This window comes from Delphinapterus leucas, chromosome 13, assembly GCF_059928025.1.
Source record: "Delphinapterus leucas isolate spDelLeu-1000000601 "Yukka" chromosome 13, BTC_Dleu_Yukka2, whole genome shotgun sequence".
Classification (NCBI taxonomy): Eukaryota; Metazoa; Chordata; class Mammalia; order Artiodactyla; family Monodontidae; genus Delphinapterus; species Delphinapterus leucas.
Window position 1 is genome coordinate 36,741,394 of NC_143141.1, and position 144,179 is coordinate 36,885,572.

At 40.7% G+C, this 144,179-nt stretch overlaps 3 protein-coding genes across 8 annotated transcripts; 2 read left to right on the plus strand and 1 right to left on the minus strand.

The window, feature by feature from the left end:
* Positions 1-5,821: 5,821 nt before the first annotated feature.
* PNO1 (partner of NOB1 homolog) lies at positions 5,822-15,409 on the minus strand. 3 transcript variants are annotated; one of them, XM_022597347.3, is made up of 8 exons: positions 15,107-15,409; positions 14,723-14,872; positions 12,007-12,090; positions 11,753-11,813; positions 11,399-11,516; positions 8,166-8,360; positions 6,896-6,966; positions 5,822-6,201 (listed from the first exon to the last, which is right to left on the minus strand). In XM_022597347.3, the coding sequence occupies exons 1-8, from the start codon at positions 15,311-15,313 to the stop codon at positions 6,134-6,136; spliced, it is 954 nt and encodes a 317-aa protein (XP_022453055.1). In that variant the 5' UTR covers positions 15,314-15,409; the 3' UTR covers positions 5,822-6,133. The 3 variants fall into 3 exon arrangements, with proteins under 3 accessions (XP_022453055.1, XP_022453056.1, XP_030619086.1); XM_022597348.3 differs by lacking the exon at positions 8,166-8,360 and having other exon boundaries at positions 15,107-15,395; XM_030763226.2 differs by lacking the exons at positions 5,822-6,201; positions 6,896-6,966; positions 8,166-8,360 and adding an exon at positions 8,385-9,762 and having other exon boundaries at positions 15,107-15,403.
* A 54-nt stretch (positions 15,410-15,463) lies between these two features.
* DNAAF10 (dynein axonemal assembly factor 10) lies at positions 15,464-50,751 on the plus strand. 2 transcript variants are annotated; one of them, XM_022597349.3, is made up of 8 exons: positions 15,464-16,019; positions 26,574-26,674; positions 29,185-29,315; positions 31,492-31,593; positions 34,336-34,451; positions 35,167-35,301; positions 37,922-38,019; positions 49,797-50,751. In XM_022597349.3, the coding sequence occupies exons 1-8, from the start codon at positions 15,837-15,839 to the stop codon at positions 50,002-50,004; spliced, it is 1,074 nt and encodes a 357-aa protein (XP_022453057.1). In that variant the 5' UTR covers positions 15,464-15,836; the 3' UTR covers positions 50,005-50,751. The 2 variants fall into 2 exon arrangements, with proteins under 2 accessions (XP_022453057.1, XP_089779204.1); XM_089923078.1 differs by lacking the exon at positions 15,464-16,019 and adding an exon at positions 21,932-24,588.
* Positions 50,752-99,326: 48,575 nt separating this feature from the next.
* On the plus strand, positions 99,327-118,963 carry C1D (C1D nuclear receptor corepressor). 3 transcript variants are annotated; one of them, XM_022597244.2, is made up of 5 exons: positions 99,327-99,445; positions 110,834-110,980; positions 111,748-111,814; positions 112,119-112,174; positions 115,091-118,963. In XM_022597244.2, the coding sequence occupies exons 2-5, from the start codon at positions 110,843-110,845 to the stop codon at positions 115,253-115,255; spliced, it is 426 nt and encodes a 141-aa protein (XP_022452952.1). In that variant the 5' UTR covers positions 99,327-99,445; positions 110,834-110,842; the 3' UTR covers positions 115,256-118,963. The 3 variants fall into 3 exon arrangements, with proteins under 3 accessions (XP_022452952.1, XP_022452953.1, XP_089779205.1); XM_022597245.3 differs by lacking the exon at positions 99,327-99,445 and adding an exon at positions 105,007-107,862; XM_089923079.1 differs by lacking the exon at positions 99,327-99,445 and having other exon boundaries at positions 110,384-110,980.
* Positions 118,964-144,179: the final 25,216 nt, after the last annotated feature.

Consider the following 144,179-nt stretch of genomic DNA (forward strand, 5'->3'; position numbering starts at 1 on the left):
GTAACTAGGAGCCATTACATTCACTAGATGTCCCTGAGTAAGTGTCAGTTTGTTGTGATTTTATTCGCAAAGGACAGAAGCTATCTGAGGCAATCCTGATTTATCTCGGACATGACTTACTGAAGAGTTCCTGAAATAATCATGTAGCTGCTTAGGATATCCGTTTATTTGTTTCATTACATGGGTGGTAAATTGTCATTAAACTTAGTTTAAACCATAAGTTTCCTTTCTCTGTTTCAAAAGACTTGCAGCTAATCTAAAACTGGTGGTATTTAATGTGCATGTGTGTATCTCTACACCCACATATACTTATTTATGACTTACATGGGAGAAACCTTACTAATCTCTATGCCACAGAAGAGCAAAATGATACCCAAATTTATACCTCTTACATTTCTTTACCACAAGGCATAGAGAGTGCATAATGGTGTTCTTGATTTGCCCACATACGTAACAGGTAACTTAATAAATTTGTGTGATATAAAAGTAGTTTACCATGTTCCACCACTTGATATTATCCCTTCCCTTTTCTGCAAAGGTACTATTGGCTGGAAGAAGACATTCTGGTTAGCTTTGTAGGACTGTAGTCTTTCCCTATATAGTTTTTCTAGAAAACTGGTTTTATAATCATGAGTGGGAAAAGGCAGGTTGAATCAAGAGGAAAGAATCTTAATTTGGGCACACCCGCCTGCCATCGCTGTTCCTTCAACTGAGTGCTGCACGCCATGGGCTCTGTCTGTGAGAGAAATCCCGGTGCTTGGTGTCCTTGCATGACATGGAGTTTTGCATGTAGATCGATTTAAAATATGTACCTCTTGTTTACATAATTTGCATAATTTTAAAACATAATGTTGCCAAACTTTGGAAATGTTAATGTTCAAACTGAAAATCTCCACTACATGTAACTTTCTTCCTCTGGATCAGTACGTGGCTTATAATCCCAGCCAGTGGTTCGATCTGTTCCAGTGTCAACTGCCATGTGCTCTGCTTCAAGGGGGGGAACTAGTCTTTTGTGAATTTTTTGTACATAAGTATTTGTTACAGATATTTTAGCAAATGCTTTCTATTTCTCTTGCTTGTGCATATCTTGGCTGGCATTACAGAAAAATAGTGCAAACATTATTTCCTTACTGGGGACTGAGGGTTTTTTCTTTTTCTTTTTTTTTTTTTTTTAGCGTGCGTGGGTGGGTGGGGAGGGCTGGTTTATGTTGAATGTTTAGTTTTTCTTCTGCATGAAACATCATGTTGTGGGATCTTTAGAAAACTTCATACTGTATGAATAAGAAAATAAAATATTTGAAACTTGATGGAGTGTATTCACAGTGGTCTTCAGGCTTTCCCAGCCATTGGATAGTCTTTTTTCACTCTTTCAGATTTTTTAAAAACTCTAGTAAGTTGACATTTGATCTTTGACTATGAGCCATAAGTAAGTCTGCTCTGTCACTGGGTGAAAACACAAGTCATCACAGTGACCTGCAGAACCCGGTGTGTCACCCACCCTCCCTCTGCTTCCAGCCTCCTTTGCCTCCGTGCTTCCCCAAGCCTTTGGCATGCTTCCTCTGTAGGCCTGTGCACCGTCTCTTCGCCCCCCAGGCTACCCACAGGGAATGCTTCCAAGGGTTTCAGCCGTGTCCTGGTTCAACAGGAACTCTCCTGGCCACCATTTAAACACACTAATACACCTGATTCTCCTTTACCCCACTCTGTTTTCTTCCATAGCGTTTAACCTCTTCTGACATGATTCATTTAAGCATTTTGTATTTGTCTTCCCCGGTTATGGAAATGACACGAATGAAAGCTCCCCAAGGGCAGGGGTTTCTGCCCCTTGTTCACTGACAGACCTGGTTGCCTAGATTCTGCCTAGTTCTTAGTGTTTAATGAATACGTAATCAATGAATTAGGTAATAGGAGACACCTTGTTTCTACAGGTTGTGATGTTAAATTCTATCCACTACTTTCTCACTTCATAAAAGGTTAAGCATCAGTGTAATTTTGAGACTTTTATTCATTCAGCAACTCTGGAGGGCTCCCACGCCAGGCCCGCCCTGTAACAAGCACTTGAGGTTCTTGTGACGGGAAATGACGGCCCACGTGAATTATGGGCTCTTGGTGTCCTATACCCAGAACACCCATATTGTCAGGCATGCACTAGTTATGAGATACTATGCACTGGATTCCCTGGCTCTTTGAACTAGGAGTATAGGTTAGTTAGGCCTAAACCAACAGTTAACATTTTAAACCCTAGGTCTCCCTTTCTTTACCTAGTTCTAATGGTCTTAAGAGTAGAAAAGATGACGAAGTGAAACAGCAATGCACGGAATGGGAGAAAATACTTGTAAATCATGGATCTGCTAAGAGATTGCTATCTAGAATATGTCAAGACTACGACTCAAAAACCACCTGATTAAAAAGTGGGCAAAAGGACGTGAACAGATATTTCTCCAGAAGGATACACAAATGGCCACCACCACATGAGAAGATGCTCAGTATCACTAGTCATCATGGAGATGCAAACTGAAACAAGATTACCACTTCATGCCCGTCAGCACTGCCATCAGCAAAATAAAAGTGTTGGTAAGGATATGAAGCAGCTGGAAGGCTTGTGCATTGCTGGTGTGGATATCAAATGGTGTAGTCATCGTGGAAAAGTGGTATAATGGTTCCTCAAATTAAACACAGATTTACCATATGACCCAGAAATTCCACTTCTGGATACTTGCCCAAGAGGAGTGACAGTAGGGACTAGAAGTGTTGGCACACCCGTGTTCACAGCGGCATAATTCACAGTAGCCAAAACTTGAAAGCAACCAAAACATGCATGACAGATGGATAATCAAAATGTGGTACATACATACGATGGGATGTTACTCAGCCATAAAAGGAAATTTTGACACATGCTGTAACACACATGAACTTTGAAGACATGCTAAGAAAAAAGAGCCAGTCACAAAAGAACAAATACTGTTTCTCTTTTTTTTTGTGGCACGCGGGCCTCTCACTGTTGTGGCCTCTCCCGCTGCGGAGCGCAGGCTCAGCGGCCATGGCTCACGGGCTCAGCGGCCATGGCTCACGGGCCCAGCCCCTCCGCGGCATGTGGGATCTTCCCAGACCGGGGCACGAACCCGTGTCCCCTGCATCGGCAGGCGGACTCTCAACCACTGCGCCACCAGGGAAGCCCGATACTGTATTTTTTATATAAGTTCCTGGAGTTGTCAGACTCATAGAGACAGAAAAGTAGAATGGTGGTTCCCAAGGGCCAGGAGGAGGGGGAGGTAGAGAGTGTTGAATGGGTACACTGTCAGATGGGGAAGATAAAAGTTCTGGAAATGGTGGATGATGGTTGCATGAGAACGTACTGTCACTGAGCTGTACAGTTCGAAATGGCTAGAATGGTGAATCATGTATATTTTACCACAGTTTAAAAGAAAGAGTAGACAAGATGGTAGAAATCTTTCTGGATACTTTCCAGGACTTAGAAAGCAATGCTGTTCAAGCTCTTATATGTCTTGAAACAGTTTTTGTTTTATAGAATGGATTTTTGTTTTGGCTGCATTGGGCCTTCACTGCTGCACGTGGGCGCTCTCTACTTGCGGTGCGCAGGCTTCTCTTACTGCGGAGCACGGGCTCTAGGCGTGCGGGCTTCAGTAGTTGTGGCGCACGGGCTCTAGAGCACAGGCTCAGTGGCTGTGGCGCACTGGCTTAGTTGCTGCGTGGCATGTGGGCTCTTCCCGGACCAGGGCTCGAACCGGTGTCCCCTGCGCTGGCAGGCGGATTCTTAACCACTGCACCACCAGGGAAGTCCTTCAAACAATTCTCAGTCTTCAGAAATTCCCACATGCTCAAAAACCGCTCGTTAAATTAGCTCACATTTTAAGCTAAAGTCCACTGCCACTTCAACCTTTTACTGACCTTGGGCATTATAAACTTATCAGCTAGCCAGATCAAATTAGCGAGTCCCTGCTCTCCCAAACCTCCTTCAGATTACTGGTGTCTTTGAATGATTTCTTTCACCAAATGAGTAATGAACATTTGTATAATACGAGCATTTTGCAAGTTGTAGGATGGTTACGTACACTGTCACCGTGTACTCAGTAATCTAACATTAAGCATGCTGTCCCATGGCTCTGGAATCAGGAAAATCAGGTCTCTTTCCCAGATGCTCAATGAACATGAGCTTTCTTCTGTAGATAGGATGAGAAATTGGAGTCCATATCTTCTGGAACGACTAGGAGGAAACAACAAGGTCTCTTCCCTTACCGGCCACTGAATATCTAAGAAAATACTCCTCTTCCATGCCCATTCCCCAGCCAAGTAGCAATTAATATGTTAATAAACTCTTGTATGATGTGTCCGAAACTGTACTAGATACTGACAATCTAAAGATCAGAGGCTTTAGGGTGGGAGGGAGACACTAAAATAATCACAGGTTAGCATGACAGATGCCACAGAAATATGGATAAGCATCGCTAAGGCTTTTGGTTATTAGATTTCATGTCCAGGCCTTAGAGAAGAATTTGAAGAAGTGATTTGATCCAGGTCAAGATCAACTCCCACTGCAACTACCACTGTGATGTAGTCAGATTTATTACCTCTATTTTTTCTTCATTATTCCATTCCAGGAATTAGCTGGGTCTCCTCTAACATTTTGTTTCCCTTTCAAGCCCCAAGCAGTGCTGATTCCCTGGGGGTTGGGGATGTTTGCCCAGGGAGAGGCCCAAAACTCAAGACGGTAAAAGTTCAGTATCCCAAATTTTAGCAACTGCCAAAGAAATATATTCGCTCTTATATTACTGATAGCTGTAACTACGTAAGAAATCTTCAAAAGGAAGTAAATGCAAACAATACCAAAAGATTCCTTCACTTTAACACAGAAAACCCGTGTTTTTCCAATCAAAATTATGCTCTTTAAGAATCAACACAAAATGTTTATGGTTACGTAGCGAGGGTTCATCTCAGCCAAGCGCTTTGGAAACCTGATTAAAACTGTGGACCCATTCCTTAGAAAAGTACTCACAATTTTGCATATAACTTCCTGGACAAAGCGTGGGGGGGTAGGCAAGTACCTCCTGAAGCCTTTGCAGGCTCCAGAGTAAGACAGTCCCGACAAATTCCTTTTCGAAAGGATATGAGTAAAATGACATCAACATACACATACACTCTCCATGCTGTTGTGTTGCCAAAGGATAAAAAAATTACTGCTGGGACATTTCCAGCAATTCCCCACTGGATTCCCACTGTAATATTAAGTATATCTAATCCCAGTGCAATGCACAAAATAGTCTGGGATAGTGGCACACGTAACTAATAGAAGGCTTAACAGCAATACTTAAAAACAACACTTTTTCTAGTTCTTACATGTACTTTCTAATACTCCTATCATTAAAGTTTTGGTTAAGGGTTGCAGAGATGTACAAGAGAATAACATCACACAGCTTAATGAAGTAGGTTCCTTTCATTAAAAAAATGCATAATATAAATCAGAACATTTAGGCAGACACCTGTTAAAACAATCTGTTACATTTGCAGAATATAGTAGTTTTCTTAGGGGTAAAAATATTCTTTTATCATATTTCACCTTTACTACTTAGAAGAAGTATACCCAAACACTGGAAAGGTCTGACTTTCATTAAACACTTATTTAAAAAATAAAACTCCTTCCTCACATCAACCTTGTGATGTAGTCTTTAATTTTACAAACTGCAAAAATAGGTACAAATATTAAGTCTTCCTTGGTCCACAGAGTATATCCAAACTGCTGCTATGACCTGGGTCTAAAATATTCACACACCATCCAGTATTAAGGGTCACAAGTCAAGAGAGGTTTTCTGAGATAATTCTTTTAATTGCAACTCATAGAGAAGAAATAACTTTTTATAAATTTATAAACAAAAAACTTAGAAGCTAATACAGAACTGTTTTTTTAAATAAGTTTCCCTCCAAATGAGAGGCTTATAAACTATGCAAATCTGTATGTGATTTAAAATGGAAAAAATAAATTATACTTAATGTGCTAGTATAAATAACGGTATCCACGACTGAAAAGTTCTTCACATGGTGTCTGGTGACCACTTGTAGAGGGGAAAGGCATCTTCTCTAGAGTTCAAAGACAAGGTAAAAAGTCTCTGATTTGAAATCAGAATCGGTCTGCCGCTCTGCTAGCCACAGCACGAATATTGCCATAAACCTTTGATGGAGGATTTCCTGCAGGAGAAAATAAAAAAGCTTGTCCACACGTATACATATAGATGCTACAATGGAAAATGGTCTGCAACTCTACAAAGGACAGGGACATTTTCCGCTGGATCTACCTTAAATCAACAAAAGAACCATAAAGGAAACCACATAAATATTCTCCAAAGAACATTTTAAATCCTAACAGCCAAAGACCCTGAGTTGTCAAAATGTTTCGAAAAGCAGCCAGTCAGACCTGGGCACAACTGACCTGGGCACCGCGGTGGATCCCACACATTTCCCGAGCAAGCGCTACAACCCACGGGCTCAGACCGCAAGTGACCGTACTTCGTGGTTTGAAAATGGGACTAAGTCAGTCAACTAAGATGACCGACTGATGCTGCTCAGCAGCTCCCTTTTGGCTGAACCTAAAACAATGCTGCCTGCTATTCTGGAAGGGCTCCCTGGCGCACCTGTTCAGGGGACGCAGCGATGATGTAAGCAATGTAATCCAATAAACCCTTTCTCTCGGGTTTGCAGATGGAATGCAAGCAAAAATATTCCTGCTTTCTCTCTGGGCCCACATTTCCCAACCCCCAAGAGTTTCTGCTTGCTACCTTTGTCATCACCCTGACCCTAAAGTGACCTGCAAATGTGATCTGAGTTCCTAAATTCCCTGTTCTTTTCTTTCAGACAAAACAACATAGGATGAAACTGCTGTTACCCAGGATGAGGTTGCAAATAGCAGTTCTTGCCATCTTGATGTTTTGGAAAGAACCAAGGATGTGAACTTTCCTGCAAGAGATAAAGTGAGACAGGTTAGCAACAAAAAGCATTTCCTTAACGAAGTCCCATGATCCAGAAACTCTGGAAACTCATGGTAGACACAGATGCCTAAATAAAGGTGGTGGTGATGGTTGCACAACTCTGTAGGTATACCGAAAACCACTCTGAAGGGGAATGATAAGTGCATTATATCCCAGTAAAAAATTATGAGGGAAAGACATAAAAAATTAAAAAACAAAACTCAGTTCTTTAAGACCCTTGGTGAATAATGGCTCCTATCCACTGAGTGCTCTCCAATACGCTAGGGCTTTACATACATGTTCTCATTTAATCCTCGCATGAGCTTTATCAGGCAGAAGCTATGCCCACTTTACATACGAGGGAACAAGTTAGTGAGAAATCAAAACACCTGTCCGAGATGACGCACTGGCAGAGCTGGGAATATTAAAGTACCCAGATGCAGGTAATACTGTACTTAGTTAAAACATATTTGTATTTTAACTGCAAAGCTTTCTAAAGATAATTTAGGGACTTCCCTGGTGGCGCAGTGGTTAAGAATCCGCCTGCCACTGCAGGGAACACGGGTTCGAGCCCTGCTCCGGGAGGATCCCACATGCTGCAGAGCAACTAAGCCTGTGCGCCACAGCTCCTGCACTCTAGAGCCCGCAAGCCACAACTACTAAGCCCACGTGCCTAGAGCCCGTGCTCCACAACAAGAGAAGCCACCGCAATGAGAAGCCCGTTTGCTGCAACTAGAGAAAGCCTGCACGCAGCAACGAAGACCCAACACAGCCAAATATAAATAAATAAAAATAAATTAAAAGAAAAAAAAAAGATTTAAGATTCTCTAAATTTCTTCACTACTCTCTGGAGATCATCCAGACCTTTTTACTGGGCATTCCTTGCCGAATGCTTCAAATTAGACTGACAACATAGCATTTTGCTTTTCTGAGCCCATCTTCCAAAATACCAGTAAAGTTAGTAAACTGACACCAAAATCTTCAGGGGGGACGTCAAACAGAACCCTCTCCCTTCCAAAGGCTCAGGCATTTCTGAAACTGGGGTAAAAACGAGGCTAAAAACAAGAGAATCAGTTAAAGTCTGTTCAGGATGATCCCCGGGTTTCCTTCCCCACTCCGGGCGACCAGGCAACCACCTTACTATACCCCTCTGTAACTCTGGTAAAATTAAGGGGTGGGGCTGCTCACTGCAGAAGGTGAAAGCCCTGGGGGCTGGACCAGGGGCACCAGGCACAGTGGAAGTAGGAGCACCATGACGAAAACAGGGGCAATGTCAAGCAAACGTCTGCACGATGAGCTGCGAGACTTCCAACTGTCTTCGTAACTGGGCTCCAAGAGTCCGTCAGCAGAGAGACTGGAGAATACTTCTCTGGGGAACCTGGCCTGCTCATTGGGAAAGACCAAAGATACTGACATCAGGGCTTCCCCAAAGAAACAGGCTGGCAATCATCCTAAGTGAAGCCTACAGGCCACCAGCCCCCCACCCCTAGCCCACCCGCAGGCATCCCGAGCCCAGGTTTCTAGTCTGCTCCTTACGGCCCCACCCTTAACATGCGACGCCCACACTGAGGAACCAGAATCCGAGGAAAGCACCCAGTGCAAAAGAGTAGAAGGCACAACCAGCAAGCGGAATAAAGCAGTACAGAAACAGAAACTCCAGGGAGAAAAGAAGAAAAACAAACCAAAATAAACCCCCAAACCAGTGAGATTAGAAAAGCAAATTTTCAGGCACTCATGAATGGACCACAGGATGTTAAGAAAACTGAATAGAAGGATTAGAAGATTAAGCTGCAGGAAGGAATTCTGAAAGAGAATGATTTACAACAGATTTGTATACTCGGCCAGAATAGAAGACATCTTCCCAACCAGGTCTCACAAAATGTCCTTCCTGTGCTAAGCGAGCTCCAGGACTACCTACACCACCAAAACAAGGAGGACGCAGGACAGAGAATCCAAGAACCGAGGGATTCAAACACCGAAGGGGCAATGGTGAAAGAAGGAGCCGGGATGGCAACTGTGTGCCAGGCAGAGGGTAGCAGTGCTTCTGGCACGGAAGGCTCCAGGAGAGACTTCTAAAATGTCTGACGCATCTGAGTCCACCAAGCGGAGATACAGACCAGGTATGGCTTTCTATTCAATTAGTACGCTGAAATACTGAGAAAGCACACAGAAACGTACGAATTATTTCTCCCTGTGACAACAAAGCTGCAGAGGACAGATAAAGTAACCACAGTGCACCACCTGGCTCAGCTGTTAATATCCTGGGCACCGATTTCATGCTCAGGTAATGCTGAGCTTGAGTCGAACCAAACCCACAGTGTAAAGGGAGGGGCACGCAAACGGGAGCGCTGGAAAGGTTGAGCATGTGGGCGGAGGTGGGGAAGTCCAAAAGAGGAATCTTCAACTTTCACAGGAGAAAAGCAACAGTGAATCTGAGGGGGAAAAATTAAGCTGCTATACAAAGATATTTAGAAATACAGAGGAAAAATAATTTTTACAAGTTAGCTAGCTGAACTTGAAGACTTGAAATTTCCTCCCTCAGAGGAGGGGGAAATGGAAGCAGACAGGAGGAATTATTTTAAAGTATGTGTTATGTGCAACTTCGATAAAAACAATATTCTGTGAAGTACAGCATGAAAGATGAGGAGATACAGAAGCAAGGATACATACAGTGTGAGTAGTTTTGCTGCTAAAACAACCAAAGCAATGGGGCAGTGGTTGGAATGGCATACAGGTCCCAGGACATATAGGTCACGTTCTTTCCCATTTGATATCCTGAATGTATCTGGAACAAATGGTTTTCAGTTTTATATTTTGTTCACATCCTACTGTGATCTTTGCCAGGTTTTCAGCAACTCATCAAAAATAACATTTATGGGTACATAACAGTCCATCTTATGGCTGTATCACAACTAATATAAATTGCTGAACATGTGGATTAGCCTAATTAGCCTATTTACAGCAAAAACTGCAAGACAGTACATTTCTTTGCCAGTACTTGGCACTGAAAAAAAACCTACTGCTAACCCCCAACAAAATGGAGAAACTTGAAACAACATGCTAATTAAAAGAAGCCATCTATCAAAGACTACATATTGTGTATTTCCACCTATATGAATTTCGAGAAAAGGCAAAACCATAGTGACAGAAAGGAGATGAGTGATTGCCTGGGAATTGGGAGGGGCTGCAAAGACGCACAAGGAACTTTTGGGTTGATGGAAATGAGCACAGTGGGATCACAGGACTGCAGAGTATTTGCCAAAAACCCACTGAATTATCTACCTAAAACAGGTGACTTTAATTGTATGTAAACCACACGGTAATACAGCTGTTTAAAAAATTAGTTCAATGAGTAAATTTTAAGTTAACCCTTAGAAATACACTGATACATTTATAAATTATAAACTTAATATGATGCGTTAACCATAATTGGACTAGCAAATCAGTTACATTTTAAAATTTCTAAATTAGCAAAAACTTTTAGGGCTGTTTATGATATTTTAAAGTGTGGTAAACATTTCAATTTTTGAAATTTCTAGTTCAAAAGAGTTTTTCCCATGGCTCCGTGGTCCCAACTCCAGGCTCAAGTCATAAAAGGTCAAAATTATAACACACCTGTCTTCAGGTAAACAGGGCCACCAATATAGTGTTAACAGTTTTCTATTTACAGTATAAAAAATAGTCTAAAATTCAGATTCGAAAATAATGGTGAGCCCTTTGGTTCAGAGCAAAGATGAGATGATTTTAAATAAAATTATTTCTGGATTTAGCAGTAGGCAGGTCCCTCCTCCTCTCAGTCAACTGCTTCGTTTCCCAACTTCACGGCATTATATAATCTCTGCGCCATCTGCCAGTAACCCCAAACTGGCAACAGAGCGGCTTCAACCTCCGGCAGGGAAGGGTAATCCCAGCTTGACTTCCTGCACCCTTATTTTAAGCCTGTATCATCTTATTGATGTTCACGTATAACTGCTCTCTAGTTTTCCCCACAATGTGCAATGCTCACCTTCCTTTTATGAAAGGCCTTTATGTATACGTGCATGTGTGTGTGTATATACATTTATGTTTTTCTTTCTTAAAGGAAAGCCTCACGATGGCATTCAACACACCTACTCCTTGCTCTCCTCTACTGATTTAATAGATTCTCCTGAGATACTATTTCAATCTTCACCTGTCATATAATTTCTTTTAACAGTGATTCTAAACATTTCCTTCATTACTAATTGAGAAAAAAGCTATAATATCTAAGAGTTTCTCAACTAAATCTGTTTTCAAAGTAGATAACTATTCATCCAGAACCATATCCTGACAAAGATTTAGTGGCTACGTTATACGTAAAACACAATCTTTATCACTTCTTGAAACCAGCAAACGATCAACTATAAATTATGACAATAATTTTCTCAAGATCACATACTTACACATCAGCCAGAACTATCCGCGTCCGTGTCACGTTCTCGATGGTGAATTTGGTTTTTCCTCCTTTGCCAGCGATTCTTCCTATTGCCCTCGACAGGTGGTCTCCCTTTAAGGGCTTAACTAAATGAGAAAAGCAAGACCTCAGGAGGGAAGCCATCCCAGCATCACCCACTTCCATGGGAAGTTTAATCATTAACCAAATTTCCCTACTGAAAGACATAAAACATGCATTTTTGAAAAAGCTGCTAATAACACAACTCAACTGATGTGACTGGAAAGCTGAGACTCAGGTACAAGACAAAGCAATAGAAAAGTACCATCCAGTAGTTCATATGAAAAGACCACCATACACTCACCATCCGTAATTTCAAAAGACTCTAGGAAGAGGTCATCCAACCTAATGAGGGCAAGTGCGTCCTACAATACAGAAATACACACTGTGAAGCCCTTCCATTCAGGCACCTGCGAATGAGTGTTAAGCTAACTCTCATAAATTGTAGAACTACAACACTCAAATTAAAAAACAGAACAAAAAAAAGCCCAAATCCATCAAAACAGTCATATGGCGTATTTTCCGAGCCCCCATTTCAGATATCATGAAATCACTCACCTCTACCTGAAACCCAAGAAGAAAGGCTTTCACAAAATCAGCTGCTTTTGTCAGTGCGCTAACATCTTTGGTTTCTTTACAAGTCTGTTGAAAAAAAAAAAAAAAAAAAAAGGTGTGGCTACGGAGCACAAATTATAGCTCGGAATGAAAAAGATAATATTCTAACTAACTACTAGGATTGACCTTTCCAATTATTATAATTTCCTTCGCTACCACCCTTCCCCAATATATTCTCTATGACCCAGTTTTTGATAAGTACCGTGTTTAATTTTCAAAACAAAACTTTGCTAACTCCAGAACTGGGCAGTGCCCCCCAAAGACTGTCAAATGACTTACTGTACTCCAAGGCTGATCTGACTCTGGAGTTACCAGCAAGATTCCTCCAATGGCTCCCATTCTGAAGGACCTCCATCCTCGGCCCATCCCACCCAAGCTGGTCCTCTTCTCTTCTCCTTCAGTGCAGTCTCCCTGGGAGTCCTGATCTAATCTCCCGACTTCAACCATCATTCCTGTGCTGATTTTTCTTTCCCAAAGCAACAACTCTAGTACTAATTACCAAGAATGGTTTAAGCAGGGGATCCTGCCCTCAAAGAGTTTATTCCATAATCACAGATACAGGTGCTATTCATAAAATGCCCATCCCTGTAAATGATGTGTACTACAAAGGTGCTTGACACGCTATAGCTCTAATCTTCATGTCAACCTAAATTTAAGTAAGATAAATACTTTTGAATTTGAGGAAACTCAAGTACCAAAAAGTAAAAAAATAAGATTTGAACACAGATCTGATTCCAAAACCATCATTTCTCCTCCCCCACACAGACTCACAACTGAGTTGAGGAGACCAGATATTTGACAAATTTGAAACCATACAGGGTTGTGTAATGGCACATATAAAACTAGATCCCAGTCGCAATTCTATATGTGACTTTAGGCAAGTCCCATGAATGCTCTAGGTCTTAAGTTTTCTCATTTGTAAAATAAGGAGGTTGGAATGGAAGAGTCCCTACTAGCACTGATGACTTTGGCCAAGAAACTCCTTGGCAAGTTTCCTCACATCTGTTAGATGGGGTATGTCATCTACCTCATAGGGCTGTCCTGAAGACCAAAATGATGTAGTGCCTGCCAAACCACTGCTATGTGTCTGGCACAAAGCAGTATCAACAAATGTCAGTGGAATCCAAATTGATGGTGCTGCAATTCATAAGACAGTTAAGCACAATAAACGTTTAGGCCCTGAAGACAAGACTGAAAAATGGACTGACGGTAAAGGAGAAAGAACTTGAGCTAGACCCTGAAAGACGATGAAACTGAGGAAGAAAAAGGGATTAGGGAGGAGAGGGCCTTCAGAGAGCAAATCCATCCATAATGATGGACAGAAAAAATGTTCAAAGAGATGGTGAGAGAACTTGGGAATGAGACTCCTACTTGAAAGGCAAATTCAGTCAAAAACTTTTATCTTTCAGAATTACTGAAGATACCAAGACATCAATAAAACCAGTGTGGTCTGAAAATTAATCTGGCTCTGGCATAGAGGATGGAGTGGTGAAAGGAGGTTTAAAGCAATGAGGTAAAGGACACTTATAAGCAAACAAGAGGTTTTGGCAGAAAGCCATAAAAACCTGAACGAAAGTGCCAATGGGAACAAAGACGAATTCTACTGTCAAGTTCTGTATTTTAAACTTTGCCAACTATTCAGACCGGTACCTCTATGCTTTATTCCATTATTCTAGTCCTTCAACAGAGATGAGTCTATACCAGTCCTGATAATGAATCGTTAAAAAGGAAGATATAATTACTTTTGGTCACTGATTTTGATACAAAACTGGCACCCTGAAAAATTCCCCCCGGCTTCCCTGATGGCGCAGTGGTTAGGAATCTGCCTGCCAGTGCAGGGGACACGGGTTCGAGCCCTGGTCTGGGAAGATCCCACATGCCACGCAGCAACTAAGCCCGTGCGCCACAACTACTGAGCCTGCGCTCTAGAGCCCGTGAGCCATAACTACTGAGCCCGTGTGCCACAACTACTGAGCCCATGCGCCACAACTACTGAAGCTGGCGCGCCTAGAGCCCGTGCTCCCCAACAAGAGAAGCCACCACAGTGAGAAGCCCGCGCACTGCAACGAAGAGTAGCCCCCGCTCGTTGCAACTAGAGAAAGTCTGCATGCAGCAACGAAGACCCAACACAGCCAAAAATAAATAAATAAATAATTTTTTAAAAAAGACAAAAAAACAAAATACCCCAAAGTTTACTACTTTTATTTGTCTAACTCCTAGACTGACATCATGGAATGAACAAGTGAATAAGTAAATAAACACATTTATACATAATTTACACTTACTCAATACTTTTTTTTTTTCAAAAAAATACCACTAAAATATATAGCACCTGTACTGCAGCAAATACTTTGGTTCTTATTTAAATACTTCTGAAACATGCAACCTCTTTACTAAGCCTTTTCTCAATTAAAAGTCTTCTAAGACACAGCGGGTATTTTAGTATGATTTCAGACTGAACTTATGAGTTCAACTAATAATTGTGTTGTATGCAAATTTTGAAGGCATCTGAGAGGTTCAGGCACTAAAATATATTAGAAAACTGGAAGAAAATCATTCAACAAAATAAGCCTCATTAAGGAAAGTCTATTCATGCCTTTTCATCCCCGCAGAAAAGAGAAACCGCAGTATATTTGGAAATAGTTAATATTATCCTCACCCTGATTTCTATATTCCTCGATTTCAAGTTAAAGCGTATCTGAAGTCCCAAATGCTCCACAATAGGAGTAAATATCTTCATCCAGTTCTCTTTTAAGGGAGTATATCTGTTAGCTGGGACTGGAATTTTTCTGGTTTCTTCTTTCCCACCCTATGATACAAGAAAACACAACTCAGGAGTTATCTGGAGGAATAGGGGGTGGGTGGAGATATGAAACAACAGCTGATTATCAAAAAGACCCCTTTAACTGGACGAATTAAACATCAAGAGAGTCACCTCTCTAAGAGCTTCACGCCAGAAGAAGCTTCAACATCACCCAGAGGCCACCGTCCTGACCCGCCTGTGGCCCCTGCCCCGTTCCTGTCCCTCGGTCCCCGCCAGTACCAGAAACCCGTCCCCGGAGAGGGGCGGGAAGACGGGCCTCTTGGCAGGCCGGGCCTCCTCGGTGTCCATGCGGGACGCGTCCCCGCCCTCCTCCGGTGCGGACAGCTGCTCAGCCTGCCGTTTCTTCGCCCGCCGGCCACCTTTTCGGGTGACCTGGGTGAAGCCGGCCTCGGCCAAGGGACTCTGCGCCTCCATCTCGGTTTGCATCCTCAAGAAACTCCAGCGGAAGCTTGCTGCTCGAACACGTGCCGGGCTGCACGGCGCAGGCGCGCCTCGCAGGACACCGCCTTCGCCAACCAGCCCTAGGGCTCCGCCCCCTTTCCTAAGAAGTCCCATGCAGGGGACCTGGAGCAGGAGTTTGTGTGTGTGTGTTTGTTGGGAAGAGGGAAGGGCTGTCCTAAAATATGTCTGACTCTTATGGTCGCCCTCTGCCCCGCCGCTCGCAGCCAAAACTTTTGTAATCGCTAACCTGTATATGTACGAAAGGTAAAAGGTAAAGGCATAAACAAGTCTGTGTTGTTGGTGAAGAAAAATCTTCTGTGCCTTCAGTAGAGCATCCGGCATTATCTGAGACACCTAAAACCAACTTGCTAGGGCGTCTGGGGGCGCGTACGGCAAGCGGGAGGGACAAACTATCCTTGACGTTTGGAGTCTGGTTTCCAGGTTAGTGTTTTGTCAGGGTTTGTCGGCAGTGTGCCTGTTGGCGGAGGCGAAATCAATCGGCTGGACCATGTCGGCTTTCGAGAAGCCTCAGATCATCACCCATATCCAGAAGGGTCTCAATTACACGGTGTTTGACTGTAAGTGGGTGCCCTGCAGCGCCAAATTTGTGACCATGGGCAACTTCGCACGCGGCACCGGCGTCATTCAGCTGTATGAGATCCAGCAGGGGGACCTAAAGCTGCTTCGGGAGGTAGGTGCCGGCTCGAGACTGCCCAGTTCCAAGATCTGGGACTGCCGTTGGGGGGAGAGTGCGGATCTTGGGGGTCGGGGGGTCTGCATTCCTTTTGGCCAAAGCGTTTGCCCAGCGTCCCCCCAAAGCTCCGCTCGAGCTGCGCGGGAGTAGCTAAGCTGACCGAGATTGAGGAATACTTCAGAGGCAAAACGCTTTGGTTGGAGACTTGAATTCTCGTCGGGCTAGTTCATCCGCGCGCCGCGGGTCCCTTCCTCCAGCCACCCCAGAGCCACTCTCCCAGTCTGGCGCGAGGCCCGTGGAAGTGACGTAACGACTTTCTGTTTAAATTCCAGGCCCTTCTGGGCAGTGCGCAGTTGTTTGTCGAGAGTCTCTTAATAGGTGCGAGTTAGTAAAATGCTTTTTCAGACAAGCAGAGCCAAAGCAGGCACTGGACTGCCTGCTATGTAATTGGAGGAGACAATCTAACAACAATTATTCATTCAACAAGTATCAGCTGATTGCCTGGTAGGCCCAGGCATGTAAATGACAACGTCCCCGATATCATGGACTTTACTTCTAGTGGGAGAGAGAATCAATTAAAGAATCAAACCAATGATACATAAAACACAAACCGAGATGAATTCTCTAACCTAAAGGAACACGGTTCTTTGAGAGTAAGCAAAAACAAAAAAACAGATTTGGGTTGAGTAGAAGCTAACTAGGCCAAATTAGGAGTAGAGGATAGTTCCAGAGGAAGCAGCTCAGCGATGGGTGACACATTTATCTCCTTCGGAAACAATAAGAGTAGTAAGCAGGGACCAGACATTGCAAGAGCTGTAGGTCATTTAAAAGATTTATGCCTTTTTTTGTAAGAAAAATGGGACATCACTGAAGGGCTTTAAGCAGGGTGTGGCACGATCAGGTTTATAAGTATTGTAAAAGATTACTAGTGAAAGAATTGGAGAATAACTATATTAAATAACACTTTTATACCTGTTTACAGTTTTTAAAAGGCCTTTATTTGGGTTGCCTGAAAAAAAAAGGTCAGTCATACTCAGATGTTTAGAGTCCTAATAGACTGCAGGGAAGTCTGTAACTCCAAGGACCAAAAGCTATGGAGAGAATCTGCTTGGAGGAGTCAGGGCTTTTAGGGCTTAAACTGGTAGGTAAAGGATGAATACACTTTCAATAGGAAGGATTACATTAGAAGGTACATAAGGCTCATCCCACTTTAAATTTCTATGAATGCCGCTTTTCTTGTTCAGTTTGTCTTCTCTAGCCAGGCACTCTACTCCTAAACATGGCTTGTTCTTTTCTACCTTTCCTTATGTTGTTCATCACTTAGTCCCCAGTCAACACAAAGTAACTTTTCTTTACATTGCATTCCTATGGTACTTATTATCTGTGCCAGAAATATATCATTCTGTCCCATGTACCTCTAATTAGATTGTAAGCTCCCGGAGAGTAAGGACAGTAGTTCTTTCTTTCATGTGTTATGTAAGAAGCAGCCACTCAATAAATTACTTGTTAAAAGAATGAGTAAATTTATGTCTGTAAAAAGATATAACTTGGGACATTTAAATATTGGTTTATTGATCATTAATCACTTGGGGTCAGGAGTTGGAACAAATAGGAAACATTGGAATTGCAGAAAGAAAAGTGAATTATTAGGAACAAATACTAGTCAAAGCTTAACCAGAGAGTATCTATAGACTCCTGACTTCTTTTTATAAGGCTGTATGACTTGGGTACATTTCAGGAATACACTTGTTCTGTAAGAGAAACAGTGCTCTTTGTCTATTCTAGAGATTCTGGAAGATTCTAGCAGGTTTTGTTTTTTTTTTAATAACTTTGCTTTTTAATGAAAGTAATGTGTGTTCATGATAGAATATACCAAAAATATAGATAGGAAAAAGGAGAAAAGTAATGTCACCCATCTCAACACTAGGAGTAACCACTTTTTATATTTTTGCCTGTATCCTTTGGCTCTTCTCTTTTTCTACCATAAACTGTCCATTGAGAACCTGTCATTTCAAGGTACTATGCTAAAGAAGAACCAAAGATATTTACAAGGTGAGTCCCTCCCCCTAAAGAACCTACTGTCTAAAGAGAGGATAAAACAAATGCACAAACAAATTTGAGAGCTTACATTGTATTTAGCTGTGATGATGCAGTGGAAGGAATATAGGTTAAATACAATCTCAGTGATTCTCAACTCTTACTGTGCATCAGGATCACCCGAATGTGTATTGCTGCTATTGTGGTGTGTGTGTGTGTGTGTGTGTGTGTCTCTGTGTGTCTGTGTGTCTGTGTCTGTGTGTTTTAAAATATTCGTGCCTTGGTCCCACCCCTAGAAATTCTGATGCACTGGGACTCTCGCCTCTAGACTAGAGTGAGTCCTGGACATCGGTTTTTTGTTTTTGTTTTGTTTTTTTTAATCAGTATTTTTTAAACTTCCACCAGGTGATTCTAATAAGTACTAGGGTTGACTGTCATTGGGCTACATGAATTATTTGTTAAAATATTAGGAACCACACTTGATTATATCCTTGTAGAATTCAAAGCCTTGTCCAAGATAAAATGAAGGAAGCAAATGGGTATTTGTTGGTGCCTCCTTATCTTGTTACTAAGCAGATAGATAGGGAGTGAAGGCAGGGCCTTCATATATAGTTAAGCAGTTTGCTGAAGTGCACACAGGTGTCTGGCCAAGGGTTCAAGAGAGAGCTGTAATCCATCTCTGTCTCTCATCAAGCCTTGCGTGTGTGAGACTTCCCTCAGCCCATAGCGGGCACCTGTTTTGCTAATTGGCCCAAAGGACTGGGGGTGGCCCTGCAAAGTGGAATCACAGTTGGGGTTGGTTACACTTTAAGAATTAGTAACAGGCTAATGAAGTTCTGCTTTTTTAGCCCCTGTGCAGCAGAGTTCACTGCCTGTTAACATTTGGGTGACTAAACCTTTTAACGTTAATTAAGTGGTGCCAGGATGTGGCGGAGGAGACACTGACAAGCTGTACTAGACCCACCCACAGACAGAACAAAAATAGCTCTGCTGGGAATTATGGATCCTAGGCTTCCTTAGTCAGGTTAACTTGTTAGGGCAAAGAGAACCAACAGCTAGGTCAAATATGCTCATCACTGATGGTCATTCTCAGTATCATATGGCAAAAGTTAATACATACTAATTTTCTTTGTGGGACAAATTTCATAAAATAGATCTCTATTTTTTTTACCCAGTTTTCCAGCAAGAAAAGTTGTAAGTGTTTGCTGAATTCTTTGCATCTTTCCTTTTCCAAAGGTAAAAGATTTAACAGGGACAGGGAGGGGGCCCTTTTATGAACTATAAAAAAAATTAGCTTCATTCCAATGTCCTCTTAATTTAGCTACTATTATGATTTCCATGAATGTCTAAGGAAAGAGCAAACACCTCTGCTTTTTTTAAGTCCACTTGCCAGCATAGCTCAGCCTTTCTGAGCAAAGTGCAGCCCTCGCTGCAGCGCAGATGAAAGACGCTTATACATTTGAGTCTATTTTTCAGTAGGTTTCTGTATTTTGAGTTTAATTTGATTCTTACAGAACAGACCACTAGTACCTATAAATCTTTGATACAAGTATACAAGGTTAAAAGAGATTTGATTTAAGGATGAATCAGGGAAGCATGAATACCATATATTTGTATTTTATAAAGACATGTATACACTACCAAACGTAAGGTAGATAGCTAGTGGGAAGCAGCCGCATAGCACAGGGAGATCAGCTCGGTGCTTGTGACCGCCTGGAGGAGTGGGATAGGGAGGGTGGGAGGGAGGGAGACGCAAGAGGGAAGAGATATGGGAACATGTGTATACGTATAACTGATTCACTTTGTTATACAGCAGAAACTAACACACCATTGTAAAGCAATTATACTCCAATACAGATGTAAAAAAAAAAAATAAAGACATGAATGAAGGTAAAACCAAAGGACACAAATCTGAAAGTAGGTTTAATTCAGGCCTCATTTACTTCACCAGTCTAGTTCAGGATTGGAACATTTCTTTGGTACTTCTGATGACTCAGGTTGACAGAATGGGGGCTACATAAGAAAATGTTTATTTAATTGATTTACATACAGGCCTGGAGACAACGTAGTTTAGTAGAAGGAGCTTGGAATCTACTTGGCTCTGGGGACCTTGGACAAGTCACTTAGTCCTCCGAGCCTGTCCCTCATCTGGAAAGGGGTGTCTCAAACACTTAGTTTGCAGTTGCATGTGTTAGAAAGAGAAAGGATGGTCTAGTACAGAAGAGCATCCAGAATAGTGTCTGATACATTAGTGTTCCATGTATGGATGCCATTTTCATTATTGCATATAAACAACACCGGAAACTGTACAGTCTGTCAGGTGAAAACATGGTGGGAGAAATAGGAGCATGACCTCTGACAGTGGTTTCTCTCTCCCCAGCGCTAGGACTGAGGGATTAATCCATGTTCATTTATACTTTCATTTAACAAATGTTGAGCACCATCTACATGTTGAACAAGTTGGGCACGGCCCCGTTCCCCTGGTACTCCTTCTAGAAAGGGAGGAGATAGGTAATTGAATGAATAAAAGAATTTTGTTGATAAGTGAAATGAAGATTAAAGAGAGCGGCAAGTGATAGTGATTTGGGGGTTTCACTTCAGATTTGGAAGGGTAGGAAGGCCTCTTAGAGGTGGTGACATTTAAACTGAAATCTGAGTTGGGAGAGGACATGATGACCTGAGGGAAGAGCAGTCCGGGCAGTGGGAACAGTAAATGCAAATTCCCTGAGGTAGAAATGACTTCAGTGAATCTGAAGAACAAGAAGCCACAGGTGTGGCTGGAGTGTGGAAGGGGAGAAGCAGGAAATGAGGTCAAAGAGACAGGCAAGGTCAGACTTCAAAGGGCTTTGTACATTTTATATACCACAGGCCTTGGTGCTACTCTTGTGAGTCTGTGCCTCTAAATGTAGATACATGTTGTTTCATTTCATTCATTGTACCACTTTTAGAATCTGCGATGACAAATGTGAAACTAGTATAGGGCCCATCATGTAAATGGAATGGTTCCCAGTTTGGTTTCTCCTAAGGTAGGAATTCTCAGATGTGTTCAGGTGTCAGAACATCTGGACATTATGGTGCTGTTTTTAGAACACATGAAATATTGCAATGATCAGTTCCATCTCTGCACAAGGAAGGGTTTTCCCAGTAGAAAAATCTGACTGTATTATACATACTCTGATCTTTAGATCACAAGAAGTAACCATACATAAAATTTTTAATCCTCATTTCCAGGCTTTCTTATTGGTTTTTATTAACTAGTATTTCCTAATAGACAAGCTAAAAAAATTACTGAAGAAAACCTAAATTTGAGTAAAACATATCCATTAGCTGTGTGTGTGTGTGTGAGAGAGAGAGAGAAAGAGAATTTATGTTGGTACTGGAAGATCAGTGGTTCCAGTTGCATGGTTTCTCTATTCCAAAGGGCCTAAAGGCAAAAGTTAGGTAAAGCCATAACAGGAAAGCTTTTGCTTCCCAATTTTTTATTAGCAGCAGTAAACTCTTAGAACTGTGTGCTTACTGTAGGGACTGAAAAGTAGGGGCCAGCTTTTATCTCTTCCATGGCCTAAGAAGAACAGAGATCCCATCAGAGGCTCCCGGGGATAGCAGTGGAATTACAGGAAGCAGAATGCTCTAGCTGGTGGAAGAGAAGAAAATGGGTGACCAGTCTTCCCAGGGCTACTTGGGGAAGAATTTTCCCAGAGAGTTATATCAGTGTATGGTGCAAGCCCTCCTGCAGCTCTTAATACCCGAATCCCTGGAAGCATATTCCTGTCCATCAGGGCCCACCTGTTTCTTGCCTAAACGTGTCTTCACCCTCTGCCTTAGATCATGGGAGCCATTATCAGTGACTTGGTGCTGGGGGAGACAAATGGGAGGAAGGGGTGGGTAGCTATTTTATCAGTTGGCCTCAGTTGGAAGTCTGAATTAGTTTAGCCAAAAAAAAGTGTGTTCTAATAGTGTGATTAGGTGATTAGCTACAGTGATTAATTAGTTAATTAAGAATGATTAGCTATGTCACTACTTTTTTTTTTTAAGCAAAGCTTTCCTTTTTTAAAAAAAATTAATTTATTTTTGGCTGCGTTGGCTCTTCGTTGTTACGTGCCGGCTTTCTCTAGTTGCGGTGAGCGGGGGCTACTCTTTGTTGTGGTGCGTGGGCTTCTCATTGCGGTGGCTTCTCTTGTGGCGGAGCACGGGCTCTAGGCAATGGGCTTCAGTAGTTGTGGCACGTGGGCTCAGTAGTTGTGGCTCACGGGCTGTAGAGCGCAGGCTCAGTAGTTGTGGCACACAGGCTTAGTTGCTCTGCGGCATGTGGGATCTTCCCGGACTAGGGATCAAACCTGTGTCCCCTGCATTGGCAGGCGGATTCTTAACCACTGCGCCACTAGGGAAGTCCGCTATATCACTATTAATATGTTACTTCAGGTACTTTTATTTGGGGGAGGGGGTGGTGAGGAGAACATAAGTGATTTGGAGTTGGAAACTGTCTGCTTTGTTAAATTGACAAAATTTTGATCTCCGTGCTGCCCCATTGTGAGATAGGTTTCTCATAAAATTGGAAAAATAGCTGAAATAAATGAATATCAGTTTTCTGGTGTAGTGAATAACTGACGCTCTCTTGGACCACCTGTATTAAAAAGGAGAAAAATAACATTCTGTGGTCTTGTGCTTCTCATCAATACGGTCTTTTACAACCGTGTTATTACAGGCGACTGATTAAACACAATTTAATCAAGGTTTACCGGACAATTCCAAGGAGGCTGTGAATGCTCTATTTTAGACCAGGCTACATAGTAACTGCTAATTTATCCAGATCCCAAACAGTGATAAAGCTCAGCAAGGTGGGAGTTTCCAAAGCCCTGGAGCATATGTTGATGTCTTTTGAATCATGAAGGAAAAGTTCAGTTATAGTTTGTGTTACGTGAATTTTATTTTCTTCTTTGAAAATTGCTATGTATATCCTATGTGGAAATGCCCAACCAAACATTGAAAGTGGCGGGGAAACTATTTTCACAAAGTATGTGAATCGGACCCACCCTGGTGGGGTGGGGGGTTGAAGATTGGCTCAGCAACTGAAGGGTTACAAGAGGAGGTGCCCTAGAAACTGGGGAACTCTGTGGAGGGGGAAAAAGTTCATCCGGATATACTGCTAAGTGAAAAAACATCAAGTTAACGAACAATATATTATGACCCTCTGCATATTAAAACAAATCTATATGTGGTTGTCAATGTGTAGAAAAGGGTCTAGAAGAATGGGGATTACTTCTGAGGCATGTCGAAGGGAAACTTACTTTTCATCCTTCAGTCTTTGGTTTTGTTTGAATTTTTTTTTAATTTTATTTATTTATTTATTTTATATACCAGGTTCTTATCAGTTATCTATTTTATACATAGTAGTGTATATATGTCAATCCCAATCTTCCATTTCCCCCCTGCTCGCTTTCCCCCTTTGGTGTCCATACGTTTGTTCTCTACATCTGTGTCTCTATTTCTGCCTTGCAAACCGGTTCATCTGTACCATTTTTCTAGATTCCACAGTTTTGTTTGAATTTCTATAGGGAACACGTATTACTTTTGTGAATGTTAGGAATAAAAAAATTAAAATAAATTAATTAAAAATTAAAAAATTTAAAAAAAAGATTGTAAGAAACTAAATAAGAGAAATCGTTTTGCCCTGTTGAGGCTGACAGTAAGTGGAAGGTGCTATTATACATCCAGAGTGTGGTGTGGGGCAGCCCTCAATTCCATGTTGCCTAGAGTTTCCGGGGGCCAAGGCAGCCGGACAGGTAGACTCCAAGAGAGACTGATTCAGTGACTTGGGCAGGTGGAGTTTGCATGTGGTTGTTTTACTGATGTGATTACAGTTGATCCTTGTACAGCATGGGTTTGAACTGCACGGGTCACTTATACTCAGGTATTTTTTAAGAGTAAATACTACAGTACTACACAGTTCAAGTTGGTTGAATCCACGGCTGCAGAGGAACCTCGGATACAGAGGGCTGACTATAAGTTATATGTGGATTAACTCCTGTGCTGTTCAAGGGTCAACTGTTATATATAATACTTGGAGCAATAGTTTTGTTTTTGTTTTTTGGTCGCACTGTGTGGCTTGTAGAATCTTATTTCCTCCACCAGGGTTTGGACCCGGGCCCTCGGCAGTGAAAGCGCAGAGTCCTAACCCCTGGACTGCCAGGGAACTCCCAATAGCCTTTCAAATTAAAGAAACCTCAAAAGATTGGCTAATCCATGCTGATAGCAGTGCCTTTGGTGCACACAGGTATACAAATCTCTGTGTGCTGAAGGGGTCTCAGAGGACATAACCATTCTCAGTTTATAGGGTTTTGCAGGGAAAACTATAAGAGACGCATAAGCATTTTTGTTTCTTTAGTCACTTGGAAAGAATAATACCTTCATTTTGTCCTTATTCTTTGAGGATCTTAAAGAAGAATACCACATTAAATGCTGAAATCTGCATATTTGCAAACCATTGAAGATGTTAGAGGTGCCAGCATTTGAATGTCTCATTAGCGAGGTGAGAGGAAAGGCAAAACTCATCCTTTGGACATACAGGCATACCTCCTTTTATTGCACTTCTCTTTATTGCATTCGCAGATACTGCATTTTTTACAAATTGCGGGGTTTTGGTAACCCTGTGTTGACCAAGTCTATCGACGCCATTTTTCAAATAGCACTTGCTCACTTTGTGTCTGTGTCACATTTTGGTAATTCTCACAGTATATTTGTTCTGGTGATCTGTGATCAGTGATCTTTGATGTTACTGTTGTAATTGTTTTGGGGTGCCACGAATCACACCCCGACAAGACTGCAAACTTAATTGGTAAATGTTGTATGTGTTCTGACTGCTCCACTGACTGGCCTTTCCCCATCCCTCTCCCTCTCCTTGGGCTCCTTATTCCCTGAGACACAGCAATATTGAAATTAGCCCCTCAATGGCCTCTAAGTGTTCAGGTGAAAGGAAGAGTCATAGGTCTCTCACTTTAAATCAAAAACTAAGAATGTTTAAGCTCAGGGAGGAAGGCATGTTGAAAGCCGAAATAGGCCAAAAGCTGGGCCTCTTTCACCAGTTAGCCAAGTTGTGAACGCAAAGGAAAAGTCCTCGAAGGAAGTTAAAAGTTCTCCAGTGAACACACGAATGTCTCCCTAACATAAAAGTACAAGATGAAGCAGGTAGTGCTGATGTAGAATCTACAGCAAGTTATCCAGAAGATCTAGCTGAGATAATTCATGAAGGAGGGTACACTAAACAACAGATTTTCAGTGTAGATGAAGCAGCATTCTATTGGGAAAAGATGCCATGTAGGACTTTCATAGCTAGAAAGAAGAAGGCAATGCCTGGCTTCAGAGGACAAGCTGACTTTCTTGATAGGGGCTAATACAGCTGGTGACTCTAATTTTAAGCCAGTGCTCATTGACCATTCTGAAAATCCTAGTGCCTTTAAGAATTATGCTAAATCTATTCTGGCTGTGCTTTATAAATGGGACAATAAAGCCTGGATAACAGCACATCTGTTTACAACATATTTTACTGAGTATTTTAAGCCCACTGTTGAGACCTACTGCTCAGGAAAAAAATGCCTTTCAAAATACTACTGCTCATTGACAATTCACCTGGTCACCCAAGAGCTCTGATAGAGATGTACCCATGAGGTTAACATTATTTTCATGCCTGCTAGCACAACATCCATTTTGCAGCCCATGGATTAAGGAGTAATTCCAACTTTCAAGTCTTATTATTTAAGAAATACATTTCTTAAGGCTATAGCTGCCATAGCTAATGATTCCTCTGATGGATCTGGACAAAGTAAATTGAAAACCTTCTGGAAAGGATTCACCATTCTAAATGCCATTAAGAACGTTAGTGATTCATGGAAGGAGGTCAGAATTTCAACATGAACAGGAGTTTGAAAGAAGTTGATTCCAACCCTCATGGATGACCTTGAGGGGTTCCGGACTTAAGTGGAGGAAGTAATTGCAGTTGTGGTGGAAATAGCAAGAGAACTAGAATTAGAAATGGAGCCTGAAGATGCGACTGAATTGCTGCAATCTTATGAGAGAACATTAATGGATAAGGAGTTGCTTCTTATGGATGAGCAAAGAAAGTGGTTAGCATTTTTTAGCAATAAAGTATTTTTTATTTAAGGTATGTACATTGTCTTTTTAGACATAATGCTGTTGCATGGCTACAGTATAGTATAAACATAACTTTTATGTGCACTGAGAAACTAAAAAAGTCATGTGACTTGCTTTATTGCAACATTTGCTTCATTGTGGTGTTCTGGAACCGAACTTGCAATATCTCTGAGGTCTGCCTGTACTTTTAAACTATACAAAAATGACGAAAGGAAAAGCATGATCATTTTTTTAAATCAGAAAACGTTTTAATTGCCTTTTTTATTGTGTGCCTTATTTAATTCCCATAATAGAGCCATAAATATCGTGGATTATGGATAGCTGCTTACATAAATAATGTATCCTCTCTCTTTCCCTTCTATCAAGATTGAAAAGGCCAAACCCATTAAATGTGGAACATTTGGTGCCACATCTTTACAGCAGAGATACTTAGCTACTGGAGATTTTGCTGGAAACCTTCATATATGGTAAGATTATTTCATCAGTGTTAAGACATGAGATAAGCAATTTTTTTGATAGTTGTGTTACTCTTCCTCTGAAAGAATTCTAACTTTGAAATGTTTTTTGTTAAATTTTAACTATTTATAAGAATATGACAGTTACCTCATATGTATTTTTAGATTTCATGTTCAATATCCATTTTAAAATACTAACATATTTTTCTTTAGCTGTTTCAAATAATGTTTTTAATATTTATTTCCACACATACTGTTTGGTGCTAGCATTTAATATCCATATTTGTAAACAAAGGGCTCTTCCCCTCCACCATGAAGGATACACTATATAAAAATGCTCGTGTATAACACTAAAAAATTAGATATCATTTACATTTTAAAAAGATACTTGGCATTACAGAATGAAACACTGTATTTTTGTATGTTTTAATTTTTTAACATAGAACTCTCAATTCATTAAAACTTTTTCTTTTAATGCTTTAGCTGAGTACAAGTTTTTAGGAACACATCTGTTGAGTAAATCAAGATAAACCTGTTTCGCATGAGCAAAATCACAAGTGTGCCAAATGCTTTTATAATGTTCTTTTTTTAATAAATGTATTTATTTTTGGCTGCATTGGGTGTTTGTTGCTGTGCGCAGGCTTTCTCTAGTTGAGGCAGACGGGGGGCTGCTCTTCGTTGCGGTGCACGGGCTTCTCATTAAGTTGGCTTCTCATTGCGGTGGCTTCTCTTGTTGCGGAGCGGTGACTTCTCTTGTTGCAGAGCGCTGGCTCTAGGTGCGCAGGCTCAGTAGTTGCGGCACTCGGGCTTAGTTGCTCTGCGGCATGTGGGATCTTCCCAGACCAGGGCTCGAACCCGTGTCCCCTGCATTGGCAGGTGGATTCTCAACCACTGCGCAACCAGGGAAATCCCCCAAGTGCTTTTAATTTTCGTGTTTTACCTAGAGTTATTTCCTCATATTTAAATTAGAGTTGAATGAATTGAAATCCTCTGTAATTACTGTTCAACAATATCTCTTAAACATGTAAAGTATACAGTAATGTTCTAGAGGAACTGTCTTCCCTACATTATGTTTTCTATTGTGACCTTTCTTGATTCTAACTTAGAATTTGCTATTTGTAATTACATTACATTGATATATTTATCTGTCTTAGAGTCATAATATAACATAGAATGAAGCTATTTTAATTCCCCTTGCTTTAACTACTTAATAATTAAGTTAGCATTTATTAGAATGCATTAGTTTTTACCTGCTGTGTCATAAACTTTCAAAGAACTTGGGAGAGAGACCAGTCTGAGTATTATTTTTTAAAATAAATATATTTCAACACAAGAATATGCAACAAATATAACGGTTGACTATCTCCCTAATAGAGCTTCCTAGTATAGTGCACATATTACTGCTTTATTTTCATTGGTGAGTCATAATTTCATGTTAAAAGAAGTGATGTTTCAAAGTCTGTGGAAACAGTAAAACAGTTCTTTTAAATAGAACCTCAGTCCTGTTTAGTCTCTTGATGCTTTCACAATTACGCCACAAAGATAAACATCATCTCTAAACTAGGCTGAACTTCTCAAATTTTGATTTGCAAGATTTTACTGATAAATCTGGGCCCAGTAATAAATTGGGATTACGTGTCATGAAGAGCTATGTTCATTAAAAAAGAAGAAATATAAGTTGTTAAAAACTGACTTGTTAAAAAGAAATGTGGAAGGAGGCTCCAGTAGAAAAGCAGAAGAGGCAGGGAAGGGCTGGGAGGCAAGAGAAGGGTGTATTAGCATAACCTACTTCAGCCACTCACCCAGCCCTGTAGTGTAGTCTTCAGGCACACATAGGAGTGGGTACTTTTCCTGCATTCCCTTCACTTAACTAACCTAGAATTAGACAGACTTCATCCAGTTTGACTATAATATTTATTGTGACCAGCATGATGATAAACTGAAAAACATAACTAGTTGAAAATCAGTGTGGAACTCAGTGAGAAAATATTATTAAGGAAGAAAGGTATACAAAGTAAACACTGCTCATAGTTTAATCTCTCAAAAAATCCCAAGATCAAACTACCAAGACTACTTTGGAAATATTCAAAATCACTTTGCATTTACTCTGTATTTAAAGCAGTGATTATCAGACCTCAGTGTACCAGAAAGTCAGCAGATTTGGGGCCCCATCCCAGATATACTTATTCATTATGTCTGGGGAGGAGCCCGTGAATCTGCATTTATTAACAAGCATACGTGGTAATTCATGTGCAGAGGTCCTAGATCGATCATCTTTGAGGACCACTGAGGAAAGTGGGCTCAGGATTTAGAATTCCAAGTTGAATGATGACAACTCTCATTGAGACCTTGAAAGAAGCTAAAGTGGAGAGGAAAATTTGGAAGTAAGTGTGTAAATTACCTTAACTGCAAAACCCTTATTTTTAAACAAAAAATCTCAATATGGCATGCATTCTTAAATTTGAGTAGTATACTAAACATTTGGGGCATGTGTAAGTAAGAAGCTGTGTTCTGTTGTTTAGGAATTTGGAAGCTCCAGAGATCCCAGTATATTCCGTACAGGGCCATAAAGAAATTATAAATACTATAGATGGTGTAGGTGGACTCGGAATCGGGGAAGGGGCACCTGAAATTGTGACCGGCAGCCGAGACGGTAAGTCAGAATATTGTGTGTATTTTACTTTTTTTATTTTTAGGGAAGTCTCTGTGCAACAGTATATTCTATGTGGAAATCTTCCTCAATCCTTGATCCCCTAAACCTAACATTCTACTCTTTTGATAGGCAGGTTTGATTGCGTATCCCTCAGTTGTTTCAGACTTCGGGGGTATTTCAAGTTAGAGGCATAGCACTTACTATTTTAGTTTTGAGCTCGTTCAACTGTTGACAACCATAGTTTCCTCTGAACCTTGAGGACTTAAAATGTCTCTGCAGGTTTTTGAGGCAGCTGTTGACACACTGTGGGTGGCAGCGTTTTTCTTTCCTTGCAAAGCAGAATTAGTACTTGTGAAAATGGTCGTATTGACAGCTGCTTGAACACTGCAGTTCTGTGGTCTTTCCGCTGAGCATTGTAGAAAGCTCCAAGAGCTCCAACTCTGCTTTTCCCCCCTGCAGTGACAAACAAGGGAAGGTCTTTCGGTGTCCTGAGCTGTTCTGAATGTAACAGAGTCAGAATTTTTGTTGCTTCACAAGGGGTGTGTAAGTGATTTGGTACCTTAGTTGGTTCAGCTAGTTTTTTAGTGGCTGCTCAAGACCATGAGGAAATTGTTTCCAAAGAAAAGTGGAATTTACTTTTCTAATAGTTTCTCAAGAGCAGCTGTGTTTTAGAAATCAGGTATTTTTTTTCCAATCATAGAAACAGTGTGGAATATAGAAGGAAAAATAACAGTCTGCTACACCAGCATAACTATTAGATTTGTTTTCCTTTCCAGTCATAGATACAATTTTACATGTATTATCAGTGTAAATACGATTTTGTATCTTATTTATTTAATGTTTTGTCCTTATGTAAATATTGCTGTTTCCATGTGGTTTTCATAATTATCATTTTAATGACTTCATAATATTCCATCCTGTGGATGTGTCACAGTGTCCTTAGCCATGCCCCTGTTAATGAGCATTTGATTTGCTTTAAGTTTTTGTTTATTTTGGGAGAGTGACTTTAAAATAATGAAGAAATGAGTATCATGTATATAGCTCTTTTGGAATAATCATACTTTATGATTTAAAAAAATTGTCAAACTTTCCAAAGTACCTGTTTACCTTATCAGCTACAGTAGATGAGGTAGATTTCCAGTCCACCCTACCAGCATTGATTTCCTTTCTTCCCCCCTAATTTTAGAGATAAAATGGTATTCCATTCCGACTTGTGTTAACTTCTTTCTATATTTGTTTATTAGTTAATTTTGCTTTGCGAATTGTCTATTTGTGTTCTTTTCTCATTTAACTGTTACGGACTTAATATAAATGTTATCAATTTGTATGAACCCTGTAGAATGATGTAACTCGTCACATTTGTAGGAAATTTATTTCTTCTTGAAGCAGCCTTTTTAATGACCAACTTTATTTTATCCCTGATGATAAGTCTAGTGGAATATCTTCCCTTTTCCTGGATTTATTATCCTTTTTTAATAATTTTTTTACCCTTTTCCTGTTCTCACTTAGGCCTTTTAGCCACTTTATTATGTCTTTGTGTTTCTCAAAGTTAGTGACACTAGCTAGTTAGTTATCCTGTAATTTGCATTAAAATGAGGGAGTTGAAATTAAATTGAGAAGAATTATTTGTTACTTTTATTAACTCCTTCTTTCTCCTTTATTGCCACGGGGAAATTAAACTTAATTGTATATGAAATGGTATTCTAAAACTCCAAATAAGAAATCATAGACGTAAAAATTACTTTATCCATCTGCATAAGAAAAATGGCAATGATTATATGAGTAGTAAGGAAAAAGCATTAAAATGACGCTGGCTTTATTCTAAATAAATACTACATTTGTTTTAGTCTTAAACCAAGAAAATAAGACATGATTTGAATTACATAACATTTGTGTTTGCCTTGTCAATCATATCTTGTTGATGATGACTTAGGAACAGTTGTTGGCTTTTGTGTGTATCTATTAATCGGAAACCAAATCAGGCAGTAACATGTGGGTTATATCTCTGATATTAAGTGCAACTTGCCCAATTGGAAGTCATAAAAATGTGAATATTTTTCAGGTACTATAACATCTGTAATACCTTCATGTACATAGGAAGCCATATGAAGAGAATGCAGAAAGAAATGTCATCATTCACTATTGAATTTTGCCAACTCACTTTTTTTAATGTCAGGAACCGTGAAGGTGTGGGACCCAAGGCAAAAAGATGATCCTGTTGCTAATATGGAACCTGTACAAGGAGAAAACAAGAGAGACTGTTGGACGGTGGCATTTGGTAAATTACTGAAGTACCCTTGCATTTGAAGTATCAGATTGTAAAAAGGACAGTGCTTCAAGAAAGTCCTAATAGTCTCTTTATAGTCTGTTTTGTGGATTATCTGACAGTTTATTGAGGCAAATAGACATGGTGTTTAATGGCAGCCTCTGGGGCCTAGGTTTGAATCCTCACTGTGCTATTTATTGGTTGTGTGTCCTGGGGCAGGTTATCAAGCTTCTCTGTTTTTTGCTTGCTTCATTTATAAAATGGAAGTAACAAATAATAGTGTTGTTGTGAGGATTCAGTTAGTACATGTAAAGTGCTTAGATATTAAGTGCTCAAAAATATTTGCTATTTTTATGTACTTCCGTTTAACTTGATAATATTGACCTAGTTTAGAACCAAATGCCATTAGTGAAACTAAGTAGAGCCTCAGATGCGAATGGTAACCTAACAAATCCTACATTTTACTATGTACAGAGTATGTTTATTTTCTAGAAAATAGTTATGCCATTACAGAATTATTTCTTATAAAGTTGTTAACCATGTTCCTCTAGTAATATACTTAAAATGAGTATTGATCTTGTAGGACTAATTGATGTTTGCCCTTGTATCTCTTACTGAGCACCAAAATTACAATCATTTTTGCTACTAAAGGATGTGGGCCGGGACTTCCCTGGTGGTCCCGTGGTTAAGACTCTGCCCTCCCAGTGCAGGGGGCACAGGTTTGATCCCCTGGTCCAGGAACTAAGATCCCACATGCCACACAGTGCAGCCAAAGATTTAAAAAAAAAGGAAGAAAGGATATGGGCCATATTTCATTTTAAACCTTTATTTTCTTATATAAGCCAGTGTAGTTAACAGACATAAAAGTGAGATTAAATGATATATGTGAACTGTTTAGCTTTTTATGTTATTTTTAAATTGAATTGTTATTTAATCAGAGGAAAGTTTTAGATTTCCGATTTAAAAATTAAATTACCACTGCAATTGAGAGATTTCATTGTGTGTGTATATTATAATTACTCTGCGTGTATATATATTACAAGCAATAATATAAACTGAAGACATGCACACTTGTGCAGAAATTTCAGTTAGTGTTTAGAATCGTCATATAAAAATATATGTAATAATTAAAAAGTAATTAACTTTGGGTCCATTAAAGGCTTTTTATCATTGATCTAAGGGACATAAGTGCCATTTTAAATGTAGGACATTAAATTTAAAGAAAGAACATTTATCCATTGATTTGACCATTTTTTGTTTGTTTGTTTTTGTAAATGCCAAGTATGTGCATAGCTGTGGTCATACAAAGGTGAAACAGACTCGTATTCTTGCCTCAAAAAGCTTGTAATTTTAGTAAAGAGGGCATGCTATCTACATTAATTATAGTATGAGGTAGGAGTGATAAAAGGTCACAGAAGCATGGATAAATGCAGAAGGAATCCCAAGGGAGTGATAACTGGAGAGGAAGAACATACTAACCTCAGACCAAGGATATGTAGCATTTGAACCACTGAAATAGGGAGGGGATTGCAAGCATTGGGAGGAAGGTACAGAGAAGGAATGGTGGTAGGAATAGCCTTAAAGATGGCACAGGGCCATGGCCAGAGGTGTTTCGATGGTCTGGAGGTAGTGGTAAACCTTTGGAGGCTTTTGCAAGGATGAGATATGATCAGAGCTTTAGGAAAACTGAAGTGGTGTCATGTAGGGGAGAGAGGTGAGTGGCAGAGGGAATATGAGCTCCGAAGCTCTTTGCAACATTCCAGGAAACACGTAGGTTAGATGCAATAAGAAGGGAGCAGAGCGGGTCGATTCAGAAGATAATATTGTGGCAAAAGAAATAAAATTTGGCAGGTTTTTTGAGATGAGGAACAAGGGAAAGGATTATTTCCAAGGTGACTGAATTTTGAGGCTGAATGTAGGGTGAATGATGTTATTAATTGAAGAAGTGCCACAGAGGATATGATGGTTTGTAAAGGAAGATGGTGAGGTCAGTTTTAGACATCATGAGTTTCAGATGCTGTCGTGTCATCTCGGTGGAGCCTACAGTGGAAATGCAGGGCTGGAGTCTATGAGAAAAAGGGAGTTGCAAGCAGCAGAGAACAAAGGCATTGGGTTAAGATGCCCACAGAGCCTGGCACAGTTAACAGGGGCTTCCCTCTCACCTAACACATTTTCCTCAGCAAGAGGTACTCTGGAAAAAAAAATCCCTGGATCCGAGCAGGATGTGTTTCACTGCAGATTATAGATTTACTTTGGGTGCCATCATCCATACAACTAAAAATACATCACAGTGCACCACAGCTTATCTGAGGTTTCCTTGCAAAGACGAGATAACACCAGAACAACATTTTGCAAAATATAAATAAGTTTAAAGTAGTTTCTATTGGCATTCAAATATAGTTACTGCCAAAGAAAGCAATGGAAGCCTAGCTGTATTTATTCTACCAAATCCTACTACCATTTGAACTGTTAGTCTTTGCAAATAGAGAATAGAGAGAATTTGAAATCCAATAAACACTTTCATATATCCCTTGAGTATACAATCTCAATGAATGAGCTTTTTCTTGTAAACAATATTAGATACCAAATTAATAATCTTGATGTCCTGTCAGGGTTAATAAAATGAGATTCTACCTAATGTGATTTCTTCACCTGATTTGATACAAGTTATCTGTGTAGTTTCGTAAGTTTTTTTTTTAGCAGTCTTCATATGAGCATTTATGAAGGTCTGAAATGTCGTGTTTTGATTTCCAGGCAGTGCTTACAATCAAGAGGAACGTGTAGTGTGTGCTGGCTATGACAACGGAGACATCAAGCTGTTTGATCTCAGAAATATGTCATTACGGTGGGAGGCAAATATAAAAAATGGGGTAACGTACATTTGGATTCTTTCCAGATTCTCTCAGTGTGTTTTTACCCACCCTGAACTACTACAAAAGGAAAGCTCCTCTAATAACTCATTTCAGTAAAACCCCTCTGTGCATGTATGGTTTTAACCTTTTGGGGCTTAACCTTGGAGGGTCTGATAAAAATCAGGGATGCTCTCATCAGAAAGTGAACACACACCCAGATGTGGTGTGATGTACCAGGTGAGTCACTACGCCCGTGGCCCATCTGTGGACTCCTGTGGGCCATGCAGTGTGGTATTAAAATGACCTAGTAAGAGGCCGCCTTCTGCTAATGTCAGGCAGCTTGAACTTGTAATAGCCTCCCAAGTACTTTCAGGTTTTTGGTTCCCAGGTTGTACATCTTTAGTGAAGAATGTGGTTCCCTCCTGTTTTCTCTAGTCAGCCTTGACTTAACTTTATAAAATAATTACATAATAACAGTAAAAAGCTAAATTATGGCTTTCCAAATGTACCCACGAGAACAGGGTACCCTAGATGATTTTGTGGATCTTATTAACCAAGAAGAAATTTTTATAGTTACAAGTATTTGATATATGGATTCAAAGATAAAGTGATTATTTAAAATGCTTTCACATGAGCTGATAATGTTAAAGTTGTTTTACTTAGTTTGAAAGAACCTCTTGAATAATAATCGTTGTTAAATGAATGATCACTAATAAATATTCTCTATCTTCAGGTATGTAGCTTGGAGTTTGACAGAAAAGACATAAGTATGAATAAGTTAGTAGCTACGTCTCTGGAAGGAAAGTTTCATGTTTTTGACATGAGAACACAGCATCCAACCAAAGGTTTTGCTTCTGTTTCAGAAAAGGTAAATATGAGGGAAATGTCTTTCTATGAAGAGGAATATTTGCTATAGCTTGTTTTAGACTGATAAATAGAATGAGTCACCAAGTTCCTTCCAGGTTTTTATATGAAGGGAGCTATTTTTAATATATTGTAGGATCTTGACAAGTTTTTCTGTGCAAAAAGTACTTTTCTAAAGTTTGTCAATTTTAGACTTTTTTTTTTTATTGAAGTGTAGTTGATTTACAGTGTTGTACCACTCTCTGCTAGACTTCTTGATTATAATAAAGGCCTCAGTTGGTAATGACTCTTATTTTGTAGTTTAGGAGCAATCGCAAGAAAACTAGCTGGTTTAGGAATTTGGTCAACAAAACCTAGCCTGGTGTTTCCTAATAAATATATATTTGTATTAATACCTAATTATATACTTTTAGGTATATGCCAATATATATTCCATACTAATTATATACTTTGCAAAGTATATCAACATATATACATTATGTCATTTCATCACATTTTATTTTTATATTCCAGTTTGATATATTAAATGAGATTATTTAAAGTGCTAATCACTGTGATTGGCACATAGTGGCAATGTAAATATAAATTTATTTATTCATACATACATATATGCATACTTTGCCTTGTTCCAAATAGTATTTTAGGTAGCTTAGAGGGAAACATTTGGTATTACAACATTAGAAAAATTGATGAAGAAAGCTGCACAAATGGAAAACACTGGTTTAAAAAACTGAAGTTGATGTCTGGAGTAAGGGGACTGCATAAAATTCATGCTGAAACATCTTGTCATTTGCAAGAGATGTGTTGGAAATGTCACTGAGCTTTCTTGAATATAAAAATAAAGAAAAATCAGTTATAGATTTGTAGTTTCCATAAGATTAAAATATGTAAGTTGCTCAGGAAATAAAAATTCACTCCCTTGCTCCCTTCCCCTATGTCATGGAGTCAGTAGTACTTCCCAAACCTTCCTATTTTGTCTTATTTCATTATTAAAATAATTATTATTGCATGTAAATTACTGTTACTGCCTGATGAACTATATTCTTAAGGTAACTAACTATACACTATAATATTGTTTGCCTTTGTCATTTCAGAAGTATCTATCCACAACATAAAGCACTTACTAAATTGTTCCAAATACAAGTGCAACACATTTCTCATTAACGGGAAATTATAGTGTGTCTCCAAAATTTTTTTGTTACGTTTAGTTAATCCAGTAATTGCTAAATCTGTCAAATACATGACGGTGTATTTTAACAAGTCATTTCCCCTCTTTTTGCTTTTTATCAACTTCCAGGAGAAAAAGAGAAGTTTAAGCTACAAAACAAATTAAGGTTTAACAGCTTGAACCTAATCACTTGAGGACTCACACACTTAAAGTGTGCATTTTGAGATATGTGTTTTTCTCTGCTAATGGTAATTCTCTTAAAAGACTATTAAAATCAAATGTCAAGACTGATCATCAACTAAAATGCAAAGTGTCTTATGTGTGGCTTAGCTCAAGCTGGCTGGTCTCATTGCTTCTATAAAGCAGAAGTCTTTCCTCCCTCCCTCCCTCCCTTCCTCTCTCTCCCTCTCCCTCTCCCTGTCTTGTTAAATTCTCCACAGTGAATGTAGCATTATTAGGATTGATTTACAAGCTGTTAACCTTCATCCAGTTGCCATTTCTATCTTTTTGTTTAATATGACTGATAAAGGCCTGGGCTTATTATAACCATAAACACCGTCTATAAGTCCTCCTGGTACTTATTTTGAAGACTAGACAAGTCAAATAGTGTAAATTGAAGGTAAGACTCTGAGAGCTTTACATTAAAATTCATTCTGTTTATGGGAACTCTCAGTACTTTCCACTCAGTTTTGCTGTGAACATAAAACTGCTCTAAAAAGATAAAGTCTATTAAAAAGAAGTTCAATCTATCCTTTTTTTCCCTTTAGGAAGAAGTATTTCTTTGTATTTTGAGGCTTTTTTCCTCCTTAGAGTGAGCTAGAGATATTTAAATTATTTGTGTAATTTGTATGATACTATAAGGTTAAATGTTAAGACTTTTAATCTGATAATCTTTTTTTTTAATCCAGCAGTACTTTGTTTTGTAAAACAGTAAAGAGGAATGGTTCTTTTCCTAATTCCTGATGGGCCCCTGTAACTCTCTGTAGCCATTGTAAAGAGAAGTGCCAGAAAATAGTTAACTTTTATAATAGTAACTATAATTGAAGTGATAGAAGCTGTTGAAATTGTTGTTGAAGTGATAGAGGTAAAAATCTTTTTTTTTTACAGGTTTCTCTTCTAGGACGGTCTTTTTTTCCTCTATTTTATTGAAGTGTAGTTGATTTACAATGTTGTGTTAATTTCTGCTGTACAGTGAAGTGATTCAGTTAACATATATATACATTATTTTTCACATTCTTTTCCATTATGGTTTATCACAGGATATTGAATATAGTTCCCTGTGCAATACAAGTAGGACCTTGTTGTTTACCATCCTGTATATAATAGTTTGCATCTGCTAATCCCAAACTCCCAATCCATCCCTCCCTCACCCCTCTTCTCCCTTGGCAACCACAAATCTGTTCTCTCTTTATCATATAAACTTATAAACCACTTGTGTGCCTCTCATTCTGTTCAGGCTCATAAATCTACTGTGTGGCAGGTCCGACACCTACCACAGAACAGAGAGCTCTTCCTGACAGCGGGAGGCGCCGGCAGCCTGCACCTCTGGAAGTAGTAAGTCCCTACCAGTGCACAGTGCTCCTTTTTAAGTTACTTGTGGGTGTGAAGTAGGATTCGATTAAACTTTTTGTCTGTTTTTCCTCCTTTGACTTGGTTCATTTTGATAAGATTTTAAATTTCATGGTATTACATAAGCATTACTCTCTAAGCCTTTTTTTTACTCATATACTTATTTTATACTTTGTAAATATTAACATTCTTTTGACACACCAAATATGTATTTTAGTGACATCTTCCATATATTAGAGTAGCTCACGAACAATTCTTTTCATAGATTTGAAATCATGCTTTTTGCTAGTTTTTTTAAAAAATAGGAAAACTTTGACCAAAGGCTTTTGTGAAATATTATAATTCAGCCATTAGAGCAGTACCTCTAGAAGAAAGGAAGAGGGTTGAAATTCTTAGTTTTGGTTCCTGATAATTGACTTGCCCAAGTTCAGGTAACATCACTATGATAGAATGGACACAGAGCATGAGGACCCTGACTGGTCTCCAGGAAAAGCCTTGTCATTGCATTTGAGCATCAACCCTTACTAGATATTTGCCTTTTCCAGTGGGATTTTCTCTTTCCTATAGATTCTTTCTTCTTTTCCACTTAGAAAAGACCCTCTAACATTTCTTTTAAGGTAGATTTAGTATTGATGAACTGTTTTAGTTTTTCCTTGTCTGAGAAGTTTTTTTTATCTCTCCTTCTCTTTTAAATGATAATCTTGCTGGGTAGAGTATCCTAGGTTGCAGATTTTTCCCTTGCAGAACTTTGAATATATCATGCCACTCCCTTCTGACCTGCAAAGTTTCTGCAGAAAAATTAGCTGATAGCCTTATGGGGATTCCCTTGTATATGGCTTTTTGTTTTTCTCTTGCTGCCTTTAGAATGTTTGTACACTTAATGTTATCCCAGAGATCTCTTAAACTGTTTTCATTTTTTTAAAATAAATTTATTTATTTTATTTATTTATTTTTGGCTGCATTGGGTCTTCATTGCTGCACGTGGGCTTTCTCTAGTTGTGGTGAGCGGGGGCTACTCTTTGTTGCGGTGCGTGGGCTTCTCATTGCGGTGGCTTCTCTTGTTGCGGAGCATGGGCTCTAGGCATGCGGGCTTCAGTAGTTGTGGCTCATGGGCTCTAGAGCACAGGCTTAGTAGTTGTGGCGCATGGGCTTAGTTGCTCCGCGGCATGTGGGATCTTCCCGGACCAGGGCTTGAACCCATGTCCCCTGCATTGGCAAGCGGATTCTTAACCACTGTGCCACCAGGGAAGTCCCTGTTTTCATTTTTTAAGATTTGTTTTTCTTTTTGCTCTTCTAATTGGGTGATTTTCATTATCCTATTTTCCAGATCATTTATGTGTTCTTTTGTATCACTTACTGGTATTCATTCCTTCTTGTATTTTTTTTTTCACCTATTGAGTTCTTAATTTCTGATTGGGTCTTTTTTTTTTTTTTTTTGCTGCATTGCGCCTTTGTTGCTGCGCACAGGCTTCTCATTGCGGTGGCTTCTCTTGTTGCGGAGCACGGGCTCTAGAGCACAGGTTCAGTAGTTGTGGCTCACGGGCTTAGTTGCTGCACGGCATGTGGGATCTTCCCGGACCAGGGATCAAACCCGTGTCCCCTGCATTGGCAGGTGGATTCTTTTTTTTTTTTTTTTTTTTTTTTTAAACATCTTTATTGGGGTATAATTGCTTTACAATTGTGTGTTAGTTTCTGCTTTATAATAAAGTGAATCAGTTATACATATACATATGTTCCCATATGTCTTCCCTCTTGCGTCTCCCTCCCTCCCACTCTCCCTATCCCACCCCTCCAGGCTGTCACAAAGCACCGAGCTAATATCCCTGTGCCTTGCGGCTGCTTCCCCCTAGCTATCTACCTTACTAAGTTTGTTAGTGTGTATATGTCCATGACTCTCTCTCGCCCTGTCAAAGCTCACCCTTCCCCCTCCCCATATCCTCAAGTCCGTTCTCCAGTAGGTCTGCGTCTTTATTCCTGTCTTACCCCTAGGTTCTTCATGACATTTTTTTTCCCCTTAAATTCCATATATATGCGTTAGCATACGGTATTTGTCTTTTTCTTTCTGACTTACTTCACTCTGTATGACAGACTCTAGGTCTATCCATCTCATTACAAATAGCTCAATTTCATTTCTTTTTAAGGCTGAGTAATATTCCATTGTATATATGTGCCACATCTTCTTTATCCATTCATCCGATGATGGGCGCTTAGGTTGTTTCCATCTCCGGGCTATTGTAAATAGAGCTGCAATGAACATTTTGGTACATGACTCTTTTTGAATTATGGTTTTCTCAGGGTATATGCCCAGTAGTGGGATTGCTGGGTCATATGGTAATTCTATTTGTAGTTTTTTAAGGAACCTCCATACTGTTCTCCATAGTGGCTGAACCAATTCACATTCCCACCAGCAGTGCAAGAGTGTTCCCTTTTCTCCACACCCTCTCCAGCATTTATTGTTTCTAGATTTTTTGATGATGGCCATTCTGACTGGTGTGAGATGATATCTCATTGTAGTTTTGATTTGCATTTCTCTAATGATTAATGATGTTGAGCATTCTTTCATGTGTTTGTTGGCATTCTGTATATCTTCTTTGGAGAAATGTCTATTTAGGTCTTCTGCCCATTTTTGGATTGGGTTGTTTGTTTTTTTGTTATTGAGCTGCATGAGCTGCTTGTAAATTTTGGAGATTAATCCTTTGTCAGTTGCTTCATTTGCAAATATTTTCTCCCATTCTGAGGGTTGTCTTTTGGTCTTGATTATGGTTTCCTTTGCTGTGCAAAAGCTTTGAAGTTTCATTAGGTCCCATTTGTTTATTTTTGTTTTTATTTCCATTACTCTAGGAGGTGGGTCAGAAAGGATCTTGCTGTGATTTATGTCATAGAGTGTTCTGCCTATGTTTTCCTCTAAGAGTTTGATAGTTTCTGGCCTTACATTTAGGTCTTTAATCCATTTTGAGCTTATTTTTGTGTATGGTGTTAGGGAGTGATCTAATCTCATACTTTTACATGTACCTGTCCAGTTTTCCCAGCACCATTTATTGAAGAGGCTGTCCTTTCTCCACTGTACATTCCTGCCACCTTTATCAAAGATAAGGTGTCCATATGTGCGTGGGTTTATCGCTGGGCTTTCTATCCTGTTCCATTGATCTATCTTTCTGTTTTTGTGCCAGTACCATACTGTCTTGATTACTGTAGCTTTGTAGTATAGTCTGAAGTCAGGGAGCCTGATTCCTCCAGCTCCTTTTCTCGTTCTCAAGATTGCTTTGGCTATTCGGGGTCTTTTGTGTTTCCATACAAATTGTGAAATTTTTTGTTCTAGTTCTGTGAAAAATGCCAGTGGTAGTTTGATAGGGATTGCATTGAATCTGTAGATTGCTTTGGGTAGTAGAGTCATTTTCACAATGTTGATTCTTCCCATCCAAGAACATGGTATATCTCTCCATCTATTTGTATCATCTTTAATTTCTTTTATCAGTGTCTTATAATTTTCTGCATACAGGTTTTTCGTCTCCTTAGGTAGGTTTATTCCTAGATATTTTATTCTTTTTGTTGCAGTGGTAAATGGAAGTGTTTTCTTGATTTCACTTTCAGATTTTTCATCATTAGTATATAGGAATGCCAGAGATTTCTGTGCATTAACTTTGTATCCTGCTACTTTACCAAATTCATTGATTAGCTCTAGTAGTTTTCTGGTAGCATCTTTAGGATTCTCTATGTATAGTATCATGTCATCTGCAAACAGTGACAGCTTTACTTCTTCTTTTCCGATTTGGATTCCTTTTATTTCCTTTTCTTCTCTGATTGCTGTGGCTAAAACTTCCAAAACTATGTTGAATAAGAGTGGTGAGAGTGGGCAACCTTGTCTTGTTCCTGATCTTAGTGGAAATGCTTTCAGTTTTTCACCATTGAGGATGATGTTTGCTGTGGGCTTGTCATATATGGCCTTTATTATGTTGAGGAAAGTTCCCTCTATGCCTATTTTCTGCAGGGTTTTTAGCATAAATGGGTGTTGAATTTTGTCGAAAGCTTTCTCTGCATCTCTTGAGATGATCATATGGTTTTTCTCCTTCAATTTGTTAATATGGTTTATCACATTGATAGATTTGCGTATATTGAAGAATCCTTGCATTCCTGGAATAAACCCCACTTGATCATGGTGTATGATCCTTTTAATGTGCTGTTGGATTCTGTTTGCTAGTATTTTGTTGAGGATTTTTGCATCTATGTTCATCAGTGATATTGGCCTGTAGTTTTCTTTCTTTGTGACATCCTTGTCTGGTTTTGGTATCAAGGTGATGGTGGCCTCGTAGAAGGAATTTGGGAGTGTTCTTCCCTCTGCTATATTTTGGAAGAGTTTGAGAAGGATAGGTGTTAGCTCTTCTCTAAACGTTTGATAGAATTCACCTGTGAAGGCATCTGGTCCTGGGCTTTTGTTTGTTGGAAGATTTTTAATGACAGTTTCAATTTCAGTGCTTGTGATTGGTCTGTTCATATTTTCTATTTCTTCCTGATTCAGTCTTGGCAGGTTGTGCATTTCTAAGAATTTGTCCATTTCTTCCAGATTGTCCATTTTATTGGCATAGAGTTGCTTGTAGTAATCTCTTATGATTTTTTTTATTTCTGCAGTGTCAGTTGTTACTTCTCCTTTTTCATTTCTAATTCTATTGATTTGAGTCTTCTCCCTTTTTTTCTTGATGAGTCTGGCTAGTGGTTTATCTATTTTGTTTATCTTCTCAAAGAACCAGCTTTTAGTTTTATTGATCTTTGCTATCGTTTCCTTCATTTCTTTTTCATTTATTTCTGATCTGATTTTTATGATTTCTTTCCTTCTGCTAGCTTTGGGGTTTTTTTGTTCTTCTTTCTCTAATTGCTTGAGGTGCAAGGTTAGGTTGTTTATTCGAGATGTTTCCTGCTTCTTAAGGTGGGCTTGTATTGCTATAAACTTCCCCCTTAGAACTGCTTTTGCTGCATCCCATAGGTTTTGGGTCGTTGTGTCTCCATTGTCATTTGTTTCTAGGTATTTTTTTATTTCCTCTTTGATTTCTTCAGTGATCACTTCATTATTAAGTAGTGTATTGTTTAGCTTCCATGTGTTTGTATTTTTTACAGATCTTTTCCTGTAATTGATATCTAGTCTCATGGCGTTGTGGTCAGAAAAGATACTTGATACAATTTCAATTTTCTTAAATTTACCAAGGCTTGATTTGTGACCCAAGATATGATCTATCCTGGAGAATGTTCCATGAGCACTTGAGAAAAATGTGTATTCTGTTGTTTTTGGATGGAGTGTCCTATAAATATCAATTAAGTCCATCTTGTTTAATGTATCATTTAAAGCTTGTGTTTCCTTATTTATTTTCATTTTGGATGATCTGTCCATGGGTGAAAGTGGGGTGTTAAAGTCCCCTACTATGAATGTGTTACTGTCAATCTCCCCTTTTATGGCTGTTAGTATTTGCCTTATGTATTGAGGTGCTCCTATGTTGGGTGCATAAATATTTACAATTGTTATATCTTCTTCTTGAATCGATCCCTTGATCATTATGTAGTGTCCTTCTTTGTCTCTTGTAATAGTCCTTATTTTAAAGTCTATTTTGTCTGATATGAGAATTGCTACTCCAGCTTTCTTTTGGTTTCCATTTGCATGGAATATCTTTTTCCATCCCCTTATTTTCAGTCTGTATGTGTCTCTAGGTCTGAAGTGGGTCTCTTGTAGACAGCATATATAAGGGTCTTGTTTTTGTATCCATTCAGCCAATCTGTGTCTTTTGGTGGGAGCATTTAGTCCATTTACATTTAAGGTAATTATCGATATGTATGTTCCTATTCCCATTTTCTATATTGTTTTGGGTTCGTTATTATAGGTCTTTTCCTTCTCTTGTGTTCCTTGTCTAGAGAAGTTCCTTTAGCATTTGCTGTAAAGCTGGTTTGGTGGTGCTAAACTCTCTCAGCTTTTGCTTGTCTGTAAAGGTTTTAATTTCTCCATCAAATCTGAATGAGATCCTTGCTGGGTAAAGTAGCCTTGGTTGCAGGTTTTTCTCCTTCATCACTTTCAGTATGTCCTGCCACTCCCTTCTGGCTTGTAGGGTTTCTGCTGAGAGATCAGCTGTTAACCTTATGGGGATTCCCTTGTGTGTTATTTGCTGTTTTTCCCTTGCTGCTTTTAATATGCTTTCTTTGTATTTAATTTTTGACAGTTTGATTAATATGTGTCTTGGCGTATTTCTCCTTGTATTTATCCTGTATGGGACTCTCTGTGCTTCCTGGACTTGATTAACTATTTCCTTTCCCATATTAGGGAAGTTTTCAACTATAATCTCTTCAAATATTTTCTCAGTCCCTTTCTTTTTCTCTTCTTCTTCTGGAACCCCTATAATTCGAATGTTGGTGCGTTTAATGTTGTCCCAGAGGTCTCTGAGACTGTCCTCAGTTCTTTTCATTCTTTTTTCTTTATTCTGCTCTGCAGTAGTTATTTCCACTATTTTATCTTCCAGGTCACTTATCCGTTCTTCTGCCTCAGTTATTCTGTTATTGATCCCATCTAGAGTACTTTTAATTTCATTTATTGCGTTGTTCATCATTGCTTGTTTCACCTTTATTTCTTCTAGGTCCTTGTTAACTGCTTCTTGCATTTTGTCCATTCTACTTCCAAGATTTCGGATCATCCTTACTATCATTATTCTGAATTCTTTTTCAGGTAGACTGCCTATTTCTTCTTCATTTGTTAGGTCTGGTGCATTTTTATCTTGCTCCTTCATCTGCTGTGTGTTTTTCTGTCTTCTCATTTTGCTTATCTTACTGTGTTTGGGGTCTCCTTTTTGCAGGCTGCACGTTCGTAGTTCCCGTTGTTTTTGATGTCTGTCTCCAGTGGCTAAGGTTGTTTCAGTGGGTTGTGTAGGCTTCCTGGTGGAGGGGACTAGTGCCTGTGTTGTGGTGGATGAGGCTGGATCTTGTCTCTCTAGTGGGCAGGTTCACGTCTGGTGGTGTGTTTTGGGGTGTCTGTGGCCTTATTATGATTTTAGGCAGCCTCTCTGCTAATGGGTGGGGTTGTGTTCCTGTTTTGCTAGTTGTTTGGCATAGGTTGTCTAGCCCTGTGGCTTGCTGGTCGTTGAGTGAAGCTGGGTGCTGGTGTTAAGATGGAGGTCACTGGGAGATTTCCACCGTTTAATATTATGTGGAGCTGGGAGGTCTCTTGTTGACCAGTGTCCTGAAGTTGGCTCTCCTACCTCAGAGGCAGAGCCCTGACTCCTGGCTGGAGCACCAAGAGCCTTTCATCCACACGGCTCAGAATAAAAGGGAGAAAAAGTAGAGAGAATTAGTAGATGTATGAGGAAAGAAAGAAGGAAAGGAGGAAAGGAAGGAAGGAAGAAAGAAGCAAAGAAGGAAAGAAAGGAGGGAGGGAGGGAGGGAGGAAGGAAGGAAGGAAGGAAGGAAAGAAGGAAAAAAGACAGAAAGAAAGAAGATACAGTAAAAATAAAATAAAGTATAATATATTTATTGAATTAAAAAATATTTAGAAAAAAAAAAAAAAGAGGGACGGATAGAACCTTAGGACAAATGTTGGAAGCAAAGCTATACAGAGAAAATCTTATACAGAAGCATACACATACACCTTCACAAAAAGAGGTAAAGGGGGAAAAATCATAAATCTTGCTCTCAGAGACCACCTCCTCAATTTGGGGTGATTCGTTGTCTAAAGGAGGGAAGGACGGAAAGAAAGAAAGAAAGAAAGAAGGAACGACGGTAAAGTATAATAAAGTTATTACAATTAAAATTATTGAGAAAAAAAAATTTTTTTTTTAAAAACCATGGACGGATAGAGCCCTAGGACAAATGGTGGAAGCAAGAGTATACAGACAAGATCTCACACATAAGCATACACGTACACATTCACAAAAAGAGGAAAAGGGAAAAAAATCATAGATCTCGCTCCTAAATTCCACCTCTTCAATTTGGGATCATTCCTTGTCTATTCAGGTATTCCACAGATGCAGGGTATATCAAGTTGATTGTGGAGCTTTAATCCGCTGCTTCTGAGGCTGCTGGGGGAGATTTCCCTTTCTCTTCTTTGTTCTCACAGCTCACAGGAGCTCAGCTTTGGATTTGGCCCTGCCTCTGCGTGTAGGTCGCTGGAGGGCGTCTGTTTTTTGCTCAGACAGGAAAAGATTAAAGGGGCCGCTAATTCGGGGGCTCAGGCTCACTCAGGCCGGGGGTGAGGGGGGGGAAGGAGGGGCACTGCGTGCGGGGCGGGCCTGCGGCGTCAGAGGCGGCGTGACGTTGCACCAGCCTGAGGCCCGCCGTGCGTTCTCCCGGGGAAGTTGTCCCTGGTTCCCGGGAACCTGGCAGTAGCGGGCTGCACAGGCTCCGCGGAAGAGGGGTGTGGAGAGTGACCTGCGCCCGCACACAGGCCCCTTGGTGGCGGCAGCAGCAGCCCTAGCGTCTCCCGCCCGTCTCTGGGGTCCGCGCTTTTAGCCGCGGCTCGCGCCCGTCTCTGGGGTTCGCGCTTTTAGCCGCGGCTCGCGCCCGTCTCTGGGGTTCGCGCTTTTAGCCGCGGCTCGCGCCCGTCTCTGGAGTTCCTTTAAGCAGCGCTCTTAAACCCCTCTCCTCGCGCACCAGGAAACAAAGAGGGAAGAAAAAGTCTCTTGCCTCTTCGGCAGGTGCAGGCTTTTCCCCGAACTCCCTCCCGGCTAGTCGTGGTGCACTAACCCCTTCAGGCTATGTTCAAGCCGCCAACCCCAGTCCTCTCCCTGCGCTCCGTCCAAAACCGAAACCCGAGCTTCAGCTCGCAGCCCCGCCCGCCCGGGCGGGTGAGCAGACAAGCCTCTCGGGCTGGTGAGTGCCGGTCGGCACCGATCCTCTGTGCGGGAACCTCCCCGCTTTGCCCTCCGCACCCGTCGCTGTGCACTACTCCTCGGTCCCGAAGCCCCCCCCTCCGCCTCCCGCAGTCTCCGCCCGCGGAGGGGCTTCCTAGTGTGTGGAAACTTTTCCTCCTTCACAGCTCCCTCCCACTGGCGCAGGTGCCGTCCTTATTCTTTTGTCTCTGTTTTTTCTTTTTTTCTTTTGCCCTACCCAGGTACGTGGGGAGTTTCTTGCCTTTTGGGAGGTCTGAGGCCTTCTGCCAGCCTTCAGTAGGTGTTCTGTAGGAGTTGTTCCACGTGTAGATGTATTTCTGGTGTATCCGTGGGGAGGAAGGCGATCTCCGCGTCTTACTCTTCCGCCATCTTCAAGGTCCCCCCCTGGCAGGTGGATTCTTAACCACTGTGCCATCAGGACAGTCCCTGATTGGGTCTTTTTATGTTTTCTAGTTCTTTGTTAAAATTTTCACGTGTACATCTATTCCTTTCCCTAATTCAGTTAACATTTTTATCTGGTAAATTATTTGTTTCATTATTTATTTTTTCAGGGGTTTTCTCTTGCCTTTTCAGTTGAGTGCAGTTCCTCCGCCTTTTCATTTTGGTTAACTTTCTCTGCCTCTATGAATTTAGTTGAAATAGTTACTTATTTAAGTCTTAAAGGGGTGTTCTCATATGGGAGGCTCTTTGGTGAGAGAGCTGGATTTGACGTGAACACAAGTTACATCTTTGGGGTGTGCTGGCAGCTATCACCCTGGTCGGAGATGTAGCTGGAGATGGAGGGGCTAGAGCTGGAGCCACGTATGAGGTGGGATGTCCCCTCTGTTCAGTGGCCATTATTGCCCTATCAGGGTAGGGATCTGATCCCAACTTGCTGGAACAGAAGCCAGGAGGGTCGGCCCAAGCTAGCTTTATTCTCTTTAAGTGTGTTTTTTCCTCCACCGGCACCCTTGCCCTGGAGTGGGAAGGTGCTGAAGCAGGTGCGGCCCGTGCGGGCTCTCGGCTTGTGTTGGCCACGGACCAAGGTCCAAGCTGTCTCTAATGCGCTTCCTGTGTAGGCGCCCACAGTTGTTTTCCCTTGCTCTGTTCAGATATATCCACGGGTGCAAGTCCCCTTTGTCCCTCACAGCTGAGCACTGTCCCCAGCCCCCTCTGCCCCACGCTGTTGTGGAGCCACACTGCAGGGCAGGAGGGGCCTGTGTAGACTCTTGGCCTGTGTCGGGAGGGGTGAGCTGTGTGGGGCAGCGGCCGCCGTCAGAGGTACAGGCCGCTTGTGGTGTGCTGCTTGAGTGAAGAGCCAGCAAGAGGCACTGCTGCCCCACCGGCCTCCGCCCTGGGGCCGCTCGCCTCTGAGTTCCAAGATCGAGTCTTTTCCCTGATCATAGCTGCCCCAGATCCTGTTCCGTGCTGTGCCGTGGAGTCAGTGGGGCTGGCGTGTTCGCTTGTCTTGGGCTGGGGCACACGCCAAGGCAATTGTGGGAAACCAGCAGCTGCTAGGGCAGACCTTTCCGCCCTGCCTTGGGGGCAAGCCAGCATGTGGACGCTCCTCACGAACAGAGCCTAGGCTTCTGACAGCCTTCCTGTTGGTCCAAGCGGCCCTCCAACCAGCCAAGGGGGCTGGTCTCCCCAACGTAGGATCTGGGGACTGGGGGCGCCAAATCTGTAGCTCTTATCAGTCACTCCCCAGGGCAGGCGTCCGCCTGTGTGTTCTCCCTTTTCCTGAGTCCCCTCCCAGGGGCACAGGTCCTGACCTGATAGCTTTTCTTCCCTTTCCACTTACCTGTGTATCTCTCTTGCAGCCCTGGTTGTACAGGAGCCCTTCTGCCAGTTTCCAGTTAGTTTTCAGTGAGCTCTTAAAACTTTAATAGATGATATGGAGGATTAGAAAAAAATCTTTATGTTATCTTTTAAATACTAAATAACTGCAGCCTCTGCCAAGAGACATGAAAAATGTTCTGTAACTTGTTTATCCATCTGAATGTTTTATTCCTTTTAAAAAATTAAAAGGGGCTTCCCTGGTGGCGCAGTGGTTGAGAGTCCGCCTGCTGATGCAGGGGACGTGGGTTCGTGACCCGGTCCGGGAAGATCCCACATGCCGCGGAGCGGCTGGGCCCATGAGCCATGGCTGCTGAGCCTGCGCGTCCGGAGCCTGTGCTCCGCAACGGGAGAGGCCGCAGCAGTGAGAGGCCCGCGTACCACAAAAAAAAAAAAATCAAAAGAAGGTGTAGGGTCTGTGAGGAAGAAAGAATAGAATGTTATCTGCTTATCACTACTTCTGTTTCTGTTCTGCTTCTGAGTTGCTTCATGCCTTTTAAAGTCTTGGTCTTTATTAGCACTTTTGAAATAAAGGTAGTATCATAGCTGATACCTAACAGGCTTTAAAAGACCTTCTGAGGAGGAATACCCCTGTATCCCTCCATGGGGGAGGGGTGTTCCATTTTTCCCTCTCTCAAATCTAGACCAAGTCATAGTTATGAGCTGTTAACCTTCAGCCCTTCTCATTTTATAAATTTATATTTTCAGCTGATAGAAAATCAAATGTTCTAGGAATCACTGTTTTCTTTTTTGAGGCAGTGATATCTAGAGCACCAAGTCAATTTATTAAAGAACGCGAGATCAACGTAGAACTTTCATAGTAAAAGAAAAGATACCTACTCATGCTGAACAGAAATGATGTTTAAACGTTTTTAGTAGATCGAATGCTTCTTTATGAGACTTTGGGGGGTTGGGATTGAGGTTGAAATATTGTCTCCTTATTTCCATACAACTCAATATTAGAAAGATGCCTTAAGTATATATCAGTTCCAGTAGTCAAGTGAGAAATAAAAATAGTTATTGGAGTATATGTATAAGAATAAAATGACGAATGCTAAGACTTATCTCCTCTTACCACTTTGATCTTGTTTTCAGCGAATACCCAATTCAGCGGTCAAAGAAAGATTCCGAGGGTGTAGAGATGGGAGTTGCAGGTTCGGTCAGCCTTCTGCAGAATGTCACATTGTCTACCCAGCCCATTTCAAGTTTGGACTGGAGTCCAGATAAGAGGGGTCTGTGCATCTGTAGTTCATTTGACCAAATGGTAAGAGTACTGATTGTTACAAAACTCAACAAAATTTGATCTGAAGACTTTGGACTTGAAACCTTCCAATGCAATACTCAGAGAATTTAGACTACGTTCTGGGATCCTCTGATTCTCATTGAACAAAGTGGGATTTGACGATGAAAAAAGGACCCAGATGCAAACCTCTGGGCCAGCATCCCTCTGGGTGAAAGGTGAACGGTGTGTCCAGCGACCGGACTGGATGGTGGTTTGCTGTTGCACATGGGGGCACCACAGTCTCCAGCGCCAACTCTGTTCCTCTCCCCTCTATTTCTAGTAAAAAGTTGAAAGTTTTCTATATTTAATTATTTTAAATTCGTTTTGCATCCCTAAAGTTCCATATTCTATAATAATACTTGTGTTGCATTTTAGAGTTTACAATTTTGTAGCAGTGACTTAATTTGGTTTAAAATAGTTTGCCTTGGTAAGACTATTGTGAATTAACCTTCATAAATAAATACACTTTGAGACATTTCAGTGTCAGTAAATCTCTGTAAAGAACATTACTTTATAAAATACCAAAATGGCATGATCAGCCAAGATTTAGGCCATTGTTTTCGACCGTTTAACTCATAAAATGAAATACTATGATTGACAGAGACCTCTTTTTTAACTTAAAAAACAGGAGTTGAATTCCTGAGACTTTCTGGTTGTTGACTGTGGTTATGTTGTTTGAGATGTGTAAGATTGTGGGGCTTTTGTAACCTTGTTTTTTGTCAAACTTTTTAATATATTTTGTGAATAAATATTTTGAAATCTGTAGAAGTTTTGATTCTTTTTTTTTTTATAAATTTATTTATTTTATTTTTGCCTGCGTTGGGTCTTCATTACTACGCGCGGGCTGTCTCTAGTTGCGGAGAGCGGGGGCTACTCTTTGTTGCAGTGTGCGGGCTTCTCGTTGCCGTGTCTTCTCTTGTTGCGGAGCATGGGCTCTAGAGTGCAGGCTCAGCAGTTGTGGCTCATGGGCTTAGTGGCTCAGTGGCGTGTGGGCTTAAACCTGTGTCCCCTGCATTGGCAGGTGGATTCTTAACCACTGCACCACCAGGGCAGCCCTAGAAGTTTTGATTCTTTTAACAGGAGTAATAAAACCAACACAATCCCTTCTTTTGCTTTATAAATGCTTAATAGGTACCTCTTAAGTCACTTTGTTTCTCCAGTGCCCACCATGTCTGTAGCTAAGCTCAGAGGAATTGAATTCATCACCCTTTAATTAAGCACCGCCCCCCTTTCAAGAGACAGAACCACCTAAAACATTCATAAAATTCATGTGATTTCGGGGGTTCTTGGAAAGTCACTTGTTTGGAATATTAAATTCAGAAAATTAAACTTTAAAAGAAATTCCCAAAGTGTTTATAGAGCAATACTATGGACATAATTATGAAAGTAAAAATTAAATTGAACTTTAAAAAAGCCTATCCCTGATGGGTTTTGTTTTTAATTTTCAAAGAAAAAATGAAAATTTTGTGAAATTCTTTTAGAACACTTATAGTTGGTGATATAAGTAGAGAAGCTTAAGTCAAAAACAATAAACACTTGAATTTCATTAAATCTAAGATGTCATTGATTGTGAGGTTATCTTATACCACTGAGAAAAATATTGCCAATGAAACTGATACAATGCTTTCTTATCGCTTAGCATTTCTTTAATATTCATTGAATGTTCTTTTAAACTTATTTAGATGTAGGTGTTTTTCATTACATTGTACGTCCTTTAAAAGGAAAATATATACAAAATAAATTGCGTATGGTATTCCTCAAATTTCTTCCTACTCAGAGGAAGAAATTTTTGAATTGAGTCATTAATGTTCGTGTTTTTTCTTATAATATTGTCAAATTGTTGGTGATGGAACACTTCTTTAAAACATGCTTCTCTGTTGTCTTCAGGGAGTCCCTTGGACATCGGGCACATTCTTACTGCAAGTTTGTCTCCCCTCTTCTTTTGTGTTAACATGTGGCACTTTGCTAGGTGGGGTGGTAAATCATGGAATGTTTTGGTAAGGAACCCCAGGAATAATTCTCATCATGGCCTTCCAGGCAAGGGCTGCTTCATGGAGAAATGTTTTTCCTTTGGTCACCAGATTGTCCCCTGAAGTAGGTGAAGCATGTAGGCTTTGGATTTTATAAAGCTGGCTTGTGCAACGTGAGTATAATACCACCATCTGCATTCAGATGCTATGGCTAGTTTGGAAAATAAGTGGGCCATTGGCTTTTAGCTCTGTCTAAAAGGGACTGGTTGCTTCTTTTTGCCCAGGAAGCCTCCTCCTGGAATGTAATCGTGTTGTGCAGCCCCACCTTGTTACTCTGGATTGGATGAGGCTGCTAGGCCCCTGTTTGCACGGAGCTCTCCCTTAGAGCTAGGCTGGACCCAGCAGGCCCTCTAAGTCATGTAATAAGTCCCTATAAGGGCCTGACCCTGCTCCTCAGAGCGCCTGGGCATTGGGCACATGCTGCCCTCAGATCTGTTGGGACTTGCTGACAGAAGTCCTGTCCCTCACCCAGCCTGCTAAGGACTCAAGGCTGCTAGAAGATGTCCCCTGCCCACTTGACCTCACACCCCTGGAGTGGTGAGAAATCCTTTGGCCCGTGGACTCCCCACTCCATCTTCCCTGTGGGGCTAGCGTGGATAAGGGACAGCACGAGAACTCATTTATTTAGAATCTGTGACACTGTTTAGGGATCTAGAGGGAAAATAACCTGCCCGTCGTCAACCTAGAACCAGAAAAGTGGTTCTTAATCAGAACAGCACAGAGGGAGCAGATGCATCTTGGCCTCACAATGCCACAGCTATTAATGCAGTATGCATGGGTTTTGCATATTTTGCATCAAACATCAGCCTTGAAGGGAGGAACAGGCTTTTGACTTTGTGTTCTTAAATCACAAAGAGAAAGTCAGGATAAACACAACCTCCGCTCCCAGGGAAAACACAGCTATGGCTGTGACCACATATAGCGGCATTTATACAATAGTGCTGGAGCAATTTTCTTGAAGGATTTTTTTTTTAGCAACTGACCTTTGCTTATGGTGTCCTGATCCAGCTCCATCCTTAAGGATAACACCAGGTCACCCAGTGTTGTCCTTCACACAATGTTCAATTAAGCGTTGATTGGTGATAAAAATTATGAAATAATGACAAAATGAGTAAAAATTCCATCTTACCTCTGAACTGTTTTCTCAAAATACCTCTATTGATGTAGAGGTTCAGCTGCAGGTAACTAAGAACACAAAATATTTGTATTTTTCTTTTTTATAAAAATCTAGGTAGGCAGTCCAGGCTGCTATGATGGCTCCATAATGATGAGAGACCTGGGTTTCTCTTTCTTGTTTTTCCACCCTCCTCATGATCCACCTTTCTCCTCAACACCCAGTGTGGCTGCTCCGGCTCCAACCATCACATCCACATTTCAACCATCAGGAAAGTAATGCCCTGCCACTTTAAAGAACACCACTTCTGCTTTCATCCCACTGGCCATGGCTTGGTTACACCTACAGAGTAAGTCTGAGAAACATAGACTTTATTCTCTGCAGTGATATACTCAGCTGACAGCTGGGAGCTCTGGTACCGAGGAAGACAGGGAAATGGGCATTAGGAGACATAAGTGGATTCTGCCACATAGTCAAGCATAAATTCCCCCTGGGTAAGTTCTCCCATGAAGTGAAAACTATGGAGTGATCAATTCATGTTGCTTTAGGCCAGATCTGGGTCTTGGCACCTAATAGACCCTTTGGTTTCTCCTTCAGCTGGTATAGACAAGATAGAGTAGAATCACTTGTTTTCCTGACCTGTTGAATCATTTTATTATCCTTTACATACATCCAATGGAAGTACAGCCCAGTACAAAAATATGAAAGGAAAATTCCCCCTAAAAAAAACCCAAAGAGCCAAACTCTAATTTTCTACTCTAAATCTCTTGGGAATTTATTTTTACTCAGTAACAATTTACTTCAAGTCTTAAGCGCTCTTTCCATCCAGGGCTTGTCCAAAGACACAAGCACTAGAACATGAATGAATTATTTTAACTCATGCATTTCTATAAATTCACAAAAGAAACTTGAAGGGAAAACAATATGTTTATGATTCAGTGTGTATTGGTATCTACCTAAAATCACATGTGTTGATGACTTAGGTGGACAAATTTTATATTTATATAGGAAAAATAATTTGTTTCTGTCTAAGGAATGTCCATCACACAAAATGATTTCGTCCTTTCTCTGTAGAACAGCCAAAAGTTTCCTGGCAAATGTTGTACTTTGGGCTTTCGGTTTGCCAAGGCACCATCAGATCTGCCTCTGCTCAACTTTTAGTGAATTGTCTTCCCCGGGGAAGGAGGCACTCTCGCCCAAGGCTATGCACTCTCCCCAACCCCAGGCCTTTGCTGTAACTAACTACCCTGTGGCACGCTTCCGCCTTGTGGAAAAAGGTGGGCATTGCAGACCTTTCATCACAGAAGAAAATGGATTTTGCCTTCACATGCACCTGAAAAATCTTCACTGTTCAATTCACAGTAGGCACACAAGTCACATTGGACCTTGAGAAAGACATTATCTTAACAGAAATTTATCCCCCAAATGTGAGTGTGTTTATTACAAAAAAACCCAAAACACTTCGTATATAACATTGCATAACATGGCTATGTTTGTTTTACACAATGGGTTTATTACTCAAAAGTTGTCTAATTAGCTTTATTATAGTGTCAACCGTACTTTTAGCGCACCATGAGAGCTGACTTCCAAGAGGAGACATCTGGCTTTTTATAAAGTAAGGAATCATCTTATAAAGTAAATAAATATGCCTCCACCCCCCCCACCAGTTCATTCTGTAAGTTGTTTGTAACGTGAAGTATTTCTTAAAGTAAGGAGTACTTTATGCCATTACTTAACTTCCTGCAGTCGTTCTAGAATTTTCCCCCACCTTGTTTGGGATCTGCATGGGATATAGTCATTGTTTTTACAAGCTATTTCTTTCTTTTCTTTTTTTTTTTGGCCACATCTTGTGGCTTACGGGATCTTAGTTCCTCAACCAGGGATTGAACCCGGGCTCACAGCAGTGAAAGCGCCAAATCCTAACCACTGAACCGCCAGGGAATTTCCCTACAAGCTATTTCTGAATGAACAAGTCGATGAGCGGGAGGCCTCCACCTGCCCACTTTCGGCGCCGTGGACCACAGAAGCTAAAACAAGCAACATCAAATCCACAGTGCGGTCAAGAGGAACTCACGGTTTTCCCTCACTAGGAGGCTGAAGACGCTCCCACTTCCTGCTCCTCATTTTAAATCTTCTTCAACTTTTCTTCTTTGGCCTGTTGACTGAAAGAAAGCCCACCACCTAAAATTTGAGAATGATGTTTTATTTGGCGGACTTTCTGAGGACTCAAGCCCAGGAGGCAGCCTCTCACGCACTCTGAGGGACTCTGCCCCGAGAGGTAAGAGAGTAGCCAGGATACACAGGAGTTCTGCAACAAAGACCGGTTGTTGGAGCATCAAAAGGCTACTGTTGGGCTTCCCTGGTGGCACAGTGGTTGAGAGTCCGCCTGCCGATGCAGGGGACATGGGCTCGTGCCCCGGTCCGGGAAGATCCCACATGCCGCAGAGCGGCTGGGCCCGTGAGCCATGGCCGCTGAGCCTGCGCGTCCGGAGCCTGTGCTCCACAACAGTGAGGCCCGCGTACCGCAAAAAAAAAAAAAAAAAAAAAAAAAAAACCTACTGTTAATTCAAGAAAACCAGACATCTCAAATTAATGAAGTTAGCACTTTTCTTTTGTATGGGAAGGTGCAAGAGTCTGGGCTCATTGAATCATTGCTTTGACACGCACCTTGAGTATCTAGAGCCAGTATTCTGCCCTTCTCCATCCTGAATCCCCTCAGAGTGCACAGTCTGGGGCAGCTGCGGTGGCTGAGGGCTTGATGGCTGCAACATCCGTTGTTTACTGATATGGCAGGTGACACTCCTCATCCACAGGCCCTAAGAATGCTCACACTGGGCCTTTTGTAGTAAATCAGAATATTGGCTCTGGAAGAAGCATCAGAGACCGCTGAGCCCAATCCGATCATTTAGAGACAGACTGGGTGCTGCGTGTCCTGACCCCTGGCCCAGGGCTCTTCTCCCTGCACTGCCCGAGGAGGCCGCTCCACACTCCAGTTCCCTAGAAGCAGGGCACCTCTCAGGCCACAAACCAGAATCTGAGATCTGGTGTGCAAACCACACCATGGTCAGAGGTGATAAGGGTAGCAAATAAACGACCTGGAGGAACAGAAGCAGAGACTTGGCGCTCAGCAGCCTGCAGATAAGCAAGTGTTTGACCTGGGCTGAGCACATCTGTTATCTGGTGACAGATAACATTCACACTCGAGGAAGCCTGTGCCTGCAGTAAGAATGGAGCTGGTATGGTCCTCACAGCCACAGAACAATGGCTCTGAACGATGGACTCGGGAACAATAGATGGGGGGAAATGTTAACACCCGCCCAGGGGGTGCTGAGCTCCTGTGGGGGGGGGGGTGGTCACAGGCTAAGAGGACATACCCAGAAGTCTCGGGAGTGCTCGCGGCCACAGTCCCTACCCATCTGCAAAGGGCCATCAGGCTTGCTCTGGATTTCCCAGATCTGCTCAGTAAAGCTTCCTAGGAGAAACGTCAGAAGCCTCATTCTCTTTCTCACTGTTCAGGCTACTGAAACTGAAGAAGCCCGTAAAGGCTGAACGCAGAGGGAAAACCATTAGCTTGCTTCTAGAGAGACTTGACCAAGACAACATATATAAAGATAGTAACATTGACAATAATAGCAGGTGGTATTTACTGTGCACTATACTAAGTGTCTCCCCTTCTGCATTAGATTCTTCAGTCCTCACCACAGAACTCTGAGGTCAGCACTGTCGCTGTGGACATTGGCAATTGAGGGACAGTCTTCAAGAGGCTAGGAGGTTTGCCCAAAGCCCCACGGCCAGGAAGCAGGAAGTGGAAACATGGTTTGTCCATCTCTAGAACCCAAACTCTGAACCTCACCTCTTTGATACATTGGTGGAAGCTGTTGGAGCATTTTTTTTTTCCCATCAATTTTGCCACTTTAACTTAAGGATATAAGTCCTGTTAAAAAGTGTTATCAGGGCTTCCCTGGTGGCGCAGTGGTTGAGAGTCCGCCTGCTGATGCAGGGGACATGAGTTCGGGCCCCGGTCCGGGAAGATGCCACATGCAGCGGAGGGGCTGGGCCCGTGAGCCATGGCCGCTGAGCCTGCGCGTCCGGAGCCTGTGCTCCGCAACGGGAGAGGCCACGACTGAGAGGCTCGCGTACCGCAAAAAAAAGAAAAAAAAAAAAAGTGTTATCAGAGTGAAGGGAGACTTTGGGAGGGATTCTGGTGGGAGCAGAAGGGAGCAGGGAGCACTGTAAGGGGAGGAGGGGAGAAGGAAAACTACCCCTCACGGGTACGCTGGCACCGGGTTCCACCACACCTAACGACAGCCCGTGCCCACAATTTCCCCCTTCCTCAATAACAGGAGCCCAGTCTTTATTACAACACATAATGAAGATTACACTTGCCGGCCTCCCTTTCAGGTAGATGTGGCTACCATGGGGAGGGGGGCACCCTAAGGAAGACGGTAGAGCCTAGAATGTGGGGAGCCTGGAGCCTGATGGCCGGGGAGCCACCCCCCACCCCCGGCCTGCCCCAGCCTGTTTACTTTGACTGCTGCCTGAAGACAAATGGACTTGTTTCCTTTTTAAGCCAGAGACAGCTTGGGAATTTCTTGTATGCATGGATACTCGTGCTAACTACTGACTTTCACCCACATTTTACAAAGGGGAACTCAGGCTCAGAAAGAGTAAGTATCTTTATCCAAAGGCGTCCACGTATTACCTGGCAGAGTTCAGATGTGCATCTGTCCGTCTGACCCTAGAGTTTTCGTCTTTCTAGCACAGTCTATACTAGCAAAAGGAACAGGAACATGCATGTATGTAGTGCTTTATAATTTGAAAACATTTTCACATGCATTATGCAATGTGTATGGTTTGGGATTTGGGGGCTGCAAGCAACAGAAATAGACTCTAGATAACTTACATTAAAGAGGACTCTATTAGGAGGACTGGGGGTGGGTATCAGTTGGTGTTCAATCAGAGAAGCGAAGTCACTAGGGCTTGTTTCAGGGATGTGACCATACAGCTTGTGGAAGCTGGTTAAGCAGTCTCTGTAAGGCTGCCGTCCCCAGGTCTGATGCCGGAGCTCGGTGTCCACAGGGCAGACTGTGACCCAGCCTTCTACACACATCTGTGGTCCCGGCCGCCCAGCTGCAGGCCTGCTTCTCTGCGGGTGCAGCCTGACTTTGCTGTGGGAACCACCCCAAACTTCACGTTGCTTAGAATCTGTGGGCCTATGATTGGGCCTTGTTGATGAAAATAATCAATAAACAATCTATAATAGGAATAGAAAGTTTTATTTGAGCCAATTGAGGACAATAGCCTGGGAGACAAACTCTCAGATGACTGAGGAAGTGCTCTGGAGAGGCATGGTTTCCAGCACAGTTTTCTATGTTGTCAGAACAAAGAACATTGAACAAGTCAGGGATATATTCCTTCAAGGTTTCAAAAAGACAGAACAACAACAAAAAAAACCACATCAGCACGTACACAGTGGGTCTGTATGGCCTTGGCACCTGGAAAGGAAGTCTTATCACGGAAGGAGTACCAGCATCGGTGTCCCAGAAGGGAAGGCATTTAATCTTTATTTTTAACATGGACAATCTTTACTTCTGGTCAATGTGCCCTTTTCTTTAATAATTAAAGCACATGTACACCATATGCTTGACAGGCCCCAAACAGGCTGCTTTAGTTGACATAAAATTCAAGTTAACTCATGGCTAAGCCAGAATGACTTCCCCAGACCTCAGTATGTGATCATTTCTTTTATCAGCCTGGGTCATGAGATGGAAGCACTCCTTCTCTCTGACCATCCCGATTAGCTCAGGAGAGCCCAGGCCCAGCCAGACCAGTGAGCTTCGGTCCCCAGACTTCTGTTCCTTCCCCTACAAACAGGCTAAATGACTCAGGTGGCAATGAATGATTACTCAGAACAGAGATCCCCTTGGTTTGATTGAGCTTTTGCCACACATGATTCCCATTTGACAAGTTCTATAGGACCCCATGGAGATTGAAAAGGAATTTTATTTGCTGTCTTTATTTACCAGGAAAAGTGAGATTTGGTTTGGGACTCAGAGCTTACTTGTCAGACGCTCTCTGTGACACCTGTCGCCAGCAGGGTGGGGCTCCTGACCTAGAGTAGAGAAGACCCCGGGGAGGGAGGGGAGGTGATGGGCCACTACAATGGTCAGGAAGGATCCTGCCGGCAAGGTCACTCCTGCCCGAGCCTCACCAGGGACAGGAGAGGTTCAGCTGCTGATAAAGGCCCGTCAGTCTTTGGAAGGCCACAGACACCACATTTATTCAATAGCAAATACGGATTGTTAGGCAAAGCCAACCATAAGTTAGGACAGTAGTCTCTTAATTGTGCTGTTGATATTAATCACTGTAATAAAACTGTCTAATTGAAAAAGTCCATATTGACAAACCAACAAGAATTGCATTGATGTAATAGTAGTTTTGAGTTATTAACTCTGCACATTTTTATCCGTAGAGCTGTCACATTTGTCATCGGGCAGGATGTCTCTTAAAGCAGCGGTCCCCAATGTTTTTTGGCACCAGAGACCAGTTTCTTGGAAGACAATCTTTCCACGGACCGGGCTGGGGTGTGTGGTGGGAGGGTAGGGTTTGTTCAGGCGGTAACGCGAGCGATGGGGGAGCGGCAGATGAAGCTTCGCTCGCCCGCCACTCACCTCCTGCTGTGCGGCCCTGTTCCTAACAGGCCGCGGACCGGTACTGGGGCTTGGGGACCCCTGTCTTAAAGAGTGCTAAAGGGTTATTCTGGAAAATTCCTGAGACTGGAAGATAAGGAAGTTTTGTGGATCCTGCGAGAAGCTGTTTGGTTTTCTGTATGCACTGGTGTGTGTGTGTGTGTGTGTCTGTGTGTGTGTCTGTGTGTGTGTGTCTGTGTGTGCATGTCCATAGACTGATTTCCTTAGGTGATCTGAGCCAAAGATGAGAATGTCAAGTTTGCTCAGTTAGTTCTGTGGATTGAGATCACCTTTGAGGGAGAAAGGATGGGGAGTCAATGTACAAGGCCACATACCTGGTGGCACTTACCCCTCCAAGAATGACAGCCCAATTGGGGGATGGGCAAGGGCACTGTGATAATAATCCACAGCACATGACTGGGCTCATCATGGCAAGTACTCAGTAAAGACTGGCTTATCGGTTAAATGTTTGGAAGGAAAGGTGTCATTTAGGAATTGCATTCAGTTGCATGTAACAAAGACCCAGAAAATCCTGGGTTTATTCTCAATACAATGGCAGTCAAGATGTAGGCAGTCTAGGGTTGTAGGGTGGTGCTCCATGATTCTGCCTCCTTTCTTTCTTCTCCACAATGCCTAGTGCATGGTTTCTATTCTCATTACTTCATGGTCCAAGATGGCTAGGGGGATGCTAGCCATCCAACCACCATGCATGTTGGAAGGAGGAATAAAGGCAGAAGGGCCCAAAGTGGCATAACTTCCAGTATTCCAGAATGTTCCACACAAACACTTGCACTCACAGTTCCGTGGCCAGAAGGTAGTCACATGGTCACACTTAGCCGAAAGCGAGGCTGTGAAATGCAGCTTTTAGTTAGGCAAAACACCACTCTGAAACGAAAAAGGGAATCTCTTACTAAGGAATTAGGGGGAAATGGACACTGCATTGGCATTAGTAGTTTCTGTCACAAGCACCATTACATTAGCACAGTTTTGGAGGGAGACAAATTGGTGACATCCCTCAAAATGTGAAATATTCATACTCTTTGAACCAAAAATTTTATTCTTAGAAATCCTTTCTACAGATGACTCTCACATACGTACACACACACACATATGTTTATTACAGCATAACACTATTTATAATATCAGAAAATTGGAAACAACCTAAATGTCCATCGATTATCCAATTGTTCAAACACTGTGGTAATATGATGGAATAGTATTGCATCTATGAAAGAAGAATGAGGCGACTGTAAGTACTGAGATGGACTAGGATATGTTCTTAAACCAAGAAGCAAGCTGCAGGATATTATACATATTGTAATAAGTATATGATCCCATTAGTAACATTTTATTATACATGTTCCTGGAGATGTATCAGAGTCTTAGCAGACAGAGAAATGAGCCTGTGTAATTTGAAAGAGCTGTCAGAAATGCTAAAAAATATAATTAATGACTGAGCTGAACTCCTGATACAAATAAAAGAGTCAAGTCTGTGGTCAGAGAAAGTGGTACTAACCTAGCTTCCAGAAGAGTTCTGCTTGGACCAAATTTGCACCAAAATGTTGGGTGGGCCAAGCAGATGTGAAGCCTTTGCAGCACATCTTAAGGGTGAAACTGGGATGCTGCTGGCAGAATGATGCCCTGATGTAATATTCTGCTACAATGGCATTAGATCCAGATGAAACATGCTTTGTAATACATTGAACTCTCACAAGAAACAGCGGGAAATTTCCAATGACAACAAAACAAAATAATAGAACATACACATACATGCATAATGAGCTAAAACTAGAATCAAGAGAGGGAAGCAAACTGCAAGGCTTGGAGGATCAATGCCAGTGTCAGCCCCAAACGTAGGGATTGGAAGCTAAGCCCTGAGCCTGCTGCCAGGGCCCATGCCCTCATTAAGAAGTTTAAAGCCATTCCCTGTTGGTAGGACACATGACTCCAGGAAAAAGTAAATGCAAATCCTTTTTGGAGGAAGGTGTCATTAATTCAGGCTTTCAGGATTCCCACAGATTATGTAAAACCAAAAAAAGATCAAAATAAGAAATTACCAAACACACAAGGAAACAAGATGCAATGATTATGTCACTTAGGACAAAATTTAGCCACACCTGGCAGAGAATCCAAAGTCATAGTGACTTAAACATACATGGTTTTATTTGTTTTTACGTAAAAGAAGTCAGGAAGCAGGTATCCAGAGCAGGTTTAACACAAATTTGTCAGGGACCTGCTTCCTGCCGGTCCGTGCATCCTCTGAGATCTCAGTTAGGGCCCTTGTTCTTATGATCTAAGAACTGCTAGGGCTCCAGATATGCACACTCCAGGTCACGGTGGAAGGAAGGGCATGAAGAGCATGCCTATTCTCTTTAAAAACATTTGCTGGGAGAGAGGACCTTCAAGATGGCGGAGGAGTAGGACGCGGAGATCACCTTCCTCCCCACAAACACATCAGAAATACATCTACACGTGGAACAACTCCTACAGAACACCTACTGAACGCTGGCAGAAGACCTCAGACCTCCCAAAAGGCAAGAAACTCCCCACGTACCTGGGTAGGGCAAAAGAAAAAAGAAAAAACACAGACAAAAGGATAGGGACGGGACCTGCACCAGTGGGAGGGAGCTGTGAAGGAGGAAAGGTTTTCACACACTAGGAAGCCCCTTCGCGGGCGGAGACTGCAGGTGGCTGAGGGGGAATGCTTCAGAGCCGGAGGAGAGCACAGCAACAGGGGTGCGGGGGGCAAAGCGGAGAGATTCCCGCACAGAGGATCAGGGCCGACCGGACTCACCAGCCCGAGAGGCTTGTCTGCTCACCCGCCGGGGCGGGCGGGGCTGGGGGCTGAGGCTCGGGCTTCGGTCGGAGCGCAGGGAGAGGACTGGGGTTGGCGGCGTGAGCACAGCCTGCCGGGGGTTAGTGCGCCACGGCTAGCCGGGAGGGAGTCCGGGAAAAGTCTGGAGCTGCCGAAGAGGCGAGAGACTTTTTCTTCCCTCTTTGTTTCCTGGTGCGCCAGGAGAGGGGATTAAGAGCGCTGCTTAAAGGAGCTCCAGAGACGGGTGCGAGCCGCGGCTAACATGGCGGCATGAGACGCTAAGGCTGCTGCTGCCGCCACCAAGAAGCCTGTGTGCGAGCACAGGTCACTATCCGCACCCCGCTTCCGGGAGCGTGTGCAGCCAGCCACTACCAGGGCCCCCGGATCCAGGGACAACTGCCCCGGGAGAACGCACCGCGCGCCTCAGGCTGGTGCAACGTCACGCCCTCTGCCGCCGCAGGCCCGCCCCGCACTCCGTGCCCCTCCCTCCCCCGGCCTGAGTGAGCCAGAGCTCCCGAATTAGCGGCTCCTTTAACCCCGTCCTGTCTGAGCGAAGAATAGACGCCCTCCGGCGACCTACACGCAGAGGCGGGGCCCGATCCAAAGCTGAACCCGGGAGCTGTGAGAACAAAGAAGAGAAAGGGATATTTCTCCCAGCAGCCTCAGAAGCAGTGGATTAAATCCCTGCAATCAACTTGATGTACCCTGCATCTGTGGAATACCTGAATAGACAACGAATCATCCCAATATTGAAGTGGTGGGCTTTGGGAGCAACTGTAGACTTGGGGTTTGCTGTCTGTGACTGATTTCTGATTTGTATGTTTATCTTAGTATAGATTTTAGCACTTGTTATCATTGGTGGATTTATTGGTTTGGTTGCTCTCTTTTTTTTATTATTATTATTTTATTTTAATAATTTTTTAAATTTATATTTTTTTTCCTTTCTTTTTTTCTCCATTTTCTTCTGAGCTGCCTGGCTGACAGGGTCTTGGTGCTCCGGCCTGGTGTCAGGCCTGAGCCTCTGGGGTGGGAGAGCTGAGTTCAGGACAAGGGCCCACCAGAGACGTCCCGGCCCCATGTAATATCAAACTGCGAAGGCTCTCCCAGAGATCTCCATCTCAGCACTAAGACCCAGCTCCACCCAACGGCCAGCAAGCTTCAGTGCTGGACGCCCCTTGCCAATCAACTAGCAAGACAGGAACACAACCCCACCCATTAGCAGAGAGGCTGCCTAAAATCATACTAAGTTCACAGACACCCCAAAACACACCACTGGACGTGGCCCTGCCCACCAGAAAGACAAGATCCAGCCCCACCCACCAGAACACCGGCACCAGTCCCCTCCACCAGGAAGCCTACACAAGCCACTGGACCAACCTCACCCACTGGAGGCAGACACCAAAAACAACAGGAACTACGAACCTGCAACTTGTGAAGTTAAGCAAAATGAGAAGACAGAGAAATATGCAGCAGATGAAGGAGCAAGGTAAAAACCCACCAGACCTAACAAATGAAGAGGAAACAGACAGTCTACCTGAAAAAGAATTCAGAGTAATGATAGTAACGATGATCCAAAATCTTGGAAATAGAATGGAGAAAATACAAGAAATGTTTAACAAGGACCTAGAAGAACTAAAGGGCAAACAAACAATGATAAACAACACAATAAATAAAATTAAAAATTCTCTAGAAGGAATCAATAGCAGAATAACTGAGGCAGAAAACGGATAAGTGACCTGGAAGATAAAATAGTGGAAATAACTACCACAGAGCAGAATAAAGAAAAAAGAATGAAAAGAATTGAGGACAGTCTCAACGACCCCTGGGACACCATTAAATGCAGCAACATTTGAATTATAGGGGTCCCAGAAGAAGAAGAGAAAAAGAAAGGGTCTGAGAAAATATTTGAAGAGATTATAGTTGAAAACTTCCCTAACATGAGAAAGGAAATAGTCAATCAGTTCCAGGAAACATAGAGAGTCCCATACAGGATAAATCCATGGAGAAACACATATTAATCAAACTATCCAAAATTAAATACAAAGAAAAAATATTAAAAGCAACAAGGGAAAAGCAACAAATAACATACAAGGGAATCCCCATAAGGTTAACAGCTGATTTTTCAACAGAAACTCTGCAAGCCAAATGGGAGTGGCAGGACATATTTAAAGTGATGAAAGGGAAAATCCTACAACCAGGATGACTCTACCCAGTGAGGATCTCATTCAGATTCAACAGAGAAATTAAAATCTTTACAGATAAGCAAAAGTTAAGAGAATTCAGCACCACCAAACCAGCTTTACAACAAATGCTAAAGGAACTTCTCTAGGCAGGAAGAACAGGAGAAGGAAAAGACCTACAAAAACAAAGCCAAAACAATTAAGAAAATGGTAATAGGAACATACATGTCGATAATTACCTTAAATGTAAATGGATTAAATGCTCCAATCAAAAGACATAGACTGACTGAATGGATACAAAAACAAGACCTGTATATATGCTGTCGACAAGAGACCCACTTCAGACCTAGGGACACATACAGAATGAAAGTGAGGGGATGGAAAGAGATACTCCATGCAAATGGAACTCAAAAGAAAGCTGGAGTAGCAATTCTCATATCAGAAAAAATAGACTTTAAAGTAAAGACTATTAGAAGAGACAAAGAAGGACACTACATAATGATCAAGGGATCAATCCAAGAAGAAGATATAACAATTGTAAATATTTATGCACCCAACATAGGAGCTCCTCAATACATAAGGCAAATGCTAACAGCCATAAACGGTGAAATCGACAGTAACACAGTAATAGTAGGGGACTTTAACACCCCACTTTCACCAATGGACAGATCATCCAAAATGAAAATAAATAAGGAAACACAAGCTTTAAATGACACATTAAACAAGATGGACTTAATTGATATTTATAGGACATTCCATCCAAAAACAACAGAATACAGTTTCTTCTCAAGTTCTCATGGAACGTTTTCCAGGATAGATCATATCTTGGGTCACAAATCAAGCCTTGGTAAATTTGAGAAAATTGAAATCGTGTCAAGTATCTTTTCCAATAACAACGCTATGACACTAGATATCAATTACAGGAAAAAAAATCTGTAAAAAATACAAACACTTGGAGGCTAAACAATACACTACTGAATAACCAAGAGATCACTGAAGAAATCAAAGAGGAAATCAAAAAATACCTAGAAACAAATGACAGTGAAAACACGATGACCCAAAACCTATGGGATGCAGTAAAAGCAGTTCTAAGAGGGAAGTTTATAGCAATACAATTCTACCTCAGAAACAAGAAAAATCTCAAATAAACAACCATCCTTACACCTAAAGCAATTAGAGAAATAAGAACAGAAACATACCAAAGTTAGCAGAAGGAAAGAAATCATAAAGATCAGATCAGAAATAAATGAAAAAGAAGTGAAGGAAACAATAGCAAAGATGAATAAAACTAAAACCTGGTTCTTTGAGAAGATAAACAAAATTGATAAACCATTAGCCACACTCATCAAGAAAAAAAGGGAGAAGGCTCAAACCAACAGAATTAAAAATGAAAAAGGAGAAGTAACAACTGACCCTGCAGAAATACAAGGAATCGTGAGAGATTACTACAGGAAACTATATGCCAATAAAATGGAAAACCTGTAAGAAATGGACAAATTCTTAGGAAAGCACAACCTTCCAAGACTGAACCAGGAAGAAAGAGAAATTATAAACAGACCAGTCACAAGCACTGACATTGAAACTATGATTAAAAATCTTCCAACAATCAAAATCCCAGGACCAGAAGCCTTCACAGGCAAATTTAGCAAACATTTAGAGAAGAGCTAATACCTATCCTCCTCAAACTCTTCCAAAATATAGCAGAGGGAGGAACACTCCCAAACTCATTCTATGAGGCCACCATCACCCTGATACCAAAACCAGACAAAGATGTCAAAAAGAAAGAAAACTACAGGCCAATATCATTGATGAACATAGGTGCAAAAATCCTCAACAAAATACTAGCAAACAGAATCTGAAAGCACATTAAATGGATCATACACCATGATCAAGTGGAGTTTAGACCAACATGTGTCAAGCAGGATAAAAATTTCCACACCTAGACACATATCCGTATGAATCCACCAAATACCAAAGCCCAAGAGAAGATCTCAAAAATAACCAGAGAAAAAGGATCACCCACAAAGTAAAGACAAATTGGCTGATGGCAAACTTCTCAATTATAACAAAGGAAAACAGACAACAGTAGAAGAACATCTTCAAGTTGGTTAACATACTGTCAAAATAGGATTGTGTTCCAGGAGATTTTTTTTTTTTAAGAACAAGGAATAAATAGAGGCATCTTCAGTGTAGCAAAGAATGAGAGGATTTACAACCAATGGCTCTTAACAACATGAACTTCTAAAGGATATAATTCAAGAAGAAGCAACATTTATCTCAGTAGCAAGGTCAGAAATATAAGCAGGAGTGATGAGCAAAAATACCTAGTAAACCTGAAGGCTAAATTGAGGTAAATGTAAACAAACATTGTCTGAATATGATTTATAATAGTAATAAGATACAAATGCAAATTGAAACCAAGTGAGACACCATTTTACACACCCACCAACTTAGCAAACACTACGAAGAAGACTGACCATACCTAGCGTTGGTGAAAATGTGGACAAACAAGGACTCCTATACACATCTGAAGAGTGTATTTTGATGCAAATATTTTGGAAAATAATTTGGCCCTACAATATCTGAGAAATCCTTGTACATTTGTACCTGATGACAAGTTCAAAATTGTTCATAACAGCATAGTTTGTAACAGGAAAAACTGGAAACAATGCAAATGTTCCTTAATAGAAGACTGTATAAATAAATTGTGGTCTAAACAACAAGAGCCTACTGTATAGCACAGGGAACTATATTCAATATCCTGGCATAAACCATAATGGAAAAGAATTATATATGTGTATAATTGAGTCACTTTGCTGTATAGCAGTAACATTGTAAATCAACTATACTTCAATAAAAAAAGAAATTGCATAGAGATGATAGGTTGAACTTAGTAAATTAGTTTCAAGCAGGTTATCCTGAATTATCTTTCTCAATATAAAATCCTTGTTTCTCCATGCAATTAAATGTGAATTATAATTTAAAATGTGAATAAAACACTTATTCATCCAAAAAAAATTGTGGTCTATTTAAACAAACGGAGCCCAACAGTGGAAATGATGAAAGGGCAGCTAACCAGTACAATGTGGATGAAATTTAGAACCATAATGTTGAGTAAAAAAAAGGCAAGTCACAGAAGATTGTATATAATATAACCCCATTTTTGAAGCTCAAAACCAAACTAAACTGAATTTTAAGGATATATACCTATTAGATAAAAGCTGTTTTACAACACAAAGAGAGTGATAAACACAAAATCCCAGAATGGTGGTTTCTGCTGGGGGTAGACAGGAGATGGGACATATGGAAACATGTGGCTCACTTCAAAGATATTGGTAATGACACACCTTTTAAGTTGCATGGTGGGTTTATGAGTATTTATGTTACTACTACACTTTGTAACATATGTGCCATATATATGTGTGTGTGTGTGTGTGTGTGTGTGTGTGTGTGTGTGTGTAAGTATCAATTATTATAGAACAAAATAAAAAATAGTGAGAGTAGGGCTGGCTTCAAAGTCAGATTGCCTGTGTTTCAGTCCTGCCACCGCTACTTAACTGGTTGTATGACCTTGGGTAAATCACTTAGCTCCTTCAAGCCTCAGTATTCTCACCCTTAAAATGGGGGCAATAAGTTCCTATCTCTTAGAGGCTTATATAATACTTGTAGAGCACTTAGTAAATGCTCAGAAAATGTAAGGAGCAATTATTACTTTTATTTCTGGATATTCCCTCCCTCTGGTCACTGTGTGCAATCAAGTTCATCGATGGTCATATGTCAGGGTGTAATCCACTCATTTTCACCTCTAGGACCCCAGTGCATCTCAGCTTTAATGCTAGCATCCAGACCCTCTCCTCTCCACGCCCCCCTCACAAGCATCAGCATGAGCGATACCCAGGGCTTGTCCGACAAAGCATTTAAAAGCACATATATGGATGCCAAGAAGGGAATTCTAAGTATGAAGGGCCAGAATCTTTGTGTTAATGCCCAGCAGATGTGGCTTGTGCGTCAGAATGTTTTTGGATGTTCACTCTGAATGCGTAATGTCTAAGTGAAGCATCCTGAGGGCTCCAGCCAAGTCATTCAGGTCTGATGAAATTAAATCAAGAGACATCCCTGTAGGAGGATTTGGTTGCTGACGGAGTCTGAATGGGTTGTTGAAAATGCTTAAGAAATTGGGATTCCCAAGCAATAATGGATGTGCCGATGACTGGGGCACTCTGAAAAACCTTGCTAGAATCTCGGCAGTAAAAGTCTCCAGCTAAAACTGTCTGTTCCCTTGGGACTGGAGGAAAATAAGTACAAAGCCACCCTCTGCCCCCACTTTCTTCTTTTTTTAGCTCCAGTACAGCGTCTGGCTCAGGAACTGGGCATTTTGCGGCACATTTTAGGGCGCTTCCCTTTGTGTTCTTTGGAATTGCAGTTGGCTTCCTTGGCTGGAGACAGACAGAAATAGCAGCTCATATCTAACCGCCTTCACTCTCCTTCATACCCTTAACTTCAGGAAGTACGATCCACGGCCTGATGCCTGATGCCTGATTTGGTCCTCTGTCCATGGCTTCCAGCTCCCAACTCTTCCTCAGATTTTTATCTTCTCTGGCTGTTGCCATGTGTCATGTAATGAATGATTGATCTGTGCCCCCCTGAAAAAGATATGTTGAAGTCTGTATTAGTCAGGGTTCTCCAGAGGAACAGAACTAATAGGATCTATAGAGATAGAGAGAGATTTAGAATGAGGGGTTGGGTCACATGATTATGGAGACTGAAAAATCCCACCATCTACCCTCTGCAAGCTGGAAGCCCAGAAGGGCTGGTGCGGTAGTTCCAGTCCCAACCCGAAGGCCTGAGAACGGGGGGAGACAATGGTGAAAGTCCCAGTCTGAGTCCAAAGGCCCAATAGCCAAGAGCACTGATGTCTAAAGGCAGGAGAAGATGGACATCCCAGCTCAAGCAGAAAAAGCAAGTTGACCTTCCCTCCACCCTTTGGTTCTATTCAGGCTGTCAACAGATTGGATGGTGCCCACCTGCACTGGTGAGGATGACCTTTTTTACTCAACCTACCAATTCTTCCAGAATCAGTCTCACAGACACATCCAGAAATAACGTTTTACCAGCTATTTGGACATCCTGTCACCCAGTCAAGTTGACACATAGAATTAAGCATCACTTCCCTTGATGGCATCCTTACAACCCTACGAGTTAGGTGCAATCATTAACCCTACTTGGTAGATGAGGAAACAAAGGTTAAGGGTTTAAGTAGCTTGCTCTTGGTCACCCAGCTATAAAGTGGTACAGTAAGTCCCCTACATACGAACGAGTTCTGTTCCGAGAGCGAGTTCATAAGTCCAATTTGTTCGTATGTCCAACAATGTTAGCCTAGGTACCCAACAAACACAATCGGCTATGTAGTACTGTACTGTAATAGGTTTATAATACTTTTCACACAAATACTACATAAAAAACAAACACAAAAGTAAAGAAAACATTTTTAATCTTACAGTACAGTACCTTAAAAAGTACAGTAGTGTGGTACAACACCTGGCACTTCTTAGCAGTACCAGCTACATCACTTGTGCCTTTATGCTTGTTTCCCGACATCCTGGGCTTGAAATAAGGACACGGTACTACTGTACTCTATATAGTACTGTACAGGAAAGTACACAAAAACACAACCCCACTTGTAGAGGATGCACACAAGTGACAATGTATGCCAGATACATGAACTAATTAGGCCCGAGATGCAGGCCCAAGACTTCCAATAGACCTCTGGCTTCATTATATGCTCATTGTAATACATTAGTTAAATGCCCCATCAACAGGTGACATGAACGTTCCGAGGCAGACCATAAAAGGCCTAAAAGTGGGCGGTGGCCCAATTCCTGGAAATTTCTGCCCCTTCTCCAAAATAGTTGGAATAATCCTCCCACTTATTAGCCTATGAAATTACCCAGCCCATAAAACAACTAACCACCCCCTATTTCAGGGCCGCTCTCACCTTTTGAGATGGTCCACACTCTGTCTATGGATTGTTTATCTCTCAATAAATCTACTTCTTACCTATCACTTTGCCTCTTGCTGAATTCTTTCCGCGCTGAGACATAAAGAACATGAACTTCTTAAGTCCTAAGACCGGGTGTGTGATTTCAATTACACACCTGGGGTCCCCAACCCCAGGGCCGAGGACAGGTGCTGGTCCAAGTCCTGTTAGGGATCCCACCGCCCAGCGGGAGGTGAGCGGCAGACGAGCAAGCGAAGCTTCATCTGCCTGCCCCCATCGCTCCCCATCGCTTGCATTACCGCCTGAACCATCGCTCGCATTACCACTCGCATTATTCCCAACCCACCCACCCCCCCATCTGTGGAAAAATTGTCTTCCACGAAACCAATCCCTGGTGCCAAAAAGTTTGGGGGCTGAATTAAAAGACAGTGGGTTTGAGTCCCAATCTGAGTTCTGGCTGCGTTCGAATGCCATCTGAGTTGTGTGGTTTCAGTAGAGCCAAGATTCAGGAGCCTGTGCTCCGCAACGGGAGAGGCCACAACAGTGAGAGGCCCGCGTACCGCAAAAAACAAAACAAAACAAAACAACAAAACAAAACATAAAAATACATCAAGGAGGATCATCGACTTTGGGTGATCCTGGATCATTAAGACATGATGATGTTGATGGTTACATATCAGGAGTAGATGATGTTGGTGGTTGGGGACCCCTGGGCAGGACGGGGAGGGATGGTGTGAGATTTCATCATGCTACTCAGAGTGGCATGCAATTTAAAACTTAGGAATTGTCTATTTCTGGGATTTTCCATTTAACGTTTCCAGACCTCAGGTGACCGAGGTAACTGAAACCTCAAAAAGAGAAACCATGGATAAGGTGGGGGACTACTGTGCATACATTCCAGAGATTCCAAAGGGTGTTCACAAGTCTGAGAAACACATTAAAAATGGAGTTCTTACTGCAATTTTTTCAAAATTGGGCCCCGGATTTTTTAAAATTGGGCCCATTGCTTTAAATTTAGAGATATTTCACCTGAAAACATACTGAGCTGATTCTTAAAAAAGTAACTAATATGACTGTTTAAAGTTTATCCTGTTATTTCCAATTTTCGAACACCTTGCATTTTGTGTGGTCTCAGACCACAGTCTTTGAAGAATATGTTTATTTCCATGACCTTATGGACCAGTCTACAGGTAGAGCCTCTGCAGTGAGGTTGCTTCTCATACCTGGGGCCACACCCAGGGCCATCGTAAATCCCAGGGGAGATACTCCGGAACTAGATGAAATGTTTTTGCAAAAGAGAATCCAGAGGCTTTCCTTTACGCTTTTTTGTAGGAGGAGAGTTCATTACTGTCCTATCCACCTACCCAGATTTCTTTTCTCCTGGGCTGGTGACTAGGAAGTTTCTTTGTCCAGATAATTGGTGGTTCTACACTGCTCTCCTTGTCTCACCCCACTTGCTTTATCTATTTCTTCCTTCTTTCCACGGACAAACCTAGCCATTATCATACAGATGGAGTGTCCTGTTCTGATACAAATCCCCAGGCTGGATGCCTGATTGATGGCAAAGGAGCTCCACTGGAGAAGAGTAAGGGAAAGCAAGAGGGAGAAGTGAATGCAGCATATATCTGGGCAACGTTGAGAACATTTTAAGTGTGTCCCATCTGGCTTTCCTAAGAGAGGGTGGGATTTTCTGTATGTGGCTCTGTCTTTTTAAACCCATGCACAGAATCGGTTAATCTACAAATTGACAGACTTCCCACCCCCCTCCCCGCCTCACTCCCAAATGTGGAGTGGAGCTTAAAGGGAAGTGAAACACCTTGTCAAAAGTGACCCATCTAGGAAGTGGCTGAGTGGGATTCCAGTCTAGCCCACCTAATCCCACCAGCGTCTTTTTTTCCAGTCCATGATGCTCCTTCCAAATAAATAGTGTCATGACAGTTGGAAAGCCATAGGTTTCAAAGCAATTCACTATTTAATGTAAATGAGGGTAGCTGTAATTTTTCTTGTTTTAATTCACGCTTATTGATGATCTATTTCACACCTACTCCATGGCAGGCTGTGCAGGGCATTCACGTGAACAATATTATTTGACCTTAAAATCCTCTGTAAGGTGGACACGTTTAATTGTTTGGAAACATTTGTTCTAAATTATTTTGTTTCTAATCTCACTTAAAATTAATCATTTGCACTTTATTTTGTGTAGATAATATATGCACAAAATTTAGGTGTATGAAAAAGTATACAGCAAGAGTAAGAGTCAATCTCTCCCCTCTTCTATTCCTTAGGAAACTATATAGTTGCCCTCCTCACACACATCCACCTGTTCATTGTTACCAGTCGATTTTGCAACTTTCCAGAACTGTTCTATGTACTTGCAACATGTGTGTGTATTTTTCTTTCCCCTTATACGTGATAGTATACATTGTACTGCATCTAGTTTTTTTCACTTTATAAAATTTCTTGGGGATCTTTCCACTTCAGTCTAGAACTGCCTCATTTTTTTAAGTTGATTTATGGCTTTATTGTTATGCACGTTCAATTTTTAATACCATTTTTAAAGGTTGCACTCCATTTACAGTTATTACAAAATATGGGCTAACGTCTCTGTGTTGTCCAATACATCCTTATAGCTTATCTTACACCCAATAGTTTGTACCTTCTACTGCCCCACTCCTATATTACCCCTCCCCATCTCCCCACTGGTAACCACTAGTTTGTAGAACTGCCTCTTATTATTTTTTTTTAATAGCTACCTTTGGGTAGACAAAATTAATTTCCAATATTTTGCTATATTAAAAAATATTGCAATGAATATCCCTGTGTGTATGTATATATTTACTTAATAGTTGTGTGGATATACAGTTAAATTTTACACATAGATGGGTAAAGCTCACTGCTTTTAAACTAAATTAAAAAATGATTTAAAAATTAATTTAATTATCTTTAAAAGCCATGAACCAAACTGTACTCTTTTCACAGGCCAGTCTCCTTTCCCAGTTGCAGACAGCCTATGCCATCTGAAAACGGGCCGACTTTTGCACACAGGCCCAAACACACACACGAATGGATAGCTCACTACCTCAAATCTTGCTGGTTTGATAGGCAGTAGGTCACACTGGTTAAATCAGCTGGAGGAGACTTTGGAAACAGACATCACAGAGCTTAAGAATTTTAGAGCTTGAGGGGTTTTTAGAGATCAAGTAGTTGTACATGAGGCCCCAGAAGACAAACTTATTTGTCCTTGTTCATGGAACTCATTCCTGATATACTGACAGATGGACAGATTTTAAGTTAAGGCCATGGTTGGAACTGCAATACCCAATACGGTGACAGCAAGCACTTGAAAAGTGGCTAGTCTGGGGAGCTATACTTAATGTTTTGTAATAACCTATAAGGGAAAAAAATCTGAAGAAGAAGAAGAAAAGATATATATGTATGTATAACTGGATCACTTTGTTGTACACCTGAAACTAACACAACATTGTAAGTCAACCACACGATGATTAAATAAAAATGCGGCTACTCTGAATTGAACTGTATTCCTTTTTTTGTGTGTGTGGTACGCGGGCCTCTCACTGCTGTGGCCTCTCCACAACGACGCGCAGGCTCAGCGGCCATGGCTCACGGGCCCAGCCACTCCGCGGCATGTGGGATCTTCCCGGACCGGGGCACGAACCCATGTCCCCTGTATCGGCAGGCGGACTCTCAACCACTGCGCCACCAGGGAAGCCCGCAGTGCATTTTTAAAAACAGTTACAAATACAAGATAAGGAGAAGACTTGAACACACAGAAGGGAGAAATGTGCCTAGTGTAGGTTCTGCAGTAATGGCCTGAGTCCAGTCCACCAGTGGTCTGCTTCCCACTGGGAACGTGAAACGGGGCAGAACCAGCCATGATCCATTCTGCATGGTCACAGTAGAGTCCCTGTGATTTGCTCTGTCTCGGGTCATCCCATACACCACAGCATTTGTGTTTGTATCTGTGCTTACGTGGCCTCCCAGGAGATGGGCTGGAGGCTGCATCCACCACTCTCAGACCCCTTGGAGGAACCCCAGCCTTTTCTTGGGTCAGCATGGGCACTTTGGTTGGAACGCTCTGGTTCGAGCGGGAGCCCTGCAGCCCCTTGCTTGCCTGCTCCGGGCTCTGGGGTCTCACCAGCAGGGGCGCGCGTGGTCATCCTTGAGCCCCAGCCCCTCGGAGCCCCTGTCTACATGTGCTTTCACTCCCTCAGCCTGCAAGTGTCAGATTTGCCATCGAAAACGATAACCTCTACTTTTTTCTTTTGTATTTGGATAAACACCGAAGAAGCTGGAGCTGTTAAACTTTGTCTTGGGGAAAACCTCCCAACTGGTTTATTTGGCGTCATGGAACCTCTTACGGCTTTCAATATACACAATGAATAATCAACTGTTTTGTATACTTGTTTTCAGTTTTCATTTTGACAAACAAGCACTATAATTACAGCTATTAGAATAAAATCTGTTAACTATTAAAAAAAAAAGAAAATAAAAAAATACAAGGGAGGTAGGGAAGTCATGGAAGCAGGACAGGCCTTTTTGTGATCCATAGAGGTAGACTCTGGAGCAGTGCTGTCCAGTAGAAGTTATTGCACTGAGGGGAATGTTCTACGTAATTGGCACAATCCAGTACAGTTACCACTATCTACATAGGACCATCGAGCATTTGAAATATGGCTGGTGTAACTGACATACAATTTTTAATTAAATTAAATTAAAATGTAAATAGTCACATAAGAGTCATGGCTACTGTTGGACAACGCAGTCCTGGAGTATAAACGTCAAGTCAGAATTGAGAAGAAGGGGTGAGCGTCTTATGCTCTCATTGGCTATGGGCTGCCCTGGCTTTGGTGGGAGGGTAGGTAGAGCATAATTTCCCAGGCAAAACTGTTAGCAGTGCTTTTCACTCTACATTTCTCTTCTTAATCAACAGATCCTTTCTATGTCTGTGAGTCTATTTATGTTTTGTAAATACGTTATAGAAAACAAACTTATGGTTACCAAGGGGGGAGGGGAAGAGGGATATATTAGGAGTTTGGGATTAAAATATACACACTGCTATATATAAAATAGGTAACTAACAAGGAGCTACTGTATAGCACAGGGAACTATATTCAATATCTTGTAATAATTTATAATGGAATAGAATGTAAAAAAAGAACATATATATTTATATATATGTATAACTGAATCACTTTGCCGTACATCTGAAACTAGCACAACATTGTAAATCAACTCTATTTCTATAAAAATTTAAAAAAAAACTGTTAGCAGTGGACATTCAGACAGTCGAGGGGTGTGGGGTGTGCGTTCTGGCCAAGTAAAGCGGATGAGGCACTAGCGCGCCCCCTGCAGGTCACAGGATGATCAACTGGGTCATCCAGACGCCCTATTTTCATCCTACCTCACAGATTCTCTAAGAACTGAATTACAGTCCCAGAATAACCTGAAGCCAACAACCTGGCCACCGACTTCATGGAGCAAAACAAACTTCCCAGTCCCCAGAGATGTTGGTTTCTCTCCCACCTTATTCTCAAATCATCCCTGGCAGTTCTACTGGTTTGCTGGTTCCAAGAGGAGGGTCATGAGGTATTGCACAAGTACACAGAGGAAATTTTTCTGTGAGCCTCTGATTATTAGCTGTTTCAGCCATAGAGAGGAAATCTAATTTTACACTGTCTGCTACCACCTTTGAGATGGCTAGCCCAACAGCTCTAAAAAAGAAAAAACAAATTTGCCCTTTCTGCACTGGAGTGTCATAGATATGAAGTTATAAATAAGGAAACCCACGTTCATGTTTTATTTATACCTATTACACAGGATTTATGGTGTTGAAAAACACATTCAGCTTAATTTATGCAGGAATTAACTTTGGTGGGGATTAATTTTTGATCTACGGCCCCTCCCTAAAATATATTATCTCTATTCATGATCTTGGCTTGCAGACAGAGATGATAGTGAGCAAAAGAAAACAACAACAACAACAACAAAATGAAAAAGCTTCCAAAGGGAGATACTTTAAGTCCTGAAAATGAAGATAACAGGATGTTTTTAAAATTAGAATCCCTTGGAGTTCACTGGCAGAGCCAGAATTTAGAATCAACCTAACAGTCTTTTCTATTGAGTCTGGACGTTCAGTAGAGAGTTTTACATGAAAATACATAAAACAGAAGAAAATAAAAAACAGGACCTTGGCATATGTTAATGCTTAATAAAAAGGAATTAAGAACTCTGAAATACTTAACCAGTATTACTCCTATGTTATCTATGTCACATCTTTACAGACTACCAAGCAGGTGTGTGTGTGTGTGTGTGTGTGTGTATGGGAGAGGAAGAGGATGGGAAGGAGAGGGAAAAAAAATCAAAGGGAAAATCAAAAAATCAAAGAGAAGCACAAAATATAGCTTTGAGCCTCTGGACAGTCAAGAGGAAAAGGGAATGATGAATGTCATGCCTACAAGAAAGTATATTAGTTTGCCAAGAAGCACTAATTTTGGTTTTGTTTCAGAAAGTTATCTTTATTTTAACAAACAAACAAATAACACAGTAGATGTTGTCTTTTTTTTCTTTTCTCTTCTAGACTCCAGCCATCTTTACAGCCTTACACCTCACCGACTGAGGTGAGTCACTCACTGACATTACCTGCCTGACCCCAGTTGACGCTTGTGTTGGGACCCCTGGTCCTGAGGATCTGCTGTTGAGAGCTCATCACGCCTGCTTCTTCCTGTGGAAGCCTCAGGCCGGTCAGAGTGCCACCAGGCGGGTAGAGGAGAAGACAAAATAAGTTGTCTCCCGCCCTTCCTATGGCAGGTGACACCCTCTCTCCACAGCTATTAGTGTTTCCGTGACTCTTCTCTCCTAAGCCCCCCCTGCACTGTCATCACCGCAACCTCCAGCCAGCACCCAAATATCCAGGCCATCACTGGTTATGGGATGGGGTATCACAGGAGAGTGCCTGGGGAGAGGGCACCCAAAGGCGTCCCTCATAGGAGAGGTCTTGTCTCTTAGTTTTTACTTGAGAAGAAAAAAATGAGGTAGAAAAAAATGCAAGGACATTCTCCCAGGCTACGTGTTTTGCTGGACCAAAGCAGGGAGTATATAGAATTAAGTCATTGTCCTGGAGAGTATCTGACCAAGGGAGTTGGCTTCGAGACTGTGTCCTTGGCAGTGGCATGATTTAGTTCTGAAAGGGAGAACAAATCTCTCTCCTTCGCCAGTCCTCACAAAAAGCAATGCAGGAAGCTTAGTCAAGTGTGCAAATCTCTACTGTGAACTTTTCTGCCACATCTGGGGGAATTACTGGCCCTTGAAATCTCTCACAAACAGATAAGAAGCAAGGTTATAACGTGATTTGACACGGAGTTTTGAAGGCTCCACTCAGAAATGTGGAAAGTGTGGCTTTCAAGGCACCATTTCAAGAGATTAAGATTTGAAATTGTGTTGCTTTATCTTACCGTTTTCTTTCACAGGCTTTTCCTTAGGCCTTGCCTTGGAGCTTTTTTTCATCCTTTCTTGCCCCAGTGTACATATGAAGGCTTGTAACACTTCACGCTTGAAGACTTGAGGAAAACTGAGTAAATTCAATATGACCAACTTCAGAGTCACTGGCTTCACATGCATTTACTTGCTGTGAAGAGAAAAGCATGTGAGGAAAATATATTGCCACTGGAGGAACGGATCTGTCTCGTGTATAATGGCTCATTTTTATCCATCCCTCGTGTCTTACCAGACTGGGTTACTAAAGAGGCTGGCCCCGCAGCACAGAGGCCTCTCAGCCTGAGCTCTGCGGATGGCCCTCAGCCCCAGGCCTCCTTGCCTTTGCTGGGCTCACCCCTCCTCCCTGACATTCTTGAGCTTCTCCCAGGTCATGAGCCCCCGGGCTCTTGGCAGCTGAAACAAAAGCTGAAAGAAACCCACTCGGCTCTGCAATCAGTGTGCTGAAGCCCCAGTTCATAGCAAGGGGCCAAACCCTTCCATTTCCAGTCCTGCGGAGGCTGGAGCCACTGGGCTCAGATCTGTTGGTTAATAGGGTTGGAGACGTTGAGACCAAACTCTAGGTGCAGAAGGAAAGAGCAGATTCAGGCCCAGCCCAAAGCTGCTTCTATTTCCTGAGGAGAAACGAAGAAGCAGCCACTCTCTTTAGACTTTCTGGAGCAATCCTCTTTTGAGCACCCTTATTTTGTGGTGGATAGAAGTTCTTCTATCTGATGAGAGCATCTGTTCTAACTGTGGCAGGGGTGGGCGGAAGAGAGGTTGGGAAAAATGTACGTCTAGGAGCAAACAGAAATTGAGGTTGGAGAACTGTTCGTGGTGTTTCTGGGGAGACCTGTACGATTAGCACAATGTGTTACTAAGAATGGCCTGGACCAGGGCTGCCGTGGAGGCTGGTTTATCTGTTTGGCCCATTCTCAATCTCGTCCTGGACAGAGATCGGGGCTCTGATGAGTGGTGGGGGAAGAAGAATGGCAGGACATGGAGCTGGGAGCACAAGTGAGAGCCTGAAGCCTCTGGCAGTATAGCATTGGGTGTCCTGTACAGGCAGAGGCTTCCAGGTGGCCTTGGGGACCTAGGTTAGGAGGGACAGGAACACTTAACAAAATGAAGGACTGGGACAAGCTTTGCCTGTTCCCCTGTCTCCCTTAAGCCAACCTTAATCCCTGGGGTTTGTGGACGAAAAATGTCACCTGCCATATCAGTAAACAAAGGATGGGGCAACCATCAAACTATTAACCAGGCAGCCGCCCCCGACTGTGCACCCACCCTGAGGGGATTCAGGATGGAGAAAAGCAGGACAGTGGTCCTAGGTAGTTAAGGTGCGTATCAAAGGAATGAGTTCAATGAGCCCAGACTCTCGCATCTTCCCATACAGAGAAAAGTGCTAAGTTCATTACTTTGAGATATCTGCTTTCTCTTTAATTAACAGTAATTAATTTGTGATGTTCTGACCACCCGTTTTTTGTTGCAAGACCTCCAATATATCCTGGCCCCTCCATTACCTCTTTGGAACATTCCCTCAGAGCTATCTGAGAGGCTGTATCCCAAGCTTAAGTCCTCAGCAAGTCTGCTGAATAAAATATAATTCCCAACTTTTAGTTGTGCATTGTTTTTCAGTTGATAGGTTGAACTTCTGAATAATGAATTAAAAATCTTACCAGGAATAAATATTGACCTAACATATTGAGAGCAGTGATGAGACACATTGCTGGGGCTTTTGATCAGCTCTTAGCAGTCTTGCTGGCATGTGTGTTAGCAGAAGAAAAGATACCACTCTGGTGTGACTCTGAGGGTTTGGACCATCTGGCCCCAGTCTATCCTTCCCAGTTCATCTTTTCCCACCTTCCCATCAATTCCTTGTTTTTGTCCTTCTGAACTCTTCCCAATTCCCAGGCACACCCTGCACTTACACAGCTGTGCTGAGGGTATTCTCACTGCCTGGTAGAAATCCTTCTCTCTCAACTCTTTGGAAAAATCTTATTACCCATTCATTATGTTCCCAGGCAAGTTCCTTCTATAATGATTTTTCTAGCTCCCCAGATAAAATTAATCCTATCCTTCTCTGAAATTTCATTTTCACGCTAATAGAGCATATGTTGAATTATAATTATTCCTTCATTGGTGTCACTCTGCTGGATCACGTATGCTTTAACTGGGGAGACCAAAGTTAAACTGAATTGCCTTGTCCTGCATTAAACTAAATGAAAAGTCTAAGATAGGCAAGTACGGTCTCAGTATCTGGTAGGTGTTTATAAAAGAGGGAAGGGAATGGAGGTGGAGGAACTCTATCTCTGTTATCAATGTTGCATGCTGGCATATACACACACATACACACACATATGTGTCTATACACACACACACATATACAGATAGATAGAACTACTTACTATGTACCATATACTGTACCTACAGGGATATTTTAATTTAATCCTCATAAGGAAAGAGAAATGATTAAAGGTTTAAGTAATTTGCCCAAGGTCACGTAACTAGTAATAGAGCATAAATTCAAATTCAGATAGTCCGACTTCAGAGACCAAAACTTCATCTGTTATTATTAACCACCTCCCTTTATCACACCTCTAATGGACACCTGTCATTTCCTTGGCGACCTGCCTCCTATCTTAGAAGCTGAAAAGTCCAGACATTGTCCCATCCTCTCTTGCAGCTAGAATGCAGGCAGGTGACCCAGGCCTGACTAAACAGATGCCTCTGCTAGAGACTCTGAATTGGGAGCTGGTGACATAAAGAGGCAGAGACAGTGGAGAATCCAGAGGTGCCAAGGGGGTGGTAGCAGGAGGAGCATCATCTAAAGTCCGGTGTCTGTGGTTGCCAGGCAATCTGTGGCTTCCATTTTTCAATGGTGGGTCAGTAGTGGTGGTTTCCCTACTAGGTGGGTTAGGTGATGTGTTTTGGCTGGGGTCCACCTGCGGCAAAGCTTCCCTCGTCTGGTTTCCTTCTCTTGCCTGGTTCCAATCATGTTGGAAAGTCCTGGAACTATTTCACAACTCACCAACGAATGCTTTTTTTTCCCGCTTAATCAACCAGAATTAGTTTCTGTTGCTTGCAGCCAACAACCCTGACTGGTATAATATATAGACTCATTATCTTTAATGTAGGTTGACTCCAACATACATCATTCCCACCTGGAAGAAAAAACACACATGGACCCAGAATTTTATGAAAGTTCAACAGAGTAGAGGGTGAAGGTGGAAGATGGTGGATCATTGGGAACAATTTCTAGCTCATTGATCTATTTATGATTCACGTTGCAGTTTGCATGGATGATTATGGGATTTTTCAGTGTGTTGTTACAAAACCGGTGTCCAGAAGTGGACTTTTACCTTCCTAGTGTAAGTTGACTTCCAAGTCTGACTCTGTGCTTTAAAAATTTGGGGATGAATTTGACCTTTGAATAGTAAGAAAGAAAATTACTACTTATCTTTCCTGCTGTTATAAGCAAAATGGCTTCCTCAAATTGTAGTACTTACAAAACTGAGATCACAGAGGAAGTTGAACTGCTGAATTATTTAATGTAATCTGACTCATTAGAGGCTTAGCTTCTGAGATGGAAGAAGATACGATAGCTTACAAAAAAGTTACTGATAAATTCCAAGATGGAATTCACTTTGAAGAGAGTGAAATGGGGTTGCTGGGTAACGAATCTCTCTGGCCTAATGCAATGAGAGAGTTGAATTTGCCATTTGACAAAGGGGTTTATAATTACAAGGCATCTCTGAACTTCTGGAAGAAGCTACTGCTTCAGATGGCCAAGTGGTCTACTGAAATGTCAGATATAAGATAGGAATCAACCTTACAGAGGCCAGGGGTTTGACCTTCGTAAGTCTAGACACACTAATATGATTATCGTCGCTCTAATCAGGTTTTAAATTAAACACACACTCTACGAAGCAAAGACTTTCATGGGGTTGTTATTTAGAGGATGATGAAAAGCTGCTTTCTGTCTCTCCTGAGAACGGGAAGAAATGAGGTGACTTTGCTTAGATCAGTGGCTTTCAACCACAGGTGATTTGGCAATGATGGTAAGGAGACGGAAAAGGGAGGGTGCTACTAGCATCTAGTGGGTGGAGGCCCAGAATGCCACTAAACATCCTACAATGCACAGGAAAAAAATCCCACAATGAAGAATTATCTGAGCCAGAAATATCAATAGTGTTGAAGCTGAGAAACTCTGGGTTTGATGTAAGAAAGAAATTTCTGAACTTGGAGTTATATAAGTATCGCAATGGGTTTACAGGTCCAGGACTACTGTGGGGTGAGTGAAGCGTTGGCCTCTGGGTGCAGAATTTGAGTGTCAAAAACCTCAGTAATCAAGATAAATAATATTTTTTAAAAATCAGTGCAAAAAATCCATGATGAACAGTGTATCAAAATTTTAAATAAAGACAGGATCCAACAGAGATGGGATTTGCATAGAGGAAGTTAAAATCTTGTTTATCTTGATTACTGAGGTTTGGGGCATCTCGCTTAAATTTTGTGCCCCAGGCAAGGACCTCAGTCCCCTCACTGTAGTCCTGACCTGTTGGATTATCAAGGGTGTGGAATCGTTTCAGCCAAAAGGTGATTCGATTTGAGTATTACTAAGCTGAGGAATAGTTAAGCGTGGTGGAGGTAAATGAGAAGGTCTTTTCCAGCTCTAGAATTTTAGATTTTGGTGACTAAGTTAAATAAGGAAGCAACCCCTATGTTAAGCTGCACAGAATTTCTGTAACATGGCTTTCTAACTTCTCTGATTTATAGCCTGGCCTCAGTTAGCCAAGATCATCTTCATTATAAAATGTAATGTATGAATGGCATCCCAACGAAATACGTGGCATTAACTATACTCTTTAGTAACACTTTTCTATTGCAAATTTCCCTGTCAGAAAAATAAACATGGCGTGACTTTCCCATTTTACTATTTCTCCTTCTCATCCTCTCATCTCCCAGCCCCACCTCACCATAAAGCCTCCTGACTCTTCTTTTTCGGGATCCATTGATATTGACATTCTTCTACATTACTTGCCCCTTTTGTTCCCTAAAATGCCATAGATGGAATCTTTGTGTGTGTGTGGAGAGGGGGAGGATTTTAAATATTTTTCCTTCTCTTAGGCTTGGGGAAGTAGTCTGTCTATATCTGATGACTAAGTTTATATATGTGGGCTATAGAGTACTTACCACATAATGCTGACCTCTCAGAAATGCCAGATGAAAGCTTCAAAGATAATTTACTATCCTGGGCGGGGCAAGATAGACAGTTATAAAAAATTACAGTAATATTACCAATTAGGAGAAATATGGTCCTGGATCCGTATTAGAACAAACACTCTAACCGTTATAGGTCGCCTTCCATTAATTTCCCCAGTTTCCGTCTATGTGTGGCTCCCGTTAGAGTACCTGCATTCAGCAAATGTACTCTTGCATGAAGTAACTGGATATGGAACCCACCACTTCCCCACATCCTGTCACTTAATCTAACTGACATATGTACAATTCCTTTTGATCTATGCTAACCATCCTTATCTCAGTGCAGATCTCTACTTCTATCTGTTATTTTAAAAAAATGCTTTAATCAGAGGGTCACGACAAGTTGGGTTGAATTATAGGGTTTGGGTTTATAATTTTTTTTCATTCTGTTAGAAACAGAGCAACATCAAACTTGGGCTCCTTCTTCCCAACCCCTTAGTCATTGCTATTTTGATGAGCTATTTTGTGTTTATTTCTTGAAAAAGGAACAAAAGGAAAAGAAAAGAAAAAGAAACTAAGTGGTAGATGGGTTGATGAGAAATAATTCTAATTTAATTGGAATTACCAAAGCTAGACATAGCCAAATGTTTTCTTCTCTTTTTTCCATATCCTTTTCATTTTCTTTTTTCTGCTGGGTCCAGGGTGAACGGAAGTTCAAGTAGTCTGCCCACTGCTTAAGCAAAGGATATGTTTAATTGTCTAGGATTTGGGACTCTGAGCTGCCTGGATGGATACTTTGCTGCAGAAAATCCACCAGGAGAGGGCATAAGAGAGCACTGGAGTGGAGGCTGTTGCCTGGGGGCAGAAGTTCTGCAGTCCCTTTAGGATTATGCATTTTGACCCAGGACAGGTCACAGGATCTAAATGACACATATGTGCATAGGTTCTGCAGTTCTCAAGAAAAATACTCAAAGTTTCCTTTATAATAATCAGGCTACATGAACATCAGGTTTGTGGGCTTCCTATGGCAGAAAAGAAATTATGTCTCCTGCATAATTTTAGTTAGATATTCAGAAATGAGATCAAGTGAGACAAATGGGGTATTTGTTCTCTTTTCTACATCCCTGTTCTCTAAACAGATGTTACTCCATCTATTTTATATAACATTACAAACATATACTGAACAAATGGAGGAATAAGTGAATGAATTAGAGTTCGTTGCAAATGGTAAGGATTCTTTTAGAAAACTTTTCTCTTGGTCATACATAAAGTATGAGTCACGAGGTAAAATTTTTTTGTTTTGTTTTGTTTTTTTACTGTGGTTTGCGCTAATCACTGCTGATAAGAGAGTATCATACAAAAAACACTACCACCCTCGCCCCAAAAAAACAAAACAAAAAAAAAGGAAAAGAGAGAGAGAGTATCATATGACACTTTAAACAGAATCCTATGACTACTAAATAAATTATTACTTCATTACTGGAGACATAAGCTTAGGTTCAAACATTTTCCTTTAGTCACTCTGCTCCCTGTGTTGCAATATAACTTCAGCTATGTTAAAACAACTCCCTCCCTTGTACTATTGTGTTTTTGTGCGTGTTTGAAATTTTTCATAGAAAAAAGTGTTTTAAAAACTTCCCACCCACTGCACCAATTTATTGTTCATAGTAAATAAGTCAGGGAGTGTCTCTTGTGTCTAATGCTTTGAGGCAAACCCTTTAAGTGCAATCTGGGTCATCTCAGTGATCTCAAGGTTTCTGTGCCCTAAGTTGTATCTTCTGTTCGGGTCTGTTTCAGATTATGTATGTAGGATGGAAAAAAATCTGTTACCATAGTAAATCAGCACCTTTTCAATATACAAGTTCAGTTAAAATATTCTCGCAGAATGTTTCCATTGAAAGAGGCTGACATAGAGAATGGACTTGAGGACACGGGGAGGAGGAAGCGTAAGCTGGGACGAAGTGAGAGAGTGGCATGGACATACATACACTACCAAATGTAAAATAACTAGTGGGAAGCAGCTGCATAACACAGGGAGATCACCTCGGTGCTTTGTGACCACCTAGAGGGGTGGCATAAGCAGGGTGGGAGGGAGACACAAGAGGGAGGAGATATGGGGATACATGTATACGTATAGCTAATTTACTTTGTTATACAGCAGAAACTAACACACCATTGTAAAGCAATTATACTCCAATAAAGATGTTAAAAAAAACTTTAAATAAAATGAAAGAGGCTGACAAAAATAAATACTAGGCTTTAGGAAATGATCATTTAGAGGTTGCCTCTTCTAAAAGATTCATTTTCCTCTCCATTATAGGTATCAGTAGAAACTCAAAGAAGGATGAACCTCACATTTGCAGGACACTTGTGCACCAGGCACGCTTCTAGCTGCTTTCATTCGTCACCTCATTACTCTCCACAGCAAACCTAAAGTGTTTGGTATTATCAGCCTCACCTTACAAGGGAGAACTGAGGCAGCTGAAGTTCTGACCCCATCGGTTCTGGTGAGAAGCACCAATGGCAGACTAAAATATGGCTAAAAACTTTGTGAGGAAATAGCTGTGTACCCACAAGTGGTGACAGGATGGCAGGAGTCACCTCCTCTGGGAGGACACTTGTGATGCTAGAGTCCTCAGTTTGGTCAGTCAGGAGGTAGAAGCTACCTTCCTTATTCAAGTGCTCTGGGTTTCACATGAATGCCATCTCCTTTCGTGGGGCTTCAGAGCGCTGTAGAAGGCATATTAACCTTCAGAAATGACGCTTTAGCACCCGCATGTGCTAGATCTATTAGGATGATCAACTTGCCCCAGTTCACCTGGGACTGTCCCATTTTAAAAGTCAAAGTCCTGCATCCCGAGAACCCCATCCGTCTCCAGCAAACTGAGATGCCTGGGTTTCAACATGGCTCTGTAAGAGTTAGTTGTTTGGAGTCTGACAAATCACATCGATGTGAGTCTCATAAAATCCACCAAGTCACTGTATAGACATCAAATATGTAAAAGCAATAAAGTATTATATTTTCAGTGACTCCTCTCCCCCAGGAGAGACTAAGCTTCTGTGAGTTGGCTTTGATAATGGGAAAATGCAGTCACTAGAGCTCACGCTGACAAATCAACATCATTTCTGGGCTCCTCTAAACACGAGGAATTGATATTTCTTTCATAGCTCAGCCCTGCCCCAATGACTTTTCACTATTCCTCTTTGAATGAGTGGGTAGGCTAAACACAGAAAACTTAACTGTGTTATACCCATTATTAGATAAGGACAAAGGGTGATAATTTCATAAGATGAAGTGGGGTCAGGGGAGCCGTTTCCACTTGACATCATAATAGCATTAGCTTGGAAAAATGATCTGGAGCCACGTAGAGAACACACTGGATTTAGTTCAAATCCACTAAGTCTGGCTATTTACAATAGATTCCTTTGTACAGTCTATCCTGCTTGTTACACTTGACATGAAGTACTTAGCAGCCCTACAAAAAGAGAAAAAGTATTTGTAGGTATTTAGTAAAATAGAGTCATTGAGTAAAAAATAATAAAAAAGAAAGGGCAGAAAAAGAAAGATCCATCAGGATGAGAAATGAATAAACAGGGATGGAAATGGGGAAATAAAACAAGTTTCAGTTTCAATTTGTAATTCATCTTTTTAAAATCTATTTCAGGCCTGAGTTATATTGTAGCCCAGGAATATTTAGTCCAGACAAGGCTAAATGGTAAAGACAGGCTGATTTAAAAAAAAAATTTTTTTTTTTTGGCCACGTCACGTGGCTTGCGGGATCTTAGTTCCACCACCAGGGATCGAACCTGGGCTCCCTGCAGTGGAAGGGTAGGGTACTAACCACTGACCACCAGGGAAGCCCCAAGACAGGTTGATTTTTAATAGTAACTCATTCAGCATTAAATGTGTGTATCATTTTCTTCATGACTGCTTATATATGCTCTGGGAGTCCCCAAATAGCAGTTTGAGCTTCACGTCTTTCGACTGGTTTTAAATAACTTTTCAGATAGGCAAAAAGATTTGTCTTTCGGAAAACATCTCCCCCATTATTTTTAATAGTAATCAATATCAGGGAGAGAAGTTATTTACATCCTGAAACCAAAATGAACTTATGTCTGTTAAAATACGATCGGCATATATTGCTAGAGTTTACTTAAATACCATGAGTTGTGTGAGTCTCAGAATGCAGGCTGGAACCAGCAGTATCAGTGTCCGTTGGGAACCTGCCAGAAATGAAAATTCTCAGCTCCCCACTCCAGACATGCTGAATCATAAATTCTGCGGGGAGGAGAGAGGGAGCAGTGACCTGTATTCTAGCAAGCCTTCCCGGTAAATCTGATGCACACGCAAGTTTGAGAATCACTGCATTTGTGTATCCATAGTGGTGGCTTTATTTCCTAACCATCCTGTTTTATCACATGGATAGGCTTTACCAACCAGGCCAGCTGTACTATATTCTTTTTTTTTTTTTTTAAAGTACCATAGGTACTTTTAAATTTTTTTTTATTTTTATTTTTTTAATTAATTAATTTATTTTTGCTGCGTTGGGTCTTCGTTTCTGTGCGAGGGCTTTCTCTAGTTGTGGCAAGCGGGGGCCACTCTTCATCGCTGTATGCGGGCCTCTCACTATCGCGGCCTCTCCCGTTGCGTAGCACAGGCTCCAGACGCGCAGGCTCAGCAGTTGTGGCTCACGGGTCCAGTCGCTCCACGGCACGTGGGATCCTCCCAGACCAGGGCCCGAACCCGTGTCCCCTGCATTAGCAGGCAGATTCTCAACCACTGCGCCACCAGGGAAGCCCCTGTACTATACTCTAAAAAGTTCACTCATTCTTCAAAGATTGATCACACCTTGCCTGATGCTGTCTCTGCCTCACGGTGTGATTGATCACACCTTGCCTGAAGCAACCTACAGAATAGTTCTAGCATATGGGTCATATTTTCAATCATTATTAAAATCCTTACTTACTTTTTTCTTTTTTAATTTCAAAATTTTTTGATATAAACGACATACAACTTTGCATGTAACCTACACACATTCTTCCTTATATTTTAAATCATCTGAATTTACTTATGACATACAATGTAAATGCTATGTAAATAGTTGTAAATACAATGTAAGTGCTATGTAAACAGGTGCTAGTGGGGAGCAAAGTCAAGTTTTGCTTTTTGGAAATTTCTGGAATTAAAAAAAATTTTTCTTTTTTTTATATTGAATCCTTGGATGTGGAACCTGCAGATATGAAGGGCCATCTATATATGGTTTTATCACCCAGGGCTTCTGCTTGAACCCTGACTGATACAAATTGGCAGTGGTGCCAGATCAAACCCAAGGCCTGCTTTTGTATCACTCCTGAGCCAAGATGGTTTTTATGTTTTTAGAGGGTTGTAAAATAAAACAAAGAATGTGTGACAGAGACCTTACATGTCCCACAAGGCTGAAAATATTTACTCTCTGGCCCATTACAGAAAGTTTGCTGACCCTTGTAGGAAAAGTAGGAGTGTAAAATTCTATGGCTACTTTTTGTTTTTGTTTTTTGGGTTTTTTTGCGGTACGCGGGCCTCTCACTGTTGTGGCCTCTCCCGTTGCGGAGCACAGGCTCCGGACGCGCAGGCTCAGCGGCCATGGCTCTCGGGCCCAGCCGCTCCACGGCATGTGGGATCTTCCCGGGCTGGGGCACGAACCCACGTCCCCTGCATCGGCAGGCGGACTCTCAACCACTGCGCCACCAGGGAAGCCCTATGGCTACTTTTTAAACAGTTTGACAGTCCCTTAAAAACATAAACATAAATTTATCATATGGCCCAGAAGTCCTGCTCCTACATATTTACTGAAGAGAAATGAAAAGACATGCCTGTACAAAGACTTGTACCTGAATGTTCATAACTTTTTAATTCATAATAACCAAAAATCAAACAACGCAAAGGCCCATTAACAGCTGGATAGATAGACAAACTGTTATACATCCATAAAATAAAAGGGAATTAACCACTGATACCCAACAACATGGATAGATGTAAAAAAAAAAAAATGCCAAGTGAAAGAAGGCAGAGAAGGAAGAGTACATATTGCATGATTCCATTCCATTTATATGAGGTTCTATAACAAGTGATATCAATCTATAGTGACAAAAAATGTACTAGTTGCCTGGGAGACCAGTCTGGGGGGTTGACTGAAAAGGGGCTTGAGTGAACTGCCCAAGGAATTTTTTTTTTTTTTTTTTTGGCAGTTCTGTGCAGCATGTGGGATCTCAGTTCCTCACCAGGGATGGAATCTGTGCCTCCTGCAGTGGAAGTGCGGAGTTCTAACCACTGGACAACCAGGGAAGTCCCCAGGTGGCTTAAACAACAGAAATTTGTCTCATAGTTTTGGAGGCCAGAAGTCCAAGGTCAAGGTGTTGGCAGGGTTAGTTCCTTCTGAGGGTTTTGAGGGAGAATCTGTCCCATGCCTCCCTCCCAACCTATGGTGGTTTGCTGGCAGTCTTTGGTGCTCCTTGACTTTAGATACATCAGTCTGATTTCTGCGTTCTCCCTGTGTATGTTTCTGACTCTGTGTCCCAATTTCCCCCATTTTATAAGGACACCAGTCCTACTGGATTAGGACCCACCCTAATGATCTCATATTTGCTTGATTATCTGCAAAGATCCTATTATCAAATAAGGTCACTTTCATAGGTACTGGGGGTTAGGATTGTAACATCTTTTGGGGTGGGGGACACAAGTCAATGTATAACAGTTGTTCACAAATTAACATAGAGGTGTAGGACTTGGCCTCATGAACATGGTCATCTCAACAAATTCCTCTCTTCCTTAGGCCATAAGTCTGGAATCTTTGCCTGTCTTTCTTGTCTATCATGTTATCTTGATCTAGGCCAAGTTCTACAGGGTAAGCATAATTGAATTGATTTGGTTTGAGGCAAACATTTAAACAGAGAAAAGACAAACATATGTACTCAATATTCAGCTAAACTGTTCACTCACTGATTTACGTTAAGGCCTTAAAGTAAATATTACCTATTTAGAAAGGTTACTTTATCTAAAATAGTGTGGCTGTAGCCACAGTTGCCTTTACAAAGTCTGTTTTTGAGACTTCCGAAGCTGTCATAGCCATAAATGCTACCAATAAAGCAAAGGTAAAAATTATTTTTATTAATATAATTTTCTTCCCTTTTCAGAGTGTAAAGTTTCTAAAGGCTGACTTTTTCCCCCATCCATTTATTTATTTATTTTTCTAAAATTTATTTATTTTTAAAATTTTTGGCTGCGTTGGGTCTTCATTGCTGCGCGCGGGCTTTCTCTAGTTGCGGCGAGCGGGGGCTACTCTTTGTTGGGGTGCCTGGGCTTCTCATAGCGGTGGCTTCTCTAGTTGTGGAGCATGGGCTCAAGCCGTGCGGGCTTCAGTAGTTGTGGCACACGGGCTCTAGAGCGCAGGCTCAGTAGTTATGGCACACGGGCTTAGTTGCTCCATGGCATGTGGGATCTTCCCAGACCAGGGCTCGAACCCGTGTCCCCTACATTGGCAGGAGTATTCTTAACCACTGCGCCACCAGGGAAGCCCTGTCCATTTATTTTTAAATAGAATACTTTATTCTAAAATTTTCTAATTAAAGAGTTAAGACATTTTTAATGGACAAAACTGTGTCTGGTTTTTTCTTTGTATTTCTTACTTTTAGCATAATATAAAATTTTCACAGAAAAGAATAATTCTATTGGAAAATAGAATAAAAAATTCACCCAAATGCCATGACCTAATATAGCTATATATTTTTTCCTGAAATTCTATACACATTACATTTAGATGTACCGATTGAACAGAGCATATTTTTTTCCTTCAAAATATAGATGTGCTTCTTCCTGCTAATAACTTTGTTAGTATAACATTTCCACTGTATTTTTGTTCATTGAGAGGAAAACGATGTCAGATTTCTTTCTTTATACTAACCAGTTTACACATTTCCTAGCCTTTTCTTTATGTAATAGGTAAAAAGATGAACTTAATACCAACTAGCTAATCAACGACTAGACAGGGTTATAGTAATGTTCCAGGCACTGAAAAAGAAATTAGAGAAGGAGAAAAGAGGTCAGTGTCCTTAAGAACTGGAAATCTAGCTGACGAATTTACAAAAGAAGTGCCAGATCTGAACGCAGATCAAATTCCTTGCTATGTTGATCTGCACATTATACTTCTAGGCCTGGGGAAGCTCCCCCAGGGCCATTGTGTGTCGGCTGCCAAGGGAAGAGATTCAGTGTGACTTGATTTCTTCAAGCTTTTTGCTCAGTGAGGTTAACAGGTGGTTGAGGGAATGATAATAATAAGGTAGTGAGATATCATTTATTATTTAATATGAAAGGAAAAATATGCCATTGACATAAGACATAAAAACAGAGATTCCTCTCCCATTTGGAATGAAAGAAACACACATCAAGAGCGGTTGCTAATGAAAACGAGAAATTTCTACTACCCACCCTGTAAAACAAAGAAAACAAGCAATAGAACGTCGTAACACCCTACGCTTCTTTTATATTAAGTACTTAATTTCTGAATGTGGGACATTAATTATATTGTGGAGATTAAGCCAATTTTGGTAATTTGGATTTTCAAGCTCATTATCTCTTGTATCCAGATGCAAATATTTCATTCTAGGGACAGGGGTTTTACAGAAGACTTACCAAAAAGCAGGATCCTCTCCACAGAGAGCTATTTATTTTCCATTTAGCAGAAGTCATGGCATAGAGCAAGTCCAAAATAGTGCAAATTACTACAAATGTCTCTGCTCAAACATTTTCAGTCTCTTTTGCATCAGGATAATTGTTTCCACGTTTTAGTTTATTTTGTTAGCATAAACAGGTTTTTGAGTTTGTCTGGATAATTTTTTCACCTTCCAATTTCCTTTTGCCTGTAGCGTCCTAGCCTTTCTTAGGGAAAGGACTCAGCACTTCTTCAAATAGTCGTTGTGATTTATAATCCTATAAGTTAATTGGCTTGATAAGGGCTTCTGGGGCTTGAGTTCCAGGCATGGACACTCCAAATTCCCATTATATTGAGGACCCTTGTATTGACCAGCAGTCTTCACTTGGTTATTCCCCAAGCCCAAGTTATGGGATGTGTGAGCTTTGCCTCTCCAGAAGTTTTCCTCTAAATTCATCCTCCTTGTGGAAACTGTTGGATAACCCAACTTTCCTGTCTAAATTAGCCCAGTTACTGAACCACGATTATAATTAGCAGCATACCCATTTTTTCCATTCACTTTGGGGGCCAAAAGTACTTTCTCATCATGAGTTAATTCACCAGGCCAGGTCTTGGGATTGTTGTCCTATCACTGTTGCTAAAAGTAGTCATACGAAGTCGACAGAAGAGAGTTTCAGTACACAGTTCCAGCCTTGCTTGAAACTTGGGTTCCAAGTACTATTTGAACTATTTATTAGTTGTTATTAGTGCTATGTAACAAAGAATTTGGCTGGCTTTTGTCTCTGGTTACTGGGAGAGAGCCTCTAAATTATTGGAATTTCCCAAGTGGTAGGAGAGTCTTTGTTGTTCTTGGTGAACCCCTCAGACCCCACCTGAGTTTATGCTAATGAGGTGACTCATGGTGGGCACCTGGATAGTTTCAGGATGGAGGTTGGCTAGGCTGGAAAGGTCAACCATGTGATTAGAGGGTTGGGGCTTTGAGCCAGGCCCTATCAGTGCCATATGGGAGGAGAACTGGAGATTGAGTTCAGTCATGTGGCCAGTGACTCAATCATTCGTGTCTATGTAATGAAGCCCCAATAAAAAACCTTGGACACCTGGAACTCAGGTGAGCTTCCTTGTTGGTTATACTCATCGATGTCCTGGGAGGGTGACCTGTTCTGAGGACATGGAGGGTTTGTGTTTGAGAGCCTCTCAGATCTCGCCCTATGTGTCTCTTCATTTGGCTGGTCCTGATTTGGATCCTTTATAATAAAACTGAAATCATAACACTTTCCTGACTTCTGTCAGTTTATTTTAGTAAATTATTGAGCCTGAGGGGGTAGTGGAAACCTCCAAATTTATGGCCAGTTTGTCAGAAATGCAGTGGCCAGAGAACCCAGGAGACTGGGCTGGTGTCTGAGGTGAGGAGAGTCTGCTTACTGTGTCCTTAGCTAAAATTTGATCTAACTCTGCATAGTTAGTATCAAAACTGCATCGCAATGGGGAACTTACTTTAATTTTTTTAACAGAAGTTGAAGAATTTCTTACGCATACGTAAAAACACGTGAGAACGCATAACCTGGTCAATTGTCCAATTGATTTTCTTCTTGAGATTTTTTTTTTTTACAGTAGACATTCAAGTCCAAATAAAACAGGTTTTTTGTTGTTCTTGTTGTTTTAGTATATTGAAATGCAGCATGATATTCTATTAATGGGGTTATTTAATACAGCCATTGTTCAGCAGTTTGGGGTTAATAACCAGCTAGGTTACTTTTAGTTCTTAAGCAGAAATGAAATGATTAGGTCTTTTAAACAACCACTTGCAAGACTTCGACACTAAAGCTCTAAGAGGTGGGAATTCTACAGAACCACCAAGAAAAACCGGATATGTTGCTGAAGGTCTCCTAGTGACAAAGATTCAAGGGTGGCCCCAAAGTAGACACATCAACTTGTTTTGGGAACTTCAGAGGAGGAGAGAGGAGGGCAAATCATCTCCATGTCTCTCACCACATGGAGTCTTAGAAGACTTTGCATATAGTAGGTGCTCAATAAATGAGATGCCATGAATAAGGCCCTTAAAGGTTATGTGAGGGCTGGATGCAAGTCCATGTGTAAGATTCTGGTTGCCTGCTGGTAGGTACTTTATGTAGTTTAATAAGCTTCAAGGACTGACAGCTCAGAGACAGGGAACTAGAAGCAGTGTGAGGAGTCGTGGCTTCTAAATTATGCTTCTGAAACAGGTGTTTATATTTTCTGTTTCCAATTAGTGCTTTAAGTACTGACACTTCCAACATGGCCCCCATCTGGATGGGTGGAGAATATGGGGCAAAATCAAGCAGTCTATTCTACAGAAAATGTCTCCTCCTGCCCCTTGAAGAACGGTGAGGAATCCTGAGTAGCGAGTGTGATGCTGGGGCTAAGATAGAGCAACTATCAAATGTGAAAGTTGACAAAAGCTTTCCAATCCAAATACTTGCTAGATGGCAAACACATCGTTTAAGTTCAGAAGGAACTTACATCATTCCCTTATTTTTTTTCTCCTTAAAAATGACATTTCTGTTTAATTATGTAATTATTAATTTAAAAAAAGAACTTATATTGGAAACTACCTGAAACTGTATTTTTCTGTTGCTTATATTAAAAAGTATAGTATGATGAATCTCCATGTACTCATCATGCAGTTGGGTGAATTTCAGTTGTGAGAACTGAACCAATGTTGCCTTACGAAGCAAAGACTAATGAAAAAAATGTTCACTGAAATGGTAAAGATATCCTTCGTGAAGAAATAAGACACTTTGGCATTTCTTCAAGTGTGTCTCTGCTGTCCAGATGAGTTTATGCTGCTCCAGAGCCTTCAGAAGGCAGTTGTGGAGCTCCATTAAAAATGTCCCTGGCTTGGGCTTCCCTGGTGGCACAGTGGTTGAGAGTCCGCCTGCCGACGAAGGGGACGCGGGTTTGTGCCCCGGTCCGGGAAGATCCCACATGCCGCGGAGCGGCTGGGCCCGTGAGCCATGGCCGCTGAGCCTGCGCGTCCGGAGCCTCTGCTCCGCAACGGGAGAGGCCACAACAGTGAGAGGCCCGCGTACCGCAAAAATAAATAAATAAATAAATAAATAAATGTCCCTGGCTTCTCAGTGGTCCTGGGAATCCAGGCCACTGACTGCAGTGGAAGCTTTTCCAGATACTCTTCCTTTGAGGGGGTGAGAGAGAGGAACCAGGTAATAAGTTGGGAAATAGAGCATTAGAATTCCTGAATCCTCAGAGGACCTGCTGGGGCAAAATCCCCAAACAAAAGAGATGATTAAACACTGATGATGGGATACGAAGAAACTCCCCATCATGGTACGTTTAAGGGAGCTATTAACACTTAGCGAGGAGCAGATGGAAACACTTGCATTTCACCCTCACAGCTGGCTCTCTCGCTGGCCACATGAGGTTGTCATAATGGCCCTGTAAAACACACCCAATTGACAAAATATTGGGAGGAAATATTTGCAAACGAATCAACAGACAAAGGATTAATCTCCAAAATATATAAATAGGTCATGCAGCTCATTATTAAAAAAACAAACAACCCAATCAAAAAATGGGCAGAAGACCTAAATAGACATTTCTCCAAAGAACACATACAGATGGCCAAGAAGCACATGAAAAGCTGCTCAACATCACTAATCATTAGAGAAATGCAAATCAAAACTACAATGAGGTATCACCTCACACCAGTTAGAATGGGCATCATCAGAAAATCTACAAACAACAAATGCTGGCGAGGGTGTGGAGAAAAGGGAACCCTCTTGCACTGTTGGTGGGGATGTAAATTGATAGAGACACTATGGAGAACAGTATGGAGGTTCCTTAAAAAACTAAAAATAGAATTCCCATATGACTCAGCAATCCCACTACTGGGCATATACCCAGTGAAAACCATAATTCAAAAAGACATATGCACCCCATTGTTCACTGCAGCACTATTTACAATAGCCACGTCATGGAAGCAACCTAAATGCCCATCGACAGACGAATGGTTAAAGAAGATGTGGTACATATATACAATGGAATATTTTTCAGCCATAAGAAGAAATGAAATTGGGTCATTTGTAGAGATGTGGATGGATCTAGAGACTGTCATATAAAGTGAAGTAAGTCAGAAAGAGAAAAACAAATATCACATATATGTGGAACCTAGAAAAGTGGTACAGGTGAACTGGTTTGCAAGGCAGAAATAGAGACACATGTAGAGAACAAGCGTATGGACACCAAGGGGGGAAAGCATGGGTGTTGGTGGTGGTGGGATGAATTGGGAGATTGGGATTGACATGTATACACTAATATGTATAAAATGGATAACAAATAAGACCCTGTTGAATAAAAAAATAAATAAAATAAAATTCAGAAAAAAAAAAGAAGTTGGAAGTTTGCAACAAGGAGAGAACCCTCACCTGACCATATTGGCACCTTGATCTTGGACTTCCATCCTCTATAACTGTAAGAAATAGGTGTCTGTTGTTTATAAGTCACCCAGTCTGTAGTATTTTGTTATAGCAGCATGAAGGGGCTAAGACAGTATTGGAACAAGTATCATTTTTCTGTGTTTTTAGAATGACTCATGAGCTGACAACCTATTTAAATATTCCCATCCCACCAGAATGTTTCAAATCAGTCAAGTACTCCTTGACATGGGGTGGTGGGCAGGGGTGAAGGAAGGAAAGAAGAAAGACAAGGCCAAAAAGAGGAAGTGGCTTATTTATTGAAGTTATTTAGGCAAACAGTAGAGATGGTGATGGCATCAATTCCTCATCCTCTAAAAACTCCTACCCTTGGTTTCAAGATAGAAAATCTCACCATCTGAGCATTCTCTGGCAGCAATACTCAAGCATACATCTGGAAGTTTTAAATGTTGAAATCAGTAATTATAGGAGAAAAAAGTTCGGTGAAGGAAAAGAAGAGGAAAGTAAAGTGGAAGAAAGGGGAGGAAAAGAAGAGGGGGAGGTATTCCCAGCTGTAAATTTGAATGTAAGCTCCATAACAAGGAAGGACTTTTTGTCACTGCTCTACTTATAAGACATAGAATAGAGTCTGGTATTTAATAGGGACCCAGTAAATATTTGTTGAACAAATCATGGGATTGTGGTGCTACTGTGGTGTTGATAGTTAGGTGTACAGCAGTTCAGGCAATGTGCCCCTCAGATCTCCCTTTAAGAAAGAATTTACTGTTCTGTAGTAGAAGCGCAGTTGACTGAGAGCCGCCACCTGGCAGCATCTTTAGGCTCTACTTCCGTTTTTAAGCTGAAGCCATGCTCTTGCTAATGACTGAATATAGAGGTGGGTGCCAGTTCCTGGCCATTTCTGCCCAATGTGGTCGCCTCTAAGGGGCAGTCTTTGTTCTGGAACTCACTGTTGGGGTGGTGAGACCCTGTCAGATGTCCATCACAGTCCGAGGCTTTCTGCTCAATCCTGCTTCCTACGTCTGTATCTTTCAGAGACATCTCTGCTTCCCCCACACCTCAAACCTCTTGTACTACTAACTCCATTTCAGTGTTTGCTTCCTGATGACCTAAATGACACAAGGTCTGACAATTTGCCTTGAAGTCTCATTATCACTTTGGTGCTGGATGAACTGTCAGGTTCTGAGTTATTCTGGGTGTTTCAGTCTTCCCAGATCTCAACAGTCTTCCTGGTAAGGTTATGCACCCAACTCTCAAGGATTGTGCTACTGAAAATGTGATCTCTGGACTGGCGCCCATCTCCGAACTATTTCTTATTACCTGTCCACAATGAGATGAATGCAGAAATTGAGAATAATCATTTGAAAACTTTTATGACAATTTGGCATCACTCCAACAACTAAGGTCTGTGAACTGGTTTTCTTGAGTAGGGTATAAGATTAGTTTGGATGTTGTTGAACTCACATTGTGAGTCCCAAGTTGTGTGGATTGTGTAGTAGTCATATGTAGTAGGACCACATTGCAACTTGCGATATTTTGAGGTGACTCTAACTATGTATAAAATCTGGAATCTATTTATTTCATCAAGAGATAATTTAATCTTAAAAATAACTTTAAAGGATAAGTTGTTGGAACTGCCAATTGACAAAGGATTGAAGATGAATTTTGAAAACGTCATCATTTGTTTTATTTTAATTTTTAAGAAGATTTATTTATTTAGCTGCATCAGGTCTTCGTTGTGGCATCCTGGGACCTTTAGTTGGCTCCTTTGTTGCAGCATATGAACTCTTAGTTGTGGCATGTGGGATCTAGTTCCCTGACCAGGGATCGAACACTGGCCCCCTGCACTGGGAGCATGGAGTCTTAGCCACTGGACCACCAGGGAAGTCCCTGTTTTATATTGCTTTGAAAACTCTTCTCCCATTCCCATCAACTTATCTCTGTTTCTCTACTGAGTGTAAAAACAAAACAGAGAAACAGTTTAGATACTCACCACCCTCAACCAGAAGCCTTATCTTTAATCCCAGTAGACTAGAAGAAGAAACCAGAAGAAAGCTCATTTGCCACTTAAAATACTTTAGATATTGACACACACGGTGTTTGTTCAAAGTGCTTTTGTAGGCATTTAATATATGGAATCGGTATTTCATGCATAACTTTTCGTTAAATTACGATTGTGGAATAAAGTCAGGAATGTAAAAACGATGCTCCTAATCGTTCAAGTAGCAATATGCAATCTTTGTCTTTTTTTCCTCTTATGTTTGTTCTGATTTCATTTATTGCAGTGCAGTTTTATGTTTTTTGAAATAATTAGAAATCTAGGCTTCTCTTTTGCCTTTTTATCCATCTTTCAAGCAATTCATTTTGATTGTATTTTACAAAATAATCTCGTGGCGATGGGTTGGAAAAACAAAGAACCCGAACTTTCACCACGGATAACTTGGGAAGCTGCTTTGGAGGCTAATTTTGAGGCGGACAATGGGAGAGTAGTAACAAGTTTCAGCGAACGTAAAAACCAGCACAAAGCTTTAGTACCTAACTTTTTTTTTTCTGGATAAATATGCTCAATTTCTAATCCGGTGGGCGTGGGCCAAACGCAAATCTTGAAAAAGGTGCCAGCGCCCCGCCCCAACCCCCTCCTACACCTTCGGCCTGCGGCGCGGTTGGAGCATGGCCTTTGGAGGCGGAAGACAAAGGAGCGAAGGGGCGGGGCGAGCAGAGTGAGGTCACCGGAGAGCGCCGCTCGCGCCGCGGGCAGAGCCGGCGCGCCGCTGACGTCACCGCCGCCGACTGCTTTCTGGGAGGCAGGAGTGGAAGGCCCGTGAGGTATTATTCAGAGCTGGGGTTGGAATTTCTCGTGCTTTTAAGTTCGCTTCTCCTGGAAGCGCCCTGTCACCCTCCGGCTGACTGTGGGGAGGGGGACTGGGCTGCGTAGCTTTCCGCGAATGCGAGCGTTGGGGCAGCGTCGTGGCAAGATCCCCCACTTCCGCTTTCCTGTGGCTGCTTGCTGGCTTCGGCCTACCTTGGCCCTTCACGTCTCTGGGTCCGGCCTTTCGCTTTTTCCTCGCTTCTTAGCTCCGCCTCTCAAGTATTGGAGGGCGGAGAAATTAAGAGCACGTGACTTCACTGTTTATTTTCAGCTGCCTTCAAACCTGGTTGAGGGAGGAAGGCCTAAGTGGCAGATGTAGGGGAGTAGCTTTCCCGTGTCATCCGTTATCATTCACATACATGATCACGCACTGCCTGCCACTGCAATATTAGCCCACCTGAGATGGTAGGCTAATTTCGACCTTAAGGTGAAATCTAATGGAATCTCAAAAAAGTGGTTTTTCTTTACGGCCCAGGAAAGTTTAGTGTGACTGAAACTTCTGTTTGAAAGTATCTTTTGTGTCTTGCTGTTTGTTGACTGCAACAGTTTTGGCTTGATAAAGATGTATCTGTCCCAATGAGATGTTTATTAATCATAAATAAACACTTATTAATCTTTTTGGACTGTCTATAGTAGACTGAACCGAGACTTAACCGAATGTTGACTTTGGATTCGAAAATAACCAAATAGTTCCTATTGAAATTCCGTGAACTGTTTGTGATTGATGGAAAATGATAGAGCTCACTGTTTTGTTGAAAGAAAATAATGATTGTGTGAACAATGTTTTTTCAAAATAATTAGAACGGTTCTGAGTCAAAAGATGTTATAGCTGTCTTCAGATAGCTGTGTTGTATGTATTGCAGTTCAGAGGTGATGTAATTTTTCATAACAGTCTTAAAATTTTCAAATGGCTCTTTATGTGTTTTATCTCAGTTAGCGACTGTTTCCAAACAGTTGACCCTTAAAATATGGCTCTAAATAGTCCCCACTGGGTTGGGGTGTTTGATCATTTTCACTTTAGTAAAATAATAACTAGTATTACTAGTTAATGTATTGAGTCCTGAGCCAGGCACTGTTCTAAGAACTTTACCTGTATTATTTACTTAACCTGCACAGTACACCTGAGAGAAGATGAGAATATTGTCATAAGCAAATTCCATAGTTTTGGAAGGTAATTTTACTGCTTCACATCAATAATTTTGAAAACACTTCGAATTAAACTTTAGAATTAACAATTGAAGTAATTTCATTGTAATCTGATTTAATTATTCATCTCGATCTTGAGCAACCTCTTTGTAATTTATATCTTTTTCTACTGTGAGACTTTGGGATAAATTTGTTTTTAGAGGCTAGCATCTCTATCTTTTCTCCGTGATTTTACTCTATGAAGGAGAGTTACAGGCTGCACTAGTGTAGACTGTCTGCCAAAGACAACAATATTTATGGAGAGATTGTTGTATATATGTTTCACTATCATTTTCTAAGGTAATGCAGTGCAAAAAGGTCATTACGTTAATAGAATTCTGATGCAACATTTGCGGATGTCTCTCTAGTTTTCTCCCCAAATTATGTATATTTTGGATTTGTTCCTGGCTTAGTTCATAATTGTATGTAACTCTACTTAGTATAGGAATGGAAACAGCCCTGGAATGTACATTATTATATATTTTCTTTTGGATCCACATGGTCACTATCCTAATCTGATATTGAGATTCTCGAAAATTTGGTTCCAGTTTACTTTCATTGTTTTTAGTTAGTGAACAAATAGTTATTAAGTACGTGGCAAGACTTTATGTTAATCATTTGGAGATACAGTGGGTAAATAACCAGTGGAAGGTTTTGAACAGAGGAGTGACATGATCTGGTTTAGGTTTTTAATAGGATCACTCTGCCTGCTGTGTTACAAGCAAGTTGTTGGAGAGAGGGGTAGGGCAAAGCCAGGAGACTAATTAGGAAGGTGTAATAATTCAGATGAGATGATAGCAGCTTCACAGCTGGAAAGACTGTGGTGAGTAGCAGTTCAATTTTGGATGTATTTCGTAGGTAAAGCTAACAGATTTGCTTATGGATTGAATGTGGGTTGTAAGAGAACTGTCAAGGTTTTGGGCTTGGGCAACTAGAATGGTTAATTGCCATTAACTGAGAAGTGGAAAACTATGGGAGGAGCAGGTTTGTGAGGGAGAATTGGGAGTTCATTATGATGTGTTAAGTTTGAGATTTCTGTTAGTCATCCAAGTGGAGATGTTGAGTAGGCAATTGAGCCTACCAAGTCTGGAGTTCAGTGGGGAGGTCATTGCTGGAAAAGAACATTTGGGAGTTGTCAGATGGTATTTAAAATCATGAGACTGGAGACAATCGCCAAAGGAGTGAATGTAAACAGAAAAGCAGTACAAGACGTGAGTCTTTAGGCATCTTAGCCTTTATAGGTTTGGGGAGATGAAGACCCAACAAAGTAGACAGAAAGAACAGCCATCAGGGGACAAGGACAGTTTTGAGAGTCTATAGTGTTGTGGAATTCAGGGTGGAGTAATGTGTTCACTATTCTCAGACGCTGGTTATGGATCAGATAGATAAACGAGGACTGACATTTTTGGATTTATCAAGATACATGAGAAGGAGTGTTATTAATGGATAAGTGATAACGGTCTGGAGAACCTTGGGAGCAAAGAGGAAGAAGAGACTACTTTTGTTTGGGAGATATGGAAGGCTTTATAGAAGAGAGGGCATTTGATGTGTGTTTTAAAGGATTAATAGGTTTTACTAGGCCCAGAAGACAGGGGAGGAGTGGGGGGAGGGGGTATTGCAAGCAGAGGAAAAAGCCTCACTTCTCTCCCTTCAAAGCCATACCTCCCAGTCAGCTGTCTTCAAGATGCTTTTGCAAGTCCTTTCCTTTGTAAACATTAGTCAGTTCCTCATTCTGGATTACCATTCTTGCTCCAGGCCTACTGAACCCTGCTAAAGAAATTCACAAAAGACCCAAATTAATGCTACCCACCTTCAAATGGGTCCTTTCTCGGTTGTCTGACAGTTGCTTTATTTATCCCTACTCTCTTCCTAGCACATACTTCACATTTACTCAGCATTGACTACGTGCCAGGCACTGAGGAGTCATTTCTTTAATAGATATTTATTTAGCATCTATGACATGCTACCCTGATATTTGGAGTGTATATGAGCAAAGACTTGCCCTGCACAGTGCTTACAGTCCAGTGTGGATGATGGACACTATTCAAATAATCACAGAAATATAAAATTACAACAGTGATATGGAGAAATACATGGTGCTGTGAGACTGTGTAACTAGTGGATGTGACTCAATGTGAGGCAAGAGGGAATGCTTCCTTGAGAAAGCATTGTTGATGAGGGAGCCGAGTTAAGCAGGCCAAACATGTTGGTGGCAGGGAGTCCTCACAACAACTCTAGGAGGAGTTTCTAGAGGCACGAGGCTAGAAAGGCTTTTGTACCATGAGAATAGGGAGAAAGTGGCCTTATGGTGGCTAGAAAATTTAGGTGTAGGGAAGGCAATCCATTCATATAGTTCTCTGAATAAAATAGAGGTAAAGAATATAGGTTTTTTTAAAAAAATAACTTTATTTATTTTTGGCTGCGTTGGGTCTTCATTGCGGTTCGCGGGCAGTCTCACTCCTCTATTGTAAACTTCCCCTTTTATCTGTCGGTGAACATTACGTGAATCTGTAATTTCACTAGGGGTTGCAAAATGGTGATTTTCTTTTTTTTTTTTAAAGGTTATGATTTCTTCCACATTTGTTAACTGGAATTTGAACTCTAGTTTTATTACTTGGGAACCTGACAGTCATCAATAACATGTCTATTGTGGAAAAATGCTGTCAGAGCAACAATTTGTGATGCCAGGAATATACGTTTCCTGGCTATAGTTCTGGAGGCTTAAAGGAGTGTGATGGTCTTTTTGATGTGTCAGCTTGGCTAGGCTGCAGCCCCCATTCAGTCCAGCACCAAACTAGCTATTGCTCTGAAGGTGTTTGTAGATATAATCGAAATACACAAACAGTAGATAATCTGGGTGGGCTTGATCCAATTAATTAGAAGGCTTTAGAAGCAGAGCTGAAGCTTCCCTGATGAAAAAGAAGTTCCACCCGTGGACAGCAGTTTCAGCTTGCAGCCAAGAGTTCCAGCATGTTCTTTCTTGCTTACCTGCCCTGCAGATTCCTCCACAATTGCATAAACCAGTTTCTTGCAATACATCTCTTCAGAATACCTCCTACTGGTTCCGCTGCTCTGGTTGAACCCCAGCTGGTACCAGGAGCCACTCTCTAGGCTCTCATGTTCTCTAACAAAGTGGGGTGAGGAGTGGTGGCAAGGGTCAGAGAACCTACTTTTGTTAGGGTAACCCTATAATTTATTGCTCAAACTGGGACTTTTGAAAGAGAAATGGGGAGCTGAGCAGTTGGCAAGCTGAAACAATAGACATACATGGGGACTCTCTTGGGCAAGTTGAGACATAAAGTCATTCTGTGTGTCAGCCACTGGTGACACATCAGCATGGCGGTGACATATTGATGACACCACCCCCTCAGGGAGCTTGTAGTCAAGGTTAAGTAAATCAACACGTCACCAGATAGTGTTTTAGGTGACATGAGAACCTGTAGCTGTGCTTATCCAGACAGAGGGAATGGGAGGGTGGCACTCAGAGAAGTCCTATGCACTAAAGGGAAACCTGATCTTACCTCCAAACGTAAGCAGGGTTTGAACAAAGTGAAGTGGGAAGGATGGTTCACGTATAGAGAGCCACACAGGCGAAAGGTTAGGCTGAATGGGCATAGAACATCTGGAAAACTACCGTGGTGGCTACAGCTATAGGATTGGAAGAGGGGAGCAATGAAAGATGAGGCTAGTCAGGCAAGCAAGGGCCACATCGTAAAGGGCCTCATGTCCATATATTATAGGGTTTGGAGTTTATCTTCAAGGTGGCGGGAAACTATTGCAGGATTTTAAGCAGGGGTGTACCATGACCAGACTATCTTTATGGAAAAGTTATGTTTTGTAACATCCTAACATTGAGAGTGGAGAAAAATTGACAGTAGGGAGACTACTCCAAGGCTCTTGAAATGATCTAGTTAGTGAGAATGGGGGAAAGCTTGTGGCTAAGGAGATTAAGGAGGCCGTATTGACAGAACTGATGGGACTGGGGCCTGAGGAAGCGATGAGGGGCGACTTCCAGGTTCCAGGCTGCACTGAGCTCCCTGAAGGAGAGAATGGAGGGGAGGAGGTAGGGGATGATGTCGTGTGCCCCTCCTTTTCTCCTGTTGGCACTGTGGCTCTCATCACCAACGAGAGGAGGGAAGGAATGGCAGTAACGTCCTGTAGGGATTGCTGGGCAGGGTTTCTCCCCTCTGCCCCTGAGTCTCAGCCAGACCTTCCTGAGGGATGAAGAGAGGCACCTTCTCTCATGCCCTCTTCCACTTGCAGCCTGCGCTTTAGAAGGAGTAGGTGGAGGGGTGGGGAGTCCCTGTAGAACCAGGCAGCGAGTGAAGGGCAGAGGGGGGTGAGTTCTCTTCTTTCTCTTCTTTGGACATTTACCACGTACAGTCTCGGGCAAGTTACGGAAACTCACTGTGGGTCCGTTTGTTGTCTGTGAGGAGTAAATGAATGAATGTGTGTGGCTGCTTAGAGTAGTGCCTGGCTCACAGGCAGTGGGGTTCAGATGTTGGCTATGGCTGCTGATAACCATCCATTCACTGCTTCATCCTGGCATCTGAGTAACAAAGGGGACCAGAGGGCGGCTTCTGCAGCTCCCTCCTTGCAGTGCTCCCTGTGGAAGGAACAAACACTCAGGAACTATCTGTACAGAATGTTAGAAGAAATCATTTTAATTGGGGGGGATTTCTGATAATAGAAGAACCTTTATTTTTCAGTCTACCTTGCCTTTATTTTTTAGTTAGGAAAAAGGCAAGTGGTTCAGTTCAGATTTAATGAGAATCATTATTCTTACTTACTGCCTTGCTTTCAGTGTTCACCGTAACCCATTTTAACGATAAATAACTACTTGTTTACTGGGGCTTAGGGACAAGGAATAATTGCAGGAAAAATCCCTGTCATGATTTTGAGAGGGGAAATATTTTCCAATAGAAAAATCGGATGAAAAAATTCACATTTAAATAAAGGCTTTTTTGTGTTTTTTATACTTGCAGTATTTGTTAAAAGCCAAAATAATTTATTAAAATATGCCTTTATTTAAATTTAATGATTGTTTATTTTTATTACAATTTTAATACATGCTTTTTGAAATAACGAAATTTAAACAACGAAGAATGAAGAGCTAAAAACATGAGTCTGCTTTGATCCCATTCGCATTTCCTATCCCTTCTCAGAAAGAATGTCTGTTTTTGTATGTCTCCTTCCAGACCTTTTTCTACATATCTACATATACAATTTTTTTAAATAAATGGCATCTGTTAGACACATTACGTGTTATATACTATGTTCTATGACTTCTTTTCACCACTTATCGTGTATTACTACATAAAGATTTACTTCTTTATTTTCACTCTTTTGGATGGATGTGGTATAATTCATTTAACTGTTCCCCTATTGATGACTATTTAGATTATTCCCAGTATTTGGTTATAATGTCTTCATTCAACAAATGTTTATCGACTGCTGGGCAGTGGTAGTGAACAAAACTGCCTGTTTTCATGTAGTTACCTTCTTTTGGAGGTAGACAGACAATAAATGAAATATGTCAGATGCTGTTGAGGCCTGAAGGGTGAAGAAGGAGATAGGAAGTGCTGGGAATGAGCATTTTAAAATAGGATGGTCAGGAAAGCTTTACCAATAGATAACATTTGAGTAGAGATCTGGCAGAGGTGAAGTCATGAGCTTTGAAGCCATTGGTGGGGGAGAAACATTCTAGGAAGGAGTGAAGTCCAAAGGCTCTGAGATAGGGGCATGCCCAATGAGAAGAAGAGCAGTGAGGCCATTATGGCTGGAATGGAGTGAGCCAGGGGCAGAGTGGGAGGAGATGAGGTCACAGAGGAGGCAGCAGAGAGTCAGGGTTTTTTCGGCCACTATAAAGACTTTGCCTTTTCCTGAGTGAGGCGGCAAGCCTTTGAAGGTTTCCAAGCAGAGGCATGGTAGAATCTGACTTAGATTTGAGATGATCACTTTCTTGATAATAAACTATTGGAATGGAAACAGGGAAGCCATTTAGAAGGCTATTGCAACAATACAGGCAAGACACAATGATGGCTTGGACTGGCTCGGACTAGGGTGGTAGCAGTAGAGGTGGTAGGACTTGAATATGTTTTAAAGATAGGGTAAGAGAGGAGTCAAGGACTATTCTGTAATTTTAGGTCTGAGCAATCGAAAAGGTGGAGTTGCCATGAAATGAGATGGGGAGGACTGCAGTAGGCAAGATTAGATTCTTTTTTTTTTCATTGAAGTATAGTTGATTTACAGTATTGTGTTAGTTTCAGGTGTATAGCAAAGTGATTTGGTTATATATGTGTGTGTGTGTGTATGTGTATACACACACACACACACAGTAAGTCCCCTACATACGAACCTTCAAGTTGTACACTTTCAAAGATGCGAATGTACGTTCACATGTCCAGTCATGTAAGTTAGTTCAAGTGTCTGGCGTACATTGTCACTTGCATGCATCCTCTACAAGTGGTTGTCCTTTTGTGTACTTTACTGTATAGTACTATATAGAGTACAGCAGTACGGTATGTTTATTTCCTGCCTGTTCACTCGATGCCAGCCCCTGTATGCCAGCTGTTGTACTGTACTACTGTAATTTTCAAGGTACTGTGCTGTAAGATTAAAAATGTTTTCTTTATTTTTTGTATTTGTTTGTTTTTTATGTATTATTTGTGTGAAAAGTATTATAAACCTATTACAGTACAGTATTATATAGCTGATTGTGTTAGTTGGGTACCTAGGATAACTTTGTTGGACTTACGAACAAATCGGACTTACGAACGCGCTCTCGGAACTGAACTCGTTCATATGTAGGGGACTTACTGTATATGCACACACACACATACATACATACATATACTTTTTCAGATTCTTTTCCATTATATGTTATTACAAGATAAAGTAAGCAAGATTAGGAATTGGGCTTTGGGCACATTACATTTGAGAATCTATTAACAGCCAACCAAGGTACTGAGTAAGCGGTTGGACATTAAATTTGGAGTTCAGTGGCGAGGTCAGGGCTGGAGATGCAAACCTGGGAGTCATCAGTTTATTAATATAGTTTAAACCCAGAGCTCACCTAGAGAGTAAATTAGAGAAGAGATTCAAGGACAGCCCTTGGGCACGTCAAGGTTAAGAGGCTTGAGGATATGAAAAGGATGCAGCAAAGAAGACCAAGAAAGCAACCTGTGAGGTAAGAGAGAAACCAAGGAAATGTGATGCCCTAGAAACCAGACAGACTGAGCCAGCTATGTCAGACGACGAGAACTGAGAATTGACCATTGAATTTGACAGTGTGGCTGAGTGGGTGACCTTGACAAGAACAATTTTGAGTGAGAAATAGGGGGCCTGATTGTAGTAGATTCAAGAAAGAATGGAAGGAGAGGAACTGGAACTCTAGTATTCAATATTAGCAACCCTTTTTGAGGAGTTTGTTTTAAAAGGGAGATAGAAAATGGGGCTTAAGCTGGAGGGGCATATGAAGTCAAGGTGTTTCTTTTGTTTCTTATCTAAGATGGAGGAATAAAATGTTTCAAGCTTATGGGCAATGATCCAGCAGAGAGAAAAATTGATGTCAGGCAAAGTCCCCACTTTAAGAGAAGGGTCTGAAGAGTCCATTTTAATAAACTTATATGCGTGTATACAAGGATTTCTGTAGGCTACTTTCTGAAGAGGATATCCTGAGTCAAAGGGTGTGTGCATTTAAGAAATCTGTACCAATTTATATTCCACCTCCAGTGGAATACCCTTGCTAACGTCAAACTTTGCCAGTCTTTAAAATTATTGCCAATCTGATGGGTGAGATCTTCATTATTTTAATCTGTTTTATGCTTTGTAGGAACTCTTTATATAATCTGACTAATCCTTTGTTGTATTTTGGCACATATTTTCTCCCGTGCTGTTTCTTGCATTTAACTTTGCTTATGGTGTACTTTTACCATATAGATGTTTTTTTCAGTTTTTATGTATTTAAGTCTGTCAGCCATTTCCTTTTATAGCATTTGGGTTTCATTTGGATTATATACATATTTTATATAATGTATATAATCTTTTAATACATTTGTACATTTATCTTTTAAATTCATCTGGAGTTTATTTTTGTGTATGTTGTGAAATAGGTATCTAAGTTTTCCATCTCCTTCTATGTTCTTAAACAGTTAAATACCATAAAAATTAACTGTTTCTTAAAGGTTTGGAAGAAATTACCTATAATATTTTCTAGACTTGGAACCTTTTTGGAGTGTAGATCTTTGACTTCTTTAAAGTGTTGTTTTGTTTTTTTTTTTGGTCTGTGTAATGATCTGTTTGTTTTATGTACTTCTTTTTAGGTTAGTTTTGGTAATTTTTTTTCCTAGCACCTCATTCTTATCATCCAGATTTTTCAAATTTATTGGTTTAAAATTTTATGTAAAGAAAAGAAATATCAAGTCTTCTCTATATTTGTGTCTGTCCCTGTACTAATACCTTTATCTGGGCAGTAGATGCTGGAGCTGTCCTTTTCACAGATTGGGAGATTGGTTTAGCAGCTTTCAGCCCGCATGGTTCACCTCTTACTGTCCTTCATCTTGGGTTTATTCCTAGATTCTCCTTCTCTTTTGTTTGTAAGGGATTGCAGGCTCCTTGGTTCTGTTCCCTATCAGTCTAATCCCATTTGCTCTTTAGCTTATAAAAATTTCTGCTGTTGAGGTCGGCTGATGGATATGTGCCCTTCTTGGTTTCCAGCATTACTGTGGACTTATTTTTATGTTTCTTCTGTCATTTTGGAGAGATTTTTCTGGGAGGAATGAGAGGCAAATCCATATTTTCAGTTAGCTTTTTGAAATAGGAAGTCACAGTTCTTTCCTGTGTGGTTTTCTTTTCTCATAGTCCTTTGTTTAATTGCTGTTTGCACAGTAGTTGGATAATAACTTTACAGTGTGAGTAGTAATAGACCCCTGGACTTCACTTTTTAAAAATTTTAAATGAAACCAGATGTCTCAGTGGACTGTATTTGTTGAATAGAAATGTGGATATATTGTGACTAAATATTCAAGCAGTACTTTTAAAACTTAAATGACATAGTCATAACATTTAGAATTATAAGGGACTTTAGAGATCATTAGACCAAATGCCTTATTTAATGGATGAGATATTTGGGGCCCAGAGAGATTCAGTGATTTATCTAAGGTAACAAAGTCAGTGATCAGGCAAGGTGGAAAGCCCGAGTCCCTTTACTTCAGTTTGGCTGTGCTGTTTGTTATTTTGCACGTTCTTGATGTTCTCCTTAGCTGTGTAATGAAAGAGGTATTTTCAGCTAATAAAACCTAAGGATGGTACAGTGGCTTGGAATTGCTTCTGAAATTTGATCTTAGATACCATATTAAATACATTGATGCGGACTTTTCTTTTCCTCATATAGCTATTAAATATTATGATGTAAATGTGAATTTTAAAGAATGGGCCGTCAAGGTATGCTCTAGCCTAAATGAAAACCATACAGTTTATTTCTCCCATGTTTCATCTTTTCTGCTTACAGACTTTATGTGATCTATTGACTCTTGAATTTCTTATTAATATTTTAAGCTTAAGGAATATATATAAATATAAATATAGGCTTGAAAAGTAATTTTAGTGATAAATCATAAAATATTTCAGATCTAAGATTTCTAATTTTTTGGTTTAATATACCATGCTGCTAGATCAACATCTAAATTTACAAGTGCTAATATGTATGTTTTTAAAAAAAAGAGCTTTGCTTATTTTTTTCAGCAAGCATTAGGGGGTAGTGTATATTTATCACACTTTCATTGCTTTGCTTGGTCTTTAACTTCAACAGAAAGTTTTTAAAATGTAGGGTTTTTATTATTGATATAACATGTTTGGTAGTCGTATCTCTTTAGTTCTCAAAAAGCATCGAGGGATTGAGGGATTGATATGTGTAGCATTAATGAACTTGGGTGGGTCCTATCCTGGCAGCCCACCCCCACTCCCCAGCAGCCTAAGAAGAGGGGAAATTTAAACGTGGTTGCTCCAGAATTATATTCTAAGAAGATTTGTTTAATTAACTTCAGGTTTTAACTCTTTTAGCACTTTTGAAACATATGATATGACCTATTAATTTTTTTTTGTAACCTAGAGAGCATTCTCTGTCTCCAGTATGAACTGAGAATTTAATTTTTTCCCAGTTGAACATAATGGCAGGCGAAGAAATTAATGAAGACTATCCAGTAGAAATTCATGAATATTTATCAACATTTGAGAATTCCATTGGTGCTGTGGATGAGATGCTGAAGACCATGATGTCTGTTTCTAGAAATGAGTTGTTGCAGAAGGTATTTTAAGTAATTTCTAAAAATGTATTCATAAAACCGAGTGCTATGTTATGAAACATATAGAAGAAGAAACAGATACATGAAATATGCCCCTTTCCCCCTTTATTTCAATTTTTAAGTGTTTGGATATCTTTAAGGGGAAAATATAACAAACTCCAAGCTTAGGAAATACCTCCTAACTATATTTTTATTTTGACTTGGTTTTGAATAAAAAAAAGCTCTCCCAGCATTCTTTTTGACAGACTCTATCTTTGACCTTTTAAGTATTACAATGATGTTATCAGGGTTTCTGGAAACCCTATAGGACAAAAAGAGTAAATTGACTTTGACAGTCTAAAACAAATCTCATTATGTTTCTTCTGTCTTTGGTATTGCCTAAGCATTTTAGCCTGCTTCTTATACATAAATGCATCATGTACAATGTTTATATTGATGAATTACTTTTGACATACAAAGCCCAGATTGTAAATCCTGAAATTAAAATAATTCAAAAGAATTTTTTTTTATTTTGGATTAAACACATTCCTTGTTTAACTTAAAGATGGTACGCTGAAGTGAAAATTTGTGGGCAAAAATCACTGGTTAACAAAACTTTTCTTTTTGCAAATTATTTCCAGATTATTTGGTTTGATTATTGGATTATAGGAAGTGAAAAAAACATTTCTTTGATACATTGTACTTGGTGAAAGTTTAAAATATGTGATGGTGCTCAAAGTTTTAATTTCTTTTTTCTTTTTCTTTCTCTCTCTCTCCCTCTTTTTTAATAGTTGGACCCACTTGAACAAGCAAAAGTGGATTTAGTTTCTGCTTACACATTGAATTCAATGTTTTGGGGTATGTATATTACTTTAGAGTTAATTAGAAAGCAAATTATTTACCATGTCAAAGGTGACTTATTTTTTAAAATGCTAGCAATTATACTTTATGGCAATTTTAATAGTCAGATATTTATTTCTTTTTAAATCAGAGTACCAGATGCCCATGAGCCACACATACATTTAATATTACAAAGAGGTTGAATAATTTAAGATTTAGTTAATAATTTGTGTGACGTTTCCTTTTTGTAACTAGAGCTTCTTTAATTAATGCTCTTAATTAATATATATGCATTTTATTCCATGAAATCTTTCTCTTGTAGTTTATTTGGCAACGCAGGGAGTTAATCCTAAGGAACATCCAGTAAAGCAGGAATTGGTAAGATTGCAGGGGATCGATTTCTTTTTATTTTACGTGTAATGTCTGTTGTAGTGTTTCTAAAGGTAAAATCGCAGTACCTTTATCACACTAATTGTGGAGAACAGAATTATTTAGGGATGAAATTACGAAAGTGAGCCAGATTTCATCGTGCCTTTAGTTTTTCTTTCTCTCACCTTTGTCAGAGAAGGGTGTTCCATTATATAAATCTGTGGATGGGAAAATGTCACGATTCTAGTAATTATTTATAAGTGCTATATTATTTTTCCTATAAATTCTTGAAATCCTGTTCATCTCTACAACTGCCTGTTTTTTTTTTAAACTCTTATGCAATTCTTAAAAGTATATTCTAGTTGATTTACTAGCCAAGATGGGAAAGTTTCTCCTCCACCGTTTCAATTCTTCCATTAATTCATTTTCTCAGCAGTAAAGAATCCACTTCGGCAACAAAGCTAAAAGCTTTTTTGGCACCAGTTGTATGTGTACTGTCCAGTAATTCTGCATTAGTGACATATTTACAACCTGTAATAAATCTTCTAGGTTTGTCTTTGTATTCCATTTAGATGTATAAGTATAGTATATTATATAAGGTCTGGTATCTTGGAGTTTTTGCTGACTTCAAAAATTAAATCAAATCATTCAATTTGAAAGAAAAAAATTTAGAAATCAAACTTACGGTTACCTTCTTGACTTGGCTTTATGAATAAGAATATTAATAAATTTATTCTTTGTGTTTATAAAATATAAGGTAAATATATATGTGAAATACACTTGACACTGTATTATTGTTCTAAAGTTTTATGGTGGTTGATATGTATGTTTTTTTATAACTTAGTAAAGTACTTGGTCATTTATTTTAAAAAATGAGTAAACCAGATCTGCCGTCTTCAATTTTTAAATGTGTAGACTAAGACATTTTCTTCTTTTAAATTTCTTGGGGGAAAAGTAAATTTATTTTTAAATAGAGAAATTGTGAAAGATACTTAAAGCAAAAATATAAAGCAGTATGATCCACAGAGCTTGATTTGACAAGTGATACTGGCTTTAAATCTTAAGAAGTATGCATTGTATCATCTGCTTTCACCTTTCTAATATGGACTTTACATTTATAAAATTCCTCTTTCTTCTCTTAAACACAAAGTTATTTGGAGTAGTGTAATACTTAATTCTGTCACTGGAAAAAGATAAAATCATCTGCCTTCTTTTTCCCTCAGAATCCACTTTATGGAGGAGTACATTTATATTTTGGACAAGGGTTGATAAATGAAAAGCATCCATAAACCTATTCCCCTTTTCTGACCTTGTGACAGATGTCACTAATTGATCACAGAGTTAGTATGTGAGAGGAAGCCTATTTGCCATATCTATCATGAATGGAGAAGGGCATTGAAAATAGTTTATTCATTTGACAAATATTTGAATGCCCACTGGAAGCCAGGCATTATTTCCAAGTGAGATAATTCCTCAGTGAATAAAGCCAATAAATAACCCTGCCTTTGTGGCAGGTGCCAGAGTACTAGTGGAGGGAAACAAACAACATAATCAAACAAACAACAAATAATAAATACATATGAATATATAGTATGTTAGAAAGTTACGTTGTGGGAAAAAAGAAAAAAATAGCACAGAGTAAGGGGCATTGGAGTGCTTGGGTAGGATTGCCATTTTCAATAGTAAAGGCAACACTTATTAACAAGGTGAACATTTGAGGAGACTGGAAGGAAGAGAGGGCTGGCCATGTGGGTTTGTGAGGGAAGATCATTCTGGGCAGGGCTGGATTGGGTGTGTGTTGTGAGGACTTTGGCTTTTACTCAGAGAAATAGCGAGCCATGAGAGGGTTTTGAACAGGGTTGTCAGTTTCTTAAAATTAAAAAATTCTAAGGTTCTGCATTTTTCTGTGTATGTTTATATAACTATTTTGATTATTTTAATGAAACTTTTAAGCAGTGATCAATCATTTACTCTGCTGTTTTATAGCTCTCACGCCTTTATTTCTCCAACTGAAGTATAGAATAGCCCTTTATTCTGATTAGTGGTCTCAGAAGATTCAAAGTGGTACAGCAACCTAGTATGTTTCTCACCTTGTAAAGTCTGATTAGAACTGTATATTTCATTAGAAAATATCATGTGCTTTTCAGTCAGAACTATGACATTGGATAAAAAGATCTTGTATTTTCATTATACTTATTTTAATTGTGACATGAAGGTAACACAAAAAAATAAATAGTTAAATACGCCTTAGCCATTTCCTGTTTAGAAAAGTTTCTGGAGAGTTTAGTTTGTATGTTGAAAGTATGTGAAAGCTTTATTTTAATTAATTAATTATTTATTTATTTAGGCTGCGCCAGGTCTTAGTTGCAGCATGTGGGATCTTAGTTGTGGCATGCAGCTTTCTTAGTTGTGGCATGTGGGCTTCTTAGTTGCGGCTTGCAAACTCTTAGTTGTGGCATGCATGTGGGATCTAGTTCCCTGACCAGTGATTGAACCCGGGCCCCCTGCATTGGGGGTGCAGAGTCTTACCCACTGGACCACCAGGGAAGTCCCGAAAGCTCTATTTTAGATTATAGACTTCAGATACAAGAGAGTTAGTATGTGGATTTAGGTGAATGCTAAATTTAAAAATTTAGTATAACCACATATAAACAATTAAATGTTTATCTCTGTAGTGTCTAGATCTTCCTCTTTTGAAACACTCAGAACACTTCTGAAATGACTTTTTTGATATCTGTATTCCCCTCAGACTGTGAACTCCAGGAGCACATGGAATGTGTTTATCCTATTCGCTTTGCACTTATTAGCGCCACTCAATAAGCAATAAATACAAAGCTGTTGAATTGAACTGAGGTATAGTATAATAGAACTCAGTGGTGAGCAGCTTAGTAAATCTGTTGCCTTTCTTCTTTTTTTGTCTTTAAGGAGAGAATCAGAGTATACATGAACAGAGTCAAGGAAATAACAGACAAGAAAAAGGCTGGCAAGCTAGACAGGGCTGCGGCTTCAAGATTTGTAAAAAATGCCCTATGGGAACCAAAACCTAAAAATGCATCCAAAATTGCCAATAAAGGAAAAAGTAAAAGTTAACCTTTTGGTTTTGATGTACACATATTCAAAAAGTACATAATTTTTATTGTTTTCCACAAAATAGATGATGATTATGTGCCATTGTAAGGTTTAAATTATTCCATATTGAATTCGTGTGTAAAATTTGCATTTTAAATTTGTAATGCTAAATACTTTTCCCCCAGAAAGATTAAGTTATCCTTATTGATTTCCCTATAGAACATTATGTGGTTTTTTTAACATTGTGGTATATTTTATATTTATAGTTTACTGTCTCTTGACAAGACTCTTATTTCCTTATATAGGTCAATTTTTCAAGTGCCATTTTATAAGCAACTATGAAATTTAAGTTAAATGTTCTTTGCAAACATTTGTCTATTTTCGATGAATAATGATTTTATGAAGTATGCTGAAGTTTTAAATACATCTGTTTTCACTATATAATATTAGGAAAGAAAGAAATGACTTAAATGTCCATTTTTTCTGTGAAGTTATTTCATTACGCTTTCATGATTTTGGGAATTACTGCTTTTTGTGATATTTGAAGTATGAAATTAAGACTTTTAAGGTTATTCTTTAATTCTTGGTACTTTGCCACTGTGTCCCATTTAAAGTAAAATATATTCTCTTTAACTTTAGATGGGAAATGAGGTTGTATATTGATGGCTGAATTTTGGCATAATGGCTGTACCCTATCAGTAAAGCTGTAAGTGTTGTGTAGCTGACCTGTTTTTTATTTTTCTCTTTTGAGTAAATTTTCTCTTGAAATTAGGAAGGTAGTTTTTAGAAATCCTTAGGAATGGGGGAATTCACGAGTTTTTGTTCCTTATGCATAGTGCCCACAGTTCTCTTGGCCTCATGTTTTCAGAGTTTTTTATTGTATGTTTCTGAGGCTATAGCAATTACATAGAAGTATTTTGGAACAACTTTGTATGTTATTTAATGCCACTTAAGCAGAGGAGAAATCCAAAGGAGATTACATTGTGTTTATATTCTGATTTATTTTTCTGCAGTATTTGCTACAGAGAATTCTAAATATTAAACGAATTTTTTTATGTCTAAGCCCATGAATTTTAATTAATGCTTTCAGTCTTTGAATTCACATCATTATGTATAGGAATGCCAAGTACAGTAAAATACTTTAATTTTTGAAAATGAAGTTGTTAAAATTTTTTGTGTGACTAATTCTCCATAAGTGACCTTGAATAAATGGATTTCTTGATTTATGGTAGCAGATATTGGAAATGGTCTTAAAATGTAATGGATTTTGTAACGCATGTTGAACTCTTTCTATGACACATGAAGAGGTGGTCACTGATAGATGCACAAAGACTTCTGGCTCAGATGTCAGACGATTTTTGAAGTGGAAGAACACTTATAGTTAGTTCACTCCTTTTTTCACCTTCGGCTCCTCAAAATTCAAATTTTTTTTTTTAAAGTAACTTCTTCATGAGAGAAATAAATGTTATTAAGATCAAATATAGTGGCCTAGTGTTATTTATTGCAAAGAAGGTTATAGCTTGCATTTCTTTATATTTTCTCATTTCATTAAGAAAAAAAAAGTTAAATGAAAAATGTCATGCAGTTGCAGAAAGTCATTAGCCAAATTATTGGTTTGTGAAAGTCCAATTCTACCTTCTCTTAAACTGGAGATTCTTAAGTGAACAATTCTTTTAAGTGTTTATTAGAGGTAAAAAACAATTTGAGTGTATTCCATTTTATTATGTATGATTTTAAGTACTTACTAGCACATAGTAAGGAGCTGAGTGATAGTAAGTGTATTGGGTTGCTTATTTTTTGTCTATGCATTTCACAAATACTTAATGACATTTACATTGTTAAATACTGTGCTAGGTTCCAGATAAGACAACTCCAGCCTTTATTCTATTTTAAGTATTATGAAAACACTAGTCTTTTCATTCAATTCAGTTTTTCAGAGTTACTGGAAAATTTATGACAAGTTGTGCTCATTAACCTTAGTCAGAATCATAAAGGGTGATGGGTTGATCTATTTGACTATGGTACAGTTATTGTTAGCATAGTTTGTTCCAAATGACAGTCTGCTCTAAGGTTAGATGTTAATTATATCTTGTATTAATCTCTTTGGGAATTAACAAATTGGAGGGGTTATAGCTATAGATACTTTTAAGATTAGAATTATGGATTATTAATCTAATACTAAATAATGAGATTTAGTCTTTTAATATTATTTTAAGCACAATTTTCTTATTGTTCATAGTTGCAGGATGGGAATTCATTTTAGTAAGTAGAATATTTTAAGAGGAAAACTGAAGCTTGAATTATGGTTTACATTCCTGGAATTTGAGGTTATGTCAAATTGATTGGTTTTTAAGATACCCTGCAAATTAAAAAAATTGTTCTACTTAGCTATTAGAAATGGATTAGTATTATTTCTAAATGAGCCTTTAAAAATTGACTAGAAATACAGGAAATGCTTAAAAAATGGACAATGTATTGAATATAGATACTTTTTCCTAAGCATAGGTCATTGGAGAAAAAGATGTTTTAGGAATCACTTAGCTTATAATACTGTTAAACCATACCTTTATGCAATAAATTATCAGAAATTCTGGCTTTACAAAGTAACATTAACTGAGAAAGGTTTGAACAGTGATTCTGAGCCTCATGTAATAGCTAAGTTTGGTAGATAAAGTGGAGAAAAAGAAGAACTGGCATCTTGTTTTCTCCCTTCATAGAATGGTTAGTAAACTTGCTCTGATAAATTCAGGGGCTCTTTTAACTGAATAGCAACCTATTTTATATAAATGTGATCTGAATGTACTTAACTAATAAAAACATTTCTTTTCCCTATATCCTGGTCTAAAACTCATCAGTTTTGGAAATACAAACCATATTTTGCTTATTTTAAATATTAGCATTTTATAGTTTTCATTAACAATTATGTTAGGAGGAAAAGTATACAGATTTTATTACATTATTCTGTAGATTTGTTCTCCTTGATTAATTTGGTATTATATTGCTTGTGCACAGGATTTCAAGAAAATGCTTTGAATAATTTTGGTTTGCAGATTTGTTTTCCTTTCAGAGAGCAGCCACCCTCTGACCTGATGTGCCTTTTAAAGTGTTTATTTTATGGTATAATTTTAATATAGCCAGGAAGATTAGTTAAAGCTATCCAGAAAAGGGGGTAGCTATAGTGATATCTCCTGGCAATTGAGACTTAATTTTAATTCTGTAACCCCCTACTCCCAATCTTAGGCCAAAAACCAAAACCAGCCTAGCTCTGTTTATAAAAGGTTGAGAAAACAAGCCAGTCCCTTCCCTCCGACCCCCCTCCCCAAAACCTTGAAGTCTGGCAAGTGTATCATGGCAAAATAACTGCATGCAAGATGTCAATTTGGTAAAGTGATATATTTCAGATAGTACACAAAATTTCATGGCAGGAAAGATAAGCTTTCATAAATGAAACATTTAAGAGACTCTTTTATTATTTCCTTTCAGTTTAGTGTTGCCTTTAAGGTGTGCCGTTTCAGTTTGGCAGCTACAATAAATGATTGAAGGAAATTGAAGATAATTCAACATTTCAAGATGCTTCTGCTGAAATGAATGTAGACCTATCCAGGGCTTGAATTTAAAGTTTATAGTAGTACAGTATTTTAAAGCCAAGTACCCAGGAAATTCATGGTGATAGGATTTGAATGAGATGATTAGGAGAAATAGAAAAGAATACCTTCAGTTTCTTATTAGGTGAGTATTAGCTATTGAGAGCCTATGTTGAAAAATTATTGTAAAAAGGATAGAGGCTTGTTATATGCAATTTACTATAGTGTATAATTCATCTTGGACCTTGTCCAAAGATGTTTAATTATTAAAATACAAAAGAATGATTATAACAAGGAATCATTTCTGATTTAGTGCTAGAGCAGTGGTCTGTAGACCATGTTGTAATGTATCTGGCTGATATTGTTTCATTTAGTGACCTTTGCTCTCTCTAATAATACATTCCTTGACTTATTTAAATTGAAATCATTTACTATCCCATTTCTGATCCTTTCCTTCTTTACTATTTTCCCTTAAGAAAGAAATCATTGGGCTTCCCTGGTGGCGCAGTGATTGAGAGTCCGCCTGCCGATGCAGGGGACATGGGTTCGTGCCCCGGTCCGGGAAGATCCCACATGCCACGGAGCGGCTGGGCCCATGAGCCATGGCCGCTGAGCCTGCGCGTCCGGAGCCTGTGCTCCGCAACGGGAGAGGCCACAACAGTGAGAGGCCCGCATACCGCAAAAAGAAAAAAAAAAGAAATCATTAAAAGTATGTATAAACATTTGGGGTGCTAGTTTCTTTTTTTAGTGTTTTTGTTTTTCTCGGATATATACCCAGGAGTGGAATTGCTGGATCATATAGTAGTTCCATTTTTAGTTTTCCAGTGTTCATTATTTATAATTGTCAAGGTATGGAAACAACGTAAGTGTCCATCAACAGGTAAAATGGATAGAGTGAGTTCCCTGGTGGCCTGGCGGTTAGGATTCCAAGCTTTCACTGCCATGACCTGGGTTCAATCTCTGGTCGGGGAACTGAGATCCCCCAAGCTGTGCGGTGTGGCAGAAAAACCCCCAAAACACAGATAACTGGATAGAAGAGATGTGGTGTCACACACACACACACACACACACACACACACACACACACACACAATGGACTACTACTCAGCCATAAAAAAGAATGAAAGTTTGCCATTTGCGGCAACATGGATGGACTTGGAGGGTATTAAGCTAAGTGAAATAAGTCAGACAGAGAAAGACAAATACTATATGATATCACTTATGTGTGGAATCTAAAAAATACAACAAACTAGTGAATAAAACAAAAATGAAGCAGACTCACAGATCAATCTAGTGGTTGCCAGTGGGGAGGGGCAATATAAGGGTGGGGAAAAATATGTATAATAGTTGCTGGGTTTTGTGGGTTTTGACATTTGTGAGTCTCAACATTTATGATTTTCACTATTGGTGAGTGACTTTATGGGGTTTTTTTGGTTTTTTTTTTTTGGTGAGTGACTTTAGAGGTTCATGGAGTATATATATGGTATTTTGCAATTTTGCCAAGGCATAATCTTAATTCCTGCTAAATTCCATGCAGGAAGGCCTTGTTCAGCTAATGATTTAGCCTAGCTAATCTCTCAACAGCTACAGTTTTTTTCCTCACTTGCTGTCACATTCATTTATTCACTCATTCATTCAACAAATATATTGAGCTCTTCATGTGTGCCAAGTTCTGTTACAAGCATGGGAAATTCAGCAGTTATTCAAACAGTGTATAGTGATTAGGAGATGTCAGACTTTATCATGTGAAAAATGGCTGCTCTGGGTTGAATTTTTCCCCCAAAATGAATATGTTGAAGTCCTAACTCTTAATTAATTTATTTATTTTTGCTGTGTTGTGTCTTCATTTCTGTGTGAGGGCTTTCTCTAGTTGTGACAAGCAGGGGCCACTCTTCATCGCGGCGTGCGGGCCTCTCACTATCGCGGCCTCTCTTGTCGCGGAGCACAGGCTCCAGACGCGCAGGCTCAGTAGTTGTGGCTCATGGGTCTAGTTGCTCCGCGGCATGTGGGATCCTCCCAGACCAGGGCTCAAACCCGTGTTCCCTGCATTAGCAGGCAGACTCTCAACCACTGCGCCACCAGGGAAGCCCAAAGTCCTAACTCTTAATACCTCATAATATTACCATATTTAGAAATAGGGTTGTTGTGGTTGTAGTTAGTGAAGAGGAGACCACAGGGTGAGCCCTAATCCAATATGGTGTCCTTATAAAAGGGGAAATTTGGACATAGTCTTACACCCAGGGAAACACCATATGAAGATGAAGGCAGAGATCAGGGCGTTGCTTTTATAAGCCAAGGGATACCAAAGGTTGCCTGCAAAGCACCAGAAGCTACATGAGGGGCATGGGACAGATTCTCTCACGGCCCTCAGAGGGAACCAGCCCTGCCAACACTGTGATGTTGGACTTCTGGCCTCCCCAACTGTGAGGCCAATACGTTCCTGTCTTGTACACCACTCAGTTTGTGGTACTTTGTTATGGCAGCCCTAGCAAACTAATACAATGGCCGTTTAGATGGAAGGAATTAAAAAGATTTATAACTTGGAGTGAAAGTATGTGCAAAGAAACTTCATGACACAAGATGAAAATGTAATGTTGAAGAAAACCAGGAACCTATGTAGACTTAATCTAGTACTATTTTTGAATTGGAGCAAAGGTCTCAAAATTTTGACCTTGAAATGTCAAGGGTCTGTTATACTCTTTCTGAAGCCAAAGTGTTCAGACCTCTCTAGCAGGCTTTGTTAGTTTTGACTGAGTGTACCATCTTTTAAACTTTACCTTGGTTTGAAGAAACTCATTTCCCTGAAGGAAAGAAAACCCTGTCAGGTTTCCATGGGGGAGAGATTTTCACTAAGCCTATTATCATGTGCCATGTTGTCTCTTCCTAATATAACACAGCGGTCAGGTTCAAATAATGGAAATAAATACATAAAACATCTTACACAAGTTGTATGTAATTTGTGCTCATCCAAGAGCACAAACCACTTAAAAAATTGCTTATTGAATTCATCTGTATAGAGATTTCTTTTTAAAGCCCTAAAACTTTTTCCCCCCCAAATTCTTAACTCTAGTGTACCATTCAGTTTTTTTTTCCCTTTAAAGTTAGGTATTAGAGAACTCAGAAGTGGGTTTTTAATCTTAATGATTAGGGACCAGTTTAATTAAAAGAAATTGTAAATGTTGCTTACTGGTTTTCAGCTTTTACAATCAACCAGTAGATTAAACAGAAGACAAGAATGTGAAGGAAATCAACTTTGATAATGTAAAAGTGAAGGTATGGTAGACAGAAGTGAGTTAGAAATGGGGAGGAGGGAAGAGGGCATGCTCATGGCAGGAAACCTGGATGCTGCACAACACTGTTGCGTGAATGTGATTTTAAGTAAGTTGTAAAGGTAATAGCTATATTTTTTCTTTCTTTTTTTAAATTGAAGTATCATTGATTTACAATGTTGTGTTAGTTTCTGGTGTACAGCAACGTGATTCAGTCAAACTGATTTCATTTCTGGTGTACAAAGTGATTTCATTCTTCTGTCAAAAACTGGAAGGAGTAAGGGAGTAAGGTGCGGGGAGTGGTATAAATTAAATCCTCATTTTTAGGCTGGGGAGTCAATAGACGAGGGCCAACGAAATAGCAGTGTAGGTGTGTGTTATGAAGGTAATCACCAGAATTAAAGACCAGTTATTTAAAAGTGATAATCCCTCACATGAGCAGAAGTAAAGTGGGAGCAAAGGTTTTTTGTTTTCTGTTGTGTTGTGTGCATGGTTTCTTCGGTAAAAAGAAATGAGAAAAAAAGTTGTACCGATCAACATTTGCTCAAAGAAGCAGCACGAGAATCGGATAACCTAGTGAATGCTAGTTATTCAGTTTGTGAGATGTTAGGCAAGAAATAAAATCCTTCTGTGACAAGGAAATAACGTGAGAATGCTTACGTGTAATAGCAGATATTTCATTGTCTTAAAAAAAACACCATGTGTATATAAAAATGTAGGCATTTAATAGTTTCCTACATGTGGGCCCAGTTTATTTTTAATGTTAGACAAATTACATTCAGATATAGCCAGAAAAATGAGAATTCTTAGTTGAAAGTGGCTCTTTTTCTAACCTGCTTTCTATACTCTTTTGAAACTTCTAAATGTTGTTTAAGGTAAGGTGAGATACCACAAAAATAGGGTTATGTGTAAGTGATAGTGGGATCTTTGCTTGATTGTCTTAATAATGCCAAATCAGAAGAGGGATCTTACTGCACCTAATTTTCATAAAGCGAGGTTAGTTCATAGGAAATATGCTTATATTTTTTTCAGGATCTGTTTTCTCACTGCAATCTAACTGTATTGTAGTGGAAATTAATTGTTCAGTATCAAAAGTTATATACGTCATAAGTGTAGCAAAATATAAAATCTTTTTTAGGATTTCTTCTAAACAATTTAAACTAAACCTTAAGGAATTACAATTGCTAGATTTTATCTATCACTGTTTAAATTTGTAGAAGACAGTAATAAAGACCAACCTAATAGTGTTTCCTTAATTATCGACTACTTAAATTTTTATTTTAGCATAAGTTGTTATTTGAGCTATATTACATATACTTAGCTATATTATACCTAGATACATAACATTGGAAATATCTGTAATTAAATTTCATTCTCTTGCTTAGCTAGGCATTTAAGGTTACTTACAATAATTTAAATATATAACATTGAAAAGAAATGTTAAAAGCAGCTTTTGGGAATAGTGTCAATGTGTGTTTTAATCCTTTAAGGGAGGTACCAGGTACAGCTTAATACATATCTTCTTAGACTCTGACTTGTTAAGCTTAGTTCTTATGTCTTGCCTTGAAATTTACAGAAATATTTGAATTAATCATTTTAAGCTATAATTGTATGAGATGTCCTTGTTGCCTGTACTCCCCTTCCCTCTTATATGTAATTTTTAATAGATTAATTAATAAACTTTTATGTTTAGAGTAGTTTTAGGTTCACAGCAGAAAACACAGAGAGGTCCCACATACCCCCTCTTGCCTCCACCACCAGACATCCACCACCAGAGTTGTACATTTGTTACATACCCGGGTGAACCTACATAAATACATCATTATCGTCCAGGGTCCATGCTTTATGTTGGGGTTCCTTCGGGGTGTTGTACATTCTTTGGGTTTGGACAAATATATAATGACATGTATCCCTCATGATAGTCTTATACAGAGTAGTTTCACTGCCCTGAAGATCCTCTGTGTTCCACCCATTCATCTCCTCCTCCTCACAACCCCTGGTCTTTTTACTGTCTTAATAGTTTTGCTTTTTCCGGAATGTCATACAATTGGAATCATGTATGTGGTCTTTTCAGATTGGCTTCCTTCACTTAGTAATTTGGATTTAAATTCCTCCATGTCTTTTCATGGATTGATAGCTCATTTCTTTTTAGTGCTGAATGATATTCTGTTGCCTAGATGTCCTACAGTTTATTTATCCAGTCACCTACTGAAGGGCATCTTGGTTGCTTCCAAGTTTTGGCAGTGACGAATAAAATTGCTGTAACCATCCACATGCCTGTTTTTGTGTGAACATACGTTTTCAATGCCTGTAGGTAAATACCAAGGTGTGTGATTGCAGGATCATATGGTAAAAGTATGTTCAGTTTTGTAAGAAACTGCCAAACTTTTCCAGAGTGGCTGTACCATTTTGTATCCTCACCAGCAACGAATAAGGGTCCCTGTTTTTCCACGTCTTGCAAGCATTTGGTGGTGGTGGAATTTATTTTTAAAGCTTTTATTTGTGGATTCTGCTATATGTTTTTGTAGGGGTTCAAAGCAAAAAAATTATTTAAGTGATCAAAGGAGAGGTAGAAAATCTTACATTTCTTGATGATAAAATAGAAATGGAGCTAGGGGCTGCATCCTGAGAAGCTGGCAACTAGAACATTTCATTCTGAATAAGACTTGGGCTTTCCTTTAAAATGTGTCTTAAAATTTTGTGAATTTCCTGACTCATTGGAAGGTATTTTCAATATATTCAAATTTCTATGAGGCAAAGCTTAGGAATCCTCTTCCCCAAATACATATTTTTTGTTAGAGAGAAATAAGAAATGCTTGTTAATATGTGGGTTGGGAAGCACAACTGAATTTACTAGGGCTTTGTCCTTTCCAATTGTTTTAAATATTTTTGCCATTTATCAAGATAAAGTGGAATAAGTGATACCTTAAAGTTCCTACTGGATTGCCATTTTCACCGCTGGATTCCAGGCTCATTGTTTACTGTTTTTGTACTGGTACCTGTAGTTAAAGCATAGGTTATAAATTTAAAAAATGATTTACAAATGAAAAATTCTCCAATCATCCCTTCCTCTCTGAATAATAATTTTTCTGTGCGTATGTATATTAAGGTCGTGCCTGGTCCATGTGTGGGCATTTGTGGCAGCTAACACCAGGTCCTGGCCATGGTTGGGGCAGACCTGTGTTATCTCATCTGTGATCTATACAAGCCAATTGAAGTGGGTATTTATGTCGAAGAGCACATAATTAGTGAGGCTAGGATGTGAGTCCACTCTGGAGACTGCACCTCTCTCACTGTCTCTGCCCTGAACTTTATAACCCGCCCAGAAACTGCACACAGAGGGGCTTCGCAGGAGGAGAGGACCAGGGTCACGGATGCTGTTTGCTGATTGGCTAAACCTACACTGAATTTTCAAACACTGGAAAGCTGGTTTCAGTTTTGGTTTATGTAGTCTCGGTGTTAAATTTGCACACCAACTTTGGAGCATGGTTTGGAGCAATATCATATCTCTGACCCCGTGCTCTATCGCTTGTGTCCGCGACGGGAAAATCATCCTGAATTTTTGACCGGTTTTGACAATTTGTTCTCCTGCTCAGACCGTCTTAAAAGTATTCGGGGCTTCCCTGGCGGTCCAGTGGTTAAGGCTCCGCGCTTCCACTGCAGGGGGCGCCGGTTAGATCACTTGTCGGGGAACTAAGATCCCTCATGGTGTGCGGCGAGGCCAAAGAAAAAAGAGAAGGAAGTCCTCTCACTGAAAGATAATTGACTAACATTTAAAATACTTTATTTGAGCCTATTATCCATTTATATTCAAATGCAAATACAGCTTTTTCGTTGTTTTTTATTTTTCCACTTGATTATAATAAGCATTTTAATGAAATGGATTAGGCTAAACAGGTGTTTAAATGCCTACTACGCGCTGACGCCCAACCAGCCTGAGTCTAGGAAGAGTGAAGTGCTGAGCTCCCATTTTTGCTTGAAATTACAATCTAGGGGAGGTTTTCCCTCAATCTTTATGCTACATAAAGGAACCCTTTTTCATGTAACTGACTGCTTCGACATTTATCCCTTTTCATAATTTGGATTTTCATGCTTCAGGTTTTCTTGAAGGTGTGTTTCTGTCTCTTCAGTTAGATTTGTCATCCTGGCACTTGCTGATCATAGCCACTGGGTGGCAGCAAAAGAACATAGAAGAGTTTGTTTTGCTTTTGCATTCGCAAAAATGAAGAGAAAGCTATTTGGATTTCGTGGGTGATGAGAAAATAAAGTGATTAAAACTTGATATGTAACTAAAGCAGGTGAGACGCCAACACATCTTATCACTGGATGTATGTTATGGTAGTAACATAAAAGATTAAATGTATGCTTTATTGTTACCAAAGCCATATTGTAAAGTTCTATTCCAGCTTCTTTTAGTCACAAAATATCTTTCAAAATTCCCATGCCATTACTTTTCTGTTTTTAAAAGTGAAAAATAAGAGCCAAACTAGATATTAAGAAAAACTTGTTTAGCAGGAAACTTGTGAACAGAGATTTTGAATGTCAAGGAACCGTGGAAAGGGGTCATTTTCTTGATACCCTGTTTTAAAGATCATTCTTGGAGAAAAATCCATTGAGTTTGGAGATCTCGTTCATATACAAGAATTTGTTTTCCTTTTTCTTTTAAAAAATTGCTTACCAAGCAGATTTAAAGTAATGAGTGTCTTTGAAGATTTCATCCCATTTCTATAAAGTTACAATGGCTTTAGTTCCAAACTGAGCATACCTTACAAATGATATATAGCTCCAACTGAAAATGTGAAATGGAATTGAGGCAGTGACAAAGTAACAAACACTTGTTTTTTATTTTATTTTATGATTTTGTACAGATACATGAAATCTGCTTAGGTGAAAATACAGCTGTCCCTTTCTCCCAAACATTTGTCAACGTACTACTTTAAAAGAATCTTTTAATTTTTAGACAAAATATATTTAGTCTATCTGAAAGCTTCAATGAGTTACATAAAATATTAAGTGCAGAATGGAAAGGTTACATTTGTCCAGAAAACTGAGTATTGAGTGAAGCCAGGGTATCATCCTGGGGCTTGTTGTCAGAGGATCATGGAAGAACAGAGCATGTGTTTCTTCCCCTGTTGAGTTTGGGACCTTCCAGTTGTGCCTGGAACCTGAACCCTTCTTGATTTTATTTCTTACTGGCACATTATCATTGCCTTTTGATGTACATATGATATGGATCAGGTTGACCTTATGTTACTTAACTCTTAGTGGAAATGAACTTTTGGAAAGTGGGATAGTTTTCCCCCAATAATGAAGTATATGGCCACCAGAGTCTCAATGTCTAACTTCCTTTAACAGTACTCAAGAAGTTCCAGCAGTATTTATGGGTACTGAGACCTGAAACCCCAACCTGAAACTATATCTGATAACCTTCCTGGGTTTGGACTGTGGCCATCAGTGTCTGCTGTAAACCAAGAACAAGGAGAGAGAAATAATTCTTATTTTCACCATTCCCTCCTTTTGGAGCAATTTTTTTTTTTGGAGGGGGGTGAAGGGGCAGAAGTGAAGCATGTGTATTGTTTCAATGCAAGACAGATTTATGTGAGATGTATTTAGCATCTTTAGAAACTACATAGTCACTACACTGAAAGAGTCTCAGTTGCTATTTCTATTAGTCCAGAGTATCTAGGGGCCGAGGGTTGTAAATCCTCTTGGAAAATTTCCAGGAAAGAAAGTTCTGGGGCTGCCCTGGTGGCGCAGTGGATAAGAACCCACCTGCCAATGCAGGGGACACAGGTTCGGTCCCTGGTCCAGGAAGATCCCACATGCTGTGGAGCAACTAAGCCCATGTGCCACAACTACTGAGCCTGTGCTCTAGAGCCCGTGAGCCACAACTACTGAAGCCCGCATGCCTAGAGCCCGTGCTCTGCAACAGGAGAATCCACCGCAATAAGAAGCCCGCGCACCGCAACAAAGAGTAGCCCCCGCTCGCTGCAACTAGAGAAAACCCGCGCGCAGCAACAAAGACCCAACGCAGCCATAAATAAATAAATAAATAAATAAATAAATAAATAAATAAATAAATAAATAAATATAATTAAAAAAAAGAAAGTTCTACACACTTCTTCAGTAATAGTCACCTATACATCTCCCCTGTGTCTATCATTTGGCCATGTGGTTTTGATTTATTTGTATTTGCTATCAAGATAAAGGGAAATTATAAATAAATGAAACAAAGTTCGTTTTGAAAGTAAACGATGGTAAAACTAAAGGCTGAAACTAAATATAATTTGTAGCTGTCTTTACAGACCATAGAGACCTAGCTTTCAAATTTCAGGATTTATTTTGCTCGACTTATTTTTGTGGCTATTTTATTTTATTTTTTAATTAATTACTTATTTTTGGCTGCATTGGGTCTTCGTTGCTGTGAGTGGGCTTTCTCTAGTTGTGGCGAGCGGGGGCTACTCTGCATTGTGGTGCGCGGGCTTCTTATTGCAGTGGCTTCTCTTGTTGGGGAGCATGGGCTCCAGGCGCACAGGCTTCAGTAGTTGTGGCTCTCAGTCTCATTAGTTGTGGCTCGCGGGCTCTAGAGTGCAGGCTCAGTAGTTGTGGCACACGGGCTTAGTTGCTCCGCGGCATGTGGGATCATCCAGGACCAGGGCTCGAACCCATGTTCCCTGCATTGGCAGGCGGATTCTTAACCATTGTGCCACCAGGGAAGTCCTGTGGCTATTTTAAATTTAATGGAATTTGAAGATCCAGGCTTAAATACTGCTTCTTAAAATATATCTTGAGGAAAATATCTTAATAGAGTATTTTTTAGTATTAATTGTAGAACATCAGAAGGAACATTACAACACAGCTTTGATTTTCTTTTTGTTTTAAATTTATTTAATTAATTTATTTTTGGCTGTGTTGGGTCTTCATTGCTGTGCGTGGGCTTTCTCTAGTTGTGGCGAGCGGGGACTACTCTTCGTTGCAGTGTGTAGGCTTCTCATTGTGGTGGCTTCTCTTGTTGCAGAGCACGGGCTCTAGGCACATGAGCTTCAGTAGTTGTGGTGTGTGGGCTCAGTAGTTGTGGCTTGCGGGCTCTAGAGTGCAGGCTTAGTAGTTGTGGCGCACGGCCTTAGTTGCTCCGCGGCATGTGGGATCTTCCCGGACTAGGGTTTGAACCCGTGTCCCCTGCATTGGCAGGTGGATTCTTAACCACTGTGCCACCAGGGAAGCCCAGCTTTGATTTTCTTGATTCTGTCAATGATTGCTGACTTTGAAATAAGTCACTGAAATTATGCGTATGTTTCTTCAGCTATAAGGTGGGTACAACCATGCCCATTTTTCACCATCAACTATACAAATTCAAATGAAAGGGAGTAGGGGCTTTGTAAGAAAATGCTACTTAAAATGTTATGTTGATAGTACTAAAATTAAGATGACTTACCTCAAAACTGGACAAATTTAATGGAAAGTTTCTCTTCTAGTTTGTCCTTTATTTTCTTTGTTCCAAATAAGGTTTCTAAATTAATATTTGAAGAGGTCCTATTGGGAAGTTAGTGTTCTCAGACCTCCACATGTATGGTTCTTTGCCTAGAGTCTTATGTACTCTGTTTGGATAGCTAAGGTTTTGCTACGTTGTTTGAAATCATGGGCTGACCCTTGAAGGAGTCAGGCAGTGAACAATTTCTAGCAAAGGAAAAGGTATTATATTATATGAGAAAGTGTCAACCCTTCTCTAATATATTTGGAGAGAGAAGACCACACCACAAGAAATAGATTCCCCTGTGTTTGTTATGAGTGGGAATTGTTCCTCTTGACTCCAGAGCAGTGTCTAGACCAGTGGCTCTGAGTTCTGGCTCCACATCACTTTTGGAGTTTAAAAAAAAAATCCTCAGGTTTAGGAAGAACGAATCAGACTTTCTGGGCATGGTGTCCAGGCATTGGTATTGTCTGAAGCTCCTCAAGATATGTAATGACTATCCAAGGTTGAGAAGCATTGATCTAGAGACAGGTGGGGAATAATAACAACTTTGTAAAAGCCTTAAAAAGAGAACAGCCTGGGGCTTCCCTGGTGGCGCAGTGGTTGAGAGTCTGCCTGCCGATGCAGGGGACATGGGTTCATGCCCCGGTCCGGGAGGATCCCACGTGCCGCGGAGCTGCTGGGCCCATTAGCTGTGGCCGCTGAGCCTGCGCGTCCGGAGCCTGTGCTCCACAATGGGAGAGGCCACAACAGTGGGAGGCCCGTGTAACGCAAAACAAACAAACAAACAAAAACTGCCTTTATTTGAAGATAGGATTATGTACACAGAAAATTTAGAAGAATCCACAAATAAATTATTATAATTCATAAATCAGTTAAGAATACTAATTATCCAGGAATAAATGCAAAAAGCTTGGCCCAAGGCCTCTGTTAATGGATTGAATGTTTGTGTACCCCCAAAATTCATATGTGGAAACCTTAACCTCCAGTGTGGCTGTATGTGGAGATGGGGCCTCTAAGGAAGTAACTAAGGTTAAATAAAGTCAAGAGTGGGGCCCTGATCTGGTAGGATTAGTGTCCTTATAAGAAGAGACTCAAGAGGGCTCTCTTGCTCTCTCTGCTCATTCTTAGAGGAAAGACCATGTGAAGACAAAGTGGCCATCTGCAACCCAGGAAGTGATCCTCACCTGGAACTGAATCAGCTGACACCTTAATCTTGGACTTTGAGCCTCCAGAACTGTGAGAAAGTAAATTTCTGTTGTTAAGCCACCCAGCTTGTGGTATTTTGTTATGGCAGCCCAGTCTGACTAATACGGACTCTACAGAAAACTATAAAAAATTATTGAGAGCCATTAGGGTAGACCTAAATAAATGGAGTAGTATAGCATGGATTGGAGGATAATCATTTTCTTCCAAGTGATCTGCAAAAGTACTTCTCAAACTTTACTGTGTACACAGATTTTACGAAGGGATCTTGTTCATGTTTCTGATTCAGGAGATCTTGTGCATGGCCTGAGATTCCCCATTTTTAGCAAGCTGGCAGGTGACATTGATGCTGCTGGTCTTTGAGCCGCACCTTGGCTACTAAAGGTGTACAGATTCAATGAAATTCCACTCAGTGCCCTAGTACCCTCACCCCTTCCCTCCCTCCACCTCTCTCTCTTTCTGTAATATTAACTAGTGGTGTAACTTCCATGATTCTCATCACATGGTCAGTTGCATTTCCTCGAATCTCCCCCCTCCCTCCTGCAATGGATTATTCTGGAGTAAAATTAGACATTATATCATTTTATCAGTAAATACTTCAGTGTGAATCTTTTTAAAGCATTAGTACAATGCAGTTATCACATCTAAAAAAACTGACGCTACTTAAAAAAAATAATCAAATATGTAGAACGTTTCCAACTCTCATCTCTTGTTTTCTTACAATTATTTATTAAGAAGGTTAACGTAGTTTCTCTTTTCCTCCGTGATATGGTTCAATGTGTACCTCCACCTCCTCCATTACCCATAAAATGATAATAGGCCTATAGATGAGGCTTGATGAGATCTGGCTTTTTTTTTTTTTTTTCTTTTTCCAAGAATACTTCGGAGGTGGTGGTGTATACTTCCCATGGCACTTAAGAGAAGGCACATAACATCTGTTTCTGTTTTTCATGACATTAAGATTGACCAGCTTTTCACCTACTGGTTTTAGCAGCCATTGGTGGTATCTGCCCATGTCCATTATTTCCTTAGGGGTTGCAAAATGGTGATATTCCATCATTTCTTATTTATTTAGGTGGAATTCTTCTCCTAAAGAAGAATTTTCCCTTTCCATCTATTGTTACCCAGAGGTATAGTTCATATAGGAAAGGGGGAATAAATACTTGATTCTCTTCCTTTGTTTGCCAGCCTTCAGAATAATGATTTGAGTCTCTGGCACTCTTAAAAGGCAACTTATTTTTTTAAAAAGTATTGTTATCAACTCCAGATTTCCCACTTTCACTGTGTTTCCATTTTTGGTAGATATCATTCTTTTCAAGGTTTCATTTTCCATCTGTGGTCAGTGGGAGCCTTTTCAAGTTGTCTGCTGCATACTTTTGACACAACCCCAATGAGTCTGCAGCTACAGCCCCGTTCACTGCTTAACATTTATATCCTTTTCTGACCTACAGAGATTTTTATCTGGTGTTTGAGGCCAAGTTTGGATTTTTGTCTTTTTGTCTTTACACTTTATCGTTGCTTTCTTTATGAAGCAGAGTGGTGAATCACTGCACCAGCTTGAGTGAAAAGTCAAAAGAATTTTTGAAATGATCATCCATTTGTAAGATACCCTGAACAATAAAAATTGAAATTTCAGTGCATGATGACATAAGACGAAAGTTTCATGATCATGAGACACATGTAGGGAGATGAAAGGTCCAGAAAGGGTCAAGCTGAAGATGTGTGGTATTGACGACAGGGTGGAGGAAGGGAATGTCAGAACTCCATGTTCACTGTGTACATTTCGCCACGGGTCAGCCATAGGAAAATGTTGATCATTCTCATTCTAGAATGTGAATTAGCCACTCTCAGCAAGTTATTTTGCCTTAAGTTTTAGCTCAAAGGACTCTTCCAGGTAATGTTTATCCACAGATTCTTGGATGGGGTGACCTACATACCTCATGTAGAGAATAAGCACAAGCAGGTAGAATGCCCTCCCAAAGAGCTGTCCTATGAGGTGTATTTTTGTTGGACTGGCCTTTTCCTCTACAATGACGTATCCAATATTTTAAGTTCTCAAATTGATACTGTAGGAATAATCTGTTCATTTTCTATTTTTAAAGAATCCCCTTTTTAAATTTACATTAATTTTTGAATAGTTAATATTTCAAAAGGATGTGCGTTTCTCGTTAAAATGATTTTTTCTGTGCTGAATGAAACTGTCTGAAATATGTTTATTAATTTAAAAAGACAAATGTATGTGTGTGTTTATTGTTTTGGGTTTCAATGCTATCATCCTTATCTGGAATAACAAAAATCTCTGCCTTTTCTCCTTCCCAAATGTTCATGATTAACTTTTTAAATGGGAGCTAAGTAGCGAAAAACAAATATATACATCAATAAATAATTATTATTTTCTGAGATACTCTTGAAATATGAAAAGTTTCTTTAAATTTACTTTAAATTATTCTTAAGTTTAGAATAATTGAGCACCTTCTTCTGGTAGGAAAGATGCTAAAATTAATCCTAGACTGATATTGCATTTTTCTGAGGAGTATTATAATTTAAATTAATTCACCTTATGTTAATGCAATTGAAACAAGTTCAGTTTCTTTTGTATGTATTACTTGAGTGGAGGTTCAGACTATTGGCATTAAAAAGTAATGTGAAAAAAAGGTAACAAATAAAGTATTTGATGGTTGATGAGGTCTAGACTTCTTAGTTATGTTGTGTATGAATCCACAAACACCAGATTTTGGAAAGCGAGTTCTCACTAAATGGACTGGGTGGTTTTAACATTCCAGTGTTGACTGAAATCAGTTAATTTCCCCATAACATTCTTGTTTCTGCTAGAGTTACTTCGCTGATAGTTTTTTTTAAATTTAAACTTAGGTACTTTTTATAAGTCTGGATTTTCAAATTTTGTAGACAGGCGATCCAAAGCCAGGCGTGAAGTTTAGGAAACCAGGCCCTCTGCCTTGGCTTCCTCCTTCTGTCACCTCCAGGAGCTTGCTGCAGGCACTAGGAATATGACTGAGAAGGCCCTCTGATTCGGAGCTTAGTGGCACATGAGATGACAGATCTAAAATGACCGTGCTACCAACACCACAAGGTGGGTCACCTCTTTCATGTTGGGTACAATATGGTTCTGAATTGCCTTGTTCTTAGTTTTGAATTGGACAGTTCAGTTGCTTGTAAGAGCTACCTTTTATCCCATCTTTTAAATGCTCTTTGCATTTCCCTCTGGTATTTTTAGTTATATGTGTTTTATTCTTGTTACTAATGTAATAAATTTATTGTAAATATTCAACATGAGAGAAATACAATGTAAAAAATGAATGCGTTCAGCAATCTCATTGTAGCAGATGCTGTTGGTGGCCCCATCCACAACCACTCAGACTTGTCAGTTTCATACACTTGTCAGTTTCATGTATCACTACCAACACCAGAAAGTTCTTGCCTGCGGACTTTGCTTGAGGGCCCACTCTACCTGTGTTTGGGATGGTTGGAAGTGCTGGGGAATGAGCAACCCTTGGGATCCCTCGACCAGTGACTGACAGGATGCGTGAGTAAATATCTCAGCCTCCTTGCCTCTTGGTTGGGATAACTGAAAATAATGAATGTTCTGCAGTCTCTCCTGGCATTCCCTGTTGGAATTAAGATGAAGTTGCCCACAGTAGCAACTTGCTTGAAAACACACTTTCTAATGGCTTCCTTCCTTTCCTGGTATTACATCTCCACTCCCCTACTGAGGTTTCCAGGTATCACTTCCCAAATGAATCACTTGTACTTGTTCCTTCTGGGAGGACCTAACCTAAGGTACCCATCATCCGAGGATGACACCATGGCTTTAAATACTCACTCTTCTCGTGTGGATGTGAAGAAACTACACTGTTCTAGGGACTTTCTTGAGTGCTATTAGGCTGGAAATTTAACGAGAGATCCTGCTCATTATTTAGGAACTGAGTCAGGTTGCCTATTCCCTCTAGACAGTCACTTATCTGGGTTTCTCCAACTTGGCACCACTGACATTTAGAGCTGGATAACTTTGTTGCGGGAGCTGTCTTGTGCATTGTAGGACGTTTAGCAGCGTCCCTAGTTTCTATCCACTAGATGTCAGGAGCATCCCTGACCTGAGTTATGACAACCCAAAATATTTTTAGACATGGCCGAAAGTCCCTGGGGGCCAGAGTTGGCCCCAGCTGAGGACCACTGAGTTAGATCCAAGTTTATGTGGGTCTAATGTGGCAAGTTTGTTTAGGGTACTTAAAGGCTTTCTGATCACCCAACAGGAAGGAAAGGACAGATTGAGGATGACCTGAAAAAAATCTTTGTGGCTATCCCCTTGCATTGGAGCTACCGCCTCCCAATAAAATACATATAAAAGGTATATATTAGAAGACTTTTTGTATGGCAGTAAGGGTTCTTGGGTGGTGATACTTAGTCTGAGAGAAGTTAACATCTTTAGAGAAGGTGGCAGCTGGCTGGTGTCCTGAAGTAACTTGGGAAGTTACCACTGAATTTCGCAGAATGCCCAGTGGATGCAATTCTTCAATGACAGGGAGTTCATGAAGACCTGGGAATTCCTGCTTTCAGTATGCAGGTAGATAAAGAGCATTTGATGTTTCCACCTGCTGCTCTTCTGGTTTGGTGTAGGGGAAACCCAATCCCAGATGCAGACGGGAAGCCAAGAATTCTTTCCACAACAAGAGTCCATCCAATCACATCCTAGAGCGACATAGGTTGGGAATCGAGCAAGTATTTGACATACTTTGTTTTCACGATAGGTGTGTTAAGATAAGACTGTCCAATGCCAGGGAAATTGTTAGGGAAAAGAGAAAGGTTGTCATCTAGTTGATAGTTTAGAATTCCTGACTCCTCCCTCAGTTCTAGTTCTCAAAGGCTTGACCGATCCCTTTCATATACCCTGGGAACATAGTCCAGACTTAATCTGAGCTGCACCTTTACTCACCTCAAATATGAGATATCACTTCTCCTTTTCAAAGTGACTCCACTTTTTCCTGTGTTGAAAACTGCAGTGGCTGATTCTGTCCTCAATTTGGAATCCTGAGGGAAGGCATAGGAAAGTCAGTCTTTTCTAAAATGATTGGATTGGCATGGGAAACATGCTACTGCACCCTCTGTTTCATGGTTGACGGTGGTGATTCTCAAAGTGTAGTTCCAAAACCAGCTACAGCACCATCTCCTGGAAACTAGTGAGAAATGCAGATTCTCAGGCCTATCCCAGATCTGTTGAATTAGAAACTCTGGAGGTGGGGCCCAGAAATCTGTTTCGTAACAGGCTCTTGGGGGTGATTCTGGTTTGCACACTCAGGTTTGAGATTATTGGTCCATGTTATAGGGGAAAAGGAAAAGTGAGGATGTGACTTTCAATCAGGCTTCTGCTTGGATTCCTGCACCCAGAGAGGGTCCTTGTCTTCATCTCGTTGCCCATGGAGGCCCTGACACCAGGCCCTGAGGAAGATCACCCCTCCCATAACTCAGACCTCTGTGTAGCACCAAGGACATAGACACGGGGAGTGAGACTTCCTGGGACCAGGGAGCAAGGCCTGCCTAATTCTCAGTAACAGGCAGTGATATCCCTTGTTGGAAATGTCATTGCAAACTGCCTGCCAAACACAGCACTGGGTGAACAGTGGTGCTGGCCTGTGGAAATGCTTCCTCTGCCCGTTCCCTAAAACAAATGAGAACAATGGCCATCTTTAAACAGTTCCAGTGATGTGCCAGGCACCGTGTTAGATCAGCCCTGTGTGTGTAAATTTCATTTAACCCTCACAACATCTCTCTGTGGTGGGTACTTACTATGGATTGAAAGTCTGCACCCAAATTCATATCTTGAAGCCCCAACCTCCAAGGTAATGGTATTTGGAGGTGGGGCCTTTAGGAGGTGATTAGGTTTAGATGAGGGTGGTCATGAGGGTGGATCCCCCACTGATGGGATTAGTGTCCTTATAAGAAGAGGAAGGGACCAGAGCCCTCTCTCTCTCCACCATGTGACGACACAGTGGAGAGGGGACATCTGCAAGCCAGGAAAAGCAACCTCTCCAGAGCCTGCCTCTGCTAGCACCCTGATCTCAGGTTTCCAGTCTCCAAAACTGTGACAAATAAATTTGTTGTTTAAACCGCCTGGCTTATGGTATTTTGTCATGGCAGCCAGAGCAAATACAGTACTATTATCATCCCATTTTACAAATGAAAAAAGAGGTTCAAAAAGACCGAGTCACCTGTCCTGGTTCACCCAGCTAGTGAGCAGCAGAGTAGGTTTGGTTGTGGCCTGTGTGATTCTGTCCTTGTCAACCTGCAGGTCCCCATCTCCTGGGTGGCTGAGGGTATAAATCCCTGCTTTTGGCTGAAACCTTAGTGACAGGGCCCTCTTGTCTCATCCATCACCCATGCCCGGCCTTTGACCCTTCCTCAGTGATCCAGGCCTCAATTTTCCTGTGTGCTTCCTCTTGACTTCACACAGTTGTCCAATTTGGGGAGTAGCTATATTAACCTGCTCTGTTCAGAATCACTCTAAGGCCCTTGCACGGGCCTCTGTTCCCTCCTCCTCTCTTGCCCTTCCCCCATGAACCCACTCTCTCCTGGTGACTTGTTCAAGTGCCACTGGCACACTCTCTGCTCTGAGAAGGCAGTTCTCTACCTCTCAAGACTATGCTCTCGTGTCTTGAGGCTGCTTTTATTCACTCTAAGCAGACTGAGGCCTGGCCTGTCCCTTAGAAGGTGGATTGCCATATCTTTGCACGTGTTGTCTGTGTTTGCCTTACTTCTTTGGTGAGCTCAGTACTGGGGCCCCTGTGTATTGTCACTCAATGAGGCTGAAGCAGAATTCTGAGGAGAAGGGCTCAACTGGGTAACTTTTATGACTGAGGAAAGATGGTGTGTGTGTGTGTGTGTGTGTGTGTGCGCGTGCGTCTGTGTGTTGCTTCGGGGGTGCTATTGGCAGAGAGGGAATGGTGCTATTCTGGATGTATCTATGTTTGTGCTGACATTTCATGTTTGTAAAACCTCACAGCTTGATGTGTTGATCCAATAAAATCATCCGGGGAGTGAAATAAAAATACCCAGAAGATTGGTGGGCAGGAGAGCTGACTGTGTGTGAAAGACACCAGAAAACTCTTCTTGTCACCCAAAGCATTGCTAGAAGGAAAAAAAAAACCAAACAGTCAAGGAAAGAAGACCTAGCAGGCGATAGGGGGATGGCGGTCCTGAGTTTGCCTTGGGCCTCTCATGACAGGCTTTTGTCTTGTTAGAGCTGATTGGCACAGAACTTATTAAGAAATTTAGAAGTGTTCATTCCTTGGACTATTTTGGACATTATACCAACTTCTTCTGGTGGGCTTTTGAAAGGACTCTATTATGTCATTTTGGCTTGGGACCCAGGAAATGAGCCGGCACTCTTCAAAGTTAATAAAACATCATCTGTCATAGAATTTGCAGGTGTGACTCAGTTCCTGCACTAAAATATACAATAGGAGGCCAGGGCTGAGGAGCCAGCCCTTTGGCAGGCGTAATGAGCATGCTCTGAGCAGTCTGGAATCTTCTGTGTGCTGTCTAGGTTTGAAGTGACTTATTTGTGGGAGGATCAGACCTGCTACCCTCAGCACCATGCAGGCCACTCTTGCCCCTGGGAAGTGCAGGAGAACCCCCTGTTGTTTCCCTGGGGATGGTTGCAGGTTACCCTATGGATGTGCTTTGACATCACACATGACTTTCATCTTCCTTAAGAGGGGAATTTTGTTGACAGGCTCATGGCACTGGTGGTGTCCACACTGGCCAAAATCTGAGTCTTTTTTCTAGATGAGGTGGGTTCCAGGAGTGACTGGGAATATTAAAGTGGAGTGCTCTTGTGTTCGGAACCTCACCTCCCCAAACCATGTGTTGCCTACAGGATCTGCCCCCCAGGGAAAAGTAAGCAGGCTGATTTTTGCGCCTTGGATGAAGGGCTCCCACCTTGGCCTGTCTCCCCCAGCCTTTCTCTTGTATGAAATTCCTTTTTTTTTTTTTGCGGAACGTGGGCCTCTCACTGCTGTGGCCTCTCCCGTTGCGGAGCACAGGCTCCGGATGTGCAGGCTCAGCAGCCATGGCTCACGGGCCCAGCCGCTTCGCAGCATGTGGGATCTTCCCAGACCGGGGCACGAACCCGTGTCCCCTGCATCGGCAGGTGGACTCTCAACCACTACGCCACCAGGGAAGCCCTGAAATTCCTTTTGAAATGATGATGTGTTCATACTTCGGGTAGAACAGTGATTTTTCAATCTTTTTGGTCACAGGACCTCTATATACTTCTAAATTATTGAGGACTCCACAGAACTTTTGTTTCAGTTGGTTATATCTGTTGACATTTATCATGACAGGGGTCAGCAAACTGTGGCCCATGGGCCAAATCTAGCCCATGACTTTGTTTGTAAATAAAGTTTTGGTGGAACACAGCCAAATGCATTTGTTTATGTATTGTCTGTGGTTCTTTAACGCTCTAATGGTAGAGTTGATTAGTTGTACTAGAGCCTGGCTGGTGAAGCCTAAAATATTTATTATCTGTACCTTTATAGGAGAAGTTTACTGATGGCTAATATAAAAAGTAAAATGAGAAATGTTTAAAATATTTATTAATTCAGTTAAAAAGTCAGTAATAAAACCATTACAAGAAAACAGACAACTTTTTTTAATTGAAAAATGTCCATACTTTCCAAAATATAATAAAACAAAAAATACTTAGTGAGACTCAGAGTGGCGTTGTTTTCCATTTCTGCAAATTCCTTTGACGTTTTGCTTAATAGGGACAGCTCAGTTCTCATCTGCCTGCATTTAATCTGTTGTGGTATGTTGCTTTGTTTGAAGTGGGTGAAGAAAATCCAGCCCCGTAAAGGTATGTAGTTAGAAAAGGGAGGGGTATCTTAGTAGTCATTTCAGATATTTATGGATGTTTCCCTTTGACTACAACAAATCTTGACAAGTGGTAATTTCTAGAAGGCTGCATGTAGAATCTGAAACCATAGCAATGAAAATTTCATACTCTGTTATGTTAAAATCCACTGGTCTAAATTGTACTTTGGATGGTTCTTATACCCATGTAAGATTTTTGTAACATCATGCATTAATTATTTTGAAAATATTAGTTCACTGAGTTATTCATATCTTCCAAATGTTGACATATTTCATTTTGTGTCATATCAAAACATCACATTTGTTAATATCCCCATCGAGCTCATTAGAAGAGTCTTTAAGCTGTCAAACGCATGATGGTGCATACAGTTTTCCAAAATTCTAATTTTTGCTTGAAAGCTCAAATTTTATAATTGACATCAAACTCTGCCAGTTGTTTTGCTTGTCGGGATCTGCTCATTTCATTCATTTTCAAGAAAATGTCTGCCAAATACTCAAATCTGTATAACCATAGTTTGTCTGTCAGTCAGTTAAGTGGTGTCCCATTTAAAAAAGGACTAATTCAGTTTTCAGCTCTAACAGTTGCACAAGAGCATTTCCCAGAGACAACCATTCAATAAGCAGGAGAAGTGCTTTATGTATATTTTTTATATATTCACACAGCATGTTATATAAAAAATATATATATATATTCAAAGGTTGCAATTAATAAAGTTAATATTTCTTACAGCTTCATAGAGGACATTTTTAAAGTAAAAGTGTTTCTTCTTTCTTGTGAGTACGTGGTGGGAAAGACATACAGTACGAGGCCACTGCCTTGACATATGCTAAGGCACCAGCAGTTTTACCCTCCCCCTCATTGCTTTTGGATCATCCGTGTGAATGTCCAAATAGTGAAGAAGACAAATAACATCTTACTATTATTATGAACATAGATTTGACCTTGTGGATCTTTTTTTATTGAAGTATAGTTGATTTACAATGTTGTGTTAATTTCTGCTGTACAGCGAAGTGATTCAGTTTTATACACACACACACACACACACACACACACACACACACACACACGTTCTTTGGTGGGAATGTAAGTTGGTGCAGCCACTATGGAAAACATAATGGAGGTTCTTCAAAAATCTAAAAATAGAACTATCACATGATCCAGCAATCCCGCTCCTGGGAATATATCTGGACAAAACTCTAATTCAAAAAGATACATGCACCTCTATGTTCATAACAGCACTATTCACAATAGCCGAGACATGGACACAACCTAAATGTCCATCAATAGATGAATGGATAAAGAAGATGTGGATCTTTCAAAGTGTGTCCATGGGCCACTCTTGGAGAACCTGCTGAGGTAGAAAGGGAACAAATTGAATTAAATTCTGCTGGTTCTAGGAGATGCCATGTGGGGAAAGGGTGATTAAGTCCTGTTGGGAAAATGCAGTGTATTCTATGACAGTGTTGGGATTTCCCAGTGCTCATTAGGTTTTAAATGCTCTGAGAAGTCCTCGAGAAAATAAATGTCTTTGAACTTGGGATTTTTCAAACTCATTTGGGCAAAACATCCTTTTCACTTTTTCAATATATGTGAATACCCTTTGGGAAACCATGGCTTTCAGGGTGTATACGTGGCTGTTGGGATCCCTGAAAGCAGGCTGTGTTGGGCTGAGAAGTGATGTGTCGGGGGAGGGCTCGGAGAAAGGCGGACCCTGGCCTGAGACCACCCCTGGGGCATCTTTTCTTCGTTCCTGGGCTGATTTCCTGACCACAAAGCCAGTGACTGAGCCCTTGGAAAGTATGCAATAGTGTAATCCTCCCACCCATGTGCCTACTCCTTGCAGAGGATGCCAGCAGATCTGCATTTTTCACATTGCTGGGTGGATTTTGAAGAGCTGAGCCAGGCAGAAAGGCCCAGACTTCTGCCCTGAAGGGGGCAGGTATGTCTCAGGGGTGCTTAGCAGTGAGGGGTTTATTTCTCTCTTCCAGCCCCGTTTGTGTTTATGGGTCTAGAACCTCAGCCACCTGGCCCTAGGGTTCTTGTGATAATTGGGTGCAGCCCCTTTTTAACTGTGACAGGCTGGGGACTCCGAGATGGCACAGGACTTTCTAGGGGCCATTCTCCTGAGGATTTACTCTGTACAGCCCATCCTCCGAGAAGAAAATTCCCCGTCTAAGGAAAAATACAGAGTGTGACGATTCCTCCTCAGTGAAGTTGAACTTCTGAAGTTTCTTCCTCAGTTGCACTTCCTTCCCTCCTGACAAATACCTCCTGTCAATTTGTATACACACCCCTTGGTTGTGGCTTCCCCAAACTGTCCCAAGGCTCTGTGCCTGCATAGTTTAAACAGATTTGTGTCATGGTTTTTCCTACAGATAATGACAAATCTGCAAAGGGAGTGTGTGCTCTTTCTGTACAAAGTCTTTCCAAACACCCACCCAGATCCAGGTATTCCATCCTGTCCATGGGTCCCCTCTCTGGTTGATGCCACCAAGGTTGTGGTGTAATTCTGGGCAATCACTTCAAGAGCCTTTTGTTGGGCATCCACTGTGGGCAAAGTGCTCCCCAAGGTGTGTTTGTGTTTGGGGGAGGGAACAAAGTCAATTAAACTGCCCAGCGCGGGAAAGCAAGATGTTCACAAATATCCCTGGGGGTGAGGAAGTTGACGGGGGTTTGGGGGTGTGTGAAGCAGGAGCCTGGAGGGCAGGGCAGGGGCACTTTTGACTGGAAAGATCCCAGGAGGCTGCCTGGAGGAGGAGGCATTTCTGGTGGTCCTTGAAGGTTGACCAGAAGGCTGCCGGGACAGGGTTTGTGTGACAGTGGGAGGTGCAGAGTGGGAAGGCCCCTGCACACAATGATGTGTGGGTTGGGCTCAGGGGAGGGGAGGGAGGTGTGGATAGGGATTGGAGGAAGAGGGCATGAAGGCTGTTAGCCAAGACAGGTGAGGGAATCAGGACGTTGGTGGTGGGACTGCAAAGGCAAGGGAGGGTGACCCTTAGTGTTCTTCTCTATGAATGAGTGGGGCATCGAACTGGATCCGTGGGGTGGAGAGGGCAAGGGAGATGGGACCGTCCCACCCCAGTTCATTTGAACATACCCGCTTTTACCTGTTCTAGACTCTGCATTTTGGCATTGGACTCATTCAAACCAAAGATTCTGTTGCTTAAAAAATACACTGAAAATCACCAGGTAGCATGTCTGCTAAGGCTCCTCCCATCTCTAAATGTATCCCACACTTCTTGGTAACCTCAACTTCCTGATGTTTTCTGGGTATTTTCTTATGATTCTCAAGCATTTGGCCTTTGTCCATACTCAGTGACAAGCTTCTAGAGGGCAGGGAGCTTCTATACACTTTGACTGTTGTTAAAACACCCAGCAGGGTTGTGAACACAGGCCTTCCATAACTGCCGCTGGGGTGCTGCTGCCAGTGCTCTGAGCAGGCTTCTGAGTTCCCACCGTTTCCCTCTCTCTGAAAACTGGCCAGTGGGTGCCTAAAGGGTTTGATGAAAATGACACTGAACTGGGCAGGAGACCTGGGTTAAAATTCTGCTTGCCGTTCCCTAGCCCTGGGACTGGGGCCATTCACACAGACTCTCTTGTTCTTGGTTTTGTTTTCAGTGAAATAAGGGAGCTTTTTTTAAAAGCCATGTTTCCCAAATGTGACCACAGAGAGCTAAGATGACAACAGGGTGTCCAGACACATTATGAAGACATAATGCCTTGTATATATGTAATTTATTATTAAAGTGTTACTGAGTTCACAGTGCCTGTTAATGGCAAGTGTAATAAAGACTAACATTTATTAAATGCTTGCTAGTTGTGAATTATGTGTGAGTGCCTGTCTCAGGTTGGACTTTCAAGCCCAGAGAAGAGAATTTGTATGCAGGAGACTCATGTAGGATTTCTCTGAGAATGGACGAAGCAGGACAGAGGAAGAGAAGAAACCAAGCAGGGGTGTGATTTTAGGTGAAGCCCTAGTCTCAGCCTGATCGCGTAGGGGGCTCTGGAGTGTAAGTTACATTGTGTAGTTTGTCCTCACTGATGGCAAGGGAACTGGGCTTTCATATACTGACCCCGGTCCACTGCGGGCCCAGGGCCACCTCAGTGGGGTGATGGTGGTGTTGGGGGCTGTGAACTCCCAGGTGCTTCTGGCTTTTTGTGTCACACCACAGAGCAGCCTTGGTAGCCTTCAAACAGTTTTCTGACGAGAGTTAGAAAGAAGATGAAGGGAAAAAAACCCAAGAAGCCGTGTGAATGCTCTGATGGTTCTGGTGGAGTGTTCACAGGACCTGCTTGCTCATTCTCAGCTCACTCAAACTGACAAAAGAAATTTTCACATATTGAGATATAGGGAAGTCATTCTGGCTTATCCATGAATTAACCTGAATTTTACGCTAACTAAAATAGCCTGTTTATGGCCTATCAAACACACATTGTACATGTGCTTTAATTATTAGAGAAAAGCACACACTGACCAAAAATAAAGAATGTCTATGTTAAAAATAAAGATTAAATGCCTGTCTTCCTG

What these genes read in the sequence shown, in the direction of transcription:
- PNO1 (XM_022597347.3), bottom strand. Translation starts at nt 15,313, where the DNA reads ATGCAAACCGAGATGGAGGCGCAGAGTCCCTTGGCCGAGGCCGGCTTC. An exon ending in GTCTTTTGAAATTACGGATG is followed by an intron (nt 11,517 to 11,752) that starts GTGAGTGTATGG and finishes TTTCTCATTTAG; the next exon opens with TTAAGCCCTTAAAGGGAGAC. An exon ending in CGGATAGTTCTGGCTGATGT is followed by an intron (nt 8,361 to 11,398) that starts GTAAGTATGTGA and finishes CCCAATGAGCAG; the next exon opens with GCCAGGTTCCCCAGAGAAGT.
- DNAAF10 (XM_022597349.3), top strand. Translation starts at nt 15,837, where the DNA reads ATGTCGGCTTTCGAGAAGCCTCAGATCATCACCCATATCCAGAAGGGT. An exon ending in CTGTTGGACGGTGGCATTTG is followed by an intron (nt 31,594 to 34,335) that starts GTAAATTACTGA and finishes TTTGATTTCCAG; the next exon opens with GCAGTGCTTACAATCAAGAG. An exon ending in AGGCAAATATAAAAAATGGG is followed by an intron (nt 34,452 to 35,166) that starts GTAACGTACATT and finishes CTCTATCTTCAG; the next exon opens with GTATGTAGCTTGGAGTTTGA.
- C1D (XM_022597244.2), top strand. Translation starts at nt 110,843, where the DNA reads ATGGCAGGCGAAGAAATTAATGAAGACTATCCAGTAGAAATTCATGAA. An exon ending in GAAATGAGTTGTTGCAGAAG is followed by an intron (nt 110,981 to 111,747) that starts GTATTTTAAGTA and finishes CTTTTTTAATAG; the next exon opens with TTGGACCCACTTGAACAAGC. An exon ending in ATTGAATTCAATGTTTTGGG is followed by an intron (nt 111,815 to 112,118) that starts GTATGTATATTA and finishes TTTCTCTTGTAG; the next exon opens with TTTATTTGGCAACGCAGGGA.